General features: G+C 47.1%; 1 protein-coding gene across 3 annotated transcripts; it reads right to left on the bottom strand.

Annotated features, from left to right (window-relative positions):
• Positions 1 to 46916: 46916 nt before the first annotated feature.
• On the bottom strand, positions 46917 to 116703 carry BRD1 (bromodomain containing 1). 3 transcript variants are annotated; one of them, XM_036760127.1, is made up of 13 exons: positions 116630 to 116703; positions 112707 to 114087; positions 98209 to 98365; positions 86353 to 86484; positions 86027 to 86155; positions 85159 to 85471; positions 79786 to 80046; positions 71603 to 72094; positions 59123 to 59258; positions 58435 to 58556; positions 51192 to 51301; positions 49291 to 49445; positions 46917 to 48770 (listed from the first exon to the last, which is right to left on the bottom strand). In XM_036760127.1, the coding sequence occupies exons 2-13, from the start codon at positions 114071 to 114073 to the stop codon at positions 48587 to 48589; spliced, it is 3558 nt and encodes a 1185-aa protein (XP_036616022.1). In that variant the 5' UTR covers positions 114074 to 114087; positions 116630 to 116703; the 3' UTR covers positions 46917 to 48586. The 3 variants fall into 3 exon arrangements, with proteins under 3 accessions (XP_036616022.1, XP_036616023.1, XP_036616024.1); XM_036760128.1 differs by having other exon boundaries at positions 71603 to 71860; XM_036760129.1 differs by having other exon boundaries at positions 71603 to 71707.
• Between the last annotated feature and the right edge of the window lie 27476 nt (positions 116704 to 144179).

Here is a 144179-nt window from a genome sequence, read left to right as displayed (position 1 = left end):
GGCAGTTCTCCCTCAATCTCTCAACTTTAAAAGTCCAGTCTGTACTCTTTTCTGATCATACCTTTCCTGCCTGTTTTAGGTCTTTCTTATGGTCACATCACCATTCTTAATTTGATCGAACTTGCTTCCATCTAACATATGTCTCTGCATTGCCATTTGGGTCACATCATTTCATCTTTCAGGATTCCCATCATGGTGTTCATTTTCTACCTTGAATTATATTTGTCAGTTGTCTATGTGCCTCTTGGACTCTATGCTCCTCCAGGCTGTGGTTCTCATCTCATCAATCCTTGTATATTCCCCAGAACCCAGCTAGATGATTGTGTTTTCAACCCAACATTTGACATCATGTGACCCAAAGCTTTGAGGAATGCTGAACCATATGTATTCTTGTTTGGCTAGAACTCTGCCAGCATCTCCCCCTGAGAACTTTGAGCAGGAGAGCCTGGAGGAAAGAGCAGAGGAGAAAAGATTTCATCAGTCAATCAACAAGCGTTTGTTGGCAAACCACTCCAGTATCTGGGCCAAGAAAACCCCAAATGGGGTCCCAAAGCTTGGACATGGCTGAAAAATGACTAAACAATGCCACTGTATCAGGCACTATGCTGAGCAGAGGGAAGACAAATAGAAAGTAGAAAGACAGATAGTGCCTGCCCCAGGAAGCTTCCAATCTAATGGAGGAAGACAATACACAAAAAGGAGGCTATAGAAACGTGCTGTTTGCTGAGACTTGGTAGAGGAAATGGGGCAGAACCTATAGAGAAAGGAGACATGGCTGGCCTGGGCACCTTCCTTAGGGCAGGGTATGGGACCTGGACTCAAAAACCACAACCCAGCTCATGAGCTTTCTCACACATCCCCACCCAGACACTCAATAATCCTTTCAACTGCCCTTTCATTGTGGTTCTGACCCAATCCAACCTTCAGTTCTGTTACATCTGACCCAGCCCAGCCCTGTTACCTCCTAACCACCCCAGGCTATTTCCCAACCTTAATCTAGACCCCTCTCTGTTATCTCTAGGACACCCCAGTCTACTGGCCACTCTTTGATCCCATTCAAATTCTCCCACAATCTTTTTGCCTATAAAAAAAAAAGTCAGTCTGGTCCCTACCAAATGTGCAGATTCTTAAAATCCCACCTATTTATATTGGCTTGTCTCTGACTGAAAGAAGGCTTGAGTGGTTGAACTCTTTCAGGGCAGACTCATGCCCTTTGCCCTTGTATCTCAGGGTTCCCAGCACCCCTAGACCACAACACTTGAATGGAGGATCTGTGAGGAATCATCCAATCAGAGGGAGAGGCCACAGGGTGGAAGATACTTCCAACACGTAGTTTCCAGGGTTGGAGCAAGGTTACAGGTTAAAGAATTTTCTGGGGCACAGTAGAGGAAGTGCAGAATGCAATTCAGAGAGAATCTGCCCTTGATTCTGTACCATCAACATTTTTATCAGTTGCTTGGATCATAGCCTAGACCTGGAATCAAGAAGTCCTGAGTTCGAATCCAGCCTCAGACTCTTAATAGCTGGGTCAATCACTTAGCCTCTGTCTGCCTTCATTTCCTCATCTGCAAAATGGACAAAAACAGCACCTGCCAATCTTTTCCCTTCCCCGGAGCAATTCAGCTAGAGACTTGTCAGATACTTTGGAGCAAGGATTGCTTTTGGGTGGGGGCTGGGCTCGAAGCCCTCTGCTGCCTCTCTCTGGCAGTCTGTTGGAGCCCCACATCTCTGACTCTCAGCTTCCCTACCTGTGAAATGAGGATAATCATTTTGCACCTCTGCTTTTCCCAGTTATTGAGAGGATCAAATGAGAAACACTGATAGAAGCCCTTTAAAACATTAAAGCATCGTGTACTGATGAGCTATTATCATCCCAAAGTGCTTTCTTAACCACCAGCCTGTACGGGAGATAGGATGTGTGTTATCGCCATCTCACAGAAGCTGAATGAGCCCAGAACTGCCTCGGCCACTTACTGCTCCATCTTCTCTTCAGAAAGAAGAAAGGCTTTGTGGCTTCCGAGGGCAGCGAAAGTGTAGGATAATGAGGCAGGAGAGGCCTGCTCAGCACCCACACCTAGTAGAGATCAGAGCCAGCATTGGAACTCAGATCTCCACCCATTTCAGGACCCTTGGTGAGTTTACAGGCAGCTGAGGCTCTCTGAGGTACCTGGGAGCAAGACCTCTCAAAGGACCTTATACAATAGTGAGGTTCGATGATTAATAACCATGATAATACATAGCACCCATCTCCCAGGGTTTGATGAGATCAGAATAACACAAATTAGCATTTCCTAGCACTTTGAGATTTGCAAAGCATCTGCTCTTTACAACCACCCTATGAGGTCTACTTTAGCATTACCCCCAACTTACAGATGAGCAAATGGAAGCCCATAGAGATTGAATGACTTGCCCAGGACCACACAGATAAGGGTCTGACTTCGGACGCCACATCCAACACTCTTCATACTGTGCCACCTAGTTACCACATATATACAGTGGATTGCCAACTTTATAATGCCGTACAAAAGCTGTTGCTTTCGCTCAGTTGTGTCCAACTCTTCATGGCCCCATTGGGGTTTTCTTGGTTTGCCCTTTCTTTCTCCAGCTCATTTTACAGATGAGGAAATTGAGTTGAACAGGGTCAAATGACTTGCTCAGGGTAACATAGTTAGAAAGTGTCTGAGGCTGGATTTGAACTCAGGAAGATGAGCCTTCCTGACTCCAGGCCCGGTGCCCTATGAGCTGTGGTGCCCCCAGCTGTCCAATCATTACTTGTGCCAGTCTCTGAGGTCCAAATCCAAATTGTGCTTTTTTTCCAAAGAAAGAGCTGTATCCCATGGAGTCTGGCATTGAATTCTCCCCTCCTCCCCTCCCCTGCAAAGAGCCCATAAGCCCATTACAGAGAAAGGTCACCAGACCTCAGAAGGACTCTTGCTCTCCAGGAAGTTTTCCAGGTGCTTCCTAGTGCTTCCCTGTGGACTTTGGGCCATTCTTGTAGCTCTCCAGGGCTTTCAAAGCACCATATAAGATCTGGATTCTTGGTCAGAAACAGATGGACTAGACCAGCCCCTGGGGTTCATTCCAACCCTGAAATCCTTTTGTTCTGTGATTAAATCAGTCCTCCCAACAACCCCATGAGGCTGGTGTGATTGTTATCCACATTTTACAGGTGAGGAACTCACTGGTCAGATGCCAGTAGGGGTCAGAGTCAAGAGTGGGTCTCCAGAGCCCAGGGACAGTGTTTATCCCACACCCTAAATATGCCACCAAGGTCAGAAGGTTTCAGTCCTAGCAGCAGTAGTTAACTCCAGGAAGAGGCAAAGAAAGGAGAAAGAGAAGATGAATCCAAAGGTAAGCCAAAAGCACACAGACCCTAAAGACCTCAGCTTCCCTCTTCCCAAATCCTTATTCCTAACCCCAACTCTGGGACAGGAGAAGAGGCTTCTCCCAGTGAAAGATCATCAAACCCGGTCCACTGCAAATCCAATGTAAGTCAGCAGGGTGAGTGGGTTACCCAGAAGCCTTCAAATGGAAGCATGATCTCTACGACTGAGCCATATGCTCTGTCTCAGTCAGACCCCATCTGGCATTTGGGGCTCAATTCTGGGAGCCAAATTTCAGGAAGGATGTTGGAAGCCTGAAGACTGTCTTAGAGGAGGTTGATCAGGAAAGTAGAGGGACTGGAGAGCTCATGTCAGATGAGGCATGCTTAAAGAAATGAGAACTGTTCAGCCTGGAGAAGTCACACCTTGGCCAGCACATGAGAGATGCCACCAAGTATGTGAAGCACTGTCACAGGGAATCAATCTATCACAAAGCAGTTATAAGGCACCTACTGCATGTCAGGCAGCATGCCAACTGCTGGAAAACACAAGGGGAAAAAAATGAAACTCCTACCCTCCAGGAGCTCCCACACCTGCAGGGAAAACGACAGATCCACTTCAAAGTCAATACGAGATATGTTCCAAGCCCACACAAAGTAGTTTTGGGGGAGGGAGGCATCCATACTTGGGGGCATCAGGAAAGACCTCTTCAGGAGGGGGTGCTCTAGCCGAAGTTAAGGAAATATGAAAGTCTAAGAGGTAGAACTGGGAAGGGGGCACATTCCAGGCATGGGGGCAAGACAGCAAAGGAGGGGAGGTGGGAGATGCATAGGAGAAGGTTTGAAGGGCAGCAGCTTAGGTGTGGCTGGTGCTGGGTTCTTCTGAGGTCCTTTTAGCCCTGACACTGAGATCTTGTGATAAGTCTGGAAAAAGTGGGCAGGAGCCAGATTAGGAAAGTTGATAAATGCCAAACAAGGGAGGTTTGTATTTTATCTGAGAGGGCAATAGAGAGACATTGAATCTTCTTAAGAGAAGGAAAGGGGTGATTTGGTGAGACCTACACTTTAGGAAGAGCAGCTGGAGGAACCATGGTGAACAGAGTGCTGAGCCTGGAGTCCAGGAGACTCATCTTCCTGAGTTCAAATCTGTGTGACCCTAGGTAAGTCACCTAACCCTGTTTGCCTCAGTTTCCTCACCTGTAAAATGAGCTGGAGAAGGAAATGGCCAACCACATCAGTATATCTGCCAAGAAAACCCCAAATGGAGTCATAAAGAGTCAGACTGAACAACAATTTGGGAAAATATTTTTGTCAGCTGTTTGGAGGGTAGGTTGAAGGGGGGAAACATGAGATTGGAAGAGCAGTTAGCCTTGATTTGCTTGGCCCCAGCAAGCAGAATTAGGAGCAGTGGGATAAGTTTAAAAAAAAAGTTAAAAGGAAGATTTTGTCTCTAGAGAAGGCAAAACTTTTTGACAATGCAAACTGTCCCCAAGAGAAATGGGGGGTTGCCATCACCAGACCTCTTTGAGCAGAGGCTCAGCAACCAATGGTGTGGAGGGGATTCTGTCCTATCTGACACAAATCAGACCAGCTGCTCTCTGAAATCTCTGTATTCAAGCATGCTGCTCTTCCAGGAATCTTTGAGGAAGGAAAGCCTTCTTAATAACAGAATTATTAATTAATTAATTAATAGGATTTTAAAAATAGAACGGGCTGCCTGAAGAGAAGGTAGTGAGCTCTCCATCACAGATGGTCTTCAAGTGCCAACCAGATGACAATTTATTGGTGGAGACAGGATCAGTATTTTGAATAGGTTTTACACAAGGGGCCCTCTGAAGCTGTTCCCAAATGTGCAGTATGAACATTCCACAACTAGACTTGTGGTCAGGTAAATTCAAGTAGCCCCAGAGAAGACCAGGAGGAGATGCCATAATGGAGCATGCAAATGTGCTGACAATCCTAGTAATTAGTTTAAAACAAGACATGAATATGTTAATCTGATTCCTTTTGGAATTTAAATACCCATAAACCCACATCTTGTCAAATGGAACAGTAATTTAAACATTAGACCAATCCATTAGAATATTTACCAAGCCCTAGGTGACACCCAGTCATTTCAATCTCTGCTTGAAAGGGGCTCAACCGCAGTGGAGGGGGGTGATGGGGAAAGGCCAGACAGAAGGATGGAGAGTCAACTTGGGCATCAAGGTAAAGCATCTCTGCTGCCCTGCTGGCATAAAAAGCACAAGCTTCCCCTCCCTCAGGACATAATTCCTGAGCCCATCACTCACCTAATAGCTAAGTTGGAGCCATTAGAGGAACAGCGGTCTGGGTGGGTGGGGACAGTTGTTCCAGACCTCATGGCAGGAAGAGAATTATATGGATAATGGACCACTGGGGTTGAATGATGGCTGCTTGCTCCTTGCCAAAGGTGACGTGTAATGGCTTGTTGCAAAAGTCTTAATGCTATTAGACTTCCCTTATACTTGGACTTCCTTTTCTCCTGCTGGTTGTGCAGTTTCATAATGAAGAGCCATCATTAACTTAATAGAGAATTGGCTCCACACCTTGCCCCCTGTAAAAGGGGGAGCACTTGGCTCCATGCACTACACCCCAAAGCAACCTCAGGGCTAATGAGCCCGAATTAGGGAACCGAGATGTGGGGACTCTCAAGCTGCTCATTAAACTAGCACCAACTTCAATTATCCAGTGATAATGGAACCCAAATCATTCCCTGAATTCAAAAAGCTTTGCCTACCAGCCAGTCAATGACCCAAGTTGACCAGAAAAGGAACATTTGTCCACCACTCAGGTCTAAGTCCTGGTTTAATTTAAAATACCTATAAAATAAGGGGAGGAAGACAAGAGTCCCACTGCCCTGGGCTATGAACTCAGTAACATGCTAATGGCAAGAATGATGCAGAACTAGAGAATTATGGGAAGGGACAATTCACTCATTCAACAGGCAATCGGTCATTCAACAAATGCTTATTAACCCTTCTGTTCAGTTGAATGCTATTTTCTTTAGCATTTATCAGTCTCTGTACTAGGTATAGGGGGAAAGTCAAAATTCAGATGAAACAGTTTCTGCCCTCATAGAGCTTAGTTCTAAAAGGGAAGGAAAAACCACATCCCCAGAACCTCAGAGTGGAAGTGGCCCATTTATTTCCACTTCCACTTCTCCTATATCCCTCTCAGCTCCTAGCCTAACATAGGCAGCACCACCCCTATGTGTCCCTTCCTCTTGGTTCTCACAACCATCCAGCCCTTCCACTGACTGTGGATGTTTTTATAAGGCTCTTTGCCTCTCCCACTGGAATGGAAATTCCTTGAGGGCAAGGTCTGATTTGTTTTTCTCCTGTATCCCCAGAACTCAGGTCAGTGCCTGGCACATAGTAAATGCTTAGCAAATGCTTGTTGATAGTACCATAGGACACCACACAAATTCATCCATATACACTTATTTCATGGTGTCCTGGAAGTTCTCATTAGGATCTTTCAGCTTCACAGTGCTCAACAAAGTTATCTGAAAATTCGCTGTTGAGAAACAAGCCTCTGCAGTATCTTTGCCTTCAGCAAGTGGTGCTTTTCCTCTAGTCCTCAAAAATGTCTGTTTTTCTACCCCTGTCCACAAGCAAAATAGTTCCTAGTTTGAAGGGGGCCACACCTTGCCCTCCTTTCCTCTTCAGGAAAAGGTGACTTCATAAAGAGGCTGGAGGATCCCTTGTTAAGGATGTTTCAGAGGGAATTGATGTTCAGCTGTTGGTTGGAGCAGAGACCCTGGAGAGTTCTTCATCTCATACTCAACTGGTTAAGGTGCCCCCACCTCAGTGCTTTACTGAGACACATTTGCCCAAAGGTCAAGAGCTCATCCCCCATCCAGGCCCGAGGTAATGACATTTTCATAATTGATGGCATGTCATCTTCTGTCTCTTCAGCACAAATATACCCAGGGACATCTCTAGGGTCCCCTCAGGAAGAAGAAATCAGCAACCAATAGGGACGGGAAGGAGTGGTGATTCATCAATGGCCTGTTCCTTCTCTGGGGATACGATGAAAAAGCAAAAACAGGCCTGGCTTCTTTTCAAGCTGGTCCAATTTCTTTCCTATGATAACTTACTTTGAATATTTGAAGGCTTATCATGGGGAAAAGGGAACAGACAGATTGCTTCCTGATTCTGCTGGGCTTCCCAGGGGGCATCCAGCTAGAGATCTTAACATGAAGTCCACAAACTAATTTGGAGTTTTTATGATATTTTTTGATATTTTGATAACTATTTCAATACGATTGGTTTCCTTTGTAGCCCTGTGTGTCTTATTTTGTGCATTTAAAAACATGATTCTAAGAAAGGGTTGGTAGGCTTCACCAAACAGATGGCCCAAGGGGGTCCCTGACACAAAGAAAGGTGAAGCCTGACCTCCAATTACAGATGCCCAGAGGGGTGCAGGGGCTTGTCCATGATCAGCCGGGCCTCAAGCCCCTACTTACTGATTTCTGCTAAATTGTAGCTGCCTCCCCAGAGAGTATTAAATAACCAAGCACAGCCCAGTGGGGAAAGAACCCCCCTTTAATTCTGAAGACCTCTTCTTCTCTGTTGCTTCCTAGACCTGTGACAAGTGGGCAAGTCACTCAACCTTTATGAGCCTCGGCTTTCTTATCTTTAACAATGAGGGATACTCTCTCCCAGGACCGTTGGGGAAAATGCTCTTTGCGATCCTTGAAGGACCCCAGGAATGTGAGTTATTATTATAAATAGTATCACTTATGTTATATTATAATAATGTAATGTGTGAATTAAATTGCCCCCATCCCCGCCTTCGATCCACTCTTCTGTCACACAGGGGCCAAAAAAGGACTGCTCAGGCACATTAAGGTGAGAGCTGCAGAGGCCAAGGCAGGGAGGTGGGGCGGGCCTTCTTGGAGGCCTCCTTGGTTTACTGCTCCCATCCTTATTCTCCAGCTGAATGCAAAGCTGGTGTCTTTTTCCTCTGTGCAAAACCTTCCTAATGAAGACAAAATGACTTCTCTAAGAAGTGTTTTCTCCACACGGCACACAGCCACCCGGGATTCAGAGGAGATTGGAATTTTAAACACATCCCCACAACCCTCAAGGAGCTGAAATGATTCCAGAGTCAGCTCCAGAGCTGGCTGTCCTTCAGCTGTCAGCATCCCTCCAAGGCCAAACCTACTGCCTGCTCACCATGAGAATGGCACTGGGGCCAGAGGTGGGTGATCTGGCTTTCCAGGGCTAGCCCTGGCTCTCAGGGGATGGGAGGAGCATAGACTCCAACCTCTTTGTTTTACAGAGAAGGAAACTGAGAACTCCAGAGGAGAAGGGACTTTTCTCAGTCACACAGCATATTCACATGGTGATCCAATGGAAACTAGAGCCCAAGGCTGGGGCATTATCTACTCTGCCCACCTTGCCCTCTCTGTTCTGTCGCACAGATGCCTGAGGACCAGATCAAAGAGAAGCCCTGAGACCTCTTATCCCCATCTACAGAATGTCATAGCATTCTCCCTTCATGAAGTCTATACTGGATTCCTAAACATTGCACAATTTTTTCAATTAGTCAACAAGTGTTTATTAAGTACCTACTGTGTGTTGAGCACTGTGCAAAGTTCAGGAGATTCAAAGACAAAAAATAGAATAGTTCCTGCCCTGGAGGAGTTGACATTCTATCAGGAAAGACAACATGAACACATCAAAGTAAATTCAGAATAAATCAGAGTTTAGGAAAGAAGGGCACAAGCAGGTGAGGGGGATCAGTAAAGGCTCTAGAGGAAGGTGGTGCCTGAGCTGAGTCTAGAAGGAAAGCAGAGTCTACAAGGTAGGAGGGCATTCCAAGTACCAGGGACAGCCAATGCAAAGACAAAGAGAGAGGAGAAGGAGAACCATGTGGGAGGGACAAGAAGAATTCCAGTTTGCATAAAGAGAATCACTTATAAAGAGGCTAGAAAGGTGGGTTGGGGCCAGAGCATGGAATCCTTTCAAAGCGGGACAGAGGAGTTTGTATGTGATCTTAGAGGCGACCGATGACATGGTCAGGCCTGAGCTTAAGGAAAGTCACCACTGCGTATGGGATGGGCTGGAGGAGAGAGACTGATTTCTCTTCTTTGCATCTCCTGTACCAACCACACTGTAAGCACACACACAGTAGACACATAATAGATGTTTGCTGAATCAAATAGCAGGCTTCAAGGGGAGACTGGATTACCACTTGGGGAAGATGGTGTGGAAAGTTTTATTGTTCCAAGATGAAAAGAACTGAATATCCATAGATACATCATGATGACTACATCAGAAAGAATATTGGATTAGAGTCAGCAGACCTGGGTTCAAATTTTGATTTTTCTGTTTACTATCTAGGTGACTTTGGACTTCTCTCTTCATAACCATTGTGGTCCTGAGGTTTCTCATCTGTAAAAAGAAGGGGGTTGAACTAAGTGATTTCCAAGGTCCCTCTCAGCTCCAGGATAGGGGAAATTGAAGTGAACTGAACTGAACTCCTCAGCGGTCTGGAGGATGATGAAGACACCAATAGCTTGGAGAAGGGGGTGATTGTAGCTTGGAACTTGAGATTCTGAGTTCTTCCCCACAGAGGGAGGGGCTCTCCCTGGGGCCCAGAGGCAAATGAAATATGTACTTCATTAGCATGAGTAAGAAGACTGTAATGAAGTAAAGTAATATGGCTACATTAAAGTAATATGAGAAAATTAAAAACAAAAAAATTAGACTCTGTGACTTGATGAAGCATCTCCCACACCAAGAAAGCAGGAGTTCTAAGACTGCTTGTTTTCTCCGTTTGCTTATTAAATGGATCACGTTCACATTCATCAGCAGCCTCAGGCTCCCTATGCAGATAAGTCCTGGGGTAGATGGTGATCAATACATGGAAATTAAGTCTTCTGAGGAAGAGCTGAGAGAAATGGAGAAGTTTTACCTAAAGAAGAACAGAGCAAGGAGGAACACGGTACCCTAGACTCTCTGGATGGTAAAAAGAACTTGCAGGCATGGGTGGAGAACCACAGTAGATAATCTTTAAGGAATAATGGAGAAAAAAGTTTCAGAAGACTGGAGATGAGCATATTTCCTCCTAACTTTCAAAACATGGAAGAAGTCAAATTCTAGAATCTGCAGACCAGTAAATCTGGTGTCAATCCCTGGTAATAATTGCAAATGAATTAATAAGCAGATGGTTTGTGAGCCCTTAGAAGAGAAAAAGGTGATTACTTTAACTCAAACTAGGTTCACCAAGAGCTTCTGATGACAGACCAAGTCCATTTCTTTGAATTCCAGGGTTGGTAAACTGATGCTAGGCACAGTACATTCATCATTTAACATACACATTTTAAAGTGTATACTGTGCACAAGCACTCTCTTGGGCACTAGTCAAGGTTTAAAGTTTAGAAAAGACATGGTCATGTTGACCTCAGGACTTTGTAGGCAGAAAAGAGACAACCATAATGTACAATACTGTGCGACAATGCACAAATTCACTCAAGGCTGTGATAAACAGGTGGCCCTTCTTGCCAAAGACAACTTCTCTAAACACACCCTAGATAGTATCCCCTCCCATCTTCTTCAGCAGATTTCCATCATCCCCACTGTTTCTAATCTTTGATCTCTTCCTATCTACTGACTCTTTCCATGTTGCCTACACATCTCTCATACTATCTATGTCTGTCTTACCCTTTTTGAGGGTTTTTGAGGTTTTTACTTGATCCAGCTATAATCACCAATATCATTTTATATCCCTCTTCCCTTTCATAGCTGAACTCTTTGAGAAAGCCATCTACATTCAGTGTCTCTACTTCCTCTCTTCTCACTCTCTTCTAAATCCTCTGCAGTCTGGCTTCTGACCTCACCATTCAACTGAAACTACCTTCTCCGGAGTTACCTACGGTCTCTCAATTAATGAATAGGAAGGCCTTTTTCTCCACTCTCATCTTTCGTTGACCTCTCTACAGCATCTAGCACTGTTGATTCTATCTGGATGGTTTCTGGACTTCTGTAACACTGGTCTCTCCTGGTTCCCTCCTTCCTATCCAACCACTCTTTCTCAATCTCCTTTGCAGGATCTTCATTGTCACAGGCCATCACTATGGTGTTACACGGGGCTCTGCCCTGGGTCCTCTCTCTTTTCTCTCTTTACTATATCCCTTGGTGATCTTATCTGCTCTGATATGTAGCCACTTGATGGAAGTTTCAGGCATAGCAGATTCTAGATAGGAGTGGGGAAGGGGCAGAGAAAAAGGGAAGAGGGTACTGAGGGAGGAGGAGAAGGCATGTTGAACAAAGAAACAAACAGTAAGCAAAAACATAGTTGTCGGGTTTTCCCTCAAACCACAAGAGTTGTGAACAAATAACAGTGTATTATTCATAGATTTACTTTTTTAACTTTTGTATTTCTGCCAAGAAGTCATTAATCCAACATAAGTCACCAAAATATTCAATTATTCCATTTCTTCTTTATCAACACTGGTCATTTATTCAAGTCAAACACCAAAGCAAAGCTCACTGGCCCTGTTGCCTCTCCTTCCCAAAACAATTAGTCCCTAGTCTAGCCTACTGAAACCTGAGTCCCACTGTAATGTGTGTCACCAGTACTACAGACAGACAGACAGATGCGCAGGCAGGTGGGCAGGCAGGCAGGGCCATGATATTTGCCTCCAAAGGCTCCTGAGGCTAGTTGGACAAGTGGCCCCACCCAGAATGGACCTCTGGGTTCAGCATGAACAAAGCTCCCAGGGTCAGCATTTCTTCCTCCTCTTTAGGAGTTTCCTGAAGTTCCTTCACTAGGAATGAGTAACTTGGCAAATGGAAAACCCATCCATTGTCTATCCTTTTCCTCCCCAGTCCTGCCTTTCCTTCCAAGTGTGCTTTTCCTGACACAGCATAGTTCTCATCTGATCTATCTCAGCACAGGGAATTAGTCTGCCCTTTTGGGGTGTTTATTTGGTCATTCATTCTGTGTGCCTTGTTTTGAAAAGAAGAGCATAAGGCGCTGCAATAAGGCGTGGTGTGCAGTATTTAATAAAGCCAACCCGATGGGGGAGGAATCTTGTATAATCATTAATTGATGGAGCCAGACTAGCCATTGGCTCTACCACAGAAGGTCGGGCAGTTATTAATGATTCCCTCAGGCTGTAAAAGAACAATCAGTACTCTCTCCTAATGCTGATAAGTGGGGTTGGTGTGAGGAGGAAACTGAGTCTCAGACCTCTAGAGGATAGTGTTGAGAACATTTAGGGTTAGAGTTAGGGTGTCAGTCATTGAAAGGGAGGAGATAGGAGGCTCTCTAGATGGGGTTGGTTGAGGATGCTCAGAGTCAGAAACCCTCAGGGATGATTGATCTTCATCCATGCAGCCAGCTAGGGAAACAGCTTATCCTGAGTCTCTCTGAGAAGTTGTGGAAGACTCCATGTCTGTGAAATTTGGATGGTGGGTCCTGGCCTGATTCCTGGAATTTCGATATGTTTCTGTATCACTTAATCAATTCTCATAAATAGACTAGAGCCTCCTAAGGCCGACTAAATGGTTTTTAACCAAGGGACTTATGGAAACAAATAAAAAGTCAGTTCTCCCCAAAAGGCCATCTCTTCCCTACAGAGAGGCTTAGAGCCAGGTGATCTAGCAGCGCATGGCCTTAGAGCCTTGTCTCAACACTGCCACCAAGTTGCCATGAAAGTCCCTTCCCGTCTCTGGGTCTCAGTCTCCCCATCTGTAAAATGAGATAATTGAAACAGTTTCCAAGGTTATTATGAAATTCTGTGATTGTTATTCCTGGCCCCACCTGTGGGCTTTGTGGCTAGGGAGCCAGGGACTTAAGAGATCATCCGAAATGAGCCAAAAGACCCTTCAGGGGTCTCTGATCCATCTCCTCATTTTTTAGAGGAGGAATCTGAGGTTCCAAGACATTCAATGGTTTGCCCAATGTCATCCAGATGGGATTTAAACACAGATTATCTGACTCCAGCAAATCCAGCACTGCTGTCCTTCCAACTCAGTCCTGAATTTCTGATTCTAAAACTGGGAGAACCCACAAAGGAGAAGCTTCCTGGTTCCCAGTGCCTACTGGCCTGAGAGACTGGACCTCACCTTTCAGCCCCAAGGCTTATGCTGCCTCTCATGGCCTCAAGGGAAGGAGTCTTGTCTCCCGAGCTGTAAGTCTATCCAATGTCTGGGGGGAAGAAGATTATTGTGGGGCTGAGTTGTGCCTCTACCCAGAGACAAGAACCAGAGCAACGGAGGCAGATTTAGACACCAAGTCAGGAAAACCTTCCCAGCAGGGAGCAGGGAGCCAGAGTTGGCTGCACTGCCTCCAGGGTGGTAGGCTCCCCCTCCCTGGAGGCAGACGCTGGAGGACCATTTGTTGGGAGGACGTAGAGTGGATTCCTGATCTAGAAAAGCTTTAATACTTCTGTGGTCTGTGGAAAAGAGATCTTGGGTCCAGGAATCATTCCCTCCACAAAGTCAACTAAAATCCCAACTCCTTGGAATTTTTGGCAGCCCCCAACCTGCTCTGAGCAAATTAAGACTTACCTAAGGCAGGCAGATGGCTGAGCGGTTTCTTTATGATTGGATTAAGTGGCTGTTTCACCAGTTTCCTTGGCCAGTCTGCATAGAAGGAAATTTGTATGCCCCAGTTAAATGCCGTATATATGTGGGTACTTTGGGGGAAAGGAGTGCATTTAGGAAAGAATTAAGCCATATGTTGGAGGGAGCTCAGCCCAGCTGTTGGCAGCCTCCCCTCCAAAGCTCCGGGGGCTTCAGGCTGAGTTTCCAGTTGATGGAGGCCCCACTGCACCAAAAGGAAAGCATCAGGATGCTCCTCTGCCTTTGTCCAGCCCCAACAAGGAGGCCAGCCCTTGTTCTCAGCTCATCACCCAGAATTTCCCTGATGGTTCTTCCCAAACCTGGAGGAGATGGGTCAGATCTTTAAAAAGGGCCCTTCCAACCCTATAAGGGAGCTGTTGCAAGGATTACACTGTCCTCATTTTATAGGCAAGGAAGCTTTCTCAGACAGGGAAAGTGATCTGTGCAAGGTTTGCACAGCTGGTACCTGCTGGACCCAGGACCCCCTCCCAGAGCTCCTACTTCCAAGGCCAAGATGCCCTCCCTGGTACCAAGTTGCCACTGGAGAGCCTAGTCCTGGCTCCAAGATTGGAAGAGCTGTGCAAGAAAGCTGGGATCAGCCTTGCCCTGCTCAGACCCAGCTCCCAGCACTGGGAGGAGTGGGGGGAAAGCCACAGAAAGGCATAAGAAACACCCCAACTATGAGAAGAGCCACAAAGTAGAATGGGCTGCTTTATAAGGTAGTGAGCTCCCTGTCCCTGGAGGACCTCAAGCATAGGCTGCACAACCACTAATTAAGGACATTGTGAGGAGATTCCTACTCAAGTACTGGCCATAAAAATAGCACCTCTTTCTTCGGCACTTTCTAAACATTCACAAAATGCTTTCCTCAAAGCAGACTCTAAATGATATAGGTCTTATTTTATTATCCCCATGTGACAGGTGAGGAAATGGAGACTCAGAGAGGAGAAGGGATCTGCCCAAGGCCCCCCGGCTGGAATGCCTTCGAGGGCCCACCTGCCTCTGAGTGTCTGTGAGTCAGTGACTTTCCAGTTCAGGCAAATGAACGTGGAAGTTCTCTGCCCTTGTTCTTTAGACAGATCACACCGGAACAAAATTGTTGGGTGCTCAGCTCAGTTCCAGTTTCAAAGATGTCATTATCTCCACCCTCTAATTTATTCTTTATTAAAAGAGAATCTTCAAATATGCCGTTTTTGCAATAATGATACTTAGATCAGTGATAATTGCCTTAATTGAGCTGTTTATACTCATCTTAGCCATTATTGGATGTGCACTTCGATCCCCTAATTGCTGGGTAATTACAAGGCTTTTATTCAGCTCTCCTATTGTTGAACTCAACTAACAATGTCAAATGGGCACCATTCCCTTGCATTGTCTTTGTGTGGGGCAAGGTCAAGGCTCAAGCCAAAGGTGTCCATCCTCTGGTTGTCCATCTGACTACAACCAGGGTGAGATCTTTTAAAAGGCCTGTGCCCCAATAAAATGCCCCCATGAGCACTCACCCTTGTGCCAGAAATGTCACCCTATTCTTCCTCACCTCCCATTTGTGTCTACTGAATTCCTGTCCATCCCTTTAAGACCAGCTCAAATACCACCTCTTCCAAGAAGCCTTCCTAGCTTCCTCCAGCCGGAAATCATACTGTCCTCTTCCTAGTTTCCACAGCACTTTGTGCCTTCCTTATTGCATGGATCCTATTCTGCTTTGTACTCAAGTCACTTGGACATCACAGAAAATCAGAATCACAGAATCTCAGCACTTAAAAGGACATCAGAGGGCACCCAGTCCAACTCATACCTGAGCAGGAATTTCCCTGGCCATATCTCTAAGAAGCCATTCCCCATTCACCAATGCCTGGGGATACACCCTGCCTTAAACCACCTTCATCCCCAGGGAGTGTGGGCTCAAACTGAAAGCAGTTTCTAGAGAGCATTCATCTCACCAAGCTCACATCTGAATGTGGCAAAGCTGAGGGCTGGATGTACCTGAGTCTTGGCCACCTTCACATTACCTCTAGTCTAGGCTGGGCACAACAGGTTACTTGAGAGCAGGCCTGTCCTCCTAGTTTCCAGAAACCCCCACACACAGATTCCAGCTACAGGTTGTCTGGTGTCGCTCTCCTGGACCTCCAACGTTGTCCAGGTCATAGCCATCTTCACCTAAAGGCATAAAAGGGTGGGGTAAAAGGAAGGGGTGATGCTCACCCAGCTCAGGTGGGGAAGGAAAGGACTAAGTCCTAGCTCTCCACCAAGAGGTTGACAGCCTTCTTTACCTGCATAATCTTACACAGCCAGGCAGAAAAGAGAAAAAAGCCTCACATTGGCTGATTAAGTCAGGGGGCCTTCTGAATGCACCCCAGTTCTGAGGAGCTCAGTAACTGATCAGCAGACCAGAACCAGTCACAGAATGCCTGCCCGGGCTCTGAGTAAATGAGCAGGGCCCTTCCATTGCACATTATCACACCATCCTCAGGCTTCTCCATGAGGGCATGGCCTCCCCAGAGCACACTCTGCATGCTCACCAGCCCATGCTACATGGAATGGACAGTGACTGCTCTATAAGAAACAGTCAATGGGAAGCAGATAGGGAGATGGGGAAGATTTATATGAACTGATGCAAAGTGAAGTTCCAGACACAGGAAGACAATATGAACAGTGACCATAAGACCAGGGGCAGGGGGGGGGCAGGGGGGGCGGGCAGGGAGGAAGAAGACAATCGAAACTGAATGCTGTGGAATTATAATTGCCCCAAAGAGAGATATAAAGAGATGCCTCCCCCTGCTTCTCTGCAGAGAATGGAACACCACAAAGAACATCGGGCTTTTAAATGTGTTGTCTCTTTATTGCTGAATTTTCCCCCTCTTTTTTATTCTTCATTATAAAGGCTGGTTCTCTTGGAGAGGGAGAGGGGAGGGAGATGCATTGGGAAATGTAGATATATTAAAACAAAAGATATTGATGAAAAATTTAAAAAGAGATGAGCCTAGAAAGATAGTGTGGCATCAGATTGCTAAGGGCCTTGAATGCCGAGCTAAGGAGTTTGAACTCATCCTTCAAGGCCCAGCCATAGGGCCAATAAGAAGCAATGGGCAAGCAATAGGAGTTTCTGATCAGGAAGAGACATGACCAAATTTTTGCAGAAGAAAGATTATTTTAGCCACAGTCTGGGAGATTCATCAAGAGAGTAGAGACTAGAGGCAGGAAGATCTGGGAGGAGGCTGCCTGTGAGAGGCAGGTGGTAGTGAGGCCCAGGAGCAAAGAGGACGGAACAGAAGGGGAAAAATCAACCAGAGGGAAGAGAACCCCTCACAGGCACCAACACTTTGGTTCAAAGAACCCCCAATAGGCCCGTGCAATCCCTCTGCTGTGCTGACCAGACAGCCGTCAGTGGACAGCAGTTTGAAGACAGAGTGCCTTCTTTTACCTAAATGTACAGGTCAGGCAGGCCTTTGGCAAGATGCTGAAGGCTAGTCTGCAGAGCCCCCACCTTCTGGGGATGCCTATGTTCATCATGACAGAGTATGGGTCAGCGGAGGGTCACAGGGGATCATAGAGTGCAGCACTATAGAATGTAAGCTCTTTGTGGGGAGACACTACTTCATTTCTGTCTTTTAGCCCCAGTGCTCAAAATAGTGCCTGACACACCACGGGGGCTTAATAAATGCTTCTTGTTTAGCTGCTTGGTTGGAGCTGTTAGCATAGTTCTTTTAATGTAGTAATGGTTGCATAAATAAGGGCAGAAGGGAGGGAGGAAGGAAGGAAGGAAGGAAGGAAGGAAGGAAGGAAGGAAGGAAGGAAGGAAGGAAGGAAGGAAAGGAGGGAGGGAAGGAAGGAGGGAGGGAAGGAGGAAATCTGGTCCAACTTATACCTGAGCAGGAATCCCCTCTAAGAATCCTTGGCAAAGTGATCATCCAACCTCTCCTAGAAGACCTCCACTGTTGAATAATTCCCCACCTGACAACGTCTTGTGCCCATCCCACTTTTGGACAGCTCTGACTTGAGATTTTTCCTTACTTTCAGTTAAAATCAAACCTTTGCTGCTTCCCTCCCATTCCTCCTAGTTTTGCCCTCTGTGGCCAAAGGAAACAAACCTGCTCCCCCTTCTAGATAAGAGTCCTTCCCAATATTTGTAGAGAGAAGCCCTCTCCTCTCTTCTCTAGGCTAAGCCTTCTCAGTTCCTTCCACTGATGCTCATGTGGGCTTGCCTTGGGTCTCCTTGTCCTCCTGGTCCCGCTCCAGGGTCTCAGGATGCTTCCTAAAATGCCAAGTGTTCCTCCCAATCCCCAGTTCAGTACTCCCCCCACAATAGAACCCAGAGGCCAGGAAGATGGCCCTGGGCAGGTCATGAGATAGTGCAGGTCTCAGCCCCAGGCAGAAGGGGAAAAGTGGGGGGAGGGAGAGAGACAGACAATCAGCTGACCATGCCCATCAGAGTCCTAGCTGCAGACCTTGGGAAATCAGCCACAGAACAGGTCCCATTCCTCAGGAGGCAGGGCCAGCAAAGGCAAAAACAGGGGCCAAGGTCTAGAAGAACAAGGTCTCCAGGCAGGAAACCACAAAGGGCACTCAAACACAGAGGGGACAAAATAAGGACCCCAGATACTGGAACAAGGACCTGAGGCCATGACAGCCCCAGCAGCAACGCTGAGTTGTTGCTGAATTTACCAAACCAGAGCAGTAGCCTGGCCAGTCCACATGTCCTGGTCAAGTGTGAGCACCATGATTTAAGGATAGTGGTACATTGGAGAGTGCCCAGAGGAGGGCGACCAGGGTAGTGAAAGGTCTGGAACCCGTGTCATATGAAAACCACTGAAGGAACCAGGGATGTTTAGCTTGGAGAAGGGTAGGCTGAGGGCAGTGGGGACCCATGAAAGTCATGAGAGCTGTGTTCAGGTACTTGAAGGGTGTCACGTGGAAGATAGATTGGATTTGTTCTGTGTAGCCCTAGAAGGCAGAATCAGGAGAATGGGAAGGAAGTTTCATTGAGGCAGACGTTGACTAAATATAAGGGAAAAGTTTTTATCTGTCTACAAAGTCCCTCCCTCCCTCAAGTCCAGCCTAGGACAGAACATATGAGCAAAGCAAAATGTTCTTTATACTGCATTACAAACAAAAGCCCAAATTCTCAGAGGGAGAAATGGGGTCTGTAAAGGGATTTTTCAGGGCTAGCCCACTCTGCTCCAGTCTCACCAGCAGGGGTCCATGTCTGCTGTCTGTAACCCCAAGAACATCTGTGACTTCAGGAGCCCTGGGAAGCAGGGGCACATTTCACCTCTTCCCGAGTTTGGCTGCACTACCGGTACAGAGGACAAGGTGAATCTCTGTCAAAGACCAGAAGCCAAACCTTGAGATGGAGCCCTAACAGGCAGAAGACAGACTTGGGGTCAAGACCAGGGATGGGAAAAAGAAATAAGGCATAAAAATAGTAACAGACCCACTTCTAGGTACAAATGGGTCCAGAAGTTAGGGAGGAGGAATTATTCCCATCCTTCAGCCCATGTCACCTCCTCCAAGAAGCCTTCCCTGGTGTCTTTAGCCCATGGGAACCTCTCAAACCTGAGAACCTTGCTCCCCAAACCTCGGGTTTAGTCATTATTCCTAGACTGCCTCCCCTGCTTAGTAATCCTTTTATGTATGTGAATCCTGCCTCCTGGGCTCCTGAAATCATTCAATCCTGAGGAGGAAGAGTCTTGAGAGATCTTCTAGGTCAGGAGCTCTTCACCTTTTTTGTGCCACAGCCCCCTCTGACAGCCCGGTGCTGTCTGGACCCCTTTTCAGAATCATGCTTTTAAGGGCATAAAATGAAATGTGAAGTAACACCAAAGAAAGCAGGTATATTGAAACACAGTTATCACCATTGTTTTCTCATTCAGGTTCAGGCACCAGCTGATATCTATACACAGACCCCTTGGGGAGCTCTCTGAATCTCAGGTGAAGAAGCTCTAAGTCTTAACTACTAACTAAGGGCTTCTTAACCTTATTGTGTCCTGCACCCTCTGGCAGTCAGTCTGGTGAAGAGGGGTCTATAGACCCCTTTTCAGAACCACATATTTCATTGCATAAAATCGAAGAGAAGATTGCAAAGGAAACCAAAATTTAGTGAAAATAACCATGATTTTTTTCCTCTCCAAGTTCTAAATCTATTCAGGGACCCCAGTGTAAGAACCTCTGTTTTATAGTCTGACCACTTCCTCATAGACTTGGAGATCAAGGTTGGGAGAAAGGAGGGAACTTGCCCAAGGTCACACAGCTGTGGGGGCTCAGGGCAAGTCTCCTGATTCTAAGTCAAGGGCATCGCTGGGCTGCTCTGGAGACATCATGGGGGTGTCTTCAAGCCTTGAGCCAGTGTTCTTACTGCCCTCCAGGATCCCATCCTCCCCCTTCTGTCCCTTAGCGCCCCCTCAGCTAGGACAGGTGGAGGGGCTGGGAGGGGAGTCTCCGTGGAATCCCTGAAGCACAGGTGAGAGAGAGAGAGAGAGAGAGAGAGAGAGAGAGAGAGAGAGAGAGCCCCTTCCCATGCCCTCATACCTAGGGAAGATGAGAAGCAGCCTGTCCTCAAAAAAGAAGGGCATGGGAGGAAGGGGGGTCAAGTCTGTCAGGTAACCCTCCCCTGGTCCCCAGATCCCTCTCCCTAAGCCTCCATCACCAGCCGCATCCCTTAGCCATGGAAACCGCCTGAATCTTGGCTCTGCAGGTGAGTCAATGGGCTGGGGCCGTGCCTGGTCCTGCCGCGTCCCCGTGTGGCCAAAGCGGGAAGCGCCATCGGTCCTGCTGCCGAGCAGGTCTCTCCCGATACCCCGCAGGAGCAGCGTTAGTAGGTCGGTGCATGTCAGGGACTGGGCGGAGGCAGCGAGAGGAGCTGTCCGGTCCAGGAAGGCCGGCGGACTGGTAGGAGACCAAGTGGGCTTTGGACGGGCAGAGGGGCCTCTATCACGCCACCATATATCCAGCCTTTCACTCATTCCTTTGTTCCACAAACATTTCTTAAATGCCTACTGTGTGCAGAGCCTAGAGTTGGCCCTGGAAGGCAGGAGGAGGGGGTGAGGATTCAAAGAAGAAATGATCCTGAGTCCCTGCTCTGCGAGAGCCGTTATCCCATTAGAGCAGAAAGGCACACCGAGCTCTCTAATGCCCTGGTAATTATAAGAGGGGGGCATTCCATCAGGAAAGGCTTCCTGGAAGAGGTGGTGAGGAAGCTGGGCTCCAAAAGAGAAACTTTCCACCAGCTGAATAAGGTAAGGCAGCACAGTACAGGCACAGGCACCAATTAGCAAAGGTATGAAGGACGGGCAGAGACATCAGAAACATGGAAAAGCAACAGAGAGCCACCGAAGATGTTTGAGGAGAGGAGTGGCAAAGCCAGAAATATCATTCCGTTATTATAGGGGGTGGGTTGGAGAGGGACAGAAAGACTGGAGGCAATCATCTGAGTCAGTGGTAATGAGGGTCCAGCCCAGGGTGATGATGAAGAGAAAAAAGGGATTATGTCAAGGTACATACAAAAACCCCACCCAAAAAAACCTGTCCCCTGCGTGTTGCCTGGGTCTGAAATCTGACTCTTTTTAAATGAAATTTTTATTTATTTTTAAATCCTTTTTTGTCCCTCCCGTTTCTTCCTCTCCTCGACCCCACCATTCGAAATTGCTCTGGGCGGAGCCTTTCTTTACCAAGCAAGTTATCAGCGATTGCAGAGACTACTGCGGGTGCTGGACTCAGTCTCCCAGCCCCAGAACCAGACCTGGAATGAAGGGAGTTACTGAGGGTGGCTCCTTCCCCTTTCCAAACATATTACACATATTCCCCTTCATTCACTCTCCACTTCAGCCAAACTGGGCTTCTTACTGAGACCTGAACATCCCATCTCATCCTATCTACTGCCTCCACACCATTCCATGGCAGGAATGTTTTCTCTCACCTCCCTCTCTCAGGGTCACTTGCTTTCTTCAAGCCTCGGGTCAGGAGCCACATCCTCCATGAAGCCTGTCCTGATCCCCCACCTCCACAGGTTAATACTCTTTCCCTCCTGAAATGACTGTATTTCATTTACTTCCCTGCTATATGTTGTATCTCCCCAGGCGAATAAGCTTCTTGAGGGTGGGCATTGCTTCATCATTGGCTATGTATGGACCTTGGGCACAAATTCGAAGCTTAGTAAGCGTTCATTGGGGTGAATTGAATGAAATTCTGTGTTTTGCAGAGAAATAAGAGTTTGTAACTTTAAGCACCATGAGCTTAAACCATGGGACTCTTTTCAGGTGTGTGTCATCTCAGCTTCTCTCCTTGCTCAAATGGGACAACTGATAATATTTTGTTCTTCCTTCCTGACTCAGGCTCCTCATTGTAGGAGTCAGTTGGTCTACTCGCTATCTGGTAGGTCGTGAAGTAGACAGAGCCCTGGATTTGAAGTCAAACGGCCTGAGTTCAAATCCTAGCTTTCCTATTCATCACTTGTTTAACTAGAGGAAAAGTCCTTTTCCTCTTGGGGCTTCTGTTTCTTCATCTGTAAATAAATTGAGGGAATTGGGTGACCTGAGTGGTCTCCAGCCTGCAAGTAGGCTTTGGAATTATTGCAAGCAAATTCATCACAAGGGAGTGCACCTTCTATAGGCTGAATAAATACAATACCTCGTACATCGCCATATTGCTGTTTTTCAAATTTATGCAGCTGCGGGTGTTATGAATCAAACAGATTCATTGAAATGCAATGTTGAATTCTTAACAGTTTTTGTGTTATCATGTATTTCTTTAATCAAAGGATGCTGACAGCACAACTGCTTTCTTCTGAGATCTGTGGAATTCCTATATATTTAAAAAGAGCCCTCCAACTTAGAACGGTTAGAGACCAGTGGATGGAATGATTTTCAAGGTGCTTCTGAATCTAACATTCCAGGACTGATTATCTACTAGGCTATGATCAGATGGTACCCTCAGGGGCTATTGGGGCTTGGGGGCTGGATGCCAGCACTTTCTCAGTCCTCATGTCTGCTTTTTATAGTTTTTCTGTCTCCTCCCCCAATTTCTGACTGCCAGCTGTCACTCCTGGCTAAAGTCACTGTCTCTGCCTCCAGCAAGACCATTCTTCCCATCCTAATTTGCTACTTTTCTGCTATGGTTGTAGTAACCAGTGAGCCAAGACTATGAATTCATCTGGAAAAGAAAAAGTCAAGGACCTCAAGGGACATAAGGCAGAAGTCATAGATGGGGAGAATGTAGGCAGGAAGGAGGTACCGTCTCTTACTGTGCCTCATGGTACCAGATCTCAAACTGTACTACAGAGCTATAATCATCAAAATGATTTGATACTCATTTAAAAATCAAGAGGTCCATCAGTGGAACAGATTCAGTACACAAAACAAAAGCAAGTTAACTCAGTAGCCCAGTACTTGATAAAGTCCTAGACATTGAGATAAGGGCTCACTATTCAACAAAAACTATTGGGAAAACTGGACAGTGCTGTGGCAGAAACTGGGCTTAGACCAGCACCTCACACCATGTACTAAGATAAGCTACAAATGGATTGTTTTCTTGTTCAGTCATATTTGACTCTTCATGACCCCATAGACCACAGCACACCTGGACCTTCTGTGCTCCAGTACATCTCAAAGTCTGTCCAAGGTCATGTTCATTGCTTCCATGACACCATCCATCCATCTCATCCTCTGCCATCCCCTTCTCTTTTTACCTTCAATCTTTCCCAACATCAGAGTCTTTTCCAATGTGTCCCATCTTCTCATTATGTAGCCAAAGTATTGAAATATTTATCCAAATGGGTCCATGACTCAAATCATCATAACATCATAAACAAATTAGTAGAATAAGGAAAACTCACTCCCCTGCTCTAACATTATAGGATTCACAAATCATTTTCCTTTTTATAGCTCTGGAAGCTGGTAGTTCCAGATATATAATCTCCATTTTACAGCAAAGGAAATTGAGACACAGAGAAGAGAAATAGCTTATTCATAGTCACACAAGTGTCAGAGCTGAGATTCTACCCCAATCCCTTATCTCCAGGACCAGGACTCTTTTCCCCATGTTCCCACCCAGCCACGTTCTGAATTGGTGAAGCCAATTGGTAAAGTGGCCAAGTTCCACATGAATGAGATGTTGCAGAAAATCCAATTCAATAAGCATTTATTAAATACCTACAATGCCAGGCACTGTGCAAAGTGCTGGGGATACAAAAAGAGGCAAAAGACAGTCCCTGCCCTCAAAGAGCTTACTGTCTAATGGGGGAGACGCAAAGTATGTACAAACAAGATTATATGCGTCATAAATACAAAAGAATTAAAAGAGAGCAAGCACTGGAATTAAGAGGGGTTGGGGAAGACTTTCCATAGAGGTAACCTGTCTTTCAACACTTCCAGGATCTACGCTTTCATAAATGTGAGAACACTCTCCATCAAAGCAAATCCAAAGTGGAGAAGTGAGTCCCCCAACTGTGGGAATGGACCATTTTTCAGGGTTGCTTATAGAGAGGATCGCTACTTCAAGATGTTCAAACTAAACCACTATTTCCCAGCCCCCAAGCCTTAATAAACAATCTTCATAAGCCTTTGTGACCAAAAAAAAAAATCCAGGCTCTGTTGATTGCTGCCTGTGTGACCTCATCACCCTCTCTGAGCCATGGTTTCCTCATTTGTAAAATGAAGAGAGTGGACTCATTGGCCTTAGAATGGCTTCTACGGTCCCTTCCAGTGATAAATCTCTGCACCTTTAGGTTTCTAAAGGCTTTCTTCCTTGGTAGGACCTTCCAGGACAGTCATTTAGTTGAGGGAGGTCAGTCACACTTTTGACATGTTCCTTCCCCCCTGAGATATAAATAAGAAGCCTCAGCACCTTTTCTGAAAGTGGGCAGGCAGTATCCGGAGAGGGTCCTCATGGTGGTCTAAGGTGCTGGAGGCAGATAGGAAAAGCCCAATGCCAACGTTAGCTGGACTGTTTTACCAGGGGCCAGTCAAAAGAGGAAGCTGAGCTTCCCTCGCAGGGCAGGTTCTGGAGCCAGAGCAATAAGTGGAGCAAACTCTGAACATCTCCCTCCCCTTCTTGGCCCCCTCCCATGCCTGGGAGCAGAAGGAGTCCCAAGCCACCACTAATCACTAATAAGGACCCATCAGCCATGTTAAGCCCCTCTTCTTCCAATCAATAGCCAGGAATGGAGAAGATTAAACGTGATCAATGAACTGCACATCAGAATTAAATTCAGAGTCAAGTTGCTAGAAAACTTTCCAGGTGACATTTCTGCACTGCTCCTCCTTCGTAGTCAGAGTGGGCCTCCTAGTCTGTCATTCAAGACCCTCATGATCAGCACCCTGGACAGTGACACTAGCCAGGCCTCTACATCCTTACAATTTAGTCTGGCTTTTTGAGCACACTATTCCTTCCCCTCACATTCTTCCTCCCACCTCTCTGGGCCTGTTTGAGTCTTTCCCATCCTTCAAGGTCTAGCCCCAGTCTCCTGTCCTCCATGAAGCCTTCCATGACTAGCCCAGCCCACAATGATCTCTCCCAGCTCTGAGACCAGATGGACACTAGATATCCCATGGATGTGCAATGGCGAAGACATTGGTCTGGGAGTTAGGAAGGCATGGGATGCAATCTTGGCATTTCATCTGATAAAGTTTGCATGTGCATTGGGGTGATTTCTCCCACATCTACATGGGAGGTCCCTAAGTCACCTTCTCTCTCAACAGGACCACTTAATGTTGTCTCTTCATGACAGAATCAACAAGCAACATTAAAGCCAGCTCATTACATTGTGATATCTAGCTTCGAAGGTGTACTATGGCCAAGGCCCAAGGATTCATGGCCCTAGAAGACTTGGGAAAACAGCAGATATAATAAGAGCTGGAGGTGACTGAGGTCCCCCCACCTCCGATGGGCCAGTGAATGTGTGTTCCTCAGAGTACTGGCTGAGCCTGGGTCCCCACTGTGTGCAATTCAAACATATCTGCAGGTATTCAAACTCTTCTTCATTTACAGATGGATAGTCAAGACTCTAAGGAGGGCCAAATATGTATGAAGAGAAATCATCAGCCATGATTGTAAAAGGTCAAATCAAGCCTTTGTCCATAAAGTGGCCAGCCCACCTTCCTCGCTGCCTAGGTCCCATCTTCATACAAGATACATCGAAAGAGAATATGATCTAATTAACCTCCATTTCCTAGACATGGCCTGTTATTAAAATATAGAATGGTAATTAAAGGGGATGGTCATATCAAGGGAGGTTTTTGTTTGAGGTTTTTTAAAGGACAGGCATGCTTGTAAGAGAAATAGTCAGTAGGTAAGGAATGATGGAGATTCTAAGGCCCGTAGGGGGGCAGAGGGAAGTATGCTGGGCCTGGATTCAGGAGGACCTAAATTCAAATCCCGCCTCAGACACTTACTAGCTGTGTGACCCTGGGCAAGTCACTTCACCCTGTTTGCCTCAGTTTCCGCATCTGTAAAATGAGCCAGAGAAGGAAATAGCAAACCACTGCAGTATCTTTGACAAGAAAACCCCAAATTGGGCCACAGACCATCAGACGTGACTCAGCAACAACATTATTATTACCTCTCAGGGTTGTTGTGAGGATAAAGAGATAATTTCTGCAAAGTGCTTAATACATGACCTGGCACACAGTAGGCCCTTAATAAATACTTATTTCTCTCTTGATCTTGCCATCACCCACTTCTGTGTTCATGAACTCTGAAATTCCCCTTATCTGATCACAATCTGGTGTTCTTGTGCCTCTTCCCCCACAACCCCAACCAGGCCACGAGTTCTCACTGTGACTTCCAATCCCTCCACCCTTCATCTCTCTCCTGGCCAACACCCTCCTCTCTCCCCACCTTGACCCCTTGGTGAACCAGTCCAACTCCACCTCGGTCTCTTCTCTCGAATCTCTTGACTCCTTTTTCTAGGATTGATCTTGAATGGTCAAGCTTCAGCCCTAGAAAATCCCCAAGATCTATAGCCTTCTCTCCTAGCCATGTGCTTCTGAAAAAAGCCAAGAAGAAATCTTGAATCTGGGCTGACTGGACCCACTACAAATTTGTGTTATGTAATCTCACCTGGGCTTTCACTGCTTCAAGGCAATTACTTTACACTCCTCTAATTAACTCCCCATTGCCCTCTTCACAGTGGCTCCTTCAAACCTTTTCATCCCCCCTCAGACCTCTCATGGCTCCCCTTCTCCCACCCTCAAAGCTGAGAACTTTGCCTCCTCTTTTACTGGAAATAACTGAAGCCAATCCCTGTGAGCCCCTCTTCTCCCTCCTCCTCATCTCCCACAACCTTTCTCCTCCTTCACGCCTGTCTCATGCAAAGAAGTGGCCCTTCTCCTTTCAAAGGCCAACCCTTCTACTTGTCCAAATAATCCCACTCCATCCTTCTCCTCCAGCAGGTCAACCCATTAGTTAGCCCCACTGAATTGCTTTTCTTCAATGTCTCCCCGTGTATTGCCCGCAAACCTGCTCAAGTCTCTCCCATCCTCACTCGCTCCGTCCACTCCCATTGATTCTCATTCCATATCTCCCACCCCTTTTGTGGCCAGACTCCTTGAGAAGGCCATCTACAATGGGAGCCTCCAATTACTTTCCTCTCACTCTCGACTTAATTCTTTATAGTTTGATTTCTGGTCTTATCCTTCAGCTTAATCTGTTTTCTCCAAAATGAGCAATGATCTCTTAATTGCCAAACCTAATGGCCTTTTCTCAGTCCTCATCCTTCTTGCCCTCTCAGTAGCCTTAAATACTGTTGATCACTAACTTCTCTCCTGGTTCTCCTCCTACCTCTCTGACTGTTCTTTCTCTGTCTCCTTTGGCAGAATTTCACCCAGGTCATGCCCGCTAACTGTGGGGATTTCCTGGGCCCTCTTCTCTTCTCCCTTTATACTACTTCCCTTGCTAACCTCATCAGTTCCCGTGGAGTAAATGATTATTTCTAAGTCATTTGTTCTTACATCTCCTTATGCATCTCTTATCTCTTTGCTGACCTCCAGTCTCACATTGCCTTTTAGACATCTTGAATCACACATCCAGAAAGCATTTAAAACTCAACGTGTCCAAAACCATCTCTCTTCCCCAAAACTTTCTTCTCTTCTGAATTTCCCTGTTACCGCCAAGGATACCAGCATCCTCCCAGGCACCAACCTGGCCCCTTCCTACCTTTCCCCGCTTATTTCACCTTCCTCACTCTGCCCTCCCCACCCCTCTAGGCAACTCTGATCCAGGGCCACATGCCTCCTTGCTGACCCTCTCACATGCCACTCCATTTTCCAACCCTGTGCATTTCCACTAATTGTCCTGCATGCCTGGGATTCTCTCCCTCCTCATCTCCATCTCCTGGCTTCCTTCAAGTCTCAGTTAAAATTCAACCTTGTACAAAAGTCTTTCTTGGTCCCCCTTAATTCTAGTGCCTTCCCTCTGTTGATTATTTCTAATTTATTCTGTCTATAGCTTATTTGTATGCAGCTGTTTACATATGGTCTCTCTCATCAGACTGTGAGCTCCTTGAGGGGGACTTATTTTATATGCCTTACTTTATATTCTCAGCACTTGGGCACAGTGCCTGGAACACAGCAGGTGTTTAATAAATGCTTATGGATTGAGTGACATACAAATCAAATTTTAGAATCTCAGAGTTGGGAAGGTCCTTAGAGACCACACAGTCCAGCTCCAATGATGTAGGAGGAATAAACAAAGGGTTTGGAGAAGGAAAGGGAAAGGACTAGGCCAAGTTCACACAGTAAATTAATGGCAGAGCCCAGATTAAATCCCAAGTGTGTTGGTGCCAGATTTCCTAACATTTAGGAATGGGCTATGTTGTAGACACTGGGTTTTCCCTCACCAGTGATCATCAGAGGTTAAATGGCTATGTACTGAGATGACACAAGACGGGCTTCTTGTTCAAGTGGGTGGGTTGGACCAGGCAGCTTCTGAGGCCCCTTACAGCTTGGAGATTCTGCAAGGCCATGATCATGGATTCCTCATTCAGTGCCCTGTCTCTGAAATCCTACTGAGCCTTCAAGATGGGCTGCATAAGAAAATTACATGCATGAGACTAAGATCCCCCTGAATGGGCAAGTGTTTTTGGAGCTCAGATAGCAAAGTCCACCTTCCACAGAGTCACTAGTATTGGGAATAGCCAATGCCAAATCAATGGGCTGTCATTTCCTTAGGAGACAAGTCTTTAGGAGAGTCATACTTGCCCCCCTTCCCCAACCCCTGCACCCCCCAAAAAATTCATAAAGGTTGGAACTGATTGAAAATTTGGAATTATAATGGCATAATTCATCAGCTCCCAGTCATTCCCATTAACAAGGTAGAAGAGTAGAAGGCCTCTGGAAAGGAAAGGAACACATTGATTATTCAACCTCAGAACTATTAATGCCGAAAGCAATGAATGAAGAAATTGACTTTAAGCCATTCTACCAATAAATGATGTTGTTTTCAAGTAAAGAAAAAACAATTAGGTTCTATTAAAAGAGACATACGATTTCATTATTCTCAGAAATAATTTGTCAGAGTCAAAAGAGGAGGGAAGGAAGAAATGAGCGAGTGAGTGAAAGCTGGAGTCTGACACAGTCAGAGGGTGGGGGGAAGAAGCTCAAGATGTCATGGAGGCAAAATAGACAACCAAAGAAATGCTCCTAAATTTAGAGCTGGCAAAATCTATTCCCTACACCCGTCATGGATCCTTCGGTGCCTGAGCTGAGTGGAGCTAGGTATGCTCATGAAAGATGAATGGATGGATAAATGGATAGATGGGTGGGTGGATGGGCAGACAAGTGTGTACTGAACAAATGAGGAGACGACTGGATGGATGCACCAATGAGTGACTGAAAGAATGAACAATAAATGAACAAGCTAGCAGATGAATAAATGGATGGGGGATGGACAGACAGATGAACAACTGAATGAATTAACAAATAAATGAGTGGATAGAAAGATGGATGAAAGAATAGATGAATGGGTGGGTGGATAAGTGAATGGTTCAGTGAACAACTGAAAGGCAATGAACTAATTAACAAATGAACAAGTAAGCAAATGAATAGATAAATAGAAGGATGGATAGATGAATTCACAAAGGAAGAGGGAGAGGGGGAGAGAAGAGGGGAGAGGGAGAGGGGGAGGAAGAGGGAGAGGGAAAGGGAAAGGGTATATTAGGAAGGCAGAATTTATGATTTCAAAGAGAATCTCATATGTGCCTAAAAGGTCCGGAACCGCAGGATATAAGGAATTCTCTAGGCAGAAGGCAGGAGAACTAAAGCATGTATTTACACTCCACAATAACAATCCCACAAACCAGCATCCCCATTTTGATATTTTCATCAAAAGCTTCCAGGCCCAATAAGTCCGCCTCACAAGGGTAACTAGGAGGCCACAGAGAAGCGAGATGGTATAAGGCAAAATCGTATACATGCTTCCCCTCTATGGTAAGAAGATTACCCACTAGCCTCTAGTCAGCTCTGCTACCGGCAGCTCAGCTTCGCTGTAGGCGTCTCTGGCTCCAACCGGAAAAGGAAAGGAGGATCTTCAAGCTGTCCTCTCCCCTCTTATAGTTTTAGACATCATCAAGCGCCGCCTGAACGACCAGGGCCGATTGGTTCTTGACTTGGCCCCTCCCCCAGCGTAAACCACGTTAACACACCTCCCCTCAGCCAGTGCCATGACTCATCACACAGGAAGCTCTGGTCCTGCCCCAGAAGAGCAAGCCCCAGCGTCCAGGGAAGCTCAAGGAGGCGAGCTGAGTCATTCAAAGAAAACAAAGTCCATTCTGGCTACAAAGGGAGAGGGAGAGGAAGATTTTATTGTCATTTTCTATCTTATTATTTAATATAGGTATATTATCTATATTAAATATAATAGAGGGAGAGGGAGCGGGAAAAAGGGAAGATAGCAGCATGATGTTGGGGAACCTCAGCCATCACAACTGATGCTCTTCCAAAGAACATCAGTGAACCTGGTTAGGTAAAGAGGTTTGTTTAATTGGAAGAAGACTGTGTCTTCTTAGGAACCCCAAGTTTTCAACTTAGTTATGTGTCAAGATGTAAATCAGGGTGTTTCTCCTTCTTCTGGGGATTATTTTTCTTCCGATGACTATCCCTATAGTTGTGAGGCCCCAGACCTTCCTTGGTACCTCTGTCAGCCCAGACTCAATTACCCAGCTCCCTCAGGCCCTGCTCTTTGGCATCCAGTTTACTTAGCTCATCCGCCATATCTCAAAACAAGTCTAATTATAGGACTTTCCAAAGAGTGGCTCCTGAGCCATCCCAAAGGGCTCAAACTTTACCAAGGCTCAGCCAAGGGCCATGCCTGTGCATCTATTGGTCACACACCATAAAGAGCAAGACGGAGCTCACATGCCAAGACATACAGGTAATAACAATTTGGGTCAGGCACTGTCCAGCAAGGTCAGAGTGGAGCGGAGCCAAGCCAGAGCAAGATTGGGACTGCTGTAGGGTCTGAGCCCTGGGAGGGATGCTCTCTAACTGTTAGCCTTGGGCAAAAGTCATTCCCAATTTGGGAGCCTCAGCTTTTTAGTCTGAAAAATAGTGCAATATTAATTAAGGTGGGACTTTTTTGCTGTTTTCTCTTTTGGAGCACTTATTTAATCAAGTGCCTTTGATGAGTCTAGCCTTTGTTTCTTTGATTAAATTAGGAGTCTTTGATGACCTCCTTGCCTCAAGGGAAAGCCTGGTTTGCGTGGGTTTGAGTGACATGTTTGTGACACCAGATGCTTTTAGGCCACATGGGTTTGAGTCCCAGGTTTGTGATGCTTTTAGGTCATGTGGGTTTGAGTCACACATTGTGATGCCCTTTGACCCTGAACAAGATATATAAACCCAGAGGTTGGCATTCTCCGTTGGGACTCTCAGTCACTGGAAGAGTGGCATGGTACTCTGGGCAGCCATTTCAAGAGCCCCCAGCTTGTAAACCCAGACGTTAATGCTTTCCTGGTAACTACGAATTGTGATTTGGTCTGTTTATATTGTGTATGTTTGTAATTTATTTGTATTTGCTCTGAAGTTCAGGGTGCTGGCTTTCCCTCCTGAACTAAGTGAATGATGTTTGTATGTTGGATTAAAGTGAGATTGTTAACCCTTTAACGCTGCTTTCCTTAGTAAAGCAGATCAAAGAACCTGTGCTGGCAGCTCTTGTTGCTGGTCTTGTTGGGTCTTACACCCCACAGTAGCTGCTAGCAACATTGTTGCTACAAACAGTAACAGTAATACTTTTACCACCTGCACCATAGTGAGGAAAGAATTGTGTAAACCTTAAATTCAGAAATTTGAGTCATTCATCAGTCAACAAGCACTAATTACTGTGTGCCAGGCACTGTATTGGTGTGAAGGCCGGATACACAAAGAATGAAGGAGTCCCTGTAACTATTAAAGGGTCAGGTTTTCCTCCTTCCAAGTATCTCTTTGTTAAAGAAGCATCCCCAAACTCCAGCCATCCCTGGAATGCTCCCCCGCCTCTTCTCCTGCCTTAGCTTCCTTCAAATTCCAGCTCAGATCCACCTTCTGCAGGAAGCCTTTCCTGCCACCTTCCCAGTTCTGGTGTTTCCTTTTTATTAATTAACTCCCATTTATCCTGTCTCTATCTTGTCTGAAAATAGCTGTTTGCATGGTGTCTCTCCCACTGGACTGTGAGCTCCTTGGGAGCCTTTCTTTGTATCTCCAGTGCTTAGCACAATGTCTGGCATACAGTGAGTGCTTAATAAATGTTTGTTGTCTGACTGACTAAATCACTAGACACTGTATTTATTTGAGTGACATGTCCCTAACATTTGACACCAGGTTAATGAGGACTTCATTATAGTCACAAAATTTGAGAGCTGGAAGGGACTATAGAAAAGAATCTGTATGAATCATACCTGGGCAGAGATGTAGGATGCCCTCTGCACACAGTCATTCAGCCTCCATGTGATGGAGGAGAATCCACAGCCCTCGAGGCAGCCCGTTCCACTGCTGGACAGCTCCCATCGTGGGCAAGTTCTTCTCTACAATCTACAAGCCTCAATCTGCCCCTCTGCACCACCTCCAACAGCGCTCCCAGCTCTGGCCTCTTGGGCTGAGCAAGGTAAGTGTAGACCCTCTTCTATAAGTCAGCCTTTAGCTTTTCAGATACTTAAAAATCATCATCACATTCCCTCGTCTTCCCTTCTCCATTTCCTTCAACCAATCCCCGTTCAGTCCTCCCACCATCCCAGTCACCCTCTCGTAGATAGCCCCTAGTTTGTCATTGTTTCTATCATCTAGTATATTCTTATTTATTCTGTTAAGCGTTTCCCAGCAACATTTGAATCTGGTTGGGGAGTTTTGCTGCTGTGAGCTGCAGCTACAAGCCTGACACCTGAGGTATAGCCTGTCATAGTTAGGGGCAGGTCCGACAGCTCCAGGCATGACTGGGACTGGGCCATGTTCAAGGACAAGGCCCCTGCTTCTCTCCTGAATACCCCACCCCCACCACACCCTTCCCCGTGAGTGAGCTGATGCCGTATTATAAAACCAAGCTAACACAGTGATCAAATTCTGCTCAAGGTTAGACTTTCCCATTTAAATAAAATTTATTTTCTGCTAAAATGTGCGGTCACAACCGAGTATGATGTAAAATAAAAACAAAGCTATGAATAATGGCCGGCACTAGCCCGCTAACACTTCCTAAATCAGCTCTCCCTTAGTGTCCGCTCTTGCCAGCCAGACCCCTGCCACATCTGCCATCTGTATTCCAGACAGCCACACCTCTCCTCGGTACCAATCTCCTCTCCCAGAGCCAGGCTCAGATTTCAGGTCGTACCCCTCACGGGCCACCTTTATCTTTGTCTGCCTCAGCAGTAAACACCAACCCTCGGAACCCGACTGGCTCAGGACCCACCCTTGGACCCTCCTTCCCAGCCCCTCCATCCTAATACAACCAGCAGCTACTGGAACCATAGGAGACTTTGGAGATGCTCTCATCAGGAGGCACCAGGTAGGAATTCTATTCCCCACACTCTCATTGTACAGCCTCTGAAACCTCCACTTCCTCGTCTGGGAAACAGAGAAAAGAATCCTGTGTTGTCTCTCCCTGTTAGGATATAAGCCTCCTGAGGACAGCCTTGTTTGCTTGTGGTTGTATACCCAGCATTTAACACAGTGACACAAGGAAGGGAATGAGCACTTATTAAGTGCCCACTATATGGCAAGCCCTTTACAAATATCTCATTTGATCCTTACAATAACACTGGGGGGAGGTGCTATTTTTGTCCTAATTTTACAGTTGAGGAAATTGAGGCAGCCAGATTAAATGACTTGCCCAGGGTCACAGGGCTAGGAAGTGTCTGAGACTAGATTTGAACTCAGGTCTTCCTGACTCCAGACCCGGTGCTCTATCCACTGTACCGTCTAGATGCTATCCACCTTCCACATGGCACTGATGTGAGACTCCTGAAAGATAATAGATATAAAAAGTCTTTAAAAGATTGGATTATCACAGAGGTGGAAACTGAAGTTCATAAGAGGAACACAGAAACACAGTCAGAAACCCCAAGAATCACAGGCTTTTGGAGTGGAGAGAGACCTCAGAGCTTTTCCAGCACAGCCCTATAAATGATCCTCCATCATCCACTCAAAGACCTCTGGAAGGAGATGCTACCACATCCTGAGAACACCCATCCCACTCTCGGATGGCTCTAATTGTTCCCTTGAACAGAAACTGTCATCTCTGTCACTCCTTCCCCCTTCTCTTCCCCCACCCCACAAAGTTGTTCCAAGTTTTGACCCCCGGGACCAAGAAGGACTCAACACTCATCTCCCTGACAGCCTTTCAAATACATAAGATAAACATCATATCCTCCACCCCTAGTTCCTAACCTCTACTCTAGGCCAAACGCTGATACCCTCTGGTGTCTGGTCTCCACTCCCTTCATCATCCTTCTCTGGACCTTATCAGTGCTTAATGCCTCAGTGGGTCCACAGTTACATTGAAGCGGCTATTCTCTCTAATGAGGCCAAAGAGGATTCTCATCCTGTGTGGTTCATGTCCATGTGAAATCAATTCAATTCTATATATGTTTATTAAGTGTCTACTAGATACAAAGCCCTGTTCTAGGTTGTGAACATATGAAACCAAGAATGAAGAAGTCCATGCCCTCAAGGGAGAGTAGGGGGAGTACCTAGAGGACAACATGTGAATAGCTATCCCTGATATGGGTTCCATCCCATGTTCTGTACATGCAGCAGTCAGAGCTGTGGGGGATAAAGGATAAGTGAGGCAAAGACCTCATTCCACCCCAGGCTTCCTTCTTGACTCCTCAGTCTGCCATACCACCAAAGGCTCCTCACCCTGCAAGTTCACTTCAGCCCTGGATCCCTCCACCCCTGTGGCCCTCTTCTCTGATTGACTGGTTCTTCCCAGGATTTTCATTTTAAGGAAAGTGCTCATCTCAGCCATGTCTTCATTCCACTCTGGGTTCCATTCCTGAATCTCTGGACTTTCTCTGCCATGGCCTTGCGTGGGTACCCTCTCCTTCCCCCCTCCCATTTTTCTTCAGCTTCCTTTTGTGAGCTATGTTCCCCAATTAGAATGTAAGCTCCTTGAGGGCAAGAACTGTCTTTCCTTCTACTTGTATTTGTATTGCAGCACTTACCACAGTGCCTAGCACATAGTAAGCATGTAATAAATGCTTTCTGACTTGATTTGACTTGATCCTATACCCAGCTGGCTTCAAAGAGCTCGCAGCCTGGTGAGAGGATAAGACCAGGACACACAAGTATCCTCCTCAGACACTTTGCATATTCTCATTTCTACTATAAAGTACTCTGAGGTGTAATAATACTCCATCACAGTCACATACCTCAAATATCCTGGAGTATCCTTGAGCTGTAAAAAATGGTGACTATGAAGAGTTCAGAGAAGCAACAGCATGATTTATATAAACTGATGCAGAAGGAAGTAAGCAGAACAAGGAAAATCATATACATAATTACTACAGTAATGTCAAGAGAAAAAACAAAAACTGGACACTTTATAATTATAACAACCAAGCTAACCTCCCATTCTTCGTTGCTGAAGTAGGAAGTGGGGGCTATGGATGTGGAAGGCTGCATACACTGGCAGGCAGGATCTTAATGTTTCTTAGGCTTATTGAAATTTTTTCTCTTTCTTTTTAAATACGGATTATAAAAGGTAGCTTACTGGAGAAAGGAATGGGACTATATTAAAATAAGAATATATATATATATATATATATATATAGAAATGAATGTGACATAAAAACAAAAAGTATTAATAAAATTAAGATTTTTCTTAGTACTCCAGGGTTTATATTGAGGAAGAACTCATTTCTGACCAGGAAAACCAGGGAAGGTGTCCTGGAAGAAGTGCCATCTAGGGTGGGTCTGATGCCTATCTCATCTAGAAATGTGAGTGAGCGGCCTATCCTTATCTGTGTGAATAACCCACTTAGTTTTCTCTATTCATGCTCTGAGCTAGTTTTCTCTATTCCTTCTCTGGAGAAGCGGCCACTGTACAGAGGCTGTTCTCACCACTGCCTACACACTCTAGGCTTAAAGGGCTTTCCCAGAGGCAAGTATTATGGGGGTGGCGGGGCGGGGAGGAAGGCACATGGCAAGCAACGAAATAAGAGAATTTTAGCATTGCCTCCATTGGCTTGAGGCTGGCGAGAGCTCACAGTTCAGGTAATTAACTGGTTAGTGAAAGAAGAATTTCTGGCTTGGCTTTCATTGCCCCTATTCTGTTTGTAAAATTCCAGCTGGAGACAGCAGCTTTAGCTCCAGTGTTTGCTAGTCAGTTTACTATTTTACCTTCTCCTCCTTTTGCTATTGGTTCTTTGATGTGTCAATCTTTCCCTTCCCCTTTGCCCTCTGTAAAATTCCAACAGTACCCATCCTGCTGATGTAACTAAAGACTAATCAAAATTGCTGAAAATGTAAGTCAGGACCCATTAGTTTTTGTATACTATGGGACTGTGCTTCAAGAATATAACAAGCCAATTATTAAAACGTCCCTGGGTGTAAATAAGTATGATTGGCAACAGTACCTATCGGTGAATCCTAGGACAATTTCTATGTCAGCAGGAACGATCTTTCTGGCTATTTAGGAGGCTGAGGAGAGATAAATAGAAATTCTCACAAATGGAGTAAGAATGCTTTTAAAGGGAAATTTTTAAATGAAGATTAACAATCTGTGGGCACAGACAAAATTTACCTGGGAAAAACCTTCTCTCTGAATATTTATATTCCTGCTCTGAAACGACCCCACTTGGGAGTCCAAATTCAGAAATAATGAGGATCTATGGATCCTTTCAAGGACAATGGATTAGGATAGCCGGAGACTGGAAAGGAGGGAGAGAGTCAGGATATTCAAAGAGGTTCTTTATATAGAGCAGCTCAGACTGACTCCAGTGCCAAGAACAGACTGAGCCTGGACTTTGCACACAGGCTACAATTAAGTGGAAATGCATCGGAAAAGTCTATACGTATGGTATTTAATTTTCCATAACCCTCATTAAATACTTACCCCCACCCACGAGGTGCTCTGTATCAAGGCCTCCTCAGCTCCCTCGCAATATCAGGGTTGATCTGACGTTCTGCTTCATTTCCATTCTATGGCCAAGGTTGACAAAAAGGGAAAATGATAAATGCTGGGAAAGCTATGGGAAAATAAGGTACATTGATGTTGGTGGAGCTGTGGATGGGTCCAACCATTCTGGAAAACAATTTGGAACATGACCGAAAAGTTACTAAACTGCATGCCCTCTGTCCCAGGGCTACTACCATGAAGCCTATCACTCCAAAGAAATAAGAGAAAGAGGAAAAGGACTCACATGTAAAGATACTGACAGCAACTTTTTTTTGTAGTATCAAAGAAATGGAAACCCAAGGGGTGCCCATCAACTCGGGAATGACTCCGCGAGTTATGGTGTATGAATGGGATGAATGTTATTGTGTTGGGAGAAATGACAGAAAGGATGGTTTCGGAGAAACCTGGTTAGATTTGTATGAAATAAAGCAGAAGCAAGTGAGCAGAAGTAGGATGACCATTTATACAATTAACAATAACATTATAAAAAGAAACAGTCCTGCAAGACTTGAGAATCCTGATCAATGCTGTGACCGACCACAGTTTCAAAGGACTCATGTTGAGGAAATCTGTGATCAGCTTCCTGACAGAGGAGCTAGATTCGGGGGAGCAGAACTAGAAATAATGTTTTTGGACATGGGAATGTGGGAATTTGTTTTGCTTGACCATCCATATTTGTTACAAGGATTTGGTTTTTTTTTTTCTCTAGTGGTAAGGAGAGAGAAAAAAAATGATTTTCGCTTAATGAAAATTTCAGCTCAATGAAAATATTTTCAATTTAATATCAGAGTTTATACCTGACAACTTGCTGTTTGAGTGAGAAGACTATGTCCTTTGGCCCATGTTACCTGTCCCCCAGGGTCACGGGGTCATGGACTAATAGGGCAGCTCCCTCTCTTGAACAGGTCAGGATTCCCCATGGTTTTAAGATGTGGTCCCCAGGGAGCCATGAGGGCCAGATTGAGGGAGGCAGTTTTTGTGCATGAAAAGTGGCTGGATCCCCTCTGGTACTAAATTACTGGAAATGCTGGCAACGGGAAATTGCATCATTCTTGGAGCTGAGCTGAAGAACAGCTGGACAGGGGGGTGGTGGGCTCAGGGTGTGACACCTGCGGGCATGCAGTCTAACTACACTGGACAAGGAGTGCTGACTGAGCTTCATGCCTCTCTTCTGGGCCTTGGGCTCTTCTGCAGCCTAAGCTGGCTTCCTGACAGAGCACAGAGCAGTCCAGGAGCCTCACCCACCCCCAACCTTCTCTGGAGAGAAAACCAGCTACTTACAATTTAGGGGGAAGGTCAATAAAAAACCTTACTCTGCCCATAGTTATAGGCCAGGACACAGAGAAGCATTGGCTTGCCCAAAGAGGGCTCATAAAGAAATTCCCATAGTCATGTAGGATGACAAATGGTCAGCCACTGGCCAGTCTCGTGCATTTGGGGGAAAGACAGAAACTTCCTAATCTGCTAGCTTGTCATTGACCTCAGGGTCTGAATCAAAGCATACTTTGCCAAAGAACAGGGGAAGAGGCCACAAGAAAATAACTGTCCATTTAGAAAGACAGGCTCATCTTAACACAGCATTCATTGCTCAAGCAGTGGAAGAAAGAGAGCCACCTGTACCCAGCGGGCAGAGATGGATAAATGAATAGACAGACGGCTTCACTTCCAGTGAGCTGACCCCAATCTTTATTTGTACCTTCCTGGCAGTGCCTGACACACAGTGAGCATTTAATAGATGCTTGTTGACTGACTGAGAAGAGAAACGAGCAGAACTAACTCCCTCTCTTGCTCTTTCTCTCAGTCTCTCTCTTTGTCTCTCTCCATCTCTGACCATCTCTCTCCTCCCTCCCTGGGGAGCAAGTCCCAATGGTCCCACTGAGCCTTGTTCAGACATTCACTACCTAAACATCTTACATGCTTAGGGTGACTCAAGAATGTTATTTTCATCCCATGATACCCATTCTTGGTCTCCACCAAAGAGCTTCATCTCCCCAGTGGTCTGTATGCTCAGCCTTTCCTGGCCTGGCATCTTTCCTAAGGACTTGATGACTTCCCTCACTGGCTATGGGCTAATAGTTCCCTTTAAATCCCTCCCATCCTTGGATAAAATTGTGTCTTGACTCTGGACTTCAGCATTGCTGGCTGTTGGTTTCCAGTGCCTAGAAGGCCCCAGGTGTCTTGTCCTCCAACAGATTTAGGGCACAGCAAGCCACAGAAGAGCTGGTCAAGGTCAGAAGTCTCCTCTCCTCTGGGGGGCGTGTTCACACAGACCAGTTTGGGGATGGGGGGAGGGTCTGACTGCAGGAGTAAAGAGCAGAGGGTTCTGGCTCTGGAGACAGAGGACCAGAGTGCGAATTCCAGCCCCATCCTGCACAAACCATTTATCCACCTTGAGCTTTATCTCATCTAAGAAGGACTGGTCTCTCAAGCCTCTTTCAGCTCCAAATCCTGATACAGAAAATGGCTTGTGACCTGGTACAGCCTAGGAAAAAGCCTCAGAGGGAAAAGTGATTTTTACAACTGAGAAAATTGGGGTCACTCCTCTCTGGGTCTCATCTTCCTCACCTATAAAATGGTCACTTCCAGCTCCAAAGTCAACTGTCAATAAACATTTACTAAGCACCTACTATGTGCCAGGAACCATGTTAAGCTCTGGAGATACAAATACAAAAACACAAAAAGACAGCCCCTGTCCTCAAAGAGCTTCCAATCAAATGGGGGAAGCCATTCTACAAGAAGAAGCTGAGAAGGGGAAGGAGGCATGTGGAGAAGGCAGGGGCATGATGGAGAAGGTCAAAGCGAGCAGAGCCAGGTAGGAAATGAACTGAGGGCTGGCCCGTGCCTCCTCCTTAAATGTAGTTCTGACTGATGACAGAGGGAAGGCCAGCACCCACAACTCTGGTCTCCCATTCAGGGCCCTGCCCAGTGCACCACACAGCCTCTCCTGCCTGGTTTCCATTAGTCCCAGGGACAGAAATGATGCTTGGGAAACAGTTCACCTGCCACTAGGGGAGAAAACAACTGGCCAGGCTTTATTGGTCCTCAGGAATGCATCTCAACAAGTCTCAATGTGAAGACCAGATGTGCTGAGGCCAGCGGGGTCAGAGGGACCGGCCCTTCATTAACCTGCCGAGCCCTTGCATGATACGCATGGAAGCCAGGAGGGAACATGTGGAAATTGTCCAGGAAAGCCAGGGAGGAGAAGGAGAGCAGCATCTGCCCGGCTCTGTTTGAAGAGGGGAGCTCTGAAGGTTGCCCGGGGAGGCCTCTGTTCCTGCATGTACCATGCTTGCTGAGAGACTGTTGATTACAGTCAGCACCCCAGAACCTCTGAGCTGGAAGGAACCTCTGGGACAGCCCCAACAAGTGGCCATCCGGCATCTACCTGAGCCCCTTTGGTGATGGGGGGCTCACTCCCTGTCGAGGCAGCCCAATCCACGACTGGACAGATCTGCTTGTTCAGAAGTCCCAAACCCGCCTTTCCTGCAGCATAACCTTGGCGGCTCATTCTGCCCGCTGAACCCTCCTTCTCAATGCTTGAAGGCTGTTGTGCCTTTTGAAAACATCTAAATTCAGATGGCCCAAAAGCAGGAGTCAGGAAAGCCCAAGTCACTGGCAGAGGTTTGATAACCTGGGGGGAGAGATGGGAAATTAAACCAATGGGAAAAGGACTTTTCTATTGTTAAGACAAACCTATGATGGGCTTTGAAGCCCAGTGTCTACAAAGGGCTGAAATTAGGCTGCTGAGAAAGAAGCATCCCACCAACTGATTAGCTGAAGTCTTTTCTTCAAAGAAAGCTCTAATCATATACTTTGAAGGGCTGGGACCATGAGCTGACAGTTGGCAAAAGCCACACCGCCTCCCCAAAGCATCGAGTGCCAGGGCCAGGAAGACAGTGTCCAATGCCAGCCAAATTGCTGTGTTCCTAGCTGCCCATAATGCTGGCCTGATGGATGGGCATCAAATAACAGAAGAGAAAGAAACAGGCAAGCCCATACGATGCTGAGGATGAGGGCTGGGTGCCTGGGGAGCTGAAGACTAATCTACAAGCTGAGATCCCAAACCTAAGGCATGTCTGGGCACCCAGGTCTCCCTCCCCCTCCCCAGACCCCCAGCCCAGCTTCCTGTTATCTTCCTTGGCCCCCATTCACCCCCCTCCCCAGGTATCTTCCCACTCTTCCTTGGGCTGACCCTGATCTTGCCATCCTCTGAGGCCCGGCTCATTTCACCTCTGCCATGAAGCCTTCCCTGACTCATCCTGATCTCTCCTCTGACACCTTGAACACCCGACACCTGTAGCCCTGATTTGGCCCTGATCACACCTGCCCTTGTGATCTCTTCTTATCCTGTCTTATCATTTTTAGTTTAATTTTTCATACGAACAGCCTCCTTCAGACTATGAGGTCCCCGAGGGCGAGGCCTAGGACTCCTCCTCTGCCCCAGCCCTATCCCAGAGAATTCTCTGAGGGCTGGTCTGGGGCTGTCTCTCCTTTATCTTCCAACCCTCCCCCTAGACTGGTGGCCTTCTGAGGGCCCGGCCGGACGTCTCCTCCTCAGTCTCCTTCATCATTTAGCCACAGGCTTATCCATATGAGTTTAATTTGACCTAAAAAATAAGTTGAGAAGGCTGAGAACGGGCTCCCCGTGCTGAAATGTCTGAAGAGCTTTGAAGAACTTCCAGGAAGGAAATCCAAGGCCTCCCAGCCATACGGCCTTAGGAGGCAGCGACCTGCAGTCATTGGTGATGCTCACGTCGGACATCCATTCATCAGACCAGACCATCTCACATGTTCCTGAGATTCTGTGACCCAGAGTCATCTGCTGGCCGAGGTTTTAGAATAGGATTCATTTAAAATACAACACGGTGACTAGGCAAGCTGGTTAAGCAGCGAGGGGACTGGGGCAGCTCTGCTCCGCCCAACGCCACCACCTGGTGGCCACACCCTCGGGGCCCCGTCCAACCCACTCTCTGGAGAAAAAGAAGTGATTCTCCTGCCCCCCCCCCCATGCCAAGGGGCCTCCCCTGCCTGCTCCTGGCCAGCCTTCAGAGGGCACAGGACCTCAGCCATGCCTGAGCATGATTCCCCTATTCCTCAGGAGTAGTTCTCCAGCCTATGACCTTGAGTGATGGAGAGTTCACTACCTGCCTAGTCTCCTCTAACTCCTCCAGCCTGAATGAATGAAAAGGCACTTATTTCTTGAGTGTATACTGTGTGCTAAGCATATAAACACACAAATAAAAAAGCTGAGACAGCCCTTGCCTCAATCTTCCATTTCCAAGGGGAAGGAAGACAGCCCCTAGCAGGGGACCAGCCTGTTGTCCTTAAGGTTCATCTGTTTCATGTCATTAGCCCAATCGACAAGTAGGGGAGGGGGAGGGGAATCAGCATTTACTAAGCACCTACTGTGTGCCAGATACCGTGCTAAGTGCCTTACAATTAAATCTCATTTCTTCCTCACAACCACCCGGAGGTCAGTGCTATTATCTTCACCAAGGCAGAGCTAAGTGACTTGCCCCAGGGTGAGCCAGTTAGGAAGCGTCAGGCTGGATTTTAACTCGGATCTTCCGGATCCCAGGCCCAGCCCTCTAAGGTCCTGTGCATCGGCCTCATCATCCTGGCAGACAATGAACCTGTACAGGACCATACATCCACAGCAATCTGTGGGAAACCCCAGTGTGTGTGGGGAGGCAGAAGACGCTCCTGTCCCTTATTACATGACTTTGCTAGAGATGGAGCAGCACAGTGGACGGCGAACCAGCCTTGTGGCCTTCCAGACCCAGGCTCAAGACCCACCCCTAACACATCGTGGCTCTGGAAGCATGGCCGCCTCTCTGTGCCCCAGGCCACAAGTGGCTGAGACCAAGGAGTCCAACATTCCAGCCCGAGCCAGGGCAAGACGTCACTGGGAAATGTTTAACAAAATAAATAGAAATACAGCGAAACATCGTGTTAATATGTCAACAGGTGGCCCCCAGGAGGCCCCTCCCACACAGAAGCCAAGAAAAGGGGTCCTGGGTTGGTTGGCTCCTGCCCACCTTGGCCCTGTCGGAGATGTTCCACACTCAGGCCGCACTCTGCAACAGACAAGGCTGAAAGCTGAAGACCCCCCAAAACAGCTCGTCTCCTTCTCTCCAGCTCTTGGCCGGTCCCATGGGGTAGAGCTAAGAGCCTCAGACCTAAGTTACACAAAGACGAATTTTGAGTCAACAGAAGGAAAGCCTCCTTGTCACTGAGCCACCAAAGAGTGGGATAGGGTTGCACGTTGGGCAGGAAGTTCTGTCACTAAAGGCACTGAGAGTGTGTGTGTGCATATGAGTGTGTGTGTGCGTGTGTGCATGTGCATGTGTGAGTGTACGAGTGTGTGAGTGTGAACACACATATGCAGCTGCCCATCTATCTGGGTAAGTCTCTGAGTCTGAGCATAGCCCCCAGGGTGGTTTCCTGTACCCTGAAGCTGCTTCTCTCCCCAGACATTCGCTCAGTCACTAAGTCCAGACAGGGCCCCCTCTTCTTTGCTGACGCACTTGGTTGTCTAGGTCCCAGCCGCTGCCTCCATCTGCTTTGCATGTGCTTGGCACACAGTAGGTACTTAATAAATGCCTATGCTTGATGGAAACATCTGAGCTAGTGAGAGCAGGAAATTAGTCGTCTTTGGAGTCATTGGCTGGACTAGCACCTGAAAGCTCCGGGCTGCAGGCTGGGCCTGGTGCCTCCAGCAGCTGCAAGAGATGCTCCCCAAAGCCCTGGAGGCTGGAAATCCTCCCTCCACCCTCCCACATTTGCCCAGGAACAAAGAAGAAGGAGAAGGGGGGCGGTTCAGGGAACCAAGGTTCTGCTGCGCCCGAGCAGACAGGCCTGAGTAAGCGGAGGGATGTCCCCAGGATGGCCAGAAGTCTGAGGGCCAAGACAAACCTCGGCACTCGGGAGGAGAATAAACACGCAAAAGCTAGGTGTTGGCATTTGTTGCCTGGCAGAGTCCTCCCTCTAGTGTCCAAACCAAGAAAATGCAACGGTAAAATCTGAAAAACCGACCTAAAGACATATACATACATACACATACACACAGCAGATTTGGGTTGAGGAAAGAATCCTCCCTCTTTTTAAGGAACGCAATTTAAACCAACACACCTCGAGTGTCTACCTGCTCTGAGCATCGAGCACAGGGTTCAAATCCCACCTTGGGGGCTCCCTACCTATATGACTCTGAGCAAGTCTCCACTTCTCGGATCCTGTTTCTTCACCTGTAAAACGGGGATAGTAAACAACGGCGCTGACCTTGCAGGGTTGTTGGGGGACTAAGATAATGTATGAAAAGCGCCTTGCAAACTGTAAAGTACCAAACATTAGCTGTCGACGTTGTCCAGTCACGTCCGACTCTTTGTGACTCCACCTGGGGTTTTCTTGGCAGAGAGACTGGAGTGGTTTGTTATTTCCCTCTTCAGCTCATTTTACAATGAGGAAACTGAGGCAGACAGGGTTAGGAAGATGATTCTTCCCAGCCCCAGCACTCCACCCACTGTGCCACCCACCAGGCCACCCACTTGTATTGCTATACAAACATGAAAAAAAGCCTTGATGGCACCTGCCCTCTGGAATCTTACAGTTCCCTGGAATCACAAGAAGTGGAAATAGGAAGGAGGGCTCCCAGAGAGTCAAAGTACCTTTGGGAGGGGGGCATTCAGGAAGACTCCAACACCGAACTTTAAGAAAAAATTAGTAGTGATAACAGAAGGGGAACAGCTAGGTGGTACAGTGCACAGAGCGCCGGCCCTGAAGTCAAGCAAATCCAGCCTCAGATGCTTATTAGCTGTGTGACCCTGGAAAAGTCATTTAACCCCTGATTACTTCCCCCCCAAAAAATCATAAGGAGTGTGGTATCACAGGCAGGGAACTGCCAAGCAAGCAGTTTCCCTTTACCGGGCAGGTGGTACCTTCTCCTAGAACCACGTCCTAGAGGCTCCCCCAGAGCAGTGACATGTGTCCTGCCCAAGGCAAGGCACTTAGGCTGCTCAGGGGCTAAAGAGAAAAGGCCAAAGTCTTGCTTCGAGTGGTGAGGACCCTCCCAACGCTTCCATTAGAGTGGGAGCTCCTTTGAGGGCAAGAAGGAACTGGTCCTGCCTTTGTATCTCTCCAGTGGTACACAGTAGTCACTTAATAAGTGCTTGTTAACCTAAAACTCTACAACTCCACAATTCTAAAAAAAATGAAACAAGACTGAGAAAAAGCATACAGTTGGAGCGCTCCTGCAACGAGCGGTGAGCAGCAGGAGTCGGGGCCTGGGCACCCTCTGCCAAGCCCCTTCCCCTCTCCAGGCTCTATTCCTCTACAAAAACCAGGGGGTTGGACAACACTGGCTTTCTGCATTTGTGGCTGCAAGGCCAAAGCCTCTGTTTCCCCCCACGTACCCCCCACCACACCCTGATCCGGGGGAAGGCTGAAGAGACAGCTGAGGACTGGTCTGCCTCAGGAGGAAGGGCCTGGTGGCTGGAAATGACCTCACCTACTTTCCCAGGATGAGGGGATTCTGCCAAGGTCCCTCTCAACCATGAGATAACAATTCTACTTTCTGTCCATCGGTCTGTCTCCATGTGTCTCCCACATGATCCCTCCTCTGACCCCATGGCCACACCCCAGTTCAGGCCCCCAGCCCAGAGCGACCACAAATAGGGGATCTAGGCATTGCAGCAGACAGAACGCTAAGCCCCGAGTTCAAATCCAGCCTCAACACTTCCAACTGTGTGACACTCTGGGCAAGCCACTTAAGCCAGCTGCCTCTTTCCCCAGCACAATACCCCAACGTTGTTGTGAAGCGCTAGCGCAGCACTTAATAAATCGTTATCGCTTCCTCCCTTCCCTCATCGATACCCCCGCTTTGAGTCTCCTTCCACTACCCAATAATACATTCGTGGCACCGATACCGAAGAAATATTCCTAAAATACAGATTTCACCAGGTCACTCTCCTGCTCACACAACTTTACTGGCTACCTAGTGCCCTAAGATAAAATACCACCTGGTCAGCCTGGCGCCCGAGCTCTCCAGGCTGGCTTCAAACCACCCAACGGCCCATTCGCAGTTCCTAGAGATCACCTCGGAGCCTGTGTTACAGTTTCTCTCCCACTCCCTCAAGGCTCAGCTTCCCTTCCAGGAGGGCATCCCTGGGTGCCCATGCTCAACCCCCAGGGCCCAGCATGGTGCTGGGTAGACATCCTTGAAGAGCTAAGCAGACCTGGGCGGGTTGTGGCCGGCACAACCCACTCACACCCAGCAGCAGGTTTTCCACCAAGGCCCAGGCCCAGGTCCAGCAGGAGAAGGGGGGTGGGGGAGGTGGGGGACATGAACTGAGCCCACGCAGCATCTGCTCTGGAGGCAAGACATCTGCCAAAGGGAAGACAAGGAGGAGTAAAGAATTTTTTTTTTATTTTCAAAGCTTCTAAGGGGGTATTACAAACAATGGAGAATTTAAAAAAGAAACATCAAAAGCTATTTTTTTTAAAGTAACTGAATGACCCTTTAAAATAAAAATCTGAGATTAAACAATGACGAATGCTAACCGATTAAATCTTTTGAAGAAGAAAAATACGAGCTTTGCCTCATTTGCTAACCTGCTATCGGCAGCTGGGCACCAATGGTCTTTGAGGTGTTGGCAGAGTGTGGTGGTGGACACAGCCCACGCGTGGCACAGGAGAGTTCAGCGGTAAACGGCCGCATGCGATCCATCCTCCCGCCGGCAAACATGACGCTGTCCTTCCCACTGCTGCCTTTCAGCATTTCAGTGAACGTAAGAATAAAGTGGCGACAACGATCCAAATCCTGACTTTATTTTTTAATATAAAAAATGCAGTTCTGGAAACCCCCCCCCTCCTCTTGCCCTAACATAATGCTTTACCTCTTAAAAATAAAAATAAAGTCCTAATTCTATATACATCACATGTACCATACAAAAGGTATCCAAAGTTTCTATTGCTACCAAAGGGTTCTAAAGTAAAACATGTTACAGAAATCCCCTCGTTGTAAACAAAAGATTACAAGGTACAAAACCCAATTACACACAAGCCACCGGGTCCTTTTCGACAACAATTGTGATACAAGTTTCTCCCATAGCAAGTTGAACGCTCATGTGCCTGTATAAAAATGCATATCAATAGACTTTTTCAAATTTATTTTTCATTATAAAGCAAATTAATACTTTCTACAATAAATAAATCACAGGGCGGCACACCTAGGAAAAAAAATAAAGTCACTGGGAGATGGATGGGAGGAGATTCTGAAGGGAGCTGGATGAGAAAAAGATCAGGGGAAAACTAATGGGCTCCGAGCCCCCCCCCCCCCGACCCAAAGCGTGCCAAAGACCAAGGGGCTCCCCGAGCCATTCTGGGCAGCAATGGAGTGTTTTTGGTGATCTGCAAGTGATGTACATAGCATAAATTTACTCTCCACCTCTTTCCACAGAGGACCCTTCAAAATAAGGTCATTTTCTTAAAATACACTTTTTTGTCATTGTAAATTTACATCAGTCTTATTAAATAAGTGGTACTCTGTGCAAAGAGGATGATTTACAAAAATTATTAAAACATTCAAAAGTCTTTAAAAAAAAGCCACAGACCCAGGAAAGTAAGAGAAGCAGCACCATACTGTAGGCCCGAGGATTGAAGCCGACGGACGCCTGGGATGTCTCCGGGATCTCGGGGTGGACAGGGCCGCAAAGTGGTGCTCAGGTACCCGGTTTCAGGTAGAAAACATGGAAGTAAAACCACCCCCACCCCCCAGCTGGGGACAAAGAAAGAATGAAGGAACTCCTACTGAAAACCAGAATAAGTTAAGTTCTGAACAATATACACCTATGTACAGCGGTTTAGGGACACTATGGACAGACACTCGGAGCAGGGTTGTGAAGGCTCCTCCCGGCAGCGACGCAATGATACAATCATTAATCAACAGGGCAATGGCGAGCGGAGAGCACACGCGGCGGAGAGCAGCGCTCGGCCACTGCATCCATCAATGATTACAGAGCTAGATCTTCAGAACATTCCTTTGGAAGAAGAGAGTCCAAGCCCCCTGAGGCCTGCTCGGGGTCACGGCTGTGCCGGGCGCCTAGTCAATGTCGCTGAAGTCACTGACCGGATCGCCGTGGACGCGGCTCAGGTGGTTGGTGGCACGATCAAAGGCGATCCTCACAGCTTTGCGGATGCTGGAGTTCCGGCCTTCCATCATTTTCAACTTGTCTATTGTCTCATCGATTCCAAGGGGGACCATTTTGGATTTGGGAAGCCACTGCCTTTAGAAAAGGAGAAGGAGAAGGAGGATTCAGGATCAGGGCGGGGGACTCGCGCTAACTGAAGGCAGGCTATTGCTGGCCAAGTTTCAGCCAACCCCATTACAAGAGCACAAAGAGGGCTTCCTGGCCCAGCATCAGCCAGGCGTTCAAATTACTCACGAAATTCAAAATCCTTTCACACATTTTACTGATGAATTTGTTTCTCATGTGGCGTGTCATTCCATGCCCCACTCCACCCCCAAACACACATATCTCTTTAAAAAAATACCAAAGCACTTTATGCCTCCACTGAGGAATAAAATACTTCTCTCCAGGCCAACATCCAGTGGAATATTTAGAAAGGAACGTCTGGATAGAAAGGCTGAGCATCCCACCCCACAGCACCACGGCCGCAGCCTGGGAGCTCTCTCCCTAGCCCTGGCCCCGACCGGGGAGACCCTGATGGGGCTCCTAAGAAGAGATGCTGCCACGTGGTCTGGAGGACTTGGCGCCAGGTGGAGCCTTTCAAGGGCAAACTCACCAACTCCTTTTATTGTCAAAAAACAATACTAAGAAGAGCTTCTCGTCGGCCTTGGTCTGCATCTGCTCTCCGACCTTGAGCACATCCAGGGGCGGGGCCGGAATGGTGACGCCGTTGTGATGGCCGGCCACACGGGGCATCTGGGGGTCAATTATCTGGAGGCAGGAAGAGCGGGAGAAGAGCGATGAGAGGCTGCGGCTTGGCACCGCCCGGGTGTGCCCCTGCCCCTCCTTTTGGCACGTGCGGGGGTTGGGGCTGTCTCTGGGGCCCGGCCGGGGAGGATTCGGCTGGGACAGGGACAGAGAGACTTGTGGCAAAGAACAAGAGGCAACCAAAGACTTTTAGAAACAGAGAAAGTGAGAAAGAAATGCAACCCAACATGCCAAGAACTCAAGCAGGGAGCTGGGCTCCTTGGGCACATTCTGTACCTGGCCGCGGTCACCATCGCAACCAGCCCTGCCTCTACCCAGCCCACTGCGCAAGGCCCTCCTCGCCTCCCACCAGGACTTCAGGCCAGCCCACCTCAGACCCAGCTACCTTCTGCTCAGTCAGCTCCAGGGACTCCCTACTCTGGCTCGGAGTCAAGATGAAGGCCCGCTTGGTTCTGGAAGCCCTGCATGACCCAAGCCCCACAACCACTCCTGGCTTCTCATGGCCACTCCATCCACCCCACTGTCTCATCCTGGCCTTTTGGCTGGTTCTCACATATAGCTTTCCACCTGCCTGGCATGCTCCCCTTCCAATGGTCTCCAGGAGGCCCCTCCCAGCTTCCACTGCCCACCCCTCTTAAGAGTACCCTCCTTCTAGAGGATGTGGGAAAACTGGAACACTGTTACACTGCTGGTGGAGTTGTGAACTGATCCAGCCATTCTGGAAAGCAATTTGGAACTATGCCCAAAGGGCCATAAGAATGTGCACACCCTTTGACCCAGCAATACCACTTCTAGGGCTGTACTTCAAAGAGGTCACACAAATGGGAAAGGGACCTCCATGTACAAAAATATTTATAGCAGCTCTTTTTATGATAGCAAAGAATTGGTATATGAATGTAACGGAATACTACTGTGCTATAAGAAATGGGGAAGATACGGACTTCATAATAACCTGGAAAGACCCGTGTGATCTGATGCTGAGTGAGCGGAGCAGAGCCAGGAGAACACTGTACACAACCACAGATACATGGATCCTGTGAGGACTAACCCTGGCAGACTTGGCTCTTCTCAGCAATACAAGGTGCAAAGACAGCTCCAAAGGACTCACGATAGAAAGAGCCATCCACATCCAGAGAAAGAATTATGGAGTCTGAATGCAATGGAGGCAAACTGATTCATTCCACTGGTCATAATTCTTCTTTACAATTGACTGTGGTGTAAGTAAGTTTAATGGGAAGGTATATATAGAAGATATATCGGATTCCATGCTGTCTTGTGGGGGAGGGAGGAGGGGAGGGAAGGGAAGAAAATCTGGAACTCAAAAACTTGTGGAACTAAGTGTTGTAAACTAAAATTAAAAAATCTGAATTAAAAAAAAAAATACCCTCCTGGTTTATACATGGCCTCTTCCTTCAAAATGCCTACAAGCAGAGTGCCCAGTGCACAATGGGGCTTAATAAATGCACAATGGCTTTAAACATGCCCATTATTAAGCACCACAACCAAGCCATTTCTTTCCGTGAGATCATGGAAAGGGTCAAACCATTTTCAGCCTTGACTCATTTTAAAACTACCCAGAGTGCAGGCTTGTGCAAAAGCAGCCAGGCTGTGAGACCCCGCTGTGACAGCAGCAGTCCACCTATGCCCCTCTCTGCAGGACGGCTGCTGTGTGTGCCGAGGGGCCCCTGGAAGAACACAGTCCAACACCCATTCTACAGAGGGGAAGCTGAGGCCTGGGCTCCCACTCACCAGGGCAGGGTAGGAGGGGTATCCGCTACATTTGGCCCACACCACTTTCAGAGGCTCCAGGACAGAGGCTGCTGCATCAGTTGAAATCCACATGCTGTTCTGGCCAACTTCTAAGTGGGAAGAAGAAAAGCAAAGAAACGTCACGAGAAACAGATACCTAGGTGAGTGCCAGCCCACCCCCAACCCCAGTGAGTGCTGACTCAGCATCAATGAGGCCAGAAGGCAAGAAGAGACAACGCCTTTCTCTGACTTTAACAAGATTTAACGATCCCCGGGCAGTCAGACCAAAAATAGGAGCCTAGGGCTGTGCTGCTTCTGGGGGCTCCCCACATGGGTACACACCAGGCCCAGCATCCCCCCATTCTTCTCTGATGCCTGGTTTGGCAGCCCCCCCTATACTCATGCCTTTAGGGTGCTGGGGCCTCCCCTCTGCTTTCACCAAGCTGCCCCAACCCTTCTCAAGCCCCTGTACTCCCCCACACTGATGCCAGCTCCATTCCAGGAGCCAGCAGATGACCCCCCCCCCCAACAGCGAGGGAGTCCCACAAAGGCCTAGAGCCAACAAGAAATCCCATGCCATGTGCATGGCTCCCAAAGAGAACATGTCAACTCCATTAACGCCTTGATTTTGTCCACCAGAGGCTCCCAGAGGGAGGCTGGAAACCAGGTTTTTATTCCAATGACGAACTCCGGAAGTGGGCACCAAACCAAGGGTCTCAATTTTTATCTACCCCTAACTTCTGGAGCAGCACCATGAATGTGCAACCTCAACCTGGGGCGGGGCGCAGCTAATGGATAAGCTGCCTTTGTTTTCATGAGATTTTTTTTTCTCTCAAACACGTATTACCAGGAGCAATGCAACATGCAACAGGAGATGACCAAAATAACCCATGAAATGCTATTTCTTGGTATCACTGGAAGGTCAAAATCAGCTACCCTGATTGCTCTACTCCTCGAGAATGCCAGAGCATTCCTCCACTTCAGCACATCTTGTTTCTAACTTCTGATTCCCCTTAGAGCAAAAATGTAAGAACAGATGGGATTCCAGCAGCTCCCTCACTGGTCCCTAGATACCCTGAGAGCACCAGCCACCAAGCGTAGAAACACTGTGATTCTTAGCGGCCCTTCGGTCTCTGCCACTGGGGTACAGGAGTGTTCTGGGAGGACGAGCACCTCCAGTATGTGGGCTGCTGAGCCCTTTTCTCAGGACTGCCCATCCACCTTTGGTGTCCACCTTCATCCACCTCTCCACTGTGGCTCCAAGAAGCTGCAGCACGTGCGGCAGCCACACCCCAGGAAACCATTTCGGCAGATGGGGGCAAGCAACAGGCCTTAGACCCATCAGAGTCAGGAGGGTGTCCAGCATAATGACGGATGAGAACAATCTGCTCCAATGGCCATGAAGGTGGCTGGAGCAAGTGCTGTGGAGCACACGGGAAGAACTCCAAGGCCAGGCACTGCAACCCAGGCCGTGGACAGTCACCTTGACTTCTGTCTTTCCAGTGGACTTTGATGAAAAGGGAGGTTGACCACTGTGTGCAACTGTTCCTCACTTCAATCTAATTCAGGCACGAGTCAAGACATCACCCTGTGATGTCACTGGTCTTCTTCAAAAAAGGACGACAAACAATAACAAACGAGAAGCAAAAGGGACCAGGGTCCAGCTGGGATCAAAGGCCACTGGTCACATAGTGAGCCTACTGGCAATGAGCTTCTGCATACTTACTCAGCAAGGCCTTCTTCCCCTCTGGCCTTTACAAGCCTCTAACACCAAACCTTGTACAATCTTAAGAGAAAGTCTATCTACCACGGCTTCCTCTGTCCTCCCTATCCTTCTACCCTTCCTCTCCCCACCAGGATCTTTCAAAGGCCAGCCCAAATTCCACATTCTTCATGAGCCCCAATCACTCCAACCTAAAGTTATCACAATCATCTAAATTTCTAGAGTATGTATTGTCTACCACTAACGTGACACCACAAAACATGACTGTTCTTCTCCACAACTAGAATTATCATCGCTAACAGCAGCAGCAAGCAATGAATGAGCACCTACTATGTGCCAGGAATTATGATAAATGTTAGAGAAGGCAAGGAGCCAACATTCTAACGCGAGAGATGATATACAAACAGTATCAAGGGGAGGTCATCTCAGAGGAAAGGCACTGGCAGTGAGAGGGACCAGAAAGACTTCTCACAGATGGTGGGATCTGAGCTGAATGGAGGAGGCATTCCAGGTATGGGGGGGATAGCCATGGAAAAGGGACAGAGACGTAAGATAGCAGTGTGGGAAGAGCAAGAAGGCCCCCAATGACAGATCACAGAATACATGGAAGAGGCTCAAATGTAAGATGACCAGAAAGGTAGAAAGACCAACACAGCATTTTATATTATTTGACCCTGAAGACAGAAAGGAGCCTCTAGTGAGTAAGGAGGGTTATAATATGGTCAGAGCTTCGAGTGGAAGACAGACTGAAGTGGGGAAAAACTGGGGCAAAGAGACAAACCAGAAGGCTACCACAAGAGTCCAGGCATGAGGCAACAGGGGCCAACATGAGGGTGGCTGCGGAGAAACTATAACAAAGAAGACAGGAGACGTTGTAGGACAGGAACAAGACTTGTCCGGATACATGGGGTGAGGAAGAGCAAGAAATTGAGGATGCCCAGAACCTGTGAGCCTGGGGAACTCAAGAGGATGGCGCTGACTTGGACAGTAATGGGAAAGCACAAGACAAGAGGGGTGTGCAGGGAAAAGACAGGCATTCAATTCTGGACATACCAAGTTTAAGATGGCTATGGAATAGCTGGCTTGCCATGTCAAACAGGGAGCTGGGGAGATGAGAGACAGAGACCAGGGCCAGAGGGAGGAGCGTTTCTGCCATCTTGGCCAACAATGTGGGATGGGATGTCTAGCCCTGTGCTCTGTACCCAGAAGTCCCTACTCAAAGAACAAAGCTCCAATCTAGACAAAAGACACCACAAGAAACACTGCCCCTGCGAAGGAAGATGGCAAAGCTGCCCAAATCCTGGAGTCCAACACGGTCTCACTGCTCTTCACGTGGTGGCTGCTGGGAAGGCTATGGGCATGTGGGCTGGCATTCACTCCTCTCCAGCAAAGTGTCCCTGGCATGCGATCCCGAGTGAGAAAGGAGCCAAGGAGCACAACGGAGGACAGCTTGACAGCCAAACTCTGGGGGGAAGGAAACACTCAATGCCAAAGACTAAGCCTGGTGGAAAGCAATTAAATGATAATTAAAAGATCAATATTTAAAATTTAAAACTATTGTCAAATAAAATTCCTGCAGCCATCAGAAAAAAAAAAACTGGGGGAGGAGGTGTTACGTGAAATTCTGACCGCTAACCATTCCCCAACAGATAAATGGACAAAGGATAGGACATTTTCAAAAGAAGTGCAAACTAATACAAACCTGAAAAATGTTCGATGCATCACCTTCCGTCCATCAAGCTGAGCTAGCAAAGCTGCGAGAAGGGCATTCTCAGGAGCCACTAGTCTTACTTCTCATGACTAAAAAGGCCACAAAGTTTGGGCACTACCAGCACACGCGCGCAGAGTCCCCTCAGAATCATCTGGCGTTTCAAAGTCGTAAATAATCTCTTTGTGTTTACTTTGCGCACACATGCATCACTAACAATTTCCTTGCTCTAGATCAGGCCTGTCCAACCTGAGGTTTTTATGGAAACAACAGACAACGTATTTTGATTTGCCATTTAGTGAGAGCTCCACGGTAGCTCAGCTTCCTTTACTAAAGCATTTATGTAAATTTCTATGCTTGTAAGCAGGCTGCATTTTGGACGGCCCTGCTCTAGATCCAAGGCATGTTTGTTTCCAAATGAGCAGAAAACACCAGTGGCCCCACTCTGACCATGCTCCCATCCCTGTGCCTCCTCAGGACCTGCACACATGCCCACAGCTGTTCTCCAGCGACTTCACCAGACAGGTACTGAAATCCCGGGAGACAAAACCCCTCAAATCTCGAGCAGGCAGATGCTTAAAGAACACATGAGCAGGGCTGGCATTCAGAAACCCCCTCGCTGCCACACTTTAAAATAATCCTCATTTTACACGTCCAAGCCTAAGCTCTCTCAGAATCACAGAGAAGTCAATTCCCTGATGACACGCCCAGGATTCAGGAGGAAGGCTGCTGCCATTCAGACTGAGCTTCCCTTCTCTCCCCCACCCTCAGAAAGGCTGGGAGCTACCCTATGCAGACACAGAAGGAAACCATCAGCTTGATGCACCATAGGCATGATTTTCAGAGATGGTTATGGCCACACTGGGCACCCATGTCACACTAGACTCCTGGAGTAAGGCCTTTCCCCCCCCATTCACATCAGTTCTCCTTCAGCGGTCCTATTAAACAAGTGTGGGATAAATATGGGACAGAACGCTCTCCATATAAGTGGCCACAATGGCCCTCACCCAACGGACAAGAGCCAATGGCTACAAAGGAAAATGCAACCCTGAGCTACTGACAAGCTTCCAAAGCTATGCAAAAGAAAGGAGGTCTGAATGAGAAAGAGCTACGCTAGAGCAGCGGACAGACAGGACCAGACCAAAAAGAAAGGTGGAGCCAAGCTGGAGGGGAGAAATTTGACTTGCGGTGGCAGGGTGGGGGTTGGTTATCAGAGTAGGGCTTTCTCAGCCCAGCAGGTCATTCTTAAGAGTGAGTTTGCCCTGAAGGCCTGGCCCTCAAACAGGGGGATAGAAAGAGCGGCCCTCAAGTGAAACAAGGATACCACCGGCTCCATGGCGCAAGAACGAATGAACCGTGCCACAGAAAAGTACAAATAGGCTGGATTTGGAGACAAATGCGAAGCCTGGCAGGCCATGATGCAAACCCTGTGAAGGCTCTCCAGGGCTGACAAGCCAATGACCAGCCCAAAAGCAAAGCAGGCCTCTCCCTGCAGGCAGTAGGAAAGGGCTGAGGGGCACAGCCAACAGTGACCAGCTTGGCATACTCTACCTCTGCATCCGGAGACAATGTATTTCTTAATGAAGGAAGACTTCTTTGGGATGAGGGGGGAGTTAATGGATAGCAAGACTGATGCCAAGAATTTTAAAGAAAAGCCTCAATAAAAAGTTTTTCGAACATACAAAAAGCCAAAAGAAGCTAAGGAGGGAATACATCTGCCCCACCACCAAGATTATTACTGGGATGGATCAGGTGAATGATATGGAGCATCTTTATTTGAGCACTTGGCCTAGAATATGCTAACGGACCAAGGATTGAAGTGTGGGCAGGATGATGGGAATGGCTGCCGGCTACGCAGACCGCTGCCAACAGTGATGACCAGTGGCTCGCAGTGGCCCCCAAGCATCCTTGCTCCACCACGTTTTTCAGAAACACAGATAAAACCACACAAAAGTATGCTCCTCACACAAAGCCTGAGAAGGACAACTGGTCATGTGCCCAGCTGAACTAGGCTCGGAACCTCAGAGGCAGACAGCACTTGCCCTGGGTCTCTAATCCAACCAGTACCTGAATCCTCCAGCCTTGCCTTGAAGACCTCTGGGGAAGGTGAGGCCAGTAATAACCCCAAACTAAGAAGGAGGAAAACAGTACTCAATAGCTGAGAAGAGTGGACACAAACTAATACCAGTTTGAAGCTCTTGTAGCATAGAACAGCATTTAGTTTAAAAAACCAAGTCCAGGATGGAAGAGCCTGCCCTGGCTTGGTAGTCATACACAGGGATGATTTGGGAATTCTGTGGGTACTGTGGGATTTAAAACACAAAGCGGCTATGAGAAGACCTCTCCAGAGAGGTGGGAAGGCCACAGGTGGTACAGATGGCACGTCTGCCAATGGATAGCTCAGTTGTGCTAACCACTCCCTGTCATAAAGAATGGCTCTCAGGAGGTGGAGAAATACATGGGATATTATGGCGATCTAAGAAACAGAATGTGCCAGTAAAAACCTATTTTTTTTAAAGGAAAAAGTATGAAGTGTCTGGTTTAAAAAAAAAAATAATGCAACATTAGGCAGTCCAGTGTCTGGTTTAAAAAAAAATAATGCAACATTAGGCAGTCCCTGAAGAAGGCAGCACTTAGGATGGGGGAAGAGAGAGGCATGTGTCACAAAGCTCAGATGGTGAGGAGCCTAGGGACCCTTGTACCCAAGGACCAGGCCCTCTCACATATGGCCTGGCTGGGTCACAGAACAAAGGCAAGAGCAGTCAGTCCTCCGATTCCTAGACCCCTGTGCCCTTTGCATGACCAAGATACCAGACCCTTGCCAAAGGCAGACCCAGGCGCATGCAGAGGCCACCGTTGACCTGCCAGGATGGGCTCCCAGCTGGAGAACTGGCACTTTCTGTTTGCCAGCCTTGGAGGGGCCCACAGTATGCCAGTCTCAACAGATGCTGATGCCAAGGTGAGCACTCCCTCACTACTCTCCTGATACTGGGGGGGGGAGGGTGGGGGCGAGGGGGGAAGGGGTTGGCCCCAGTTTTACATGGTTGCTCCCTGTCCCCTTCCCTCAGTTCTTCCATGATTCCCTAACATTCCCCACCTCTCCAGCAGTAAATTGTGTAGCTCATCCCTGGGGCCTGACATCAGCAGTCTGCCACCAATTTCTCCTAAATGCTGTTCTGGTTCTGCTCCCAGTTCCCTAGCCCTCCATTCCTGAGTCCTGCCAGATGTCTCTGAAGTCACTCCTTTCACCGTTTCTTATGGCCCAGATAGTTTTGAGAAGCAATCGTCAGAGGCAAAAGTTGAATCTCCAGGAGCTGGCTGGGCGATTTAAAATTCAGCCAGACAATGTGGTAGAGGAAGAAGCGCACAACGAAGCGGTCTTTTTTAAAGATTAGTATCTCTCGGCTTTGAAACCTGGGCTATGCCTTCAAACTCAAAGTTCCCCAAAAAATTTCTAGCAAAGCTTTCTGTAGTAGCAAAGAACTGGAAACAAAGATAGTGCCCATCAAAGGGGTAACAGCCGAAGAAACTGGAACGTGAATGTGATGGAACGTACTGTGCTATCTGAGCCATCGTGAACGCTAGGCCCAGAAGAGTGTGGGATGTGGGGAAGTAAGGAAAAGGATGTGCCCAAGGACTCTAAGGATGGGAGAGAAACAAGCCCAATAGCCCCAAACCAACACAAATATCTCTGATTTGCTGCAAGGATTTTGTCTAACTGGAAAAGATCTGAATTAAAATGCACAGATGACAATGCTCAGTCTAGAGCTCCAGGCAGCCCCTGCAGGGGGACAGGGAGCCTCGGTACTGACCAGCTGCGATCCTCGCTGCTTTTGCATAGTTCCCGTTTTCAATGCAAGAGATGAGCTCACTCCGATCTTCCAGCGTGTGTCTTCGGATTAGAGCCGGCTTGCCCTTGCCACACTTTGGTAAACTGAAACAGCACAAACGGCAGGCCATCAATAGACACACGCACATAAGCCCAAAGGGAGTGACCAAGAGGGAGCAGGTACCTGCGCTCCTCCCTGTACCTCGGGCAGTGGCGAGAACAATCAGTGGGATTCCAGGCATCCACACTGGGCCTAAGAGAGGAGCCATGAACACAGGAAGGGCCTGAGGCAGCTAGCCCCCAGCTCCTTTGGGCACCTGCCGCACTAGAGGGTTGACAAGAGGCCCCAAAAGTTTGAACTTTCTGATCAGCCTCATGGCAAAACTCTTTCACCAAATACAAGAAAGTAAGATGTGGAAATCAGTGGAGAAGAAAGGCATAGAAAGTCAGGGGACAGAGCCTCAAGCTCTATTGAAGTCAGAGCGGTGACTTCACCATGGCTCCAGGCAGCCTTTCCTATCTTGGGCCCAGCCACACAGGTCTACGCTGCAGGACCAGGAGTGGGTTGCTCCTCAGACCTGCCACATGCCCCGAGGGGCCATCGGGGCCCCGCCTCCTCTTGGGGAGAAGTCATGCCACCCCTCACCCCCATCTCTGGCTGCCCTGCTCACCTGGAGTTACACAGCAAGCTATTACTTGAGGAGATGCTAGACTCTGACGCGCAGCGGCGCCGAGGCTCCACTCTCCGTCCAGGGCCGTCATCTGGCTCTGGCTCCTTGGCTTCACCTCCAAAGCCATTGGACAGACCTAGGAGACAAACACAGAGAGTGCCGTGCACAGCTGAGCATGGGCAGAGGTGGGGGCCAAGAGATCCAGGAAGCCCCTGGCCATGCCAGGAGAACCCCCAGCAAGACCACAGCAAGCCCCCAACAAGCCAATCTGGGCTCCATTTCCAGGACAAAAACACCACCACTCCTAAAAGTTCACAGAGGGCTGTCAAGCCTCAGCATCCACTCTGGATGCGCAAGTAGAAGGATAACTGCCTAATAAGGAAAAACTGGCCAGTGTCCGTCTCCGCCACAGCCAACTTTCTCATATCCAGTTTGAGTTGGGAGTGCGGGACCTCACAGTGAAAATGGAACCCTGGAGCAAAGGAGGGAGCTCCAAGGTTCTGGAGGCCAAGTCTGAGGGAATGGGTGAATGGTCCTCACACATTTCAAGCCCACCCCTCCGTCTCCCCTGCCTCTCTCCTCTGCCTCTGTCCCCCTCTCCCTCTCCCTCTCTCTCTTCGCCCCATCTCCCTCCCTCTCCCCCATCTCTCTCTACTCCTTCCTCTGCCCCCCTCCCCTTCTCCCCCACCTCTCTCCTCCTTCCTCTCTGCCTCTTTGCCCCCCTCCCCCCCCTCCCCCTCTCTGTCTCTGCAGCTCCTCAGCCAGGCCTTGCCCTCACCTTCCTGCTACTCTCTGCAGGAGTCATAGAAACAGTTCACCTCTAGTGACCACAGACACCACTCCCCCATCTCCCAACAGCTACAGACCCTGCTGCCAAGCAGCTCCAGTCCAGGAGAAGTCTAGATTAAGGTGAGCAGTGGCCGTGGGAGGAGGGTCAAAGATAAACCTTCTGCAGCCAACCCACCCCACCACCCCTGGCCTTCAGAATGGTCCTGGAGCCCGATGGCCAGTGTCCTCCCCCTGCTGGGTCCTGCCGTCAGGTGACTCCTTTGACACCAAACATCCTTAAAGCAAAACGCTCACATTTTCCAGCTCACACGTTACAAGGCTGCTTGTTATCGTTTAGCGGTTTTTGGTTGTGTCTGACTCTCCATGACCTTATTTGGGGTTTTCTTTTGGTTTGCTGTTTCCTTCTCCAACTCACTGTGCAGATGAGGAAACTGAGGCAAACAGGGTGAAGTGACTTGCCCAGGGTCGCCCAGCTAGAAAGTGTCCGGTCCAGATTTGAACTCAGGGAGTTGAGTCTTCCTGACTTCAGGCCTGGTGCCCTCTGCACTATGACACCCTAACTCATCCAAGAGAGAACCAGAAAAAAATCCATGACTAATTTCCAACTTGCGAATATATTTTCATTGCTGTTCTATGAATAAACAAAACTTGTTTTGTTTGTTCTTTTAAAAACTGAGGCAGAGCCTAAGAGCCAGAATAAAAGTACCAGCCAGTACTACAGAGGCCTCGAAGCCCAAACCATACCTTTCTTTAGCTCTCTGAAGCTCCCATCTTCCCCTCCTCTCTCTCCCCCTGGATTCCAGCTCTTTCACCTACACCTGCCCCTTCACTCGGCTGGCCCCAAATCAGAGGCATGCCGGTGCCCAGGCCTAAAGGTCACGGAGGGGAAGTCAGCACCCAGAGGATGGCCTGAGCTCTCCTGAGGGCTCAGTGATGACGATGGACCATTGGCTGGGAGACCCCACCAGGGGCCCATCGCCAGAGTGTCCACATCCTAAAGGGAGATGCCCTCTTTGAGAAGAGGTTCCACATCCCTGGGACTATTTCTTCAGGAATGTCTGTATAAATGCTGAAGTTTGGGAAAAAAAAAACCCCTTTTACAAAGTCAGCTTCTGCATGGCTTGAGTCCATGCGCAAGGAAGTCGAAGGTTCCTGACGCAAATGCAGACGGGCAGGAGGGATGCTGATAATGATGACCCTGGACAGCGCTGACTCAAAGCCCTGATTTAACCTCACCAAACCTCAGGGAGGAACAAGACAGGCCTGTGCCCATTTTACAGTTCAGGAAACTGAGGCAAGTGACTTGGCCAGGGTCACCCAGCCAGGAAGTCTTCCTGACACCAAGTCTGGCCAACACTTCCAGGCCCAGTTTGTCTACCTGCCCAGTCCCTCAACCAAGAGCCACTACAGAGCCAGGGTAAGGTGCGAAAATTCTGTCACCGATGACACAGGGTCCTGCCCCCAGAACATAAGGCATGAAACAACCCATCCTAAATCTACAAGCCCCCCAGACCACAAAAAGCAGAAGTCCCTGCCGTCGTCATTCAACCATCCCCTCTACAGGCTTTGCCCACTCCTAAGCCTTGCTGGCAGCAGCAGCAGGGGCAGAGAGAAGCCCACCACAAGGTCAAGAAGGAGCTGAAATTGCTTCCCTCCCTCCTTCTGATTTTGTTGAAACAAAGAGGCAGTCCCAATAACCAAAAGGCTTGGGCAGGGATCAGGAGTCCTGTCTGCAGCCACTCCCTACACCATAAGCAATCACACAAGAGGTAGTTGCCCCAATGGGGGTCATCTTTCAGGAGTCCAATGTCCAACGGTTTGGCCACCACTTCCAATGCTACAGTGAAAATCCTAAGACTCTGAGCCTTTTCTACCTCAAAAAAAGCCACACTGGAACCATATGATCTGTTTTACATGTATACTTTGTAACTCATGGTAAGGGGTGCGTTTATCTTTAAAATCCTACTGGATGGTACAGAAAAACCCACACTGTTGGTGTCCCGGGGACCATGACATCTTGTTTTACAAATGTTTTATCAACTCCATCTCTCTCTCAAGATGACTTTTACCAGCTCTAAATAAAGAAATATGAAAGGAATTCAAAACAGAATAAAGACGAGGTTGCTCTATACTCCAATGGACAACGAAGCACATTTATGCTGTCATCAAAACCAAAGAAGCAACAGGGAGTTGGGGAACATTCTGCCTAAGAAGAACAATCCCTCTGCTCGGCAGAGAAGCAGGGTACTATTGGTGCTGAGCACTGAAGCCTCATCCATGTTGCTTACCTGCTTTTCTTAGCTGGGGAGAGACAGATTCTGACAAATGACCCTGTCTTTCGTGTAAAGGACCGAAGGTAACAGGAAGCCTCTTACTTCCCAAACAGAAAAGTACAACAGAAAACCAGCTGTCTTTCCAAGGCAGCTCTGCCCTCCTCTCATGATGTTCCAACAAGGCCCACGCTGCCCAGCCTCTCCTCAATTCTGGCTCCCCAAACACACCCGACATGAAAATGCCATGCCACCAACACAAGGCCCCTCTCCTCCTCGCCATCACCCCCACAGATGGCCAAGGACCTCAGCCCCCTCGTTCTGCGCACATCTTGACTGAAGGAGACAAAGGCCAGCTGTGAATGTCAAAGACTGGAGAGCTGGCCTCCTCCTTCCAAATCAGACCCAGTCATGGGGATGCATCCACATGAGAGAGAAGCACTATCACTACTGATCCCAGCCCACACAGGGGGACTGAGGGAAGTCAGTGGCCCCTTCCAAGCCAGCAGCAGCCAAACATGGGCTCGCTCACCTCCAGCCCTCCCAGAAGAGGACATCCTGCCTGGCCCCCCTCCTAGAAAACAAGGGTCGGGCCTGGAGACAGACAGCTTTCTAGCATACGGGCCTCCTGCTCTTTCGTTCCTTCTTAAGACAAGTCCTCCAGCCTCTCCCAGCCCACACCCTGACCCCAAGCAATCTGTCCAAGGGTTTGTGCTGCTGCGTCTTCCACGAAACTTTCCCAAGCCCCTCAGACCTCCTCCCTGGCCTCCCAGCCCTCGGCCCAGGACTCTCCTTTGTGGGCTCCCATCACATTCCTAGCCCACGATCAGAATGTCCCGGTCTCTGTAATGACCACAGAGATTTCAGGACTCATTGTCCTTCTGGGCTCTCCTCTCCTCCATCAACCAGCTGCCTCTACCCCTACCTTCTGCTGTCACCAGTTACCACAAGCTGGGGTTAAACAAGATACTAGGTGAAGGCCACTTCCCTATGCTCCCCCTCAGAAGAGCTCACTGGCTGCTCAGGAAGCAGCAGTCACGTCAATGCTCAGTCTCTCCACTGGATGCAGAGAACAAATGCCCTTCAGTTATCAAAGAACTGCTCCAACACAAAGCAGGGCCCTCTGAGGGCATCTGGTCCAGCTCAGGGCAAACAACACAAGCCCTGCAGATGATGGCCTGGACTCTGTGGAAACCTCCAAGGGAGGGCGTCCCAAGAGTCCCAAGAAGCCCAGGCTGCTTCTGGGAAGTTTAAATTAATTCAAGTGAGCTCCAACATGTATAAGAGCCCAAGTGTACTGGGCATAAAGACTCAGAGGGACAAGCTCTGCCCTCCATGACCTCCCACTCCACCCTGAGGATATCACATGGAGACAGAAGTGAATTTGAACACAATGCCAAGGCAAGAAGCCCTAACAGCTGACAGCACCAAGAAAGGCTCCACGGTGAAGAAAACCCAACCTTCTGAGAGGACTCTGGGGGAGGAAGCCTGGCCTTGAATCCATCTGTCCCACTGTGCCCAGCTGTCTCCTCCTGACCATCAGCAGCCCTGCCAACCCCACCTCCCACTACCACCTCCATCCTATTTCTCATCTCTAAGACAAACAAACATGCCCAGTTACCAGCAGCTCCTAGAACCATCACTAGGCTCTGGACACACCCAGCTTGTCCTCCTGGTTTCTGAAGCCTGGAGCCCACAACTAGAGGCAATCGCCTCTTCAGGGAGTCTGATCATGCCAGCAGGCACCTGGCTCTGGGGAGCAGCCCAGAATTCTCCAGCCTCTTTGGCGGCCACACCACACAGGGAGGTCGACCCACTGAGCACCTGGAGCTCAAATCTGGAACTTCTGTGATTACTTTTTAAAAGCTCAATTGCAAAACAGCACACTTCTCCCTGGCCAGCTCCCAAGTGTAAACCCAAGCTTTCTAGGAGTATGCACTCCCCCAATCTAGCCACCCCAGAAAACAAGCACGCCTCGTGCCCTACCCAGGGACTGCCCCCAAGGCCTAGCTGCTGGCGGCTGATTTCGCTACCCTGGGAACAGCCACCACCAAGAGGAATCATGAAATGCAGAGGCTGCCTCGGAGGGCAGCCCACCCTTCAGGGAGAGCCTTGTCAATGGTCTTTCCCTAAAGAAATGAAGCACAGGATCCAAGGTGGCATCGGAGCCAGCAACATGGAGAAATGGGGGCCACTTAGCAAAGGAAGGAAAAGCTGATAAAGCAACTTGAACACAAGCCCTGCCAGGCAACACAAAAGGGGAGTCTGAGCATCAGGATGTGCCTCTGCTCAGAGGAGGAGGGCCCCAAGCGAACACGCCCTCCTCTTGTGCCTCAAAGGCCCATTATTCCAGCAATCCATGATGGCGCCATGGGCCATATTCAAGGGACAAACGTCATCATCATTCCAAATCACCTCTCGGGCCAATGGTGCCTGTCAAAATGAAATTCCTGCTAAATATCCCCATTCCTACACTGTAATACTTTGGCCTTAAAAGAAAGACCCAATGTCCAAACTCTGTAGAGTTAATGAGTAAGTAAGAAAGAACTTTCTGAATCTTGTAGAATAGAAATGGAGTCTAAGGAGCCCGAAAGAACCTGCCCCTCCCGCCTGCCCTCAGCAGCCTCCTTCCCTCCTCCCTGGCTCCATCCGGGCCTCTGTACCCCCTTCACACCTCCCCAGAACAATGCTGGCTTTCCCCAACAGAGAATGAGCTACCTGGGGGGCAGTTGGCATTTCTATCCCCAGCACACAGCCTAGGGCCTGGCACACAGGAATATGTCAGCTGACTTGACTTAGCTGAGGTGACTCAAGCATCCAAGAAGAAAGCCAAAGCTGACGGCCAGAATCACACTGGAGAGCTCATGTCAAGGCTGGGCTCCTCTCCGAGCCCACAGTATGCCATCAGGCACTTTGGGATGGGCAGCTCGGTCCGGAAACAATGTCTGCTACCAACACGGTTCATGAGATAGCATTTGTTCTAACCAGATGATCAGGGCACGGTGGCCTCAGCCATAATAAATAGCTTTATAATATCTAACTCACCACCTCTCTCTTCCTTTGCCTCTGTAGCTGAAGTCAGAAGATACCAAGCTATCACATTTTGGAATCTGTATCTACTAGGCCCTTCACATTCCTGGCCCTGAAACTGGCATCAATCATGGAAGGAAATGAGCAAAACCAAAGGATATAAAGACTCATGACGAGTTTTTTTTTAAAGGGCCAAACATGGCAGAAGCTGGGTAGGCCTGGGAGGGCCAAACAAAAGCATTTCATTTGTTTATTTCTTCACTCATTTGATTCTATTTTATTGAAACCTAAAGATCTGGTTTGAGTCTTAACCCAACTTTTATAGCTGACCTTTTTGTACTGATGGTTAGTTTTATGGGGAGGGGAAATATCCAGAAATTACTTAATATGAAAACCAATGGAATCAATAAAACATTTAAGTATATAACAAAAAACGGTTTTTTTTTAGCAACTCATCAGCAAATTCCACTGAACAGTCCATCAATAGGCTCCACTCTGCAGAAGCTCCTAGGTAAAGGCTTCCTTCTTCGAGAGCCATATGGCTTTTCGTCATCACACCTACATCCTTGAATGACGGGAATGTTCCCGGCACTAAAGGGGCTCTCAGCCTGGCAGTGGCTACAGGATTCCTTAGGAGGCCAGCTGGGCACACATACACAGTGTCTGCTGAGCTTGGCTGTGAGAGGCTGTTTGTGGGCTCAAACTATTGGCTGATGGATGGATGTGGGCAGGTGTGGATGCAGGTATGTGCTTGGGGTGGGGGGGTTGGGGAGATGGCTAAAAAGCAGAGCTTCTTAAACTTTTTCTGCTCGTGAACTCTTCAGTGCTTCTTAAACTGTGGGTTGTGACCCACTGGCTTAAAGTACGTTAGCGCTAAGGACTTTATACCTTAACCTAGATGTTTCAATCCTTCTACAAGCAAGCATCCAGGCTCCAAATTCTAAAAGCTTCACAAAATTCGTGAAAGGTTAGACCAGCCCATAAACCATAATCACTGCTATCTTGTCAAGACAAAAGTGCTGAAAGACTCAAGCCAGCTACAGAAGTGTTACACCACGAATCCTAAAACCAAAAGCAAATGTGAAGAAACAAGCTAGTCCCTGGTCCTGGAGAAAGATTCTTCCAAGTTAAGATAATTTCTTAAAATGTTTATAACGTCAAGTTTCAATCTTCTACTGGGGCTGCTAATCTAGACAGAATCTGATGCTGTGAATAAATTCATTACAAACTATAAATTTTCTTTAAAAGAACATAATGAAAAGAAATGGGGGGAGAACCCAAAAAGCCAGGCAAATGGGCCACCCTGGATCTGCTTCATTCACTATGAGTCTGTTCCATGAGGAATACAGCAGTTTGCAGCTAGTGACTCCAAGATCTAAGGACAAGGCCCAATGGAGAAGACATCCACCAGTGGTGGCCAACCTCAGCATCAGACTGATGGTGCGGAAGGACGGTGGGCCTTGTCCGGTATTCTCCTGTCGAATGCTCTCGTGACTCCAAACGCACAGCAACAACGTGGGCCAGCCAATCACATTCTTTTTAAACAGAGCAAGGTTAAGTTAACTAGCCCTTACAGACAGACAATGAGCTAAGAGCTCTAGGAACTGGAAGACGGGAAGAGGAGAAAAACGGACCAAGGTCACAGAGAACCGCAACGTGTATGACTTTTAACTTACAGAGATGGGGAAATGGACTGAATGAAGAGGTTAGGTTCATAAATGTCAAAGATTTCCTCCAACAGTGTTCATGTTTGGATGTGTTTTAAGGATGGCTGGCGTCTCCAACGTGATCCAGCAAAATTACTTGAAATGCAATGGTCTTTTCTGCGTTCCAAAATGATCAGTTAATAGAATTCCAATCCAAGTTGAAGATAACAGAAAATAATTAGGATCCAAAGAGATAAATACCCCGGCATATTAGTAAATATGAGAACCTGGAAAACAGTGAAAAAGCCATTTAGTCTGACTGAAAGGAAACAAATACACCAGCCATCTTCCCACTGCAGTCCAAAGACACTGAACCACATCTATAAATCTTTCACACAGCTAGAACCAGCTAACAAGAGTCTCACAAGAGGAAGCATCAAAATGGAAGCTTAGTTGCTGGCTTGGTTGTTCATTTTTGATTAAGAAATAACTGTTTAAAAAATGAAAAAGTTATTGAGATAACAATACAACCTTCTTCAAACGTGCCATCCATCAAGACTATGGTATTCATATTTTCCTAAATTGTTCCCAATGAAGGATAAAGGAAGGGTGCTCACTCCAGCTGGAGGTAGGTTGCTACTTTCTTCCACAGAAAAGCACATGGCTCTCCAAAGAGACGACTTTTCAAATACATCCCAAACCCCAACAGGCAAGAAAACAACACTCCCCAAAGTTGCATGTTTGAAAGTCTGAGTGAGCTCGAACAGGCTCTGAATCCATGACCTCGGAGGGCACTGTCCAACACTGGAAAGCATCCCTATGGCTCAGGGTGCCTTGATGAATCTTTGACAAGATCACCAAGGCTCAGAATACTTCCAAGTCCTCAGAGAAAGAAGGCAAATTGGAGCAAGAAATCCTGGGGCTTGTGGAAGGCAACCAATGGTGCAGATGAGGACAAATGGTTGACAGGAATTGAAAAGTTCTCAAACTTTGCCCCCAGGTACTTGGGTCTGGATCAACAGCTCAAGAGAAGCAGAGAAACTTGGGATGACCCCGGTGTGGTAAGAGTGTTCGTTAAACAGAGAGAAACATCAAATGACAGGCTCCCTGGAGTTCCTGAATGATGGAATTTTGATTTAGTGGAAATGTTACTAAAGGCTCTTGGCAAAGTGTTGGGTCATGAAAACTTCGTGTTAAGCATCTTTTTTCAGAAGTGCTTAGGAATTCATCATGCATCCACTGAAATCTACTGGCATTCTGGAATAAGAAAGCAGAAATCTCCATTTCAGTCAGGATCAACTGTGTGAAAAGGTATCTTCCTGGGGCTGGTCCTTTGAGAAGTTTACTCTTAATCAAAGCCAAGCCCAATTCCTCCTAAGACAATACACCGTGGCCACAACTGGAAAGCTGTAAAACAGTCGAGGATAAAGCATCAAAAGAGAAATGGAGAAAAAGGATAGCCAAGGGTTATTTTCTGAAAGGAGCATGTCAAGGGAGTCCCAAGGACAATTCGCTACTCTGATTGTAAAAGAAATGATTAGTGACTTGTTTCAACAGAGTATGACCCACTTGAGATATGGACAAATAACTGCCTCAAAGAAAAAAGTTTCTAGTCAGTGTGAGATCATTTATTAATAACTCTTTATCAGAGCAGTGATTATTAGCTCCAGAAAGTACAACTGTAGCCAAAAGGGATTTAACACGCAAATCATGACATAATGAGGAAAGCTCCAGAGAATAAACATTCACGTATACAAAAAAATAGGAGTTTCTGCTGGAAAAGCAGGGGATAGGCTGAACAGCCTCACTCTTGGCCTTCTCGAACCATCTTTCTGAGACACTAGTGCACAGTAATATGCTGAGTGTTCAACTACATTCTCAACGTCCAATTACGGTTTCCACTGATGTTGCTTACACCTAAAATGTGCTTCCATTTCTTCTCTCTCCAGTAAAGAGATGTTGGAACCGTCTACAGATCTTAGGGCACAGGATTCCAAACAAGGAAACGTGACCAATATGGGCCAACTCCTAGTTAAACGTCAAGATTCCCACCCACCTCCCTTGAACAAAGCAAGCCAATGTCAGGCATGAGAAGATCCAAGCCCTCCCACTTTTCCTTTCTGATGATCACCAAAGAAGAGGGGATCATTTTCACAACTGAAGACTTTCCCTTAATGATAGTTTTCTGGAACTATGACATACCATCTTGAGCTTAACAAAATATGGGAAAATAATGCTAGACTGCTTCAGAATGGATTTTTCAATGACAATGATGCTTGTTATGAGCTAAAAATAGTGAAGATACTTGGGTGTGAACTGCAAACAATTATTTTAGAACATGCGTTTTTCTCATTTAGCAAACTTTATCATCGATCTGTAGTTAACCAATAAGCTTATGAATTTTTAGATGTTTATTCCTCTAGTTGACAAAAAAGGTTTTAAAAGTACATAAATCTGTCAGAATACAAACTAACTCTTCAAAAAGAGAAGGTCTGAGAATAGTTCATTAGTTACATAAAATACCAAATTTCTTGTGGATATGTACAATTTCTTGAATCATCCTGTATTCTTGTATGTTCAACCCCAGAGTTTTTAAAATTAATATATGTGAAGTGCGTATATCATATAATTTTACCTATTTTATATGAGAAATTTAAAAGAAAATCACTCCTCTAACTAAATTAAGCCACATGACAACAGTAGGATTTAAAATCTTGCAGGATGATTTGGGGTTTTCTCAAGAAAACACACACAAAAAAATTCTCAGATGAGAGACTGAGCAGAAGAGTGCTCAAAATCCAGATGCCTCACCTCAGAGGAGGAAACTGGATCCCAAGGAGGCTCCAGGGGCAGGTGTCTAGAACAGGCACAGGCCCAAGCCAGGGACTCTCCACTGCTCCCACACTGGCCCCTATTCAAAGTCTGAAGGTCTAACAAATGAGGCCGACTGGCCAAGAGTCTGCTCTAACCTACTCAATCGATCTGCCATCTGCCTCTTCCCGGTCATTCCAGGCCGCTGATCCCATACTTACATAAGGAAGGAATCACAAAGTCTTCCACAATATTGTATGCAGGCATAACAAGAACCTGGCATGATGATCTACCAGCAACTTCCCAAAGAAAAGCAAATCAAAGAATCAATTTCCCTGGCATGAACCTCAGGACTCTTACTGGCTGTAATCAGCCAAGCCAGAAAGCTAAGGCAAATTGGCAGCAGGTTTTGGTTGTAGAAAGAGTAGCAAACCCAGCCTGCAGGACCTGGTGACAGCCCATCAGAGCAAAATCAGACACATTCAGAGAGCTCTCCTCCTCCCCACCCCCCAAGAGTTCCGCTCCACTACATCCACTCTTTCCATGATCAGCCCATCACACTCCAGGCTCTTGGAGGCTAAGCCAGCAGAGAATAAACTCTGATGGGTCCTACCTGTCATACGCAAAGACTTCAAGGCCATTTCTGTTGACAAACTTGGTCTGCTGTCTATGGACCATAGACCACAGACCACCTGGGGCAGGACTCATCACCTGTAGAGGCCAGCTAGTCGGAAGGGAATCAAATCTTTGGCCAAGGCAAATCATAAGACATAGGACAACTTAAAAAGTCATCGGTCTTGTCCCTTCTGCCAAACAGCAGAGCACTGGCTGGAAAGAGGTCAGAGGCAAAGACTGGGACTTAAGCCCCCATCGATGTGCTCACCCACTCAAGGACTGATGGGCACAGGTACATAACAAATACTTCAGGAATGAAGAGCAACACCACGACAATATGAACTGAGGGAGTGTCCACTGTTCCCACTATAATCCATCAGTGAAGGATTACCTCCAAGCACAGGTTTTGAAGGAGAAGCAGCACCCAGTGCCAGAACAAGGCATTTCTGTAAAGTTCCATGAAGGAAAATATGCTTCAGCAAAGGTCACTGAGACAAAGGCTAGAAAACCCCTCGGGGGCTGACTCTCAGGATAACTGTCCTCCCCTCATTATTCGCAGACAAAAGTGGACACCCACCCTGCCGGAAAGGACGTTCCCTCAGCCTTGACAGTAGCTCAAGTGAACAGCGCCCACTTATTCCTTCTTATGCAAGGTGAAGCCAGGCTCAGAAGGCGCTGCGATGGTCTGTCCAGCTGCCCCGAGGATGACCTCAGAAAGGATCATAACCAAAACCACGTCCATTTAGCATTGGAGGCTGCAGGTAACAAGCAGCACATCTGCACATTTAATTCCTCTTTTCACCTCCCCACAAATCCCAGCCATCCCAATGCGCTAAGCACAGCCCAGACCCCCAATTCTGTGGGTGCACAGCGAAAAGGGGAAATGTCAAGATACATGCAATGGTGAATGAAGGGCCTAGGAGCAAGTGCAACCTTGAACCCAAGCCTCCACACCTGACCTGAAAACCAAGAGAACATTGGATAACAGATAAAGAGCAGGACAAAGGGGAAGAGGGGAGAGAATAAGAGGCATAGGGAAATGGAACCCATATTGGCACTCACTCATGCTGCTAGGCACCAAGGGACAACTGGGGGGACATAGAGCACAAGCTCAACCAGATGGACACTGCAGATTCACCCGAACTAAACTAGCTGACTTTTACTGTTTTAAAGAATCAAAATTGTAGCTGCTAAAATTATAACCTGTCTCTCCTGCGCGCACACAGACATACACACCCTGACAGGCACCAACCCGCCATGACATGGAAGCACACTGTGTGCACCCCAAAAACAGAAGCCACCCCACTGATGCCATTTACCTGTGTCCAGGCGCTTTCCCGGGGACTCCTCATCCGCTTCGGAATCTCCGCAGGCGCTCCGGGACCTTTTCCTTGGCTGCAGAAGTGTCTCCAACCTTGGAAGGACTACAGACAAAAAGGTTTTGGTCCCTAGCTGTGGAGAAGTTGGCTGGGTCTCAGTGGTCTTGGCAGGCTTGGGGGGGCTTACACTTTTCGATTTGCAGAAGAGAACAGAGGTACGTCTGTTTACATCGGTGGATGACTCAGCTACTGCAGAGACTGTCGAATCATTGAGATTACTGTCAGGTCTATGTTCTGGAGTGTGTCCATTTACCATTTCTTTCTGAATGGACGTGCTATATAATTCATTATCAAATTTTACTCTTTTGAATAGTTTACTCTGCTCTGGATTGAGTTCTACTGGTTTGAGGGTTGGTGGTTCTGAATTAGTCTCCGAGTTTGAAGGAAGAGGTAATGCATCTGATGGTTCAAGTTTAGGGGGAGATTTATCTCCTGAAAAAATTATAAATAAAGGGTGATTTTTGAAAACTGATCATTAAAAAAAATGTATTATAAAACTTATTATAAATGTGACGTCCACCAAAACACTAAGTTCAGTTAAGGAAACAGTGCATAATAGTTTGTATACACAAATGTCTGCTAGCCACAAGCTCTCCTAGTTAATAGAGTTGGAATCGCTCGTGATTGGAGCCTACATGGCACAGTGAAGCTGAAAGCCAGGGCTAAAAGTTCCGTCCACCTGCCATATTAGCCTAGAAGCAGAGGGCTCGGAGGACTTGAGCTGCTAGGTTCAGGCTTCTGTGTTTGGAAAATTAGAGAAGATCATTTCGCCCACGCCCCTCTGGGTTCACGAACAAGGCTCATCTGATCACTCAGCTCACCTGAAGGGGAAGCTTGCACAAAACTGAAGGCAACTTATGGAAGTTGCTGTTTCAAGCCTCCTTGTACCACAACACAGCAAGTAAGACAAACAGACGGGACTTAGTTCAACTTACTCAATCTAGACACACAGCCTGAATCTCACTAGAACTACCTCAGAGATCAGAGAGCTTCCCCAGGGCTTCAAGTTGTAGGAAGTGGGTCACCACTTACACAGGAGTAGGGAGCCTGCAGCCTTGAGGACACATGTGGCCTTCTAGGTCCTTGGGTGTGGCCTTTTGACTGAGTCTAAGTTTTATAGAACAAATCCTTTTATGAAGAGGGTTTGTTCTGTGAAGTTTGGATTCACTCAAATGTGGCCTGGAAGCTGCAGGTTCTCTATCCCTGATTTAGAGCAAGCTTCTCCCAAAGCCAGAAAGAGCCTCTACGAGGTCCCTGACAGAGGAATATCCATGCACTATGGGAGTGAACACTTCCAGGGCCAGGAATGCAGGCTCCCCCATTCACTTAACACATCCCAAAATCATTTTTGTGATTTAGCACAAACCAAAAAAGGTAACCTGGAATGTTTCCAAGGACCGAGAATGTTGGTCTTCTTCAGTCTTAGCCCCTCCTTGGATAACAGGAGGCTACTATAATGGAAGGGGGCCTCTTAGGGCTTTTTCCCTTGGAAGTAGTCTGAGAGCAAAGCAAGAGTTAGGCCCAGGGACCCAGGGCAAAGCAGGTGAAAGACTGGCCTTCCAAGTATATAGAAAGGAAACAAGGAGTGTTATAGATCAAAGACTTCTGTATAAACAAACTCATCTTGAAAGTGTTGCAGTCTGCTTACAATCTCAAAAAAGGCTCTGGGGCACTTGGGTTACTCTCTAATCACTAATCCTAGGAGGATTCTGTCCATCAAGTCATTCAGCTCTTCTACTGAACACTAAAACTACAAATGTGAAGTCAGAGGCTGAAGGAGAGGTCAGGCCCACCCGGAGGAGGTGCAAACATGAAGCAGCGTCACTTCCCACGACGATGGTGGCAAGGATGGTTAGAATTACTGTTGTAACTGTGAAACCCTGAAGATTTGCTCATCTCCTCCTCCTCCTCCTCTAATGTGGAAACAAATTCGGAAAGTTCTTATCACCTACTTTTTCTGAATTGCTCATAAAACTGGTCAGGCTTTCACAACCCAAAATACCATCTACCTTCTGAAGACGCTATTTATGTTGGGATTTATTTGGGGAGGGAAAAGAGAATTCTGATCATCATTATTCAAAACAGAAAAGGATTTGTCTAAAATCGTGGAAAAGGCAGGCCAGGGAATAAGCCCTTCTACGGCACTCACTCTGCGCCCTGCCAAGCACAAACACTTTTATACAAGTATTACCCTGCTTGATCCTCACAACCCCGGGAGGTAGGTGCGGTTACTATTCCCCATTTTACAGATGAGGAAACTGAGGCAAGCACACATCTGAAACAGGGTTTGAACTTAGGTCTTCCAGACTCCTGGCCAAGCCCTCTCTGCACTGTACCACTTCAACGCCTCTGGCTCTGAGATTGTCTCAGGCTGTGTCTCTGAATTTTAAAAATTTTAAAAATTCTCAAGACATTCATATTACTGAGACACATTAAAAATTTATCTTAAGTTCTTACAAACTAGTTATAAACCAACTCATTTCCAATGCTAAACGTGAAAAAGAAAGACTTTTTCAGAGCAAAAACTCTAAAAGCAAAGCAGGAAGAGCCTCCTCTGAGTCACAAAAAAAGGCCACTGACAGCAAAGCAGTTGGTTCACTTATAGAGGTCCTGGCTCTTTTGAGAGAATGGAGACATTTTCTAGCATCCTGATGAAAAATCTGCATGTTGTTATAATGCCCCTGGGGAGAGAGGTATTGGAAGAGTTTGTAAATATTGCCTCAATCACTTAAAATAAAGTAGGACTAACTAAAAAGAAAAAAAAAAGAGCCTTTCCCACAGCCTTACACTGAGAGCTCTCGCCCTCGGGCCAGACTCAAAGGCTGATGGCAAACACCTCAGGGGCCTGACACCCTGCCAGGTCCTCTTGGTCCTCCCTCCAGAGGGCCAGCAGCAGGCTGGCCTTCTGCTTCTGTGTTCCATGGCAGAATAACCTAGGCCTCTACACCCATTACCTGCAGAAGGGCTCTCCTCAAACTGCATCAGTTGTCTTTATTGATAATGACCTATTAATTGTTCCATTTTAATTTATCTTCAGGTCCCAATTCCCCTTCTCCCACCCATTGAGAAGGCAAGAGAAACAAAAACCCGCTACAATCTAGACACGCAAAGCCATTTCCCACATTCGCCAGGTTAGGAGTCAAACAAACCAAAAACAGCAGCTTGTAAACTGATGTCTATGGGGTGATACTGATGCCCAGGAAGCGAAGACCAACAGTACATACTGGCTTCTAAGGAAAAAAAGGTCAGTGACTTTTTGGGTGACTTTATATCCTCCAAAAAACAAATATAGTAAAAAAAAAAAAAATCACTTTTCTCAAAGTTGGATTCTTTCCAAATATCCAAATATTAGTCACATGTCCTGGGATTCATCAAAATAGATGATTTTTTAAAAGTTAAAAGGGACATAACAAACTAGTCCACAGAACCACTTCCCAAAAAGGGAACAAGATGAAAAACTTACTACTTTTAATATGAAGAAAAACATCTCTAGAGAACAAAAAAAGCCATTCCCCCAGGCCAACCTGCCCTGGGCTCTTCATTCTCATCGCAGGATCTAAAGGTGGCATGATGGCCAGGCAGCCAGAGCATGGGGCTAAGGCCAAGGGAGGCTGGTGGCACAGGCCTGACCCACTCTAAGGCCCTGACTGCCCTGTCCTGTCCATGGTTCCTAAGGCACAGGCCTGACCCACTCTGGGTCCTACCTCCCCTGCCCTGTCCACCATGGGGAGGATTTCTAGAAAATGGACCATTCTTTCAGGCTATTCTAACGTCACTTGGCCGTCAGACAATCCCACCAACATTGGAGTTTTTACATGTTCCAGTGCACTGAATAAAAATAAACCATCATTCAGTGAAGCCAGCTTTCAAGGAAAGCCCAAAAACACAAGTGTGGCCAAGCCTCTGAAGGAAGCAGGGACCCTATGGCTGCGACTTTCATTTGTTTCCCATGCATTTGGCCACTGTATTGTGAGAGCTTTGTCATTCTACAGAGTTTATTTTATGTATTTACAAATAAGATTCTAAGAAGGGGGCCACAGACTGCCCCAAGAGACCACAGAGGTTCAGAAGGCCTGGTGTGAGGCTAAAGGCATAAAGGTCAGAGAAGATCCACAAAAGGAGAGGAAGAACGAAACAAGCTTTTATGAAGCACCTACTATGTGCCAGGCACTAAGTGCTTTACAAACATTACCTCACTTGATCCTCTCACAACCCTGGGAGGGAGGTGTTATTATTATCTCAGCTTTATAGTTGAGGAAACTGAGGCAAACAACGGTGAAAGCCCCTGCCCAGGGTCCCACAACTAAAGAATCTGAAGTCCGAGCTGAACTCAAGTCTTAGGACGCTAGGCCGGACCTGCGCCACCCAGTGGCCTTGAGGGGAGGCACCGATGGACAGGCCACTCAGAGGGGCAGCTCTACTTTCCACAGCTCTCAGGGAAAGCTTGAGGAAACGCTACATCCTTTGATGATGGCCTGTTGAGCGGCACCTCTTCGGCCGGTCCAGACCCAACACACACGGTCTTCGCTACCCATCCCTCGGGGGCCACCCTGCTCCGGCTAATGACTTTGGAGAAGAGCTGCAGAATCAGCAGAACAGAGGCCATACTCTCCCGGAATCTGAGGATCTTTCTTATTACCCAGTTAGGAGGTTGTCAAGAACCCCTAGCAAGTTGTTTAGACTTGAAAGTGAATTACAGTATATATTTATTACTGTCATTAAGTTTACAAAGGGCACTGAGATTCTAGCCTTGAAAACCCTCTCTCCAACAAAATGGGGATTTTTTTCTAAACCTTCACCAGCGACTGTCCCTTTCAAAGAACCTCAAAAGCAAGTTCCACCAAAATGATTAGTCTTTCAACAGGGCCTCCTACCTCTTCCACTAAATTCAGACAAGGGTTTCTTCAAGAAAATATCACCCTATGAAGAGCCGTTAACCTCTTCTCTCTCCTTTAGTTCAGTGTGTCTCTCTGTCAATTTCTCAAGTGGGTAAGAGAGACAAGAAAGCCCAGCATGACCCACGGAGGCCACTCTGATCATAAAGCCCAAACCAAAGAGGGAGGCCAGGCCGTAGCCAGCCCTGAGAAGCTGCTGCCCACGGGGATCCAGGAGTCAAAATGAGGAGGAAAGGGTTAACACTGCAGCTCTCTCTGGCAGCAAACTCCCAGCAGGCCAGTGAGGTGCATGGGAGGTCAAGACTACTCAGCACTGGACGAGAACTAACATTGTCACAAGTGACGAACAGGTTTGGCACATGGTAGGTGCTTAATAAATGCTGACTGATTCACTGGGGGGATGGAGATGGGAGGCAGAAGCAGGGCTGGAGAAGCTAATTTCTAAAGGAAGAATCTGTTTTTTCTAACTGTCAATGATTAACTGATATGATTAAGAAATTCTCAGTCTCCACTTTTCTAGAGCCCAAAAATGAGTCAGAAACTAGCCTGAGTTGCAGACAAAGTTAAACAAGGGAGCCCAGAGCAAGCCCTCGGAAAGGCTCTAGGGCCTTTGTCATGGGCTGAAGGCCTGGGTGTCCTGCAGCTCTTCCAGGGCGGGGCTGGTCAGTCCATGCTCCTTCAGAGAGTGCACAAACACCACCACAGGAATACCGTAGGAACCCACATGTGATGGGTACCACAACCAAGCACCCTGAGGCCCTCCCCCAACTCTGAGGTGTTTGAAGGAATCAAAAAGCCCAGGCATGACCAAGGGCTCCCATTAACACAGGGCCCTGGCCCTGCTCTTCCTCACAAAACCTCCTCCTGAGAAATGCAGAGCAACTGTTCCCAGGCCTGCTGAACCTGTACTCCCAGGTCATGGCAGGTACGCCAATGGCCATCGAGGCTGAATGGTGGACCAGGGCTCTAACGACCCAGTGTGTCCCGCCCTCTCCCCCACCCCTTAGGTATAGAAGCTAAGGTCAATTGGGGGGGGGGGGAGCGGGGTGGAGCCCTGCATGGAACAGCTTATGTTTTCTGTGTGTGCTAATTTGTTCTACTGTGCCTTTTTCTCTTCTTGCTCTTTTAAAAAACCTTTCTTTCAGGGTCTAGGTTTTCTGGTTATATCAATGAGGAGAGAGAAAGTGTGGGAGAGAGGGAGAATGTGGGCCTGGAAAAAAAGAAATGAATTTTTACAACCTCTTTGTTGTAAGGGCAGGATCTCCAGGAGGAGGAGATGCAGGGACCCCCATGAAAATCGAGTGCTTAATAGGGCCCATGGAACAAAAAGAATGTGGGCTCAGATGCTGAGAAATCTCATCTTTGACATCAGCTTACAGCCCATCCCCAAAGGCTCTTTTACACTGAACAGACCATTAGTCAAGGACTAACCTTCCAAGCAGCAAAACAAAGGCAAAGGATGAAACCAATAAAAGATGAGCGAAAGGAAGACCCAAGCAGAAGGAGCATGAGACAAGAGCGGCCCCCGTGTCATCTTCTCAGGAAGAAAAGGCCAGCCAGGAGACAGGGAGAGAGGAGAGAGACCAGGCCTGGCCTCTCAAAGCCACGTTCAGGGACCTACAGGGAGGAACCATCGGACAGAACCTGCAAGTGACCTGAAGCTGGGCCAAGCAGAAAGTGGGCTCAGCATTCTGGGAACACCTCGCAGCATGGTCATTCTACAAGCTTTTCTTCAGGGCATAAATCTGTCTCTCACCTTGAAATGCTATGTCTGGACCACTCCAAAAATGGGCGACTGGGGAGCCAGAGGATGAGTATCAACAATGTGACATATGCTCTCTTTTTTGGGGAAGAACCACAGGAAAGCCAGACTAAAGGCACGGAACAGCAAATGGCTGTTTGGGGGCCTTTTCACCAGATTTTACAATCCTTTCTTTGACTTTCTTCCAAAAATAACTTTTTCCCTCCACACACGCACATGCAGATATATATGGCATACATGTGTACATATACATGGGTGCATGTGTGTTTATACATGCTATGTAGTGTACACAGAAATGCACCCCCTGCCTGTATGCATGCATACACACGTAGATATCACTTGTGCACAGTGCGCTTGTATGCATCTGGGACACTTTAGATCTCTGCATATACACAGATGTGCGCGTGTGCATGTGCACATACGCGCTCCTTGTGCATGTGTGATACATACGTGCCTCTGCATGTATGTCTGCATGCACATGCAAGTGTACACGTGCAGCCTCTGTACACATGTGTATACATGCCTAGGCACATGCGTGTATACAAGCTGAAGAATGCAGAATCCTCTCAAGGAGGCTGACTGCACAAAGAGCACAGAGAGGCCACTCTCCTTCCCACCAAGCACCTCCCTCTCATGGTCCAGCAGCCCCAACTGTCTCTGCCCTTGCCCTCCTGACTTTAACTACATGTAGGCTCCACATCCATATGAGACCAGTCAATGCAGAGAAACTGAGGCTTCACCTGTTCCTCCTTCAGTGGCTCAGGGAGAAGCAGTTTCATGACACTACTCATGTAGCAACCCCAGCTAAAACTCTGCACGTAACATGGACCCTGCAATGACCATGCCGGTTTTACCAACCCCAACACCAGAATCTTCCAGATGAAGCCCTAAGAGAATCGGCCCTATACAATCTTTTTCTGCTGTTCAATTCTGTTCAAATTTTTCTACAGTCCCTTGCCTAAGATAAGAAATTCTGAAAAACTGGCAGTTCCCACATACACACTGACACAAACATAAAAAACAGGAAAGGGAGAAAGGAAAGCAGGGGGGAAAGCAGAGAAAGCCAAGCCTGCACAGGGACAAGGAAGGAAAAACGTCTTCTCGGCACCTTCCCCCACTCCTGCGCTTCTACCTCATTAAACGTTTGTGGAACATTCTACCCTGGGTTTTTAGGCTTCTTAAGACTGTAACCAATTTTTTTTAATCAGTGATTTCTATGTATATTTTGTGAACAAATAATTTTAAAAGAGACCAAGTACAGCATATGCACAAACTTAATTTTTAAAAGCAAAGATGTCTTGGCAGGAAGCCTGTGGATCAGAATTCTAGTTCTGAGAAGATTTCTGACAAAACGTCCCAACAATTGATCATGAAGCTATGGGCCCCCATTCCAGTCCCGTACACCCAGTGGGTAACAAGCCCCCCACCAGCCACCAGAAAGCCCAGGCCAGAGGGGCCCTCCTTACCTTCCTCATCTGCTTCCTGTTCTAATGGCGCCCCTTCCTCTTCAAAGCTCCCAATACCTGACTCCAGTGGAGGGGGTTGGCTGTTGGGCTGACTTAGCTTGTTTCGAATAACAGCAATTTCTTTTTTTAATAACTTTGCTCGTTTACTTCTTGACCCACTGGATTTCATTGAGCACGTCAGATCCAGTTTGTCCAACAATTCTTTGAGCTGTTCTTCCAAGGACATGTGTGCTCGGTTAGCAGGATTTAGTAACCGATCCACTGAAGTCAAAAACAGAGAGGTAAAGGATTTCATTAACAACTCGTCGGCATAACAGAATTGTAAATGAGCATGAGAAATAACCGCCCTGAATGTTTTCCTAAGCCCGTTTTCATGCCAAAGTAGTTCCAACACTCGAGAGGAGGAAACGGTCAACAAATCTGCGGCTCACTAAGGTGATGAACAGGAGAGAAACCATGTTTCCAAAGTTGATGCATGTAAATGTATCGACCACTTGGGCAGCTATATCATAACATAAAGACACATCTTGTACGCATGTGTACCCACACACCCACACGCAGGCACGACGGAAGTCAGGATGTCCGGCACACAAGCCAAGAAAGATAAAATAGAACTGGTTTAAAATTTAAACCCAGCTCTACTTGCCTCTTCCTCTGACTTGGGAAGACCATCAGATAAAGATCTAGAATGTGTTACAGGCCATGGGCACAGCCCCAAGTGAAGCTGCCAGCACAGAGATGTCTACACATAAGGTCCTAATCTATAAATCAAGTGTGATAAATCACTATTTGTTAGTTAATATTCCAGGCCTAAACATGTGATTCTCCAAGGCAGCCAACTGCCTCCCACATGTATTCTGGGAGCACAATTCAAGCATACGGTTTTATCATACACTTGGGAACTACATTTCTAAACAACAACAACAACAAAAAATCAATGCTGAGAAGGGAATAATCATGATACAAAATCAGTAAATTGGCCAAAAGTTGTTCTGTCATCACAGTGAATAAAAACAAAACAAAACCCCAAGCCCTCTACTCAAGTCAAGAAAACAAAGGCCATTAGCCTTCCTCCCCGTGAGCACCAAACAATGAATCTAAGGCCCACTCTTCAGCCACGGCAGCTGCACCAGTCCCTACAGACTCAGGTCACAGAGCTGGATAAACAGCACAGCCCCATCGAGGAGGCACAGCTCGCGGACAACTGTGACAGCATAAAACATTTGTCATCTCAAGCTCCAAAGAGGGGCCCTCCAGACTGTCGGTGTAACATATCAGCATACACGCACGTGCATACACACGTACACACACATGCCTCCTTGCAGTGAAGACATGGGGAAGTCAAGTGCCCCCAAGGGAGGATCTGGCTGTACCAGGAGGGTGGCAGGGAGAGACTCCATTCAAACAGAGCAGGACAAGAGAGCAGAGGGCCAGGCTGAGACTTGCTTCCAGCCCTTCAATCTCACACACATACACACACACACACGAACACACGCACACACGCATGGAGACACACACATGCATGAGCACACATATACACAGATGCAGACGCACACACATGCACACATGCTGCTTTTCTGACTTAGAGGGAACACAGCATTATATTAACTCAACTGACAGTCCATTTTTGAGGAGAATTTTTTTCTCTTCAGTCTTTCTTAATCTCTAGCTAAACACAGGGTATTTAGAAATTTGTTCTGGAGGCTAAAAAGCCATTTTGGGCCTTGCTTATCAAAAATCTCTCCATACTGTTTTCTGAGAGGCATGGGAAAAAATCACCTAAGATGCCCTTAATAGCCTTCCCTGTTCTGCACCTCTTTTCCTTTGGCCCAAATAAAGTCCTAGACTTGGCTATGTCAACTACGTGGCTCTCCCAGGGACTAAAACCTAATCTAAGGAAGGCCAAGAGTCTTTCTGCAATAGGTGCCTCTGGACCTGCAGGTCCCTCAACAGTGGCTGGTATCCTGAACTTGTCCAATATTTTGTATTTGTTGAAAAAAAGAAAAGTATGCTATTGATAAAATGAAGAAACCACAATCTAACTGTAGGCTGGCTGAATACTGAGTAACCTGGAAACACAGCCTTGAGTGGCCAAGAAAACCCGCCAGCCAAGTAGCAGGCGGGGCACCAGCAAGGAGCTGGGATGCAAAGCGAGAAGCCACCCTGGTGGTGGTCAGGGAACAGACATGTGGAGCAATCCAATTTCAGATTCTAACCCTGACATCAGTTTTCACAATGCTCCCAATCTAACAGGGATGGCCTGCCATGAAACCAGAGAATCCAGGCCTCCTGACCTCAGTATCTCTGAGTGGGACCCTTGGGCACTAAGAGCTTGGCCCAACCCAGGGAGAAGGCACATCACCCATCGAGGCCTCGGCTGACAAGGTGAAGGCAAAGCATACCTACAAGCTTTCCCTGCACCTCAGCTCAGTGGCTCCAGATGACTAGGTCATTTTCAAACCACCTGTTTTTCCAGGGTAAAGACAAGTGACATTCTCTTCCATGCAGTATAGCTATCCCAGCAATTGGGGCGGGGGGGTGGGGGTGGGGGCCGCAGCGGCAACTGCCACAGCCCCCAGGGCAGATATCATCTCTGGACCAGCATCTCCTTATTCGTGATAGGGCCTCAACTGTTTGGGGCAGCCACCTCCCCCCAAATCCCAAGATCTCTTTCTGAGCAACAACAGACTAACCAGCCCACCCAGCCCCTGACCTCTTCAAGGGTAAGATGTCACCTCCCTGTTGTTCAGCCCAACATTCCATGCTCTCAAAATCATTCTGGGGGTCTATGTCGTGGGCCAGGTCGCCTGTGCCTTCCCCTTCAGGACTGTGCTGTGGGAGCTGCTAGCTCCTTTCCTCCAGTCCACCCTACACCTCTCATCTTCTCCTTTGGGCCGGCACAACAGACTGCATCAGAGTCCGGCCAGGCTGGGAGGAGGAATTTGCCATCACTGTTGGCATTGTGACCACTCTCTAGTGCCTCACGAAGGCCCTCATAACCAAGCTTTCCTGACCGTTCGCAGCAGCTGACACCAGTGAGTTTACCAGCCCAGACCCTTCATTTTGCTTTGCTTTCTTCCAATCTTCTGAGCTGGCACCTCTCCACTTCCCAGCCTTTCAGCACACCCACCAGTACCCTGGAATATGGCTGATCCGGCCCAGACCTCGGGCCATGAGGCAGGAAGACCTGAGCTCCAACGGGGCCGTGACTCTGGGCAAGTCACTTCACCTCTGCCTACCTCAGTTTCCACATCTGTGAAACGGGAGTCACAGCCCCTCCCTCCCAGGGCTGTTGGGAGGGTCCAATGAGATTCTCACTGGGAAGTGCCAAGCCCTAGGCCTGGCCCACAGCAGGGCTCAGTAACTGGCAGCTGCTGTGGTTATCGTCAGCATTATCAACCCCGCTCTCCTTGGCAGAGAGATGAGGAGCCCGAGCACGGCCTTGGCAGATGGCCGGCCTCACTCCCAGCCCCTGCTCCCACAGGGGTGTCAACCAACTGCCCTGGGGATCCTTGCTGGGCTCTAAACCCTTCCCCTCGTGGCTCTGTCAGAACTGGCTTCCCACAATGTCTTCAAGAGCACAGCCAGCCCTCCTGAACCCACTGCCCCCATCAAAGTTCCAGGCCCAGGCTCTGACCGCCCCTCTTCCTCTGCACCCAAGGAAAACTGCTTTCCCCAAAGCTAGGGAGCATACCAGGTTCTGCCCAGATGCCCTCTCCTTTATCTCCAAGGCTAAGAAGACCTGGTCACAACCCCACCCCCCACAAATTTCACTGCATTATTTCTAACCCAAGGAGCCAGAATTAGAGGCAGAAGGACCTGGATTCTAAATCTTCCTCTGTCACCAACTACTGCCCAGGTGACCCTGGGCAGGCTATTGTACCTCGATGGGACTCAATTTCCTTAACTGTCAAACAAGAGAGTTGAGGTATAAATCAACAGCCTTGTAGAATCTGTCACTCTTCTGCTCACGTCTGGCAGCCAGGTGGAGAGGTCTGACAGGAACCCCGCCACCGCTCCTTGCTGGGCGTGAGGGCTGGCGTGCCCCCTCCTTTGTTGGCTCTTCCTGTCCAGGTGCTACGTGGCATGGACTGATGGCCACACTGCTTCCTCTCCCACCTCCTGCCTCCTGGCTCCTAGATTTCCTCACAGGAATATATACCTTTGGGAAGGTGTAAATTGCAGTCCTCAGTCCCCTAACCCTGCTGTGACAGCCCAGAGCTCTTGTCCTTGTTACCCATAGCCTGAGTCAGGACAGCCAAGGACAGGAGTTTTCTTGCTGATTGCTTTCCCTGATTTTTTGTTCCTGTACATTTGGGGCTTTCTACAGTTCTTCTTACACTGTAGATTCTCCAGCTTAGCAAATACCCACAGTGAGTATTCTCCCGTCCATTCCTTTTCACTGAAATGTCTCCAATTTCATAGTGCCATATGTCAAAGACCGGTTTTGACTAAGACAACTCTGCCTGATCCCCTCGGTCAGATAAATCAAAGCCCCTACTCTTCCTCAGAAACTCTTAACTGTTTTGAGTTTGCTCAAATGACATGAGGAACTTGACTTCATGCACCCTAAAGTAACAGACTCCCAAGTCAGCCACAGCCTGAACACAAGAGCCAAACAATTAGACATGCCAGGGGGCTAAAAGAAACTCTCAAATAAAATGGACTATAGCTTTAAAAATTTAAGGGGAAAAAACCCCACAGACTAAAAAGTATCTCATAGCCAGAAAACAGATTGTTTTGAATCCTAAAACTCAAAGTTCTCTAAGTCCCCAGGGGTCCCTTAGCCCAAGCCACACTTGACTGGGAATACCATTCCAACAGTGCCAGGTGGTTGTTGGGTCTGCTTCAAAGCCTCCAACTACCAAAAACCACAGCTTTACAAGACAGCCGGTTGCATTTTAGGGGAAATGAACTCAAACCCTACCACTCTGAAACTTCCCTATGCAACTCCTCATTGTACCCCCTTGGCAGAGCCCACCAAGCCCTACCCACATTCCCAGGACAGCCTTTGAAACACCCACCAAGCATCCGCTCTTTCCCTCCTGTTCCTTTCATTAATCTTGAAACAGCATGCCCTCCACTCACCCAATCATCCAAAGCATTTTCCACTGAACACCCCCTTGTCAAAATCCTTTCCAAAGTGGAGCAGCCAACGTTGTCCACAAGACCCCAGGGATGGCCCGATCTGGAGGACAACAGGGCCAGCCCTCCATCATTCAGGACCCAAGGCACAGACTGTTAATGGGGCTTCTGGGCTTAGATCACAGCACCTGCTGCATCCACTAAAGTGTCAGGCCCTTGCCACTCTGCCTAACAATTCTACCCAGTTCACAAGCTTGAAAAACAGCGACCACTGACACAACATCTTACCATCTTCCCAAGAAAAGGGCCGAGGAGGCTCCAACTGTGGCCGTTCGGGTAAGTGCATTCCAGTTTCATGATCGAAACCAACCCCTTCAGCGTCCCGCCGGGTCTGCCTCAGGACAAGCCCCCCCTGGTCTCTGAGCCGTACGGCTGCTCTATAAAATATGGTATCCTTGGCGTTGTACTTCATACAATTATCTATAATGAGATGAAAATCTTCTTCAAACTCATTGAGGTCTCTGTAACCTTGAGCATCTAACCGTTTCCTCATTGTAGCAAAGTCCATGGGATGTTTAATGTGATCCAAATAATCTGGAACCTGAGATTTGAGATTAAAAAAAACAAAAACAAAAACAAAAAACAAAAAAAGAAAATTATCTAAAACAAAAAAACAAGAAAACGAGGTACAGTTTTTCTACTTAACGAAGAATACACATTTAAACCTCAAATCTGCCATGAAATCAAGCATAAGAAAATAAAATGTAAAGCTAACTGTGTTGTCCGAGAGAGAGAAATCCAAAAACAAGGATTTTCTTTTAGGATATGCATTAACTTAAGGAACACTCTCAAACAAAGCTTGAATAAATATTAAAGATTTCAAAATAGCCAACTGAGAGAATCAAAGGGTGGAAACACCTGGCAAAGAGAACAAAAATACAAGCATACCATCTCCAGCAAAAACAAACCATGTCCTCACACTAGAAAACAAGCAGGTTATCAATTTGTACTTCTGAACATTCTGCCAGAAAGGACATGCAAATGAAATTTAAAATTAAGACTGAAACTGCATTAACAGCAATGCACTGAAATATAGATTGGCTAATGTAATGACAGGCAGATGGACCGTGGTCGGGACCAGCAGCCAAGCACACACCTCTTTCAGATTCACCGGCTGGGCAAAGATGCGTGCAGGGTCTTTCTCTTGCAACTGGTCCAGGACTGACCGTAGGAGAACCGTGAATGGCGTCAACTGTAACTCCAACGCAACTTGCTCTACCTTCACCTACACAGAGCAGAGGGTCAAGAACAGAGTCAGACACGCACAGCACTTAACTGGTGAGCCCATCCTCAGTATCTTAATGCAGAGGGTCTGGGATGTTGTCCCATAGATGGAAGATGACCAACAAAGCGCCACAAGAAAAGCCTGCAAGCCATCATTCTGGCTGTGGATTTCAGGGTTTCCAGGAAAACTCCCCTCACCTGTTCTCGCTTCAATTTTTCCCGTTTCCGGATAAGCTCAACCAGCAGCCGCGCTCTCTCCAAGTCATGCCGCAGCCTCTGCCAATATTTTAACTTCTCTTTCAGGGCTTGGATTTCTTCATCATCTTCTCTCTAGAGAAGCAAATGTAAAGTATTTGAACAACAACAAAAAAAAATAAACAACATAAAGAAGTCTATCCCCAAATGCTGCTAAAGAAATCCTCTGCTCCACTGCCTTGGCTGGCTGCTGACATGAAACAAGATACCCGCAATGGAATCTCGTGACCCTGTTCCATTGCTCAGTATTTCTCACAAGAACCCTCCCAGGTTTTGAAGAGTCGTCAACTGCACCTCTGGTGAACCAGTAAAGACTGGGCCAAGACTCCCCAATCTCAGCCAGGGTAGCGAATATACATGTGAGGTCACACACAATGGCAGCTCCCATCTGGGACCTTCAGAATACCCTAAAACAAGACTGCTCTGCCAAAGCCTCCATGGGGTCCATCCAGGTCCTTCCTGGCCCAGCTCCTCTTTGCCTCCTGGCTGCCTGGACCAACATGACAATCCATGGGAGATGGGCAGGCAATGCTACTCTAGAAGCTAGCACTGCTGTGTCACAGAAAGGTTTTTCAATGTAGTTTCTGTCCCTGTTCCTCTTTCTTCCTCCTCCCTCCTCTCCTATGGGTGCTCAGAAAAGTGTCTATTTTGGAGGCTGCGATGCCTACCCAGATCCATCAGGGGGGTTTTATGTTCCAACTTTGTTACTCACTTAATTCCTTGATATTCACTGATGGCCATTTCTTGCTTTGCTCCCCTCTACACTCACCCACTCTCTCCCCTCCTGCCAAAAGTCGATGGTCATACCTTTCAAACACCACCCTGCCCCTAGCTCCTAACACCTGTTCACCAAAAAGCCAGTGCAGCTGAGTGCAGCAGGCCCCCCAAGGGCAAGCACAGTCCCTGGCAGCAGGTCTGGAAGCATGGGTACCACACTGGCTACAAACAGGTAAGTTTACTTGCTCTGTGATCCTTGTGAAGGCGCCAATATCTTCTGGAGCCCCAAACACCACCCACTTCCCCCAAGGTCCTAAGCAAGGTGCTCCATGCACCTCTGAGCACTACAGAAAGAGGAAAGACAAACAGGAAAGTACATCGGGGACCTCACTCTAAAAAACTCTAATGAAGCACACAAGGAAATGGGCAGGAAGTAAAACAAATATGCCAAGTCCCACACACAGAGACAAAGAAAGCACATTCTTACCCAAACATAAGACTGAGGCAATCACAAAAGAAAGAGAAAATAGACAACTCAGACTGCAATGAAACCGAAAAACTTCTGCCCAGACAGCATGAATGCACCTGGCTAAGAAGGGAGGTGGCAGCACATTCCTCTGACAAAGGGCTAGCATCCAAGATATGTTATCAATTAACACGTACACATACATGTATATGACCAATAGTCATTCCAGGATATGAACAAACAGTTCTCAAAAGAGCTGCCCAGAACTCACAGCCACATGGAAGAATGGTCCAAATCCCTAAACGTAAGAGAAACGCACGAGAAACGCACATCAAAAACATCCCGAAATTACAACTCACACCCTACAAACCAGCAAAAATGACCCAAAATGGCAACAGGCATGTAGGACAGTTGTGGAAGCACAGGTACACTAAGACACGTTGGTGGAGCTGTCAAATGGAACACCCATTTTGAAAAGCAATTTAGAATTATCCAAATAAATGACTAAAAATGCCCATAACCTTGGACTCCATTACTGGGTTTATATCCCAAGGAAGTCATCAATAAGGAAAAAAGTCTCCACATAGTCCAAAATGTTTATAGTAGCAATTTTTTTGTGATAGCAAAGAATTGGAAACAAAGCAGCTGCCCTTCAACTGTGGAAATGGCAAATCAAACCATAGTCCATGACTGTAATGAAACACAACTGCACTATGAGAAATGATGTGCGAGATGGAAATAGAGAAGCCTAGACATATCTCCACGAACTAATGCAGAGGGAGATGAGCAAAGCCCAGTGATGACAACCACATCAACAACAAGAACACCCACGGCTCAGAAATGAATGTAACAAGTGTCAAGGCCAAGCAGAAGAAGTTGAGAAGAGGTGCCCAGCCGGGGGGCGGGGGGGGTGGGGGGGGGCGTTACACAGAGCCCAGTTTTCTGGACTTTTGCAATGTAGCCATCACTGGCGCAGGTTGACTCTTCCTCTCCAAAATATAATGGCTCTCTAGGAGGGGGAGGGGTGTAAGGATACACGGGGTACTATAGTGATGTGAGAAACAGAAGACATTAATGAAAAACATTTTTAAAAGAGAAATAAGAAAGGGAAACAGAAAAGAAGAAAGAAAATCAATGCCAAAGAATCAGAACTTCAGAAGAAGACGCAAAATAAACCTAGCTTTTTTCATTTCAAAATGTTGGTTTTAGTTGGGTTTGTTTTTTAATTATGAATAGCATTTATACACAAAGAAAACCAGTCCTTACAACTCTGAGATGTGAGCATCCCAGTGAGGTGACCGGAACCTGCAGGCAGTTGGGAGCCGGTGGCCTGCAGGACACCAGACCCGCCATCTTGCACACGGGCTGTTGTGGATTCCTGATAAGGCTTCAAGTCTTTCTCCTGTCCTCCCAGATATTCTGATGCTTCACACTTCGTTTGAAGTAAGGAAGTTTCTGCCTGGGGCATGGGAATTTCAGTTTTGCTGAAATGAATTCTGACCATGGGCTAACGCCAATCTAAACCACTTTTCAAAATCTTATTTAAATTTCTTTTCAAATTTTTCTGTCCTGTGTTAAGGAATATGGGCTATTGAGGACAGCAAAGTTAGAAAGAGGACCATGAATCGGTATGGGCGTAAAGTGGCTGCCAAGAGCAACAAACACCCTTCCTAAAGGTGCTCAGCAGATTGCACCAGGGCAGCCAATGGGGATGGGGGGAGGTCAGGCACCAGGTTTCTCCTTCACACAGAGAAGAGCAGGGAGGGGGCTCAGCTGAGTTTCTAGCAGATCAAATAAACCACCAAGAGCCAAACACCAGCCACAGGCATGCCTGATGCCCAAGGAAGCCAAATGGGCCCCAAGAGAAAGTCAAGATCAATCAACAGAGGAAGAGCTCCAGATCACTGAGAAAGAGGCTAACCTACAGGAAACACACACTACTTTACTGATTCCTATCTGGCTCAACAGTTACAGTAATGAGATTTTTGAGTGTCCTCCCTCCCCCAGTAAAAGCAGTAGGAATTCACAGCTAAATGATATGGACTGAGTGGCAGTCCCACGGGCACCCCAAACAAAGCAGGTGCTCAGTTTGAGCAGTACTGTTCAGTCTCAAAGGGCATGGAACAGCAGCAGCACCAACAGTTCAATGGAAAGGGCAGGTCTGGGGGAGTTAGAGCCATCCCCCTCCAAGGGCTGACTCCAGACAAAGAAGCAGCATGCCTCCATCCTCCTCCCACCTTGGGGTCACACAATACTCTATCTACTGAAGCAGCAGTGGGTCCCAGGCCTTCATCAAAGCCATTTGCCACAACAAATTTCTGATGCTCCAATATACAAGCCAGCTCCAAATGCTCACACTGGCTAGGGTCCGAGTCTCAGCTGGCAAGTAAGTATAAGTTCAAGGATGGGAATCGAGATCAGGAAAGGACAACAACCAAGAAGTCTGGCTCAAGGTCAAGCTGATTGCACATGAACCAAGGATCCCAAAGTCACTCCAGTGACTACTGAGTGGGCCCAGCACTCCCAGGGAGGGCTCCCTCCCTCCCACGCAGTCACTGAAAGCACAATATGGACCTGGAACCAAAAGCCCCAATTGGCCACGAAGACATCTGCAGCCTGGAGATGGCCTGGGAGGCCCAAGAGATTAGCCGGAGAGGGTGAGACTGGCTGTGGCTGGCACCACCCGAACTCCAGTGAATGCTTTCTTTTAATAAGAGCACCAGGTGCCCACGACCAACATCAGGCACAGCTTTCTCCACCTCTGCATGAGCTCAAAATTAATAGTACAAGAAAAAGGTGGCCCTTACAGTGTTATTGGCCCGGACAGGACAGGACCAACTAGGCAACGTGAAGTCACTACTGGGGGTAGTAAAAGAACTGACCAAACCATGATGGTAAACAGAGACAACAACGTTGATCCACTATGATTGATATCAATCAAACCAAGAGAAGCAGCTTGTGCTGCGTCACTCTCTCCTTGGAGTCTTCTCCTCTCTCCACCCTCGGGCATCCCCAGGTGCACACAAGGCTTCAGGACCAGTCTCAGGTTCCTGAGCAGAGCAGCGTTACTGGCATCAACACCAATTCCACTAGACTGCCAGACCCATGAGGAAGGATCCCTTCGAACTGCAGTCACCTGAGAGCTCAAGGCATGCCTGTGTAATAATTCTCATAATGCTGATGTTAGGTATCTACCAGGCTAGGAGGAGGAAGGTATTAACCACCCCCACCTTCACAAAAGGAAAAACCTAAGATCTAAGTCTATTGTGAACTTGGCCCAAGGTCACGGCGGCGGCAGTGGTGAGGCCAATCTGGGCCCTGATTGCTGAGGCAGGGAATGCTCTAACCCTTAACCATGGCCTCCAAGGAGGGGAGGGGCAGAATTGAGATTACATCAGTGATTCACACAGGCCAACAACCCTGGCCCATAAGAAACAAAGTCTCTGAACTCTTATTAAGAATGTGAATAGCGTGCCAAAGATAACAAGGTGAGCTGCAGGAGGAGGGAATGCTGCCTTGCCTGTCCAACCCCAATGAGTGAAAATAGCACATCATCAAGCCCATTCTTCTCCTAACATGCACAGCAACTGGAAAGGTCGGCAGCACATGAATCCTCTACCAACTGAGCCCTTCCACCCGGGTCAGTGCAACTGTCCTGAATGGAGAGATGGGAGATGCTCTAGGCTGAATGCGTAGCTGCTATGCAAGAATGGTGGACTAAAATGGAGCCTACGTAAACATGGCTAAGATGGGCCAAGGGCCAGTGACCGACAAAAGACTACAGCAAATTCATTCATTAGGTCCTGCTTAGCCTTTAGCAAAGACTAATAATCTGTTTCATTCACTCCTCCAAACATGTCCTCCACCGCATGGGAGGCACTATCCCAGACCCCGCAGAAGCCCCAAAAATGAAGTCAAACAAGGCCCTGCCCTAGTCATGAAGAGTTTACAATCTAGCCCAACTACACAAAGCAAACACTAACAAATGCCTACAAGAGGCACAAACATCAGGAGATTCCTCAAGGAGGGGCTGCTGGGACACAGCCCAAGGCTCCAGTTCAGCACTGACTCAGTGCCACACCAGGTCTCTGAGCAGGCAAGTGGCAGGCTCAACATTCTTAGAGAAAGGACTGGAATGGTGCCAACAGTGCCAAGTCCAGACCCCTGACTTTCTACAGATGGGGCAATTGAGGCTGGCCAAGGCTTGGCAACAGCTGAGGCAAGGTCCCCCAGCTGGCTCACAGAAGGCCCACTGATCCTCACTGGCTCAGGCAGTACCTTTGTTCCAATGCCGTCCAGTGGGAATGAAATAGAAATGTGTAGGCGTGGAAGGTGAGGTGGCTGACTGCAGATGGCAGTACAGGACAGGGCAAAGGTTGGGGACCTGGAATGACAGGAAGCACAGAAGGCTTCAGAAGGAAGGTCACTGCCACCATGCATGAACGGAGTTTGACCTGGTGGCTGGACACCAGGGGAGAGACGGCCTGGCTTAGAGATATGGATTCAAGGCCATCCTCAACACTGAGGTGACACTAGCAGATCTATGGAGATCATACTGACAACAAATGCCAAAGGTGGACTGATGGAGGGGGTCAAGCCTGAAGACTGCCCTGGGGGAGGTCGGAATTACTCTCTTTAGGGCTCAGTTTCCCCTGCTTGATCAACCCTCAAAGCCACATTCTCACCTCAGGTGACCTCATTCAAGTCATCATTTCTAGGTCCATAAGTCCGAGATTGACGGATGGAGAGAGCCCTAATGATCTCTCTCTCAGATGCTCCCTTCTCCCTTTCCTTCTGAGGCAGCTGCCAGTCATCACTAACTCTGTGCCCAAGGTAAAGAAGGCTCTTGCCATCTCTGAGAGGCCCCTGATGCTGCCTTGGGTCACCGCAGCAGGGCAGACAGAGCCTGCATCCCAATCCCAACTCCCCTTCCCACGAATGGAATGGCCTCTGGGCACGTCAGGTCCCTCAGCTCAGTCTTAGTGTTCTGACCTCAAAGAGGACAGCCTCTGAGGCCCCTTCCAGCCCCTTCCTCACTTGTCCAGGCTGTCATCCTTAAGGCTTCTAAGACACAAATCTGACCACATCATTCTCATGCTCAAAAACCTTGTGTGGCTCCCCATCAATAAGAAATATGGTCACCAACAAGTACAGTGACAACACCAGCACCACCGGAGAGACACCAAGCTGCTCCTCAACGTGGCTCCACTCTCTCGTTTATGTCTGAATTCACAGAGCCAGCTTCCTGGCTCAGCGCTCCTCAGATATCCCTCCCCACTTCCATGAATTGGCATAAACCACCCTCCCCCGCTCTTCACCTTCCCCAGATGCCCAGAATGTACTCCTCCCTCCTTCTCCTCCCCAAATGGCAGAATCGCTGCTTTCTTTCCAGGCCTATCAGATACCACCTCATCTGGGCTGTGTGTTCTGAACCCTTCTATCCCCTGACTTAACACTACAGCCTCAGCAGGACTATATGCTCTAAGAGGGGCAAGAAGGTTTGCTGAATTGAATTCCATGGACTGTTGTTCAGGAAGGAGCAGGGTTCCGTCATGAGGACTTGAAATCACTCCTGACTGTCACCTCCAAAGAGTGATGAAAGTCACAGCCTTCACCCTTTATTATCAAGAGCCAGAGTTGCTTGATTCCTAACCCTCCCCCTTTTGGGATTTGTTTTCCTCCAGGAAAAGAGTATAAAGACCAGAACCAAACTAGAACAACCTCCCCCCCAACCCCTTCTTCCATGCCAATCTCCAAATGGCCAAAGGGCTAGCACTGGCAGGGCTGAGGTCAAGGGTCACAGAGCTAGAACTGGCAGGGCTGAGGTTAAGGGTCACAGAGCTAGGACTGGCAGGGCTGAGGTCATTCAGTGGGACTCTCCTGTTTTTCAGATGAAGACACTGATTAAAACAACTCTAGAGACTCCCTACTTTCCCTGCAGGGCTCAATATAAAATCTCTCATTCAGCTTTTAAAGCCTCTCACAAGCTGGGCCCTCTCTACCTTTCTAGTCTCATTACAGAGACATGAGCTTCTTGCTGTTCCTCAAACAAAACCCAACCTCCCCATCTTCGCTGGCCCCCGAGGCCTAGTCTGCTCAAGCTCATCGCCACCTCTCGGCCTCCTTCAAGTCTCAGCTCCCATCCCGCCTTCTCCAGGAAGCCCTTCCCATTCCCAGGGCCAGGGCTGCTACTGCCTTCCCCCAAGGAAGGCCTCTGCACCATGTACTATCCAGAGCTGTCTGTGGGCTGTCTTCCCCATCAGAATGGAAGCTCCTGGAGGACATGGGCTGGTTTTGCCCTTCTTTATATGCCCAGCACTTAGCACAGTCCCTGATACACAGCAAGTGCTTAATGAATGCTTGCTGACTGAATGAAGTAGCTCAACCCAGGTTACGCAGCAGAGCTGGGGTTCAAATCCTCTGCCTACACAAGTGAGTGAATCATTCATCCTTCATCCCACTCACAAAAGGACCTTACCTGGTCAGCACCAGCCCCTGCTGCTCTAACTCGGCAGCATACAGTCCACCTGCCTTTGCCCTTAAGGCCCTCCCAGTGTGGTACTGTCCTCTCCTTCTGGCCTTGACTCCAAATATCATCTCAGTTCCCTAAACACGCCTTCTGCTGCCACAAGGGCCTGGGATGCCACCTCCCCCTTCCCTCAAAGTATTAACATCATCTTTTCAAACCAACCTCCACTGCCACTTTCCCTAGGACGCCAGCACAAAGCCCCTAGAGGGCCCTAAGACATTACAGAGCACTTGGTCCCTTGCTAACTCACCAAGTAACAATGTCTATCATCAAAATCTGCAGTTTTCATCTCACCAAACTGTAATCTTCTTTAGGGCAGAAACGATATCTCCACTAAAATATGCGTCTTCTTCAGCACAAACTGTTGATGTTATAAGAAAAAGCTTCCTAAAAACCAGATTTATCCTAAATGAAAGATGCTGATTGTCAAGTAGCACCATCAGCGCCAATGTTCAAGCAGAGGAGGATGATGAACTTTGAAACCAGTCAGGAAGTGAATAATTGATTTCTGGTCTGTTAAATCTCTGGCCCCAATCCATACATCTCCCCATACGTCACCCCTCCTTCCAACTCGGGAAGATTCCACATGCAGTTCAGATTAAGACACTCATACATCACAACAAACCTAACGCATTCTTTAATTAGCTGCCTGAAATTCAGGGCCATCAGCTAGCTCCTCCAGGGTGACCAACGCGGGAAAGGCAGGACAGGCCCAGTCTTCTGACCCCACACATGAGAAGCACTGGGCCAGTGCCCTGTCCTGGCTCTGACCCTTTGGTCTCATGTCAGCTCGTTAACTCATTTCCTGGGCACCCAAGCAAACAGGAGCCACCTAACAACAAGCTAAACTGTGGCTACACACTGCAGTCTCCACAATGAACAACTTGACATGATATAGCTTATGGTAGCATGTGTATATTCTCGGGGCTTATTTCCAATTACAGTAGAAAAATGAATGTCTGTGATTTTATTCTTAAAAAGCAAACAAAGCAAATCCTCCCAAAGCAACCGCTCAGCTTTGTCTCCATTCTCCACAGAACCTCTGCATGCGTATCTTGAGCTCGGGTTCCCCACTTTGATATTCCTGTATTATCCAAAGGCAATGGAACCACCAACTATTAAACTCCTTCCCCCAAAGGCCCCATAGAGGAACCTTAAAGAAAAACCATCAGAGCCTCTTATTTCACAAATGAGGAAACCGAGCAAAGAAAAGGCACCAAGAAAGCAGCCAACGAAGTCAGACCAGCTCAGCTTCTCCTCTCCAGGCCCCAGTAGCAGAGGTCTTCCCCCAGCCAGCCAGCAAGCCTTCTCCCACTTCAAGCTCCCTTCCTCCTTCAGCTTGGGCCGGCACCATTTTAATTAAGTCATGATTTGCTATGAGCTATTCACAATTTCCCAAGCTGACAAGAATGCTTTCAAATGCTTTTTAATCCAGCTACATTCCCTGATCCTGAGCGACCTCTACTAAATTCAAACATCTTAAAATGAATTATTATAATAATTATCAGTTCCATCTCTAAGGCCTTTCAAATTTCCCACATGCTGCCCTCCGAGGAAGACAGAACAAATCTACTGTTCCACGCCCCCCGCCCCCACCACCACCTGCTCCATCTCCTTAGGAGATGAGGAAGACTCAGGGTCAGCCCAAGTCTGTGCTCTGCCCTGGCAGGGAGAGGGTAGTCAGGATTCACACCCAAGTCTTTCCTAAGCCCCTGTCAGGCTGCTGTGAGTTAAGTACTAATGAGAAAATAGACCAAGAGCCCTTTGTGAACCGCTGAGCGCTCTGAAAACACAGGTCATCATTAGCAACCCATCTTGTGCCAAAGCCTTAATTCTAGCACACAGCTTTTAAAAATTATTATACAAATTTTTTAACCTAGTTTTAACTTGTAATTTTTTCTTCAATAGTAAAAAAAAAAAAAACCCAAATTCAGCCACACTGGTATGAGCATGTATATCTAAAAGATGGATATGCACAAGTTGTCAGAGCAGATGACGAGAACCATGAAATGAGACATTAATGAATTAAGTCAAACCAAGAACTTGAAATTTTACATTACAAGCTGAAGCACTTTTAAGATTAGGTGGCATTTATACAGTGCTTTAGGTTCACAAAGCACTTCCACGGGTCATATCTTGATCAGAATTCATCCAACTTGCGTGCTGGCAGAAAATGCCAAGTGGGCATCAAGAAATTCAAACTGAAGTCTACATGTTAAAAGCATTTAAAATGCCTCCCCCCAGCTTGCAAACAGTAGGAAAGGACAGCTGAAAGAGACCTGGGTAGACACTCTACCCTCACTTCTATTTTCTAGATATAGAGAGAAGCAGGAAGGGTTCCAAAGCCCCTTTCTCATGTAGACAGAGGGCTAGACAGCTTAGCATCAAGAAAAACTGGGCTCAGTCTAACCTTTGACACTTCTTAGGGCTGCGATGGTGGGCAAGCCATTTTACTTCCATGTGCCTTAGGGAACTGCCACAGACTGATAAACTTCCGCCACAGTCTTCCCTGACTGCTCACAATAATCCCATGACGGAGATGGCACAAGAATTATTGTCCAGATTTTATAATATGAAGACAGGACTCGTGGTTGAAGTGGCTGCCTGGCTCCCAGACTCACGGCTTGCATAGGCAGCCCCCTCCTCCAGACCTCTTTCCCAAAGGCTGCACGGCCTCGAGGTTATTGTGCGCTGACACGATTAAAATTATACTCTGATGGGCACATGGGACATACAACAGGACATTCCTGTGAAGACAGTAACAACAAATACCCTCCCCAAAAAAGAGGCTTCCAGGATGCCGAAAAGAAAACCCAAACAAAGCTTTCAGCGTCTTGGGCCCCTCAACACCTGCTAAGAGAGAGAGGACCAGGTCCTGGCATCATTGAACTAGGCCAGGGAGAGGAGGGGTGTAAACCACAGGGGCACAAACTGAGCAGACCTGCTTGAGGAAGATCAGAGCCTTTCAGTTCATTTAGAACTAAGCCTCTCTTTGAACCCCCAACACTATACATCACATACGAAGCCATGTGCATGAATAAAAAGCAGGCTGTGGGTGATCCAGTAAGATGCATGATGACGGCAAGACCAAGCTTAATGGTGTCCTGGGGCAGCTCCTGGGGGAATGGCCATGCAGTGCGAGCGGCAGCATCCATCAGTCAGTATATACAGAATACATGCAAGGTCAGAAGGCATGGGGGGAGGGGGCAGCACCAGCAAAGTCACCGTGGAGAAGGCATCAGCTGGGCAGAGGTCTGAACACACCAAATCAAAATCTCTCCTAAATCTCTGACCAACATCTGCCTCAGCCCCATCTAACGTAGCTTAACCTAAAAGACAGTCCTGGTCTTCCTGGTGCACTGGCTATCTTTGGGAAAGGCACTCTACCTGATCTTCAGGATGACAAAGCCCTTCTTGTCTACACTTTCTGAGCAGGTGCAGGAGGGGCCCGAGGGCTTAGGTCCTTCTTGGGCAATTTAGGGAAGCAAGCACAGGGTCTATTTGGAGGCTGGGGAGTATCCCGATACACAAATGCAGAAGTTATTCCCCTTTCTTTCCATCCCTCCCATCTGTGACCTCCTGGCAGGAAATGTTCCAGTAATGAAGAAGCAGGCAGAGGTGGGGCACTAAGCAATTTAATCTAAAAATCCACCAAATGGGGAGGAAGAGCAAGCCAGTTACCAGGTCCTATCTGGATGGAGCACAAAGGGACCAAAACGTTTCCGGATTTTTAACAAGCTCAGGTGGCAACATGGAGAGACAAACATTTTCCAACTCTTCCAACTTACTGTTCAATGCTAGTTTAAAAATCAGTGTGCTTCACTGGGAGCTGGGAGGCAGATTATCACATTAACTACACGTCCAAGGCTTCCACCAAAAGGTTCCTCTGTAACTGAACTTTATCAAAATGAGGAAATGTGGGATAAGTCCAAATGTCAATTTTCTACATTTTAAGAAGCAAACCCCAGGCCACCCCTGACTTGGACGCTGAGTTTTGTGGAGGTGGGTGGGGACATGACAGAAAAGACATTTACAAACTGATGGGCTTGAATGCTTTCTTTTCATTAGAGAAAGAAGTGCCACATACCTGTTGTGTGTTTCTCTGGGACTGGGAGCTGGACTGCAGCCTCCGTAACAAGGGCACGCCGTTCCTAGACAGTCTTTTTAGTAACCAGTAACTGTGAGCTCTCTCAACAAACTGCTTCTTCCGCTGAACGGCCACCTGAGTCAGAATCTTATTTAATCTAAAATACGGAAAAACTCAAAGTTTAATTTTTGAAGCAACACATTCAAGAGAGGCTTTTGATTATGGAAATTAGGAAAAATGTCATGGTAATCCTCCATTTTTATTTCAAGACTACTTCAAACCAAACAGGTGATGATACATCCCCCCCCATCGGAATTACCCCCATATTTATATATGCTTCTTGAGCGACTCATGAATTTAAATCATGAATTGAACTTTTAATTTACTTTAAAATCTACCCAATTAAACCACCTAAAAATTTTAAAGGATTTTAAGAAAAGTTATGTTAAAACCTAAGCAAGCCCCTACATCTTTTTTCATCCTTTTCACTATCTTCTTTAAACAAGCAGTTAACCTTAACCAAATATAAAATAACACCTTTTGTGCTAACCAATTATTTTAAATTCTGTACACTCAAATTAATAAAAGAAATAAGTCATTTAAGTTACTGAAAAATGCAGCTTTTAAAAAAGTACTGTGAAGTCTGTCAAGTATTCTGAAATAACTGATTTTTCTTCATCCAAAGAAAATAGTTAAATACATCCAAAACTCATGAAATGGCCCTTTAAAAACAAATCTAAACTCTGACTTGAGGGCAAAGTGAAAGCCTCGTAATTAAGCCTTGAAATAGGAGACCCAAAAAGTGCTACTTGTCCTCCACTCGTAGGTCTCCTGGATGCTGAACGGCAACATATTTGGTTCATCAGAGCTCAACCAAGTACTGAAGTATGCAGAAACCGGGCAGTTTTCATTTTCCCTTCCTTACCCACAGAAAATGAACCACTTCTGAGATGGAGCTAGAGAATGGCTCTGAACAGCATCTCCACATGCACACGCAGCCGAGCAAAGAAGCCAAAGAGCAATTGGAGTTTACTGTCCTGCCCCACACAACGATGTAGCATACGCAACCACGCTGCTGTTCCACACAACTTATTTCTGTTTCTCCAACCAGACATGCTGACTCACAATTTACTTTCCAAAGATCCCCTTTCCTTCCCTAAATCACTGCCAAATCAAAGTATCCCCAGCAGGTAGGGAGTGCAGTGCAGAGAGGCCTAAAGCCAGAAGACCTGGGTTCAAATTCCACAACCTGGCTGTGTGACCCTGAACAAGACACTGAACTCTGAGCACTCTAAGACAACTCCCTAGGCCTCGCCACGGTGCAGAGAAGATACCAAAGCTGCCCTGGAGGGAGTTGGAGCTCTGCATACCCATGACATCACACAGGTCTAGACCCTCACCTTAAATAGGTAGTTGAAAAATGATTTTGATATGGCAATTCTGCCCCAAGAAGCTAGCATGGTTGAGTCAGATTGCCCCAAAAAGGGCTGCCTGACCTGATCCCAGAGGCCTGCTGGGGGAGGCACAGTGCCCGGTACTTTCCTGTCATCCCACTGTGCTTAGGAAAGGGCCAAGAACGTCAACATCGGTTTCCTCAAAGGCAGGAGATATTTCAGTGTGATCGTGGTTGACTTCCTTCTTGTAAAAAGTGAAGTCTTTTTACAACTTAGTGAACACAAGCTTTTCCTAATGAAAGCCAAACTGTCCTAGATATCCCCCTATTCCTGATTAAATACTCAAATATCATATTTCAAAGGGGGAGAGGGAAGACCCAGGGAATAGCAGAAGTGAGAATTATAAATATTTCAGTTCAGAAACTTAGAGCAGCTTCTAAATCATTCATGGGAAACAAAAGACAATCGGAACAAAGAAACCAAGTAAAAATGATTCATCGCTCTGAAGCTTTTTGAAAACACACAGTCCTGTAAAAATCCAACCCATGTTCAGGGAAGGTGTGGGCCCAGGTCGCTCATAGCTCCTCCCTCATAGTCACCCTCCCGCACAAGGCAGGGGGAGTGGGACTATAGGGGAACAGAAGTCCTGGCACAGGATCCCAAACCCTGCCTCTTCCATGACCGTGGAGGCAAGTCACTTCACTTTGGAGCCTTAGTATCCTGATCTATATAATGGGGAGAAGTTTTGCACAGGGGTCCTGAAAGGAGAGCACTCCATAAACCTGAAGGCTTCTATAAAAGTGGTTGTGGGGTTAATTATTATGCTTTAACTGCATGTCAGCTCATATATTAGTCAACAGTATTAGATGGACTTGGGCCTCCCCTATGGAAGGCCAGGGAAACGCAAACATGTGTGGCAATTCAAACACTCTCCCTCAGTAACTCGAATTCTAAGAACAAACTTTGGCAACCCAAGTTCAAAGACTCTTTACACTAGCATTTATCAAGCCCTTACTAGGTATAAAGCCCAAACTCATTCATGTACATACTGTCCTCCTTTCCTCCCATAGAAAGGGAAGCAATGCTGATTTCTACCCCAGCTCCACTTTAGGACTCTTTCTTGACACCTGAACATCCAACATTGCCCTCTTCTCTACCTCCACACTTAGAAAAATTGGGATGGAAAGGCCAAGATACAAGTCTCCGCAAGAGACAGCCCTGGCTTCTTAGGTGACCTGCTAAGACAGCCTGCTGGCTGTTGCTCTCCAAGGCACATGCAATGAGGCCAGAGCGATGCAGCAGCAGCCACTCACCTCCTCCACAGAAAGCCATCTGCATCATCAATTTATTAAGTTAAGCAATTCGGAGAATGGCGACATGCATACTTAGCAAATTATACTATCTGGAACTCGCTGTCTGGACATTCGCTGTTTAAATTTCTTTCATGTCTATTACATAATTACGATTTCTGATTTCACCACAAGCATTTATCACAACAACCCATAAGGCAGATGGATGAAAAATAAGGCCAAGAGCCTGGAGCTGCTACTATTAGCTGGAGTCCTTAGCTAATGAAGATTATGTCTATGTGTACCTTAACCAAAGTCACCAAGCTTTGTGATATGCCTGGACTCGGTACTCCTGCCTCCAGACCCAGACTAGGACCCGTCCTCCCATAATCCTCTCTGGCCTCACAGCTGTCCACATCACGGGCACCCAGTCCTTGCTGCCACAGCAACCTTCCAAAGGAACAGCTCTGACCAGCTCACCTCCTCACCCAAGAGATTCAGTGATTCCCCAACTGCCAATGAAATAATATGCCAACCCCTTAGCCTTTGAGCAGGTGGTCTCTGAGGCCCACCACAATCTGGTCAGGCTGAACCACCTTTCCAGACAACCAGGATTGTCATCAGGTGTTCCCTAGGTCTTCCTGGGCCACTGCACCTCCAAGCATGGACAGGGCTTCACTGACATCCAGAAGGTGTACTTGCCACACCTCTCCCTGGGGAAAACATTGGTCTCCACCCCCAAGGCCAAGTCTATCTCCTCCCTGAATCCTCCCTGATCTCATCAGCTCAAAGTGGCCTCTCCTACCACTTTCCCAGAGTATACATACAAATAGGTTATTTTGTTATTACCATGCTAAATTTAACATTTAAGAGGGACATCCAAGTTTCGTATACACTCCTCTTTGGGGTTCTCTTGTGTACTGGAATGTTCACATTTGTTGATATGTAAGGTCATAATAAAAGACTTTTTTAAAACCTTGCAAGGCCGAGATGGCCATCTCTCCAAAACCTCCAACACTCACTTCCCTCCTCTGCAGGGTTTCTCTTCTCCAAGGCTACTGTGAGATTCAAGTAAGATCATGTCTGCAAAATGCAACATAGCAATGCCAGCCATGATCTTGGAAAGACTAATTCAAATATTCAAACCTGGGTGTGTCTCTTTGTCCAATTCACATTTTAACTAGTGTAGGGACCACAACGACCAACCAACCACTAGCTTTCCTGTTTCCAGAGGGGAAGATTGGAGTCAAAACAGAGGATGTGAGGTCAGCACACAAACCCCAGAAGCTTAACGAGTCAAGCTGCTTTGGAAACCAAAGAATATGTCTGTGTCTCTACAGGAAAGTGAAGAGTAGGCCATTAAGCACATGCTAAATCAACACTTGTTGACTAGTGACTTCATTTGATGTCAAAATGCACAGCAAATACTCAAAAATGCCTGTCCTATTATGCTCCTAACAAGCTTACTGATGGGGGGATCTTAGCTTCTCCTGGTTTATGTGACCCTGGGAAAGTCACTTAAAGTTATATTCATAGCCTCTGTAAAATGGGAAGTGGAGAGCCCGCCTACCTCAGCTGTTATAACCGATTTTATAACCCCCCAGATGCTCTCTATATAAATTTCCCTATCATCCTTATTATTCACAGCAGTATTATCTGCAACAACAAAAATTTGCCAAGCCTCAGAGTGAGGAAAGCCTGTCCCACCCTCGATCCCGCCTGCCTGGGCCGCTGTCCCTTCCCAGCTCATCTCTGCCTCCCCTTCCAGTCCCAACTAAAAGCCCGCCTTCTACAGGAGGCGGCTTTTCTCAATCACCCTCATGCTAGCACCTTCCCTCTGGTGACTAACCCTAAATGCCTTGATATTCTCTGTCCAGGTGTCTGCCCACTGTCTCCCCCATTAGACTAGGAGCTTTCAGAGTGGAGGAGCTGTTTTCAGCTTTTCCTTATATCCCCAGCACTTAACATAACGCCGTAGTAGGTATTTAACAAATGCTTACTGACTTAACTTGAAAGTAATGACAAACATGACCTATTTAGAGACCTATGTGTATGAAATGATTCGAAGGCAAAAAAAGGTGATACACACACTTACAATTATATAAATAGTAATGGAAATAAAATCTAGAAAAATACAGCTGAGTGTCAATTAGTGTGGATAATGAGGCCCCTGAAGTAGTCACATATATTCCAATTCCCAATTAGAATTCAAAGTTATAATTACATAAAACATGGTAATAATTAGTTGCAGCCCAAAGGAAATAATACACTTTGAATTCAGATAATGAGACCACTTCAGGACTCAGAGCAGGACATTTTGTGATGAACTTATTAAAGTTAATATACATTTTTTTCAAACTGAAGACTAAATGTAAAGGGCTCCACTTACCATTTATTTTGCTCCCTGGTGCACCTACATATTTTTGAATCATTCCATTTACACCATGGCTAAGACAAGTCCTAACTGCTTTTATTCTGGTACAACAGCAACACCTTCAGGAACTCAGAAACCCGGCTCCATTACTGTGTCCAGTCTCGGCCACTCTCCTTTGAGGCCCAATGAGGGGCCTGTCAGGAGTCAACAGCGCTGCTAGGCCACTTCCTGCCTTGGAGACCTTTGGATGAGGCCAGTTCTCCTTTGGGGCCTTGATTATCTCTAAGGTGCCTTCCAGGTCTAAAGCCCATGAACCAGGATACTGAGGGTCACTCACTTAAGGTCCATTCATGTTATGGAATAGAATTGAGCCATAAAGAAACAACAGCTATGAGGAATTGAGAGGAGCTTGGGACCACTCATATGAACAAATGCAGTGAAGTGAACAGAGCCAGGCAAATAACATAGATCAGTTACTTAAACAAAAACAACTGACATGCCGCTGAACTCCGATTCACTGCACTCACCACTCATGGGCCCAGAAAAGAGATGGAGAAACACATCTCCTTTCAGGAGGAAAGTGGGTCACTACAAATGAGAAATGTTGATGCACTGTCAGACCTGGCCCACTGTGTGTGCTCACCACCTCTACTTAATTCTTTATTACAAGGGACAAAACAGAAGAAATCACTGATGTAAACACACACCGAAAAAATGAAAGTGATTTTTAAAATTAATCCTATGAATCAAAAACATCTGTAGTAAGTCTCCAGTATATTTTTATAATAACCAAATCATTCCAAACAAAATAACTTAATTAATGATATTCATTCAAACCCTCTATTAAAGCCCCAAACTTCTAATATGCTTTCTCCCACGTAACAGACACCATATCACTCATCAATACTTCCAAGACTGGAGGTCTTCTTAGGGGGATCCCACTCTCCACCACTTTTATGACCTGGGTCTCCATCAAGAAATGCTAACAAATGTCCTCCTCTGCCATCACAGCTAATGTGCTAATAATCACCTCCTGGGGGTCAGGCCTCCAGACTCAGGCTCTGCGAACTGAGCTCAGCTGCCAGAGTTCATCCTGGGGCCTCACACTCCCAGGCCAATGTTCACTCAGCTGGCTGAGCTCTCAAGAAGGCTTGGAGTCACCTGAAGAAATGACTTACACACATACACCCATGGCACGCACGCACATGCATGCACGCACGCGCGCACGCGCGAGCGCGCGCGTGCACACACACACACAGAGCAAAAGCAATGAGATAATACTACCTAACTAGTAAATAAAAGTGGCAAACTTCCCAACTGTTTTCCCACTTCCTAAACTATCTCAAGCTCATAATTTTACTTTAAAATTGAAATTTTAAAAACCCTCCTGACCTAGAGAAAATCCTCTGGCTAAAGAGATGAGGCCACTCCCAGATGGTGGCAAGCACTATTTTTATTCCTTGTCGTTCTCTCTCTACCCAAACAAATCTGCTCACCAGATGTTCTGAATTCAAGCCCAACAGGAGGAAATTCCTAGATGAAGACGACCACTCTTCAGGATGTGGAATCCCACCCCTTCTGGTGCCATTTCTCAGCCAGTCGACATTCAGGTGCTTTCTTCAGCAACGTCAATCAGCTTCAAGTCCCAAGACCTTTCTGCCCCGATGAGATGCCAACAAGTGGAACTCCTGGCCCTGCACTGACGCAGCGGTTACCTCCATTTTCTACCTGAAGACATCAGGTCCCTTCAATACTTGCATTTATGACAACCACAGCCAGGCCCAGGTTTACCGTCACCTAACAGGGACTAATGGCACACAACCCACCCCAAAAGCTGTCCAAGCTATTATCGTGAAAAACCTCCCTTTGGCTAAGTAGAGGTGGAAAAGGAGCTGGGAAGGAGAGCTAATAAGACCCCAGGCAGGGTAATTTTGCCTAAAATATCCCCTGGGGTGCCTGAATTTCTACTTCATTGCCTGAAACAAGAGATTCATTTGAGTTAACAAGTATTCTTTTTCCAAAATACCTCTCTGGGGGTAAAGAAGCCACTGGGTCATACACAATGTGACATCAATTCAAGGAGGTTGCTTTTTACCTAATATTCAACCTAAGACCTGCTGTACTAACAAGTCAAGAGTTGTGATCTAGAAGGAAAAGAGAGCAAAAATTTGGGCCCATGGAGTACCCTGGAGGATAAGGAAAGGAGTGAGTAGAAGGGTCAGTGGAGAGTTTAGGATATCAGCACTAAGACACTGGCCATCTGGAGAGGCCTGGTAAGAAAAGCACATAGAATGGGAGGTGAGAAGGTGGCCAAGAGCCAGCCCTGATGCCCAAAGGAGAGAAGAAGCCCCTACCAGCATCCTCCTCTTGCCTATCCCCACTCCAGGACCATCCACTCACTGTCTCCTGGCTACATTTTAGATTCAATGGGGAGGTTTTGATAGGCTGACACAGGAAAGTAACCAGGCCATGATTTATTTATTAAGCATTTCCCATGTGCCAGACATTGTGCCAACCACTGGCAATTCAAAAGGTGGCGAGGACAGTGCCTGTCTACTAGGAGCTCACATTCCAACAAGAGACACAGTATGTATACATGAGATACATAGATAGAAGATATGTAACCACCACTTACAACACTGTTTCCACGGAGGAAAGTGTTTCCAAGTTTCAAAGAGAATTGCAAGGAAACTTTCAGAACAGCCTGTCTGAAAAACTGACGTCTCCACCAGTAGTTGGATCAACACTGGACGTCTCAGAATTCAATAGCTCTAAGGAGCAAGTGGCATCAACTGACACAGCGCATTTTTTTTTAATCCAAAAAGCAAAGACAGAGCAGGATGGACACTTTTGTTTCTGAGTACAAATGTTAATATTTTTGCATCAATTGACAGGCCTAATTCAAGCTAACAGGGCCTTCCTTTTAAAGCCCTTTTCAAATGACCAACACAATCCTTTGTACTGGCAGCTATCATTTCAGAAAATTACCAACTGCTTCTGCTCAGTGCTCTGACACAAGTCTGAAGACAGTCTGAGCGGTGATGGGCCTGTGGCGCCTCCCATGGGAACAAGGACACTTTCCCTCATACAGATGTTTGTCATCTGACACCAAAAAGCTGTGGAAAGCCTTGGCTCCACATCTCATCTGCTACACGGAAAGTCAGAGGCTCCAGGAAGCTTTAGAAGAGGATTTCTGTGCCTGACACCCAGGGCAGATGACACCAGTGCTTGCACAAACATTCTCTCCCTTTATCTCCCACAGGAAGGTACCAATTTCTCGAAGTTAACATTCATCCATTTTCATCCATTTCAAGATAAACCACCACAGTTCATTCCTCCCATAGGAGCAGTGAGGACCCAGCTAATGAAGGCCTCTCCTCACCATCCCATATGTCCTGCTGTGTCCCCATCTTTCAAGTCTGTAAGCAGCATAAGGAGACACATAAGGGGACATAGGGGGGAGGGGGGATCAGGTGAAGGATGACCTTTCAAATAACGAAAGCAGCTGGGATGGTAGACAAATTTGAGGTGCATTCCATTGGGAACAACCTGGCTGTCTACAGATCGGAGAGAAGGCCATCAAGCCACGGGCTGGTTTTGGATCTTGCTCCATCTCTTCTCCCTTCACTTCCCTGCCCTTCAGCATTATATCCAAATGTACTCATCCTTGGAGGCATTCCTTGTCCACTCTAACCCAGAACAGTGCCAGCCTCAAAAACCCTCCCAGATCTTCAGCTGAAAGTTGGGGTTTTAGCAACAGCTGGCAGCCCTGGGTGGCCTCGGGTCAGACGGGAAGGGCTCGTCCCTCCTAACGAGTAGCTGAAAGAACAGGTGATGCCCATCCCTGCCCATTCCCGGAAAAACAACTGCAACTGACAGTATGGCATAAAAAAGATCAACAATGACTGGAATGACCCCCTCAGGGACAAAAGCCTCGGCCACCAAACCAGCATTGGCAAAGGGTTTCATGATGACACTGGTCACGACTGCCATCTCCAAGGTACCACCCCCAGCCCCAGCCCTGAGCAGGGTATTCCACAAGCCTTAACAGTCATACCCCAACCCACATCACAGTCCTCCCCAACCAACTCCAAAGCAAAAACCCCAGAACAGCAAAGACCAGCCACCTGGCCACATGCAGGCCCCTTCTCCGGCTCCACAGCCTCCTGGACCCCAGCACCAACAGGGAGTGACTCACTGGGCTCCAAGAGATCCATGGTCCTGTTGGGGCCTGGAACCCTGGCCAAAAACCAGCTATGTCAACACCTGGAGCCTCGGTTTGGGGTGATAATCTACGTGTGTCGTCCTCCCCCCCCCACCCCACCACTCAAGAAAAGTCAAGATAAAACACATCGGAGTCTTCATCTCTGCAAAGAACTTCCTCAATGAACTCCCCCACAAGTCACTGAATCCTAAGAGGAAGCAACAAAACCTCAGACCTTCACCCCAGGCCTCCACACTCCAACATGGAATTCTGTCTCTAAGCTTGTCTGTAGAAGGCTCAGGATAGAGACAACTGAACTAAGAAACTGGCTTTCGAGCTCCCAAGACAGGACTGCTGCTGTCCCTAACAAGAGAGTAGAAACTGCTTGGGTGGGTAACAGACCGCTGAGGGGAAAACCAAGTTGTTGATCATCCCCATGGGATGGAACGTCACCTAGACTAAGGGACTCAAGAACTTTCCATAGGAGGCCATGTTTATGATTGCGGCTCACACGGCCCGGAGCCAGAGCTCTGCTCAGAGCAGGCCCACCAGGACTCAAGCCCAATCTTCTCTCCCCTGACCCTCACACTGGCCCTACTGGCAGAGACCATGCAAGTGCTTTCCCCACTTTTCCCAATGGGGAGCTCAGGTGACCAGCCCAGTGTCCAACAATTGCTGAGTGAGAGGCTCAAGCCTGGGCCTCCTCATTCCAGTCCAGTCCCATTGGTGACATCCTGCTGTCTCCCTTCTCCTCCAAGACTAAAGATCATATCCAAGTGCCAAGTCCATGTCAAGTGAAATAGAAGACTCCCATGATTACCATCTAGAGGCAGGTACCTGTCCTGCCCCAAACTCTCTGCTGCCCTCCAATCGCACATCTCCAATTGCCTTTCAGACATCTTAAACTCACTACGTCCAGAACAGAACTCATGACTTCCTCCTGCCTTCCCAACCACTGCGGAGGGCATCCCCATCCTCCCGACCACCTCCACTGATCCTTCTCTCACCCCTATATCCAAGCAGGTGCCGAGCTCACCTCTGTAACATCACTGCACTACACTCCCTCTTCTTCCCTGACACTGGCACCACCCACCCCCTCATGGCCAGACCGACCCCCTCCGGTCTCTCCCCTCTCCAAGCCAGCCTCCGCTCCACCACCGAAGCGATCATACTAAAGCACACACCTGCTCTCAAACTCCTATGGCTCCCTCCTGCCTCCACGTCACCCCCACAGACACAATCAAGCCTCCTCCTTGCTATCTCTCACACAAGACTCTCCCCCTCCCAGCATGTGCACTTCCAGGCCTGGAACGCCCTCCCTCTTCATGTCAGCACCAGACAGCTAAGATCCCACCTTCTGCAGGAAGCCTCTCCCTGCCCCTCTTATTGCTAAGGCTGGCTGATTCTTTCCTATCTGCCCCACTGTCTGCACCACTGATTGTGAATTCAAGGGCAGGGAATATCCGTTACCTTTCTTTGTATCCCCAGTGCTTAGCTAGCTGCCACACACATGGTAAGTCCTTAACATGATGTCGTGCACATAGTAGGTCTTAACAAACTGACCACTGACCAATTAAAACAAGATGGCCTTGGAAGGCAGCCTTGAATCAAGAATCGTAGCCCACAACATCCCTGACTAGAGGTCACACTGCCTCTGCTGAAAGCGTTCCTTTCAGGAGGAGGGAGCTCACCACCTCCACGATCAGCCCGTTCCATTTGCAGAGAGCTTCCTCACATAAGCTGCGATCTACCTCCCTGGTACTTTCATCCTAGCTCTTCCCTTCCAGAGGAAACAAAATCCACCTAATCCCCCCCACCTACAGTCCTTCAGATAGCTGACTACAGTGACCACGTCCCCAGGCCAAATATTCCTATCTCCTTCACCCCCTCCTCTACGGAAAGGACCCCAGATTAGACAGAAAATCTTTGGCATCTTCGGGGCTGACAGAGCCCCAAGAACCGAAGCCTCTGGGCTTCTTCGGCTAAATCGGACCCTGGGCAAGTCAATGGCCATCTCTAGGCCTGAGTTTGAGGGGAGGAACATAGAAGGTTAGACTCTCTCCCTCTCCGGTCTCTTCTACCTCTCCAAGCCCATAATATTCTGCACTCAGCAGTGAAGTCATTCCATTTATTCCCAGAGTGAAAAGGTTCTCAACTTGTACTTGGGTGTGAATGAGGCCACAGCTTCCCTCCCACCCCACCCCCAGGAAGACAAAGCATCGGTATCCTTATGAGCAATATACAGGTTCTACAAACCAGGTACCACGTGCACATGACAGCCAAGACTCCTGGACCATCCTGGATGGCCTCTCCGACATCCCCTGTAGCACAGTAAGGTGGCCGAGTAATGGGTCTCGGCTCAGAGACCTGAGTTCAAAGTCAACCTCAGACATTTCCTAGTTCTGTGACCCAGGCCAGCCTCAGTTTCCTCAACTGGAAATGGGGATCGTAACACCCCCTACCACCTAGGCTTGTCATAGGGATCAAATGGAAACACCTGTCAGGTGCTTGGCACACAAAGTGCTCAATCGAGTCTCCTCCCTTCCCTTCCCCCACCTTCTACCCCCATGCGTCTTGCCCCAGGATCTTCACTGCCTCTTCCATCCACTGCCCCCAGGGCCCTACCCAGGACAAGCAAGGTCCCTGGCCAGCTCCTACATGCAGGCCTCCCTCAGCGCCTTCCTGCTCTCTGACCACTGAGACCCAGCCTAAAGCATCTCCTCATACTCACCACATTCCAGGAGCTGACATAAAAATCTCAGTCACTGTTCTGGACGAGGCTCTCCCTCAGCCCTCCCCCTCCCCACCACGTTCAGCTCCAGATCTGCCGGCGAGCTCTCTGTGCCCTCTGGAATGCCTGCTCCGTAATTAACAAACCTCCTCTCGTCTTGACCCTCTCTCCCTTGTCTAGCCCTCACTGAGACCCCAGCTCTGGGCACCACAAAGAAAGCACACTGTCTCCTACAGCCCTCCTAAGTTCCCTCAGAGCGGGTGCCACAGACTGCTCACCATTCCCACCAGGAACCTCCTCTCCCTCTACACCCTGGTGCTGAGCAGAGCTAGAGCACTACCGCTTCTCTGACTCAAGTCTCTGGTCCATTTTACGCTCAGCAGCCACGAGCCCTGCTACCTGCCCTCCCCTCCAGCACCAAATAGAAGCCATGGCTCTAGGACATTTAAAGTTTTTCAAAGCCTGGTTCCTTCACTCCTTTCCAGACTTCCAACACCTTAATTTCAGGGATGGGGCCATCTCCCATGTCCCACGGCCTAGGATGCTCTTTCTCTTCCTCTCTGCCTCAGTCTCCCTGGCTCCCTTCAAGACTCAGCTCCAATCCCCTCTCCCACAGATGCTGATGCCTTCCTCTTTCAGATTACTTCCTATACATTCTGCATGTATGTCTCTCTTGTATGTACCCGGATGTTTCCATGTGGCCTCCTCCACTATTAGACTGTAAACTCCTGGAAGCCAGACTTCTTGGTTTTTCTTTTCCACATTTCAAATCTTTCAGTTGTCTCCATTTTAACCTTAAAATCCTTTATTGCTAAAAGTAATCTAAGCTGCCAAAAAGCAGATTAATACGTTCAGTGTGTGAAATTCTAAGAGGTTTAAATAGCTATGCTTCATTTAGCGATAATTTCTGACACTTCTGTAACTGGATACAAAGATCTCATGTGAAACAACCCTCGGTGGATGGAAACAATTGATTATCCCCACTTTCCAGATGAGGAAACTGAGGCAAGTCAGACTCTTACAAGAAGTGTACTAAGTCCCAACACCTTCCCCTCTTTCTCATGACTGACTAATTGGTGAGACTTTAGAAACCACACACATCAAAAAGCTGGCAAACACCAACACTGCATGCAGACACAATTTTAGCTTTTCAGATCATTTCAATACAACATTTCCCATGAAGTAATTCCCAGAATTTTAATGTCATCTTTTCAAACAGCACCTCAAGTTTGTTTCAGAAGCCAAACAACCTGCCCTTCCAGATCCCCCTCTGGGATCTCTTCCAGTCACTTTCCCCACTCCTTCTTAATAGGAAGTGAGCCGTCCGGCTTTCTTGCCAAAGCTCAAGGGATATTTCACCACTGTGCCCAGGTGGCCACCTGCAAGCTTCACGAAGTTCATTTCAGCTAAGAGGGGCCTGAGCCATCAATCACTCATAAATTTGGAATGTATTTCAGTACATCTGACAATACAAATACAATGCATTTGGGGAAGCGTTAAAAGGGATCTGCAAATACTCTGACAATTTCTTCAAGTTAACGAATTCTCCAAGTTCTTCTCTAATCAGCCATTAGTTTTTACACGCGTTACATGAAAAGCCAGCGACACAAAATGATGGAGGCTCCCATTGTGCTATGCTTTACTGCTTAATTATTACTGAGTCCTGGCAACGGGTGCTGATTCCGAGTCAGCACAGGCTAGGTAAACCCCTCCTTTCCAAAGACACGCTATTAGCAAGGTTATTAGTGTCCTGTCACTTACCTTATGAGAAAGGGCACAGTTGAAGACAAAGGGCAAGGCAGGAAGGAGCACAGGACCCCTCAAGGAAACAACTGGGAGGGGGCGCTAATTAATGTCAGTCACCTTAATTAAGTGGGCACACAGAACATGTCATTAGCACATAAAATCGGCTGCAGATACCAAAACTCAGCAAACACCTTCTGAATCAAATGCAAACTGGCCACAGACCCAGCTGGGACAGGCCCCACGTGTCTGTCTGCAGCAGCTCCTAGGATGACAACAATATCCATTCCATCAGAAGAACCAGAGCCCTGGCTCCACCAATAACTAGCTGTGCATCTTGGAACAAGTCACTTGAGTTCTCTGAGACCCGGTTTACCCCCCTGAAGGTTAAATCCTCCCAGCTCCCTTCCAGGTCTAAGTCTGGAATCTAAACATATGACTCTGAGCTAACAGAACCCAGTGGCATGAGACACTATCAGAAAAAAAGGGGAACCCCAGCTGACCCGAGGGACTTTTGTTCTGCTATATTTGGTTGTAAATCTACTTTGGGCCTTGGGGAACTTTCTTCACTGGGCTACTGGGTTCTCTATCCATCGGCCCAAAAACTACCCATTCGTTTCCATCCCAAGGACTTGATGCCCAGAAGCCCCTCCCAACACCCGGCCAGGCCAAGTGCAGGGTGTGAAGGGGGCCCCTCTCCGCCTCTGGGATTGCTTTGACTGAGCAGAGATGTGCTCCTGCTCCAGCCCTCAGGCTTGCTTACCTCTGAGGGGGAATATAAGGAGCGGACACCGTGGGCATAACTGTACAGGGCTCAGCCAAAGTTTTCTTGGCCTTTTTTGTTTTCTTCCTGACTTTAGACGTCGACCTGACAGTTTTGACGGCTCCCTCCTTCCGGCAAACCCCATTTTTCATCTCGACGTCCCCATAAATATTGAGAGGCCTGCGGATGCAGCCCGGAGGGGTGTGCGCATCACAGTAAGCAGTCTTTTTGACAGAGAAGGTGGTGCTGCTACCCGTCACCTCCTTCACAGGCTCCATTTTCATATAGAGGCCAGCCTTCTGGGCACACGTCACATGGAATGCTGTGTAGCAATTGGCTTTGTGGCACTGGATACAGGCACCAACCCCCTTCTGCTTGCAGAGGTAGCACGTGAGCTTCCACCGGGCCGGGGGGATGTTCCGTACCCCATCAATAGGCTCGATGAAAACCGTGTTGGCAAACCCCACCTCAGGGATCCACAGGGCACAGACCACGTGGCCCCAGCGGTCATCGTCCGTCTTTTTGAAGGCACCTCCCTTGTTGGGGCACAGGACGCAGTCGACGGGCCGGGCGCGGGACTGCAGGCAGTGCCGGCAGAGCCACTGGCCCTCAGGGATGTACGGCACCCCGTAACACTCCTGGTGAACAGCTAAATTGCACAGGTCGCAGAACAGAATGACGTTGCTGTTTTGGCACTCCCCGTCCATGCAGATGCAGCACACAGCATCCTCATCGATCAGGGACTGAGGGTCGCCCTGCTTCTGGTTCTCACAGTAGGACTCCTTCTCAAAGCGGTCCATCAGGAACTCGAACATGTTCTGAGACACCACGGACACGCCGTCAGCTCTCCGCCTCTCGTTCACGATTTCCAGCCAGGCGTAATCCTCCTCGTCCATGTCGTACTCCACCTCGTGGTCGAGCTCCTCGGCCGACTTCTCGATGAACTTGTAGTAGACCGGAGGCCGCCTGGGTGCCGAGGGGGGGCTGTACTCGACGATGCGCACCCGGGGCTCGGGGAGGGGGCTGGCAGCGGCAGGGGCACCATGGGCACCGGGGAGGGCGTCATTCTTCTTCTTCACCTTGTTGTTCTTGTGCCGCTTCGTGCGCAGACACACCGGGGGTCTCTCGCTGTTCTCCTTGTTGCTGTTGCACTCGCTCAGCTCTTGCGCTGTGAGGTCGTCTTCCAGGATGATCTCTAAGGGGTCGAAAATGCTGATCCTATGCAGGCGACCTTCGATCTCTATCTCCACCATCCTCTGAGCTTGGGCGTACGTCAGGGTCTCTCGAGCAGGGGAGTGCTTAATGCTGCACGGGGAAGAAGAGGGCCTGGCTGCAGATACTCGATGACATCGCCCTTTCCTCCTCATTTGGCAATGATTACCTGAAATGACAAGCAGAGTTCAGGTCAACGCTTTCGAGTGATCCGGTCAGCCCAGCTAAACCCCAACAAGACACACACTCAACGGGTCTGAGGGTCCTTAAACACAACTGAGAGGCAGCTAGAGGCTCAGGCCCGGAGTCAGGACAGTGCAAGTCCAAAGCCTGCCCTCGGACGCTTACTGGCTGGGTGGGCCAATCACAGAACTGCCTTGCCTCAGCTTCCCCGACTGGAAAATGAAAATAAAAAGAACAGCAGCCACCTCGCCTGGTTGTGTGCCTGGCACACGGTAGGCGCTACATGAAGGCTTATTCCTTATGTTGCCTGAGAAGCAGAGGTTTTGAACATCTATTCATCTCAGAAGATCAAGTCTCAAATTAGCCCCAGAACCCAGTGTCCTCTCCTCCAAAGACATGGGATTTTGGTGTTGCTGAGGGCAACCGGCAAGGAGGCAAAAATTAATTAATTAAAGACAGCCCTACTGGAACAGGAATCTAAGCAATGTAGATAAAGGGCTCTTGGTAAACAATGGTGGGGAGGAGAAATGTCAAAAATAAGAAAGTTCAAGAAGGAAGTTCGTAAGGTCCCACAGACAAAAATGGCGTTATACATACATTAATGGGTTGAGATGCTTTCTGTCTTTTACATATGGAAATGTTCTTGTTTATTGACTGTTGAGACCATTGTAAAACTATTTTACATCCACGGGGACATGTGGTCTGATCTGAGTTTATTTTAAAGAACAAACAGAATTATATGGTATAAAGCGGGGGGGGGGGGGGCCCTCCAACTCAAAATACCAATGGTATTAAATCCTGGAAGAAACAGAGAGACAGAGAAAGAGAGGTCGACAGACTCTGGCCCGTGGGACCTAGTTCCGGCTGCCCATATTATCATATAATCACAATTAATGACTGTCTTTGGGCAAGTGCTTTTCCGGTTGTACCAACCAGGAAGCGACAATGAGGACCTGCCCTGCACAGTGGTTTAAGGCAAAATTAACTTATTAACTAGACCCCTCCCTCCCCCAGTTCTTCTTTTCCTTCTCTCCCCTCTGGTGGTTGGCTGGTGGTTAAGTCAACCAAGGGACCAGAAGAGTAAGGGAGTCTACAAGAAGAATCCCAGCAGGAGGAGAGCCACATTGACAACCAGTGTGCAAAGGTTTTCTAAATGCTTAGAGGAGACAAGAAAGAGCAGACATCACGGTACACCAACCCAGAGAAGATAAAGAAGAAGAGGCTTCAAATAACCAGACTGCCTCTCTTCCAAGGCAGACTCAGTACAGCGTCCTGTCAGCCTTCCTCCCCAGAAGTCAGACACTGAGAAAATAATCACCTGCTGGGTCTTGTTGGGCTTGTGACCAATCATTAACAGCAAGGACCCTCTCCCCACTGCCTTGACACCTGCATACAATTTCCCTACCGTACTAGATGGCACCCCTTGGGTTGAATGATCTCTGTTCTGTTTTTCAGATTTCTTTAAAGTTCAAAAAGAAACAGTCAGGAATTGGTAAGCCTATCGTAGCACACTCTGAAATGAGGGCAGGGTTTGGTCACAAATAACACGCTTTTGTACTGAGAAAACACAATCCATCAGCTGCTGGAGTTCGCTCCTGCCCAGCCCCCAAAGCAACAAACCCAGGAGCCCACCAAGAGCCAGGCTTTGGGGGCACGCTCTCCAAAGCTCGTCCATCAGATCCATCACACACTGACCCTCGCCAGTAGCGGGGCATCGTCCCCACAGCCCTGTCCAGGGGACGGATGGGGCAGAGAAAGGTGAAGTGACCGGTGCCTAGGGAGGGGCTTCCTAAGCCAAGTTCGGCCGGCTGGACCGGTGACATCACTTTGGTGAGAAGCCTGACAGCACCAAGGTCCCCGGGAGAGAGTTGTCGGGTCACTCCAAGTCCCCAGCTGGGCGGCCGGCTGCCATTTTCAACGGACAGTGACCACAGGTGAAGCAGGAGCCCTCGGCCGGCCACGAGTGACAAGGTCTGAGGGGCAGCTGGCCGAATCCCCGGCGCTGACCCTGCCCCGAGTGGGGGGCGTTTGACAAAGTCCCCACCGAGCCAGCCCTCTGTGCAGCCGGCTCCCTCCCCGGCCGGGCCTCGGAGCCCGCGGACCGGACCACGACCCCCGCCCCGCCCCCCACCCGAGCGCCGGGGGCGTTCGGGCGACTCGGCCCGGCTTTTGTCTGGGCGCGTAGGAAGCCAGGGCGGCAGGGGAGGGGATGACAACCGGCCGCCTCCGGCCCTGCCCTGGCTGCTCCCGGCCCCTGGCTTCCCCGCCGGTCCCCCCTCCGCGCCCCCGCCCAGCCCGCAGCCGGAGCGGAGCCTCCGGAGGGCGGAGGCCAAGGCCCCGGGGCAGCGCTCGGGCCGCCCCCGCCAAGGCCGAGGGCGGCGGGCCCCTCCCGGGCCGCCACCGCGCAGGGGCCGCGGGCGGCCGGACAGCCCCGGGCCGGGTCGGACAATGCTGCGGCCGCAAACATGGCGCCGCCTCCCGCCGCCGCCCGGCCGTCCCTCCCGGGCCTCCCCCGGGGTCTCACCCACCTGGCTCCGGGGCTCGGACGGCTCCGGGGGCGGCGCTAGGGGCGCCAACGGCCGCGGAGGCCTCGGGGACGCGCGGGGCCCGGGCGGGGCCGGAGCCGGGGCCTGCGCGGCGGGCCTGGCCCGGCGAGGGCGGCGGGGCGGCGGGGCGGCTCGTCACGCGAGGCCCCGGCTCGTGGGGGGGCCCGGGCCGGGCCGGCCGCGCTGCGCGGCGCCGCTCTCCAGGGCTGGGGTCGGGGCCGAGGCGACGGCGACGGCGGCGGAGCGGGGGGGTGGGGGGCGCGGCGGCGGCGGGCTCGGCTCGGCTCCGGCGCTCGCTCGGCTCCGGTCCGCTCCGCTCGCTCGCACCCTCGGCCGTGCCTCCTCCTTAGCTCCCTCGCTCTCTAGCTCCTCGCTCGCTCCCCCCGTGAAACAAACAATGCGGCGGCGCTCCGCCCGGCCGCGCTGCGTGACGCCGCCACGCCCGGACACGCCCCGACGCGCCCGCCGTCACTCCTCCCCCGCGCGCACCTCGCACTGCGCCGGCGCCCCTCCGCCCCAGCCCCGGCTCCCCCCGCCCCCCCCCCCCTCCTCTCTGCGCGCGGGGGCTGCCGGGAGCCGCGGAATGGAAGAGCCCGGAGGAGCCAGAGAGCTTCTGGGAGCTCCCGCGTGCGCGCGCCCGGCTCCGGGTGAGCCCCCGCCGCCCCGTCCCGACAAACCCTCCTCTAAAACAATGCCCGCGCAGCCCCCACCACACGGAGCAACCCCCACCCCAACACCACCCCCGATGTCAGCCTGAGCATGCGCAGAGCTCGGGTTGGTGCCCAGCTGCCTCTGACCGCGGCTTGGAGACTCGAGGCCCCGGGAGGTGCCGCTCCTCCCGCCCGCCCGCAGCCGCAGCCTAGCCCCGCGCCCCGCACACAGACCGAGGCGAAGGACCTTTGCCCTCGGGGAGCTTGGCGGCTGCGGGGGGGATGGGGGGATGGGGGGGCGGGGCGCCGGGGACGCAGCCTCTTCAGAGCACATGCAAGGCCCGAAGGCCTAAGAAGCCGAGAAGGAAATGAGGAGATCGAAGAGGGGCCGCTGGGGCAGGGGGCAGAGAGCGGGAGCGGGCGCTGCAGCCATCTAAGGAGACCACTGAGGAGAGGACTCGGACATCCCGCCGTCACTCCGCTCCGGGAGCCTCGTGGAAGGAGGAAGGCCGGAACCCGGCCCACGGGGCTGGGCAGAGCCCAGGAGGCCGGGCCTTCCTCCGGGAGTGGGGCACCCAAGGGAGGAGATGGTCCAGAAGGCTGGGGGAGGTGTAGAAGCATTTGCAGGCAGGAGGCAGGGAAAGAAGGGCGAGAGGGGACACCCGTGGCAGCGATGGCTGCGGGAGGAAGCGAAAGGGGGTTGGGCTTCTGGCCAGCTGGCAAAGAGGGTCCAAAGGCAGTGGGGGCAGGGCACGGCACCTGCCCTGGGGGCCTGCCCTGCGCTCCAATTGCTGCCTCCCAGAGGAACCCCCAGACCTGTGTTCTGATGGCGGAGGCTATATCCCCCCCTCCGTAGGGAGAGCACAACTACTCCCCGGGGACCCTGAATGGAGGAATATGATACCCTGCCTTTGGGGAGCCCCAGGGTGAGAGCGAGAAGTAACCCCTGCCCCCGAGAGTCATCATCAGAGCAGAAAAACTTGGCTCCTCTCTTTGGGGGATCCCTCCAGGGCAGGGCCAAAGACCCCTGGGGAACCTCAGTCTGTTGGGGTAAACAGGGCAAAGAAACAGAAAAGTAACTACGCTGGAATCGTGTTTATGACAGGAAAGATATCAGATACACACATCAACTGTCATCCTGCTTCCCCCCCACCCAGGAAAAAAAAATCCTCACTACCCAATGTGCCCCAATCTCTGTATCAGCTATGCAGACGGTCCTTATCCAGGGCCCAAGAAGGTTCTTTGCCATTGTATGAAATTGCACAAAGGCTAGGAAGTCCTTGGCTTTGACTTCTATTTTTATGGCCAAGGAGAACGACCTTTGGCCTGGAAATAAAACAAAAATGGCTTGAGGGACTTAATCAGCAAAAGGAGATTGTGAGGAAGCACAGAGCTGCCTGCCATTGGTAAGTTCAAGTCACAATGCCACATGACCCAAAGGTGGTATTGAAAGAATCGACCCTAAGGAGAGGACCCACCAAATGAGAGTTCACCAAATGTGACTGAGACCCGGAATCACCACACTGCCCTCCAGCCATCATCATTCAGTGGAGCCAGTTACCCTGCCTCAGTGTCTCCCACCCACTTTTCATCTCTAGCTCTGGAATCAAATCAACACATATTCTGGAGGACCAGCTGATCAATTGCTCCTTGGCTGTATTCAACATTAGAGGACTCAAACCTCAGACTTTTCCCTTTCCACTACTCTTCAACTCAGTGCTGTCTAGTAGAATGTAAGGTCCTTGAGGGCAGGGTCTCTTGATTTTTGTAGTTGAATCCCCATCATTTCAACCAGGGCCAAATATAGTGCAGGCATAACAAATGTTTTTTTTTTTTTCAGTCTGGTGCTTACTGAGCCATTTGTTGGTGATCTTAGTTATTCGAAACTAACTATGGAGTGTGAAACTGCATATAATGTCAGATTTTTTCTAATATACAGATTAGTTTTGCTGATTAGTTTTTTGCTTCCTCTTTAAAAAAAATACTTTTTTTAATAGGCAATAACTGGAAGGGGAAGGGAGAAATTTAAGCTTTGTGAAAATATCAATAAACTATTTTAGATAATTTTTAGTCAAATTTTTAAAAGACAGGAAAATGGGAAAGGTGCAGCAGCACTGGTGAAGTGGTGAAGGCAGAAGTTTTATTACCAAAAAAAACAAAAAGGAAGAAAATAATCTGCAAACTGTTGTTTATTAATATTAAGTTCCACTATGTGCCAGGTGTTGTGTTAAGTGGTTGGGACACAACAGAAAAATGGCAGTCCCTGCCTTCAGAGCTCACAGTCTGATGGGGAAGACACCATGGGAACAAAACAATATACACACAAGCTTTAGACAAGACAGACTGGAGATAATCAGTTACTATAGACCAGTGAGCTCAACTTCTACCTATCACAAAAGTCTAGAATATTATTAATGGGAGAACAACTAGAAAAGACATTGATGATCACATCATCATCATCAAGAACATATGTGAGCTATGTTTGTTTTAACAGTTGAATATCTGGAGTCAAAAAGGAGTCATTAATGGCTGCTGATTGACTTGGACCAAAGCATCACGAGCACACTTAGCAAAGTTGGAAATGGCACAGACAAATCAGATATTCGTGAATTAAGGAATAGCTGAATAAAGTATATTAAATATATTAGAATATTATAGGAAATGCTAAAAAAAAGGACATGAAGAAACCCAGAAAGACTTAAATAAACTGATACAGACTGAAGTGAGCTGGACCAGAGCCATTTATATAGTGTTCATGATATTACAAAGGAAAATTGAAAGACTGAAGAACTTGGATCAATGCAATGACCAGCCATGACTCCAGAAGACAGAGGACGTAAAGTATATTTGTCTCTGCTAGGTCGAGGTGATGGATTGACTACAGGTGCAGAAGGAGACATACATTTCCAGATGAGCCCACAACAGCACAGATTTTCTTATATTTTATTTTTGGTACAAGAGATGGGTTTGAGGGGTTTTTTGTGCATTGAGAAGAAAATAATGACCTCAACAAGCTAGAACAATGGGCCAGATGCAATAAGATGAAATATAAGAGGAGTAAATATAAAACGGGGAGTTAAGGCTAGAAAAAAAGTTATAGTTCAGAAGTCTTGTTTTCTTTTTTTTTTTTTTTTTTTAGTGGACTTAATACGAACTAGCAGTATAAGATGGCAGCCAAGAAAGCTAGTGCCTTTGGACTGGATCAAGAGAAGTTCCTCATCCAGAAATAAGAAGTTAAGCAAACTGTGGAGAATTATGCTCAGTTCTTGATGCCACATTTTGTGAATGATAAAAAATTCACATTTATTTGTATAGTTCTTAAGGTTTGCAAACACTTGATTTACATTATTTCATCAGATAATGTATACAACGCACTTATAAGCAAAAAGAGTCCTCTTTTCTCCCTTTTTTTTTCTGGCAGCACTATTTTAATCATCTTCCACCCTACTCCTATTTAACAAAAATAAAACCTCTCATAAATAAGTCCAATCAAGCAAAACAAATCCACATCTTGGCCACATCTGAAAATGTCTGTCTCCTTCTATGCCCTGAGTCCACCACTTCTCTGCCCAGAGGCAGGCAACTGGCTTCAGCACTGATCCTCTGGACCTGTGGTTGAGCAGGACATTGGTTAGAGTTCTTAAGTGTTTCCAAGTTATTTCTTTCTACAATGTAGGAGTTACTGTCAGTCAGTCAATGAGTATTTGTTCATCACTGTGTGCTAGGTATTTTACTTAGCACTGAGAATGTTTAAAAAAAAAAAAAAAGCCCAAACCCTGTCCTGGACCTCAAGGAGTTTACATACGAAAAGGAAACACTTGCAAATAACTGCGATTGGGTTGTATGAGAGACACAGAGGAGATGGGAGGTAATTTCAAAGAGAAGATTCTGGGGGGTGGGCAGAAAGGGTTAAATGGGGGAAAGACTTGTGACATAAGGTGAGACTAGGGAACACAGGCTGAGTCCAAAGGTACAGGCACAGGAGATGGTTTGTCATGTTTGAGCAGCCACAGATGAGCCCACGTGGCTGGATAGAAGAGGGTGTAGAAGGGAGCAAAGTGTGAGAAGACTGGAAAGGGAAGGAGCCAGCTTGGGAGGGGCTTTGAAGCCCCACAGACGAGTTTATATGCAATGATAAAGTGGTGGGACACAAATGTGTACTGAGGCTCCATGTGTGGCAAGTGTGCTGACCTTGTGTGTAGCTTGAAGGGAGGCAGAAGAGACATCTCCAACCTCTCCTTCCCCATTCCCTCCTCCCCCCATATCTTTGTCCAAAGAAGAGAAAAGGAGGGGGAAGCAGGAGGTTGGGGCTAGAGGCCACCGCTCTGCTCTCCTCAGAGGGAGTACCACATAGATGTATATCTATCTACTCCTTTAAAATACTGTTTTTCTAGATAATATGATTGGGTTGGATCTAAGTTCTGATTGCTTTAATATTTGGGGGAAAAGGGAACCCCAAGCTCTATATCCAAGGCTTGACTCTTTTCCTTCCTAATACCAGTTCCACAATGAACACACATAGTGAATAGCAAAGAAACTCATTTATCCAAATCATAACAAAGCAGAAATCACGGAAGTTCTACATAAAAGAATGTATACCAGACAATACAGAGTGAAGGAGCTCTGCCACTGGGAGTGAAATAATTTCAGCTCAACCAAGAGAGAGGGTCGTGATCTCACATAAAGGGAAACTCCCTGAAATCCCTAGTGTAGCAAGCTGGAGATGGTTGCAGAGCCTGGGCCAGGAGTAGATCTGGTGAGCACTGCTCTTTCAAGACTCCTCTGTTCTGGGTCCTGGGCTGTCTCCATTAGAGTCTGAGTGGAGGTGGTGGTCTAGGTAGTAATGGTCCTTTGACTTGACTTGCCCCTGCCCCCTCCTGTTCTCCACCCTTTTAGGGTGTAGCACTGCTTCAGCCAGCCTGTGCCATAGGTATAAGAGAAAGCCTGTGAGCTAGGCACTGAACTCTTGAAGAAGGAAGAAAAATGTCCTGGCAGGCTGGTAACTGGTGAGTACAGGTGTTTGGAAGAAGTGATAACTTTGTACAGCATGATCCTCAAAGGAGATGTTGCGTGTGCTATACAAATTGTTCTCCTGATCTACTCACTTCACTCTGTGTCAGTAGATGGAGGGCTTCCCAGATTTCTCTGAATCTATCCCTTTCATCATTTCTTACAGTGCAACAATATTCCATTTCCTTCCTATGCCGTAATTTGTTCTGCCTTTCTCCAAGGATTGGTCAGCCTCTTCATTTCCAGTTCTTCCTTACCCCAGAGGCACTGCTACAAATATTTTTGTCCCTATGGGTCCTTCCCCTCTTTCTTCAATCTCTTCCGGGTCTAGGCCTAATAGTGAGATCACTGGGCCAAGGAGGGGCCAGTTTAGTGACTTTGAGGGTAGAGTTCCAAATTGGCTTTCCAGAAGTGGTTGGACCAATTCACAGCTACCCTGAGAGTGAATCAGTGTGCCAATTGGATAAGCCCTCCAGCCTTTCTCATTTTCCATTTTTGTTATCTTTGTGAATCTGATAGGTGTGAGATAGAACCTCAGAGTTGTTTTCACTTACATTTCTCTCATCATTAGTGATTTGGAGCTTATTCATATCCTTTGTTGTTCAGTTGTTTCAGTTGTATCTGACTCTTTGGGGTTTTCTTGGCAAAGATCCTGGAGTGGTTTGCCATGTCCTTCTCCAGCTCATTTTTCACAGATGAGGAAACTGAGGCAAACAGGATAAAGTGACTTGCCCAGTGTCACACATCTAGTACAAATCTGAGGGCAGATTTGAACTCAGGAAAATTAATCTTTCTGACTCCGAGCCCAGCACTACACCACCCAGCTGCCCCTTTGACCCTTTACTTATTGGGGAATAGCTTATTCTCAAATGTTTGAATCAGTTCAACCAAGAAGCAATTATTAAGTCCCTACTATGGGCCAGGCACTGTGCTGGTTTCTGGGGATACCAAGAGACAAAAGAAACAGGCTATATATCTTGACTATCAGATCTTCATGAGAGAAACTTACTACAAAGATTATTCACAGGCTCACAGAATTTGGGAACTGAAAAGGACATAATTTTTTTTTGCCTGTTAACTCTTTCCTTTCTGATGATATAACTGCATTGATTTTGTTTGTGCAGAAGACTTCCAATTTTATGTAATCAGAATTATCCTTTTTATTTCCTGTGATCTTTTCTACCCTTTGCTTCACCAAGAGCCCTTCCCCTATCCACAACTATGAGAGGCAGCTCCTTTCCTATTCTTCAAATTTATTTTTGACGTAACTTTTTATATATAATTCACATTTCCATTTGTAAGTTATTGTGGTCTATCGTGCAAGATATTGGCCTACAGCTAGTTTTTGCTAGATTGTTTTCCAGTTTCCTAGCAGTTTTTATCAAAAAGGGAGTCCTGATTCCAGTAGCCGATGTCTTTGGGCTTATCAAACACTACGCTGCTTTGTTCATTTGTTTCCATATGATATGTATGGTACCTAATCTGCTTTACTGATCAACTTTTCTATTTTTGACCAGTGCCAAATTGTTTTGATAACTATGGCTCTGTAGTATACTTGGAGAACTGGTACTGCTGGTCTCCCTTCCCTGATACTTTTCCCCCATTATTTCCCTTGAGGTTCTTGACCTTTTATTTTTCAATATGAATTTTATTCCTTTTTCTAGCTCTATAAAATAGCCTTTTCTTTGGTAGTTTGATTGGTGTGGCACTAACATTACCATTTTTATTATATTTCTATAACCCCATCACAGAACCTATTGGTAAGAGACTCTCTCCTTATAGGTAGAGATGAATGCACTGCCCTTCAAAACAGGAAGGACTGGGCAAGAGATGAGAGAGCTCCAGCCTTTCCCAGTCTCTTTGGGGACTCTTGAAGCCAAGTTCCCCATCAGGACTCTTGAAGCTCTGAGTCACTCTGGTTTTTATCTTTGAGCAAAAAGTTGGAAAAGGCCAATCCCATTTCAGTTGGCTGAAGGAAAACACTCTAGGAACACATAAGGAGAGCTGGCTGTCTCCATCATGTCCCTATCCCCAGCTTGCTCCTCTAGATACTTCAGGGAATTTTCCCCTTGGGTGAAATCCAAGACCTTTTCTCTTGGTTGAGCTCCCAATGGGAGAGCTCCTTCACTCTGTATTGTTTGGAATAGATCCTCCAATGTATACATCCTCTGATTTCTGTTTTGCTATGATTTGACTAAAAGATTTTTTGCTATTCTCTATGTACGTTCATTGTGTGACTGGTGTTAGGCAGGAAAGGGGTCACACCTTGGATATAGAGCTTTGGGGTCCTCCTTCCTCCCAAAATGAGTGACAAACTGATCAGGAATTAGATGAAATTTGATCGTATTTCAACAGTATTTCCTGGAGCAGGTAGATATACATCTAGCCTGGTGCCTCCTCTTCCTCTGAGGATGATTCCGATGTGACACTGGATTAGGCAAAACTGCATTTGGAGAACTTTGGTCCATTTTGGCACAACAACTGATTAAAGAAGTTGGCAAAATGGAATGCATTCATAGGAGGTTGATCAGGATGGGGAAAAGACTAGAGGCTATATCATACTTTTGGAGGATCAAGTAAAAGAAATGGGAATGAGAAGTAAGTGTGGCAACTAGGTGGTACCGCCATGGATAGAGCACAAGATCTGAGGTCAAATCCAGCCTCAGATCTTTACTAGCTGTGTGACCCTGGGTTAGTCACCTAACCTCTATCTGCTTCAGTTTTACCGACTGTAAAATGGGGATCATAACAGCACCTACCTCCTAGGGTGGTTGTGAGGGTCAAGGTGGAGTGATAGCAGTTGGCCTTTGCTGATCCCTTCTTTCCACCCTGCTGCCACCTGCTGGTGCTTGGGCTGAGGTGCCTGCTCTCTGTAGGTCCCTCGCTGGTTCAATGCTAAATTGAAGCTCCTATTTGGTTTTTTTTCCTCCTTGGGAGCAGTCTGTCCCTTTCTTTTACTTCATAACCCTGGCTATCTCATCTCTTTTGTGATTCAGACTCACAGTCCTCCTGCCAGAGAAGCTCTTCTTTGGCTTCAGCTGCCACTCATAGAATTCTGTTTATTCTAAGTGAGAATGAGAGGATACCTTTTAGCCATCTGGCCTCCTGTCACGTTCTCTCTACACCATACAAATCATCCTCTGTGTCTTCAAGACTGGTAGGGCATGCTGGACCTGACTTTGTGTTGCCTTACCTCCAGCCCCAAACTTCCTGCCCTCCCGACATAATTGGTTTAAAGGGTCTGGAAATGTGACAGTTCTTTCAGAAAAACTACTATTTCCCTCGGTTAGTTGCCAAGTGAGTAGATCCTCAGCCTCCCTACAAGTCTGAGCCTGCTTAGGTGTTTTCACATCCGCAGGGACAGGAAAATGAAGCAATTTCCAAGATCAGCAAGGTACTTGAGAAGCCCTGGGCTCAGCTTGTGCTGCAGACCACCTGTGTAGCTCTTAGCTAAATCCTACCCTCTCTACGACTCAGCTTCATCTATCAAATGAGAGGGTTGGTTTTGATCCCATCCAGCTATCAGGAGGTGATGCTATGACTGTTTCTCACTGTCCTTTCTACTTTCTTCAAGCAGACAAAAGGCCTGAGGCTCCTTGCTTCCTCTTGTGAGACTTCCTAGGCAGGGCCAAAGCCCTGAGGAAGAACCGTATGATAACCCCTAAGGAAGGCTGTGCAGATCACTGGATTCCCAGAGGAAGACCAAGTGGTACCCCCCCACCTTATCTGTAGGGATTACAGGGCTTTCTGGGGTTAGACCCTAAGGAAGACCCAACTGATGGCCCCTTAGAATAGTTGTAGGGGATCACAGGACTTCCTAGGGTTGGACCCTGAGAAAGAACCACATGATAACCTTGACTCTCCAAGGCAGGGTCAGGAAGTTAGCCCAAGATGTACTTCTGCAGCTCATTGCTTTCCTAGTAGCATAACCTTAGGAAGATCCACATGACTTGCCCATTCTCACCCAAAGAACTCAGTACCAGAGTGGCAGAGAAAGGCATTTATTACGCTCCTTGAGAGAGCAGGTACAGTGCTCACTAGGAACACTCACACCAATACAGCAGCAGGAGTGAGGGTAATCTTCATTTCCACTCCTGTTTGAGTTGTGATTAGTCTATATTCTTTACTTTTTACATGGTTTTCTTAGGTTATACAGTTTATATAGGTAGGATAATAAGGATACAGAAGCAAAAGTGAAGTTAATAAGTTCTGTCTTCCTTGTCTAAGTTAGGATTAGTCTACATTCTTTACTACCCTACCCTCCCTCTTTAACATATGTAAATTATGCAGATTAGTAGACCTGGACATTGACAATAACCTAACCCTTGAACTGTCATGATAAGCTTGGACTGATTCAACCAGTTTAGCCTCTTTAGCTTACCTGATCCCCAGCTGGCCATTGTCTTGGTAGGTAAACTAACTCAGCTATATGGATAGCTTCTGTGGGAGCAAATATACCATACTATCTTTTCTCACACTCTACTCAGGGTTCCAAACAAAACCTATCACTTGCTGTACTGTAAACGAGACATTCCCTCTCTTACCTCGGCTCCCTTTGGACAGGATAACACCCTGCCTGGAATGCTCTCCTCTCCTGCAGCCCTTAGGTGCACCGCACAGGTACCACCATCCACAATCAGCCTTTCCTGACTTCCCCAAGCATTGGTGCTCAATGTCTTTGTGTTTATTTGGGATATATTTTCTGTTGGCTTATTTAGGTATAGATTTTTTCCTCCCAATAGAATGGGGTGGGGAACCTGGAGCCTTAAGCCCACACGTGGCCTTCTAAATCCTTAAATGTGGCCATTGGATTCAGTCAAAAGGCTGCACTTAAGGATTTAGAAGGCCACGTGTGGGCTTAAGGCCACAGGTTCCCCACCCTTGGAAGAGAAGTTCTTTGAGAGCAGGGACTCTTTCCTTTTCTTTATATTTCTCAGCCCCCAGCACAGTGCCTGGTAGAAGGCCCTTAATAAATGCTAATTAAATTGAAGTCATTAACATTTAAAAGCTGAACAACATATCTTCAGCAAGTAAGTTGCTTCTGAAAGTTTAGAGCATTTAACAATTTCTATTATACTAGAAAGATATTGAGAAAGAATTAAGAAAACTATTAATGTAGTAAACCATATTCTCTCCTTCTATCCAGCCCCTCCCTACCCATTGAGAAGGCAAGTAATATGATATCCATTATACATGTGAAATCATGCAAAACATATTTCCATATTTTTTTCATGTTGCAAAAAAAAAAAAGATCAAGAAAAATGAAGTGAAAAAAGCAGGCTTCGATCTGCCCTCAGTTTTCTCTCTTTCTGGAAGTGGATAGTATTTTTCATCATGAGTCCTTGGAACTTGTCGTGGATCATTGTATTGATCAGAGTAGCTAAGTTTTTCATAGTCAATCACTGTTATAATATTGTTACTACATACAATGTTCTCCTGGTTCTGCTCACTTTACTTTATGCCATTTTATACAAGTCTTCCCAGGTTTTCCTGAAACCATCCCCTTTATCATTTCTTATAGCTCAATAGTATTCCATCACAATCATATATCCCAGGTTATTCAGCCATTCCTCAATTGATGGACATCCCCTCAATTTCTAATTCTCACCACAAAAAGAGCATTTATAAATATTTTTGTATATATGAGTCCTTTTCCTTTTATCTCTTTCAGATACAGACCTAGTAGCAGTATTGCTGGATCAAAGGGTACGTACAGTTTTATAGCCCTTTGGGCACAAGTTCCAAATTGTTAGCCAGAATGGTTGGACCAGTCCAGAACTCCACCAACCATGCATGAGTCCCTATTTTTCCATAACCCCTCCCGGATGTCATTTTCCTTTTCTGTCATGTTAGCCAATCTGATAGGTGTGAGGTAGTACCTCAGGGTTACCTTAATTTGCACTTCTCTAATTAAGTGATTTGGAGCTTTTTTTTCTTATGACTGTTGATAGCTTTGATTTCTTCTTTTGAAAACTGCCTGTTCATATCCCTTGACCATTTATCACTTGGTGAATGGCTCTTATTTTTATAAATTTGCCTCAATTTCCTATATATTTGAGAAATTAGACCTTTCCCCCAATTTCCATTTTTCCTTCTAATTTTGACTGTTCTGGTTTTGTTTGTGCAAAACCTTTTTAATTTCATGTAATGAAAATCATCCATCTTATTTCCTATGATCTTATCTCTTATTTGGGCATAAACTCTTCTGTAATCCACAGATCTGACAGGTAAAATTTTCCATGCTCCCTTAATTTGCTTATGAAATTAACCTTTAGGTCTAAATTATACACCCATGTTGACCTTCTATTGGTATACAGTGCAAAATGTTGTCCCATACCTACTTTCTGCCACACTGTTCTCCATTTTTTCCCAGCAGTTTTTATCAAATCATGAGTTCTTGTCCCAAAAGCTTTGACTTTATCAAATACTAGGTTTCTGTGGTCATTTATTTCTGTACTAACACTAATCTATTCCACTGAGTGATCATTCTGTTTCCTATCTGGTATCAGATTGTTCTGATGATCACTGCTTCATAATACAATTTGAGATATAGTATTGCCAGACTGCCTTCTTTCACATTTTTTTCATTGATTCCCTTGATATTCTTGACTTTTTGTTCTTCAGGATGAATTTTGTTGTTATTTTTCTAGATCTATAAAATGATTTTTTGGCAATTTGATTGCTATGGCACTGAATAAATAAACTAATTTAGGTACTACTGTCATTTTTATTATATTGGCTCAGCTTACCCACAAGAAATTAATATTTCTCCAGTTGTTTAAGTCTGTCTTTATTTGTGTGAAATGTGTTTTATGACTGTGTTCAAATGGTTCCTAGATATATCTTGGAAGGTAGCTTCCCAAGTATTTGTCTACTATTAATCAGCAGTTATTTTAAATGGAATTTCCCTTTTTTCTTTTCCTGCTGGGTGTTGTTGGTAACATATAGAAATGCTGATGATTTATATTGGTTTATTTTATATCCTGCAACTTTGCTAAAATTGTTCATTGTATTGCCTAGTTTTTTAGTTGATTCTCTAGGATTCTCTAAGGATACCATCATCTTGTCTGTACAGTGATACTTTTGTTTCCTTGTTGACTAGTCTTATTTCTTCAATTTCTTTTTCTTGTCTTATCGCTAGAGTTAGTATTTCTAGTACAATATTAAATAATAATGATGATAATGGACATCCTTGTTTCATCCCTGATCTTACTGGGAAGGCTTCTAGTTTATCTCTATTACTGATAATGCTTGCCAATGGTTTTAGATAGACACTACTTATCATTTTGAGAAACGTTCCATTTATTTCTATGCTTCCTGGTGTTTTTAATAGGAATGGGTATTATATTTTGTCAAGTTTTTTCTGTCTATTGAGATAATCACATGATTTCTGTTGGTTTTGTTATTGAGATATGGTCAGTTATGCTGGTAGTTTTCCTGATACTGAACCAGCTCTGCATTCCTGGTATAAATCCCACCTGGTCATAATGTATGATCTTTATGACATATTGCTGTAATCACCTTGCTAGCATTTTATTTAAAATTTTTGTATAAATATCCACTAGGGAAATTGGTCTATAGTTTTCTCTTTGTTTTTGCTCTCCCTAAACTTCTTATTATTTTAAAAAAATATTTTGATAACTATATTTCAATATAATTGGCTTCCTTTGTAATCCCATGTATTTTATTTTATGCATTTATAACCATGATTCTGAGGACCCCTTCTTGATCAGACTGTCTACCCAAGGGCTTCATAACACATACAAAAATGAAGAAATCCTGACCCAGAGAAAGGCCTCCAGCATTGGGGAGGGAGGAGTTGGGCAGAGGAGAGAAGGATTCTCTTTTAATTCCCCAAATCCAACAGTCATTTGTTATGTGCTCACAAGAGGCAAGGCAGTGCTGCTCCTTAATAACAAAAGCAACATGCCACTTTAGAATTTACAAAATGCTTCCTTCCCAGCCACCCTGCAAGGTTGGGAGTACAAATTATCCCCATTTTGAGATGAAGAAACGGAGACTAAGAAGGATTATGACTTGTTCTTCAGTCATTTTCAATCATTTCCAACTCTTTGTGACCCCATTTGGGGTTTTCTTGGCAGAGATACTGGAGTGGTTAGCCATCTCCCTCTCCAGCTCATTTTATAGATGAGGAAGCTGAAGCAAAGAGTGTTAAGTGACTTGCCCAGGGTCACACAGCTAGGAAGTGTCTGAGGCCAGATTTGCACTCAGGAAGAGGAGTCTTCCTGACTCCAGGCCCAGAGCTCTGTCCACTGTGCCAACTAGCCACCTTGTGAGGATCCCAAAATAACAAGAGTTGGAGTCCAGGGTTTCTAAGTTTAGTGCCCTTTCCAATCACATGTTGTTGTGCAGTAATGTTCAAGTCTTCGTGACCCTATGGACTATGGCATGCCAGGCTCTTCTATCGTCAACTATCCCCCGAAACTTGTCCAAGCTCATGTCGGGCGCTTCCATGACACCACCTATCCATCTCATCCTCTGCCGTCCCCTTCTCCTTTTGCCTTCAATCTTTCCCAACATCAGGGTCTTTTCCAATGAATCCTGTCTTCTTATTACGTGCTATTTAAGCTTCAGCTTCTGTATTTAACCTTCCAAAGAACAGCCTGAATTAACTTCTTTATGTATTGACTGATTTGATCTCCTTGCTGTTCAGGGGACTCTCAAAAGTCTTCTCCAGGACCACAACTAGAAAATTCTGCAGCCTTCAGCTTCCCTCATAGTCCAACTCTCACAGCCATGTATTATTACTGGGAAAACCACAGCTTTGACTGTACAGACCTTTGCCAGCAAGGTGATGGCTCTGCTTTTTAGTCTGTTGTCCATATTGGACCATCATGGTTATCTGTGATGTTAAGATCTTTCTTGCATAGTTCTTCTGTGTATTTTTGCTACATGCGTATCATTATGTATAACCCTTCCACAATGCTCATGTTGTGAAAGACTCACTATATTTTGCTCCTTCCTAACCTATCCCCCTTTTGGAATTTTCTCCCTTCACCCTGTCCCCTTTTGAAAGTGTTGTTTTTGATTACCTCCACCCCCATCTGCCCTCCTTTCTATCATACCCCCTTTTTTATCTTCTTCCTCCTCTTTTCCCGTGGGGTAAGATACCCAATTGAGTATGTATGGCATTCCCTCCTCAGGTCAAATCTGATGAGAGCAAGATTCACTCATTCCCCCTCACCTGACTTCTCTTCTCTTCCTACAGAACTGTTTTTTCTTGCCACTTTTATGCGAGATAATTTACCCCATTCTATCTCTCCCTATCTCCCTCTCTCAATATATTCCTCTCTCATCCCTTAATTTGATTTTATTTCTTTTAGATATCTTCCCTTCATCTTCAACTCACTCTGTGCCTGCTCTCTCTCTCTCTCTCCATATATATATACACATACATATATACATAAATACACACTCACATACATATATATATATATATATATATATATATATATATATATATATATATATATGCATATTCCCTTCAGCTACCCTAATACTGAGGTCTCATGAATCATACACATCATCTTTCCATGTAGGAATGTAAACAAAACAGTTCAACTTTAGTAAGTCCCTTGCAATTTCTTTTTCTTGTTCTTTTTCTTGATTACCTTTTCCTGCTTCTCTTGATTTTTGTGTTTGAAAGTCAAATTTTCTATTCAGCTCTGGTCTTTTCACTGAGAAAGCTTGAAAATCCTCTATTTTATTGAAAATCCATATTTTGCCTTGGAGCATGATACTCAGTATTGCTGGGTAGGTGATTCTTGGTTTTAATCCTAGCTCCATTGACCTCCGGAATATTGTATTCCAAGCCCTTCGATCTCTTAATGTAGAAGCTGCTAGATCTTGGGTTATTCTGATTATGTTTCCACGATACTCAAATTGTTTCTTTCTGGCTGCTTGCAGTATTTTCTCCTTGATCTCGGAGCTCTAGAATTTGGCAATAATATTCCTAGGAGATTTCTTTTTGGGATCTATTTGAGGAGGTGATCGGTGGATTCTTTCAATTTCTATTTTGCCCTGTGGCTCTAGAATATCAGGGCAGTTCTCCTTGATAATTTCTTGAAAGATGATATCTAGGCTCTTTTTTTGATCATGGCTTTCAGGTAGTCCAATAATTTTTAAATTATCTCTCCTGGATCTATTTTCCAGGTCAGTGGTTTTTCCAATGAGATATTTTACATTGTCTTCCATTTTTTCATTCCTTTGGTTCTGTTTTATAATATCTTGATTTCTCATAAAGTCACTAGCTTCCACTTGCTCTCCAATCTAATTTTTAAGGTAGTATTTTCTTCAGTGGTCTTTTGGACCTCCTTTTCCATTTGGCTAATTCTGCCTTTCAAGGCATTCTTCTCTTCATTGGCTTTTTGGAGCTCTTTTGCCATTTGAGTTAGTCTATTTTTTAAGGTGTTGTTTTCTTCAGTGTATTTTTCAGTATTTTTTGGGGTCTCCTTTAGCAAGTCATTGACTTGTTTTTCATGGTTTTCTCGCATCCTTCTCATTTCTCTTCCCAATTTTTCCTCTACTTCTCTAACTTGCTTTTCCAAATCCTTTTTGAGCTCTTCCATGGCCTGAGACCAGTTCATGTTTTTCTTGGAGGCTTTTGTTGTAGGCTCTTTGACTTTGTTGACTTCTTCTGGCTGTATGTTTTGGTCCTCTTTGTCACCAAAGAAAGATTCCAAAGTCTGAGACTGAATCTGGGTGTGTTTTCGCTGCCTGGCCATGTTCCCAGCCAACTAATTTGACCCTTGAGTTTTTCAGTGGGGTATGACTGCTTGTAGAGTTAAGAGAACTATATTCCAAGCTTGGGGGGATGCGCCAGCTCTGCCACACCAGCACTCCTCCTTCCCCAAGAACCCCCAACCCGGACTGGACTTAGATCTTCAGCAGGCTCTTCACTCCTGCTCTGATCTGCCACTTAATTCCTCCCACCAGGAGGGCCTGGGGCTGGAAGCAACTGCAGCTGTAGTTCTGTAGCTGCCCCACCTCCGCTGCCTGGGGGCAGTAGCCAAACCACGAAGTCCTTCCACTCCTGCAGCTTTTCCCACTAACCTTCTCTGTTGTCTTTGGTATTTGTGGGTTGAGAAGTCTGGCAACTGCTGCAGCTCACTGATTCAGAGCGCTAGGGCACGCTCTGCCCCACTCCTGGTCTGGTTGGTCCGTGCTGCCCATGCTGGGCTCTGCTCCGCTCCGCTCCGAGCTCTGTGCAGGATAGACCTCACCCAGAGACCATCCAGGCTGTCCCGGGCTGGAGCCCTGCTTCCCTCTGCTATTTTGTGGGTTCTGCAGTTCTAGAATTGGTTCAGAGCCATTTTTATAGGTTTGTGGAGGGACTTGGTGGGGAGCTCACGCTAGTCCCTGCTTTCCAGTTGCCATCTTGGCTCCGCCCCCCTATAAAGTCTATCATCCCGTTTTTCATGAAATGTATCTGAACAGATATTCTATAATTTTTGAGATTTTACCCCCATACTGCTTTATTAACCATGAGAGCTACCCCATTTCTTTTAAGGGATTCATGGCCACAGCAGTGACCACCTGAATTAAATTCACCCATTCCCATCCATTTTAGTTCACTGACACCCAAGATGTCAATGTTTAATCTTAACATCTCCTGTTTGACCACATCTAGCTTTGCTCAGTTCACAGATCTTACATTCCAGGTTCCTGTGCAATATTGATCTTTACAGCAATGGACTTTGCTTTGGTCACCAGACACATCCACAGCTGAGCTTCCTTTCAGCTTTGGCCCAGCCGCCGCATTAGTCCTGGAGTTATGTGTACTTGTCCTCTGCTCTTCCCCAGCAGTGTGGTAGACACCTTCCAATCTGAAGGGATCATCTTCTCATGTCATTTCTTTTATCATTTTCATATTGTCCAGGGGGTTTTCCGTGCAAAGGTACTGGAGTGGTTTGCCATTTCCTTCTCCACTGGATTGCCTTTTGTCAGAATTCTTCACTATGACCTGTTTATCTTGAGTAACCCTGCATGACATAGCTACGCAAACGCCTCCACCATGACAAGGCAGCGATCCAGGATGGGTTTTAAGCATATAATAAGCAGTTGGTGCACATGCCCCCCAATAATGAGGAGGTGTGCACTAAACATTTCAACTTAACAAACATTTATTAAGTACCTATTATGTGCTAAGTTTGGGGGACAGAATAGTTTTTTTAAAGGTCCCTGCCCTCAAGAAGCTAACAGTTTGCTGGTAAGGATACAACACATACAAACACATCCCTTAGGAGATTGATTTCTTGAGTTGTTGTTATCCCAGCCTCCCCCTCCCCTTTCCCAAATCCTGCCCTCTTTGGACAGCTTTCTGCTCAAGGGTATTTCTGTGCTTCTCAAGGCTGATCTTCAGGCAATGGATATTTTATCTGTCATTGGGCCCATCTTCAAGCCTTCCCATTAGGGTTGATGCTCCAGCCCTTGTTCTTTTACTGGCATGGAATCCATAGCAAAAGGAGGTATCAGATGAGGACCTTCGTAGAGGACTGGACTTCTGATCATTGAAACTGATATCCCAACACTCACCAAGCTGTGTTTCCTCACTTTGCAGAGGGAGAAGTTCCAACTACCACTGGCTCATGTTTAATCATTGATTTGTTTTTGGTTATTTATTTATTTAATATTTTTAGTTTTCGGCATTTTCACAAGAGTCTGAATTACAAATTTTCTCCCCATTTGTACCCTCCCCCACTCCAAGATGGCATATATTCTGATTGCCCCATTCCCCAGTCAGCCCTCCCTTCTGTCACCCCAATCCCCCCCATCCCCTTTTCCGTTACTTTCTCGTAGGGCAAGATGGATGTTCATGCCCCATTGCCTGTATATCTTATTTCCTAGTTGCATGCAAAACCTTTTATTTTTGAACATCTTCTTTTAGAACTTTGAGTTCGGAATTCTCTCCCCTCTTCCCTCCCCAAGAAGGCAAGCAATTCAACATGGGCCACATGTGTATCATTATGCAAAACCCTTCCACAATACTCATGTTGTGAAAGACTAACTATATTTTGCTCCTTCCTGTCCTATCCCCCTTTATGCAATTTTCTCCCTTGACCCTGTCCCTTTTAAAGTGTTTGCTTTTGATTACCTCCTCCCCCTATCTGCCCTCCCTTCTATCATCCCCCCTTTTTTATCTCCTTCCTCCTTCTTTCCTGTGGGGTAAGATGCCCAATTGAGTATGTATGTTATTCCCTTCTCAGGTAAAATCTCATGAGAGCAAGATTCACTCATTTCCCCTCACCTGCCCCCTCTTCCCTCCCAACAGAACTGCTTTCTCTAGCCACTTTTATGTGAGATAATTTACCCCATTCTATCACTCCCTTTCTCCCTCTCTCAATATATTCCTCTCTCATCCCTTAATTTGATTTGATTTTTTTAGATATCATCCCTTCATATTCAACTCACCCTGTGCTCTCTGTCTATATATATATATATATATATATATATATATATATATATATATATATATATATATATATTCCCTTCAGCTACCCTAATGCTGAGGTCTCATGAATTATACACATCATCTTTCCATGTAGGAATGTAAACAAAACAGTTCAACTTTAGTAAATCCCTTATGATTTCTCTTTCTTGTTCACCTATTCATGCTTCTCTTGGTTCTTGTGTTTGAAAGTCAAATTTTCTATTCAGCTCTGGTCTTTCCACTGAGAAAGCTTGAAAGTCCTCTATTTTATTGAAAATCCATATTTTGCCTTGGAGCATGATATTCAGCTTTGCTGGGTTGTTCAATCATTGATATCCCCAGGCTCCAACACAAGGCCTTTTCCCTAGCTTCATAGATCCCAGCTATGCCTTTCCTAGTTGTGGGATTTGGGGCAAGTCATGCACTTTCCCAGAGTCTCAGGGTCCTTTGTGATTATAGTAAGTATTTGACGTGTACTCGTTTGATCACAGCACATCTATTGAGCACTCACCATTTAGAAATCATAGTACTAGAGGTACAGGTGGAGGGAGGCACAAAGTTCAGCTAAAACATGGCCCTCATCCTCTTGGAGCTCAGTCTTGTAGAAGACCGTGTAGTCGTTCAGTCCTGTCCAACCCTTTGTGACCTCCATGAACCATAGCACATTAATACTGTCTGTGGGATTTTCTTGGCGAAGATATAAGAAGAGTTTGACGTTTCTTTTTATAGTAAATTAAGGCAAACAGAAGTTAAGTGACTTGCCCAGGGTCACACAGCTAGTAAGTGTGGATTTGAAGTTGTCTTCCTGACTTTAGGCCCAGTGTTTATAGAGGAATAAAGCACAGATACAAACAATTATAATATACAACATTATGAGATAAGTGCCAGAAAGAGAAAACTGCATAAGATGGCTTAAAAAAAAAACAATAGCTTACATTTATCTAACATTTAGTGACCTACGAGGGGACATAGACATTCATATAGCACCTACTATGTGTCAGGAACGGTGCTAAGCACTTTTAACAAATGTTATCCCATTGAATCCTCATTACTACTCTGCAAGGTAAGTGCTATTATTATCCTATTATACAATTAAGGAAACTGAGGCAAACAGAGGTTAAGTAACTTGCTCAGGGTCACCGGTTAGTAAGTTGTATCAGGAGGGCCGAGTTTATAATCTCAAAGAGGATCATAAACATGTCTGAAAGGTTCGGAATCGCCGGATAGAAGAAACTCTCAAAGTAGAAGGCAGAAGAATCAAAACATTTATTTAGGCTCCACAGTAACCAACCCATGAACCAGAAGCCCCATTTTGATATGTTGGTCATAATCTTCCAGGCCCAATAGGTACGCCTTGAAAGAGTAACCAGGAGGCTACAGAGAAACATGATTGCGTAAAGCAAAATCATGTTTCCCCCTTGATGGTAATAAGATTACCCACTGGACTGAAGTCTTTGTTCAGCTTCCTCCCGTAGATCAGCTCTGCTGCTGGCAGCTCCTGCCTCAGCTGTGTCTGTTTCTGAAACTGAAGCTGCAACTGAAACTGACGATGTAACGGTCGTAACTGCCTCTGTAACGGTCGTTGTAACTGCCTCTGGCTCCAACCGGAAAAGGAAAGAGAGGAAGAATCTTCAAGCTGTCCTCTCCCCTCTTATAGGGTTTCTGACATCATCAAGCTCCGCCCAAATGACCAGGGCCGATTGGTTCCTGAGTTGGCTCCTCCCCCTAGGGTAGACCAGGTTCTGGAGCTAACACCTCCCCTCAGCCAGCCCCATGACTCCCCACACAGGAAGCCGTCTGCCTCCCGGCATGCTCCCCGGGCCTCCTGCCCCGGAAGAGCAAGCCACAGTGTCCAGAGGCTCAATGAGGCAAGCTGAGCCATTCAAAGAAAACAAAAGCCATTATGGCTACATTCCACCCCTTGTTATAGGATACATAATCTAATCAGCCATGTATCCTAGAACATACATTGTGATTCAATTACAAAGGAAACTAAAACATATCATTCATTATAAAGCAAAACATATCATTTGGTGACATTCCTAAACATTGGTTTAACGATTCAAATGCGATCCACCCCTAGATCCCAGCAAAACAATCTCTTCAATCAATCATCCCCAAAATAATTATTAATAATTCAAATGTCCACCCCTAAATCCTTGTATCCATTACATAGGATCAATAATATCATAACAATAAAACAACACAGCAAGGATAACACAAAATAAGTAAACAGAACACTATCATCATTTCCACCCCCCTTGAACGATTGGGGCTCAAAATCTTGGGGTGAGGGGTGAAGGTCTCATTTTCCATAGCTTCTTCATGCTGAAATTGGATGTAGAGATGGCCCTGCCCCCAAAAAGTCCCATTCCAGAGGTCATTTCTTTAACGAGCTGGCAGGAATTCCAAGAATGCTACATGCTTAGGCAGTCACCGGAAAGTGCAGGGTGCTTAAGCCTGAAGGAAACAAAACTAGCAACAAGGTTAGCCAAAACAAAGGACAAAAAGAATAGACAAGTATGGACTATAATTCTTCAAATAAAATCATCTCAAGTTTGGTTGAGATTTTAGTTATGCAAAGATCCAACATCAGAGCCAAACTCAGGTGGGAAATGTTTCTTTTCAAAAGGAACATAATGAGGAAGCCAAGAGGATCCCACCCTAGATATAGACTAAGATTGTCCTCCCAGCCTTTCCCCAAATGTACAAGTTTTCATCCGTTAATCACACAAGGTCACCTTCAGTCTGAGTGGCTTGTAGGCTTGCAGGAGCAGTTCTTATTTCCCTATTTCTCGTGTTATCAAGTCCTCTATACATTCTGTATAATTCATTGGTTGGAATTCCGTCTATCATTTCAAAACCTACTCCTGCTCTCAATAAAGCAGTAAACATTTCTTTCCTTGTTACTCTCCTTTGGCGCCAAGTTTGCTGGTTATTCACCCTTCTCTCTCGAGGAGATCTATTCCCTCCCCAGTCACCTAAGTCATGTAACTGTAAAATCTTATTTATCACTGTTGTAAGACGGCTCCCTACTTCTCCAAGTAATAAATTCAAAATTAGTTGTTTATAAGCAGGGGGAGCTGTCCTAATTATTAAATTCCTATGAGACAGTCCCATTGGATCATTGTAATATTTGTCTGCAGTTCCTATCATAATGGCAGTCTTCATTACCTCCTCCTTTAGTCTCATGATACAATCTCTAAGTGAATACCAGGGTCTGTGCTCAGTGGGCCACATAGAATCAGTATCATATCTCTTATTGCATCCCACAGCGGCTAATGCCAACAGAGTAGTCCTGCTATCACCATCTCCTTGCTGATGATGTTCCCTAAAAGCTTGTTGAACTAGAGGATCATGGCTGATACCTATGAATCTCATGCAGTCTGTCCCATCTACTGATATTCCACCGGCCCCTTGATCACTGAGTCTTACCATCCAAGATATCAATGGTTCTCCTATTCTTTGGCTGAATCTACTCAAAATATCTGTGACCTCTTGCGGTGAGAAATCTTCCTGAATTTCCCTTGTAACTGAATCTTCACCTCGGGTTTCTGTCTTCCTCCTTTGTATGGGTCGAGCCCTTGTCTGATCATTTAACCATCTCCTATTCTCTGTGTGAGGCACATCCTGAACCCCAGTAGTGTTTTGTGCCTCAGCCCCTAACATTGTCTCATTCTCCCCCCACTCACTTCCTCTGCCACCATGGCTAGGACGAAGCAGGCAGTCAGGCTCTTTCTGGGCTGGGTTGAAATGCACTCTGGGCTTTTTTGGTCTCCTGTTGCTCTTAGCCACATTAATAGAAAAGTTCTCATTTGAGTCAGTTTGGTCTTCTGCTATCTGAGATTTCCCTTCTTCCTGTGGGGTAGGAGTGCCCCCATGTCTTTCACTTAATCTCAATCTTTCGTATACTAGCCGGTAGGCTGATAACACTATCCAGCTTTGCCTAGATAGTGATGCCCCTGACTGAATCCCAACTTCTCGTAAACACTTTTCCAAATCCCTAGGATCTCCTCTCCGTAGCCTTGGTTCCCAGTTTTCACAGGGTCCAGCTTTTTTAGCCAATTCTTTTGCTAGGGAGGAATAAAATGGATCCTCCCATCCTGGGATATTCATCTCCTCCTCTGGAATTGTTCTGCTTCTAAATAGAGATCTTATACCTAGCGATCCTGTTCGTGACGCCAAATGTATCAGGAGGGCCGAGTTTATAATCTCAAAGAGGATCATAAACATGTCTGAAAGGTTCGGAATCGCCGGATAGAAGAAACTCTCAAAGTAGAAGGCAGAAGAATCAAAACATTTATTTAGGCTCCACAGTAACCAACCCATGAACCAGAAGCCCCATTTTGATATGTTGGTCATAATCTTCCAGGCCCAATAGGTACGCCTTGAAAGAGTAACCAGGAGGCTACAGAGAAACATGATTGCGTAAAGCAAAATCATGTTTCCCCCTTGATGGTAATAAGATTACCCACTGGACTGAAGTCTTTGTTCAGCTTCCTCCCGTAGATCAGCTCTGCTGCTGGCAGCTCCTGCCTCAGCTGTGTCTGTTTCTGAAACTGAAGCTGCAACTGAAACTGACGATGTAACGGTCGTAACTGCCTCTGTAACGGTCGTTGTAACTGCCTCTGGCTCCAACCGGAAAAGGAAAGAGAGGAAGAATCTTCAAGCTGTCCTCTCCCCTCTTATAGGGTTTCTGACATCATCAAGCTCCGCCCAAATGACCAGGGCCGATTGGTTCCTGAGTTGGCTCCTCCCCCTAGGGTAGACCAGGTTCTGGAGCTAACACCTCCCCTCAGCCAGCCCCATGACTCCCCACACAGGAAGCCGTCTGCCTCCCGGCATGCTCCCCGGGCCTCCTGCCCCGGAAGAGCAAGCCACAGTGTCCAGAGGCTCAATGAGGCAAGCTGAGCCATTCAAAGAAAACAAAAGCCATTATGGCTACATAAGTGTCTGAGGTCACACTTGAACCCAGGACTTTGTGACTCAAGGTCTAGTGTTCTCTCTACTGTGCCACTACCTACCTCTACAAGCACTTCCATTGCATCAACCCTGTGAAGTAACTAATACAAGCATTATAATCCTCATTTTACAGGTGAAGAAACTGAGACACAGAGTGGTAAAATGACTTATTCAGTGCCACACAGCTAGGAAGTGTCAGAATCTGGACTTGAACTCAGGATTCTGACCTCAAGACTGATGCTCTGTCCAATACACTAGGAAAGATCAAGGGAGACTTCATGGAGAGGTGACTTCTAATTTGTAGGAGAGCAATGTGGTCAGATTTGCACTTTAGGAATATCACTTTGGCAGCTGCATCAAGTTAAAATTGAAGGAGGGAGAAACCTGGAACAGGGAGACCAATAAAGAGGCCACTGCAATAGTTGGGGAAGGGTACAAGGATGTATGCTGGGGGAGCTGCTGTGTAAATGCACAGGAGGAGGTGCATGATATTGAAGTAGTATGTAAATGGAATGGGATATTATTAAGATATAAGAAATGACTAAAGGCAGACAAGTCTTTTTCTTTAGCCAGCTCTATTAACAGAGCATTCTTGTTCTTCTATTCAGCTCCCAGTGGCAAAGCTTTTCTTCCAATCAGCTCAGCTCCCAGCAGCAGACAGAAAGCCTTTCTTATTTCACTCAAGTTCCTCGGAACCCTTCTCTCAGTTCTCACTTCAGCTGCTTTTCTATGAAAAGTCTACCCAGCTGATCTTGGCTGAACTTGGCTCCTTCAAGCATCGGGAGATAGTCTTGCTTCTTTCTCCTTCACTCAGTTTCTTTGGTCTTTTTCAGCTTCTATCATAGTCCTGCCTTAAAGCAGGGTCTCATGTGAAGTGGCCCACCTCTCTCTTAGAGGAGGAAACCACAAATTCATGTTTCTGTCAGCCATGCCACAAACTGGCAGTATACATTTGTCCCATAGTCATCAAAAGTTCTAGTTATCAGGACTTCTCAGCTATCAACTTCAAAATCTTTCTGATAATCCTATATACATTGGCTGCTGGTTTTTGAAAAAGTCATTTTGTTTATCTTTTTGTCTTCAGCAATTTTTTTTAATCTGAGGACTGATTTCTCTTAGCACCTCTCAAAATTATGTCTCTCCCCAAGACCTTTTTTTCTTAGTAGCTGCCTTCTTCAAGGTTCTCTTAGAATTATCTGATTTTCTGCCCCTTTTCTCAAGCAAACTTGTCCCAATATGAAAGGGCCACCTTATTTGTTATAAGAAATGGCTTCTGTTTGTAGTGAAAGAGATGCATAAAAAATGAAAGAAAATAACATCAATGAAACATTTTTAAAATACAAAAGAGAGAGCAGAGAGTTCAGAAGGGGATACAGGTAAACAGAGCAGTCTCGTCACTACCATATTAAATTTAATATACTCTTATCTCCTCTTATCTGTTCTATGTGTATTGAAATGATCGATTCTGTTGATGTTTATTAAGCTCATAATAAAGTTTTTTAAAGAAGATGGATTCAAGAGATATATGGAAGTAGAATCAACATAACTTGGCAACTGATTGGCTACGAGGGGACAGGAAGAGGAAGAGCCAAGGGTGACTCAGGTCGGGGATCTAGAAGCTTGGAAGGATGAAGGTGCCTTTTATAGAAATAGGGAAGCATTCAAGTCCAAATGTTTTGTGGCCCTCAGATTCTTCAGAGTGCTTAAGACAAGGATAAGGGGGCTAGAGAGAGGCATTATGTCTGATAGAGTAGGGAAGGTGATCAGGATGATGAAAGCATTCTCTGCTGACCTTGAGCTAGAGTTTGCTGAGGTTCTGGGGAATGTTGGCTGATCAGCTGATGGAGGGTTGGGAGAGAGTAACAGTAAGCACAATAATACTCTGACCCTTCAAGGATCTCTGGGTGGGAATTCTCTCCCTCCTCCGTGCACATATAGCCCTTTGTAGAGAATCTTTGTCAGTGGTTGTGACCACTCGAGCCAACTTGAGTCACAGCTTCTCCAGAATTAGCCCAGCTAGTCCTCCGAGAGTAGAGACCCAATCTGCTGCTGGGACCATAAAAAAAGCTCTATTGCTCTGCTTGGTAAACTGAGGCATGGGGGCACTCCTGGGACTTAAGGTCACCTCCATGCCATGGTGAGTCAGAAGAATGACACAGACACTTATCATTTACCAAGGACTTTGAGATCTGACAAGGAGACAGGAAAATTCAGCTCCTAGAGGGGATGGATGGTGGCCAGGAGAATTTGCTTTTTGTAGGGTGAGGGGATGGATACAAGTGTATTATGAGGGAGTGTGGCCCTGGTGGAGGACAGTAGCACATGTCTCATAGGCTTTGTAAAATTGTAAATTATAGGTTGGGGATACTCAATATAGAGCTGGGAGGGACCTCAAAGACCACCTAGTCCAAAGGTTCTCAACTGGGGAGTGGGGAGCTTAAACCTTGGCTGTGTCTGAGGAGGCCTATGGGTCCCTACTCAGAATAGTGTTTTTAAATGTATAAAACAAACTACACAGGAATACAAAGGAAATACAAAGGAAACCAATTATATTGAAATATGGTTATCAAACGATTCAAACATTAAAATATTTTTAACCAGTTAAAGACCCCAAGCTAGTCCAACTGCTCAGTTAACAGGGAAGAAAGGGAGGGAGGCCAAGTGACTTGCCCAAGGTCGTGAAGCTATTGTCAGAGATGGAATTTGAACTCAGGGCTTTTGAAGAGCTGGTGCTCTTCTCCTTCCTGTGTGAAAATGCTGGACTCCAAGTCCCACTGGCTGCATGGGAGCGTCCAGTTGTGTGAAAGATGGTGATGTGAGCTGCCCCATCCCAGCAGCCTTTGGGTAGTGGGTGAGAACATCTGCCTCCAGTGGCCCAGGATGCTCTCCAGCAGATCCCAGCCAGCTGGCCAGTCCAGTGATGCCTTGGGATTGAGTTGGGGGGCTTATTGGTGCAGGACAGAAACCAAGAGCCCGTTGGAAGAGAAGGAAGGAGCCTGTACCATTAGAGAGGATTGGGGACCACATGGTGGTCTGAGGGAAAGATGCTGTGCACTGCCCCAGGGCGCTATGTCTGCTGAGGCCCACACGGGGCACTGTTGACAGCCCTTGGGTCTTCTGCCTGGTCAGTCTTTGTTCGACATTAGCCATGCCAGTGCTGATGACTAAGCTGTGTTAGGGCTGCCCCAGGGTGTCACTGTGTGAGCTCACAAGGTGAAAAGGTGGGAAAGGTTAGGGCAGAGGGGCAGAAGCCTCCAGGCTCCGATTCCTGGGGGTGATTTTTTTCTTTTAAGCAGACCTGAACTTTCAGTCACGCAGGGAGACACCTCCAGGAATTTGTTTTCCCAATGTAAATGCGCACCTGCTTTACACATGATCGCTTTGGAAAGTGCTGGGAGCACTGAGAGGTGAGGTTCCCCCCGCCAGGATGCCTCCTAGGCAGGACGCAGGATTCGAGTCT

The sequence above is a fragment of the Trichosurus vulpecula genome, chromosome 5 (genome assembly GCF_011100635.1).
Source record: "Trichosurus vulpecula isolate mTriVul1 chromosome 5, mTriVul1.pri, whole genome shotgun sequence".
Classification (NCBI taxonomy): Eukaryota; Metazoa; Chordata; class Mammalia; order Diprotodontia; family Phalangeridae; genus Trichosurus; species Trichosurus vulpecula.
The sequence above is the reverse complement of the archived record's forward strand: the minus strand, read 5'-3'. Positions and strand labels throughout refer to the sequence as shown.

Excerpts from the sequence above, each read along its gene's own strand:
- BRD1 (XM_036760127.1), bottom strand. The coding sequence starts at position 114,073 with ATGAGGAGGAAAGGGCGATGTCATCGAGTATCTGCAGCCAGGCCCTCT. Across the intron at positions 85,472-86,026 it reads AGCCGGTGAATCTGAAAGAG|GTTCCAGATTATTTGGATCA; the intron begins GTGTGTGCTTGG and ends CTCAAATCTCAG. Across the intron at positions 59,259-71,602 it reads GGGAAAGCGCCTGGACACAG|GTCTGTCCAATGGCTTTGGA; the intron begins GTAAATGGCATC and ends TTTGTCTCCTAG.